The sequence below is a fragment of the Cibotium barometz genome, chromosome 6 (genome assembly GCF_041138505.1).
Source record: "Cibotium barometz isolate CiBa-2024 chromosome 6, ASM4113850v1, whole genome shotgun sequence".
Taxonomy (NCBI): domain Eukaryota; kingdom Viridiplantae; phylum Streptophyta; class Polypodiopsida; order Cyatheales; family Cibotiaceae; genus Cibotium; species Cibotium barometz.
In genome coordinates this window covers 44,538,714-44,682,892 of record NC_141051.1, presented here as the reverse complement: position 1 = coordinate 44,682,892, position 144,179 = coordinate 44,538,714, and the positions used below count along the sequence as shown (strand labels likewise).

At 39.7% G+C, this 144,179-nt stretch overlaps 1 protein-coding gene across 1 annotated transcript; it reads left to right on the top strand.

The window, feature by feature from the left end:
• Positions 1–34,750: 34,750 nt before the first annotated feature.
• LOC147637789 (uncharacterized) lies at positions 34,751–35,529 on the top strand. Its single transcript, XM_086799047.1, has 3 exons — positions 34,751–34,904; positions 35,008–35,297; positions 35,392–35,529. The coding sequence occupies exons 1-3, from the start codon at positions 34,751–34,753 to the stop codon at positions 35,527–35,529; spliced, it is 582 nt and encodes a 193-aa protein (XP_086655173.1).
• Positions 35,530–144,179: the final 108,650 nt, after the last annotated feature.

The window sequence follows — 144,179 nt, the reverse complement described above, 5'->3', positions numbered from 1 at the left end:
ATTTTTGGCACTCATAATACACTACTGTGTTGTGCTCAAGCTTCCTCATCTTCTTGAAGTTGTGTGTGCATTCCTGCAACCCTAATTCCAACAATTGGTATCAGAGCAGGCTTCCTCCTCCCGGGCAGCATCACCGGCACCTGCCGCTTCATCTCCTCCGATTGCAACGAGGTTTCACGAGCGTCTACAGGTTAGTATATGCCGTGGGAGATCCCGTAGGACTTGTTCGTTTCAGAATTTTGATCTGAAGTCATTTCGCCCTCCGTTTTTGCATTCCAAGTACTGCGCAGGCAAAATCGTCCTACTGTGCAGATTTTCTGTCAAGATTAAAATCTGCAGGACAGGTGCCCATTCGTCTGTTTTGGGCTGTGCTACATAGCACAGGTCGATTTTATACAGGTTTACCTCTTACAGACAGCATTTACATCTAGTAGTACAGTCATTGGCCATGGCTGACAACAATGATGTATTCCGCATGTTGGCTGCTGAGGATAAGTTGGATGGCACCAACTATCCATTGTGGGCATATATGATGCGACATGTATTGGTAGCAAAGGGGTTATGGAACATTGTGCAGGGTATTGATGCACGTCCTATTGTGGCTGGGAATGCTGCAAACACATCAGAAACAGGTACTGTTGATGATGGTGCAGGCACAAGTGCTGTTGCAGCTGTTCGAGAACCACCACTTTCAGCAGAGCAGATTCGTTGGGATGGTAGAGATGCGCAGGCTCATGCCTTGATTGCGCTGTCTGTCAAACGTACCATTATCCCACATATTCGCTCCTGCAGGACTTCTAAGGATGCTTGGGATGTACTTGCCACATTGTATCAGGCAAGAAATGAGGCTCGTGTTGCTTATCTCCGAAAACAGTTGGAGAGTGAGCATATGAACGAAGGTGATTCTATGGATAGCTTTTTGACAAAGATCAAGGATTTCAAAGAGCAGCTCATTTCTGCAGATGAAATCCTGTCAGACAGTTCACTTGTGCAGACTGTTTTGAATGGTCTACCAGATTCTTATCAGGGTTTTGCTTCCACTCTTCGCTTGATGATGAAAGGCAATCCCAATGCCTTATCATTTGAGGAGTTAGTTTCTGTTTTGCTGCAAGAAGACCAGTCAAGGCAAAACAGGAATATTATGCGTGTCGCAGATCAAGCTTTCGTTGCTAGTCACAGAAGCGGGAAAGGTAAAGCTGGCTTTTCTTCTAGTAAGCAGAAATCTGCAAATGCTGCGCAACCAAAGAAGGAAGACAAAGATGAGAAGAAGGGTGACAAACAGAAGACATTTTGCAAGTACTGTAAGGGAAATGATCATGTCATCAAAGCGTGTCCTAAGCTGGCTGCGAAAGAGGCTAAGAAGAAAGAGGCTGGTATGGCTGTTGCAGATGCCTCTCCTTCTAACAATGAATCTGCTAATGTTGTGCTAGATACAGAATGGGCATTCAATGCGCAGTGCAGTTATGACCCATCTTTGCATGACACATGTATGTCTGCAGTAGATTCAGATGTATGGTACTTTGACAGTGGTGCCACTAAGCATATCACCTCGCAGCGCAGTTTATTCACTTTCCTTGAGTCTGCTCCCACAGGGAATACTGTCACTTGTGCCAATAACTCCTCTTATCCCGTTGAAGGAGTTGGACAGATTGTGCTGAATGTTGCAAATGGCAACACCTTTACACTTTTTGATGCATTGTATGTGCCAGGGATCAAAAAGAATCTGCTGTCAGTCTCCGCATTTGCCAAAACAGGTTTGGTTGTAAAATTTGTGGATGACAGATGTACTGTTCATGATCTCTCTTGTGGTGACAACATTGTAGCATCTGGTTCACTATGTCGAGGGCTGTATAAGCTCAATATGGATGGCAAATGTGTAGAGGATTCAGCATGTGCTATTATGGATACGCAGGCTATTTCAGATGCAAAACTGTGGCATGCACGTTTTGGTCATCTGAATTTTGCAAGTTTGCTGCGCCTGCAGAAATCTGAAATGGTGTCTTCTTTGCCTAAGCTTGAGGCACCTGTCAAGCATGTTTGTGAGGGCTGCATATTGGGTAAAATGCAGCGTGCTTCCTTTCCCAAAGATGGATCAGTGAGAGCTGAACGCAGATTGCAGCTTGTTCACAGTGATGTTTGTGGTCCCATGCAAACTCCATCATTTGGAAACTACCTTTACTTCGTGACTTTCATTGATGATTTTACCAGGCATGCATGGGTATATCCTTTGAAGGCAAAGTCCGAAGTGTTTTTGTGCTTCAAACAGTTTTTGGTTATGGCTGAAAATGTGTCAGAAAGTAAGATGGGCACCCTCCGTTCAGATCGAGGGGGGGAGTATATGTCTTCAGAATTTAATGCATTTCTGGCTGAGCGTGGGATAAAACACCAATGTACAGTGCCGTATACACCACAGCAAAATGGTGTGGCTGAGAGAAAAAACAGGTCTCTCATGGAAATGGCAAGATGTATGGTTAAGAGTCAAAGTCTACCACATGGTTTTTGGCTTGAGGCTGTCATGTGTGCCACTTATGTACTAAACAGGTGTCCCACCAAAGCATTACAGGTTGTCACTCCATATGAGGCTTGGCATGGCCGCAAGCCATCTGTTGGCCATTTACGTGTTTTTGGTTGCCTGGCATATGCATTAGTGCCTGTGCAACATCGCAGAAAATTGGATGACAAAGCTGTCAAATGTATTTTTGTTGGATATAGTGCTGAGAGCAAAGGCTATCGTTTGTATCATCCACAGACAAAGCACATTTTGGTTAGCCGTGATGTTGTATTTGTGGAAGATGCAGTTCAGCCCTTGGTTTCATGTACTAAGGAGACAGATATCAGCTCACGTGATGTCTATGATACATTGTTGCCTCTTTTCAGTGGTGCACAGTCAAGTGCAATACCTCATGAGGCAGTTTTTCAGCCTATGCAGGTTTTAAATGATGGCACAGATCAGCCTATATCTGATGCAGATGTGCATGATGCACTTGAGGATGAGAGACAAGAGATTGAGGGCTCTAGGAATATGCCTAGATGGCTGGTGCAGACTTTGCGTGACAGCAAGTTGGATGCCCCTTTGTCTAGTCGCACTCGTTCTGGCTCTCATGGTGCCTCTTATGCGTCAGATTGTTATGCATTGGCTGTTTCTAGTATGTGCGATGAAAGTGAGCCTGTTTCATTTGATGAGGCACAAAGTTCAGAAAATTGGATGGCTGCTATGCAAGCAGAATACGATGCTATTATGAAGAATGGTACATGGTCTTTATGTGACTTGCCCCCTGGCAAGAAGGCCATTGGCACTAAGTGGGTATACAAATTGAAGCGTAAGCCTGATGGCACAGTGGATCGCCATAAGGCTAGGCTTGTTGCAAAAGGTTATGCTCAAGAGAAGGGCATTGATTTTGATGAGACTTTTGCTCCCACATGTCGTATGACCACTGTTCGTAGCATCTGTGCATTAGCAGCTCATAATGGTTGGAATGTACATCAGCTGGACATAAAGACTGCGTTCTTAAATGGAGATTTGCATGAGGAGGTGTATGTATCGCAGCCTCGTGGTTTTGTTCAAAGAGGGCAGGAAAACAAAGTGTGCAGGTTAAAAAAGGCTTTATATGGTTTAAAGCAAGCTCCACGAGCTTGGTATGAAAAAATACATGCATATTTGACTGCACATGGGTTTCAGAATAGTCCAACAGAAAGCACTTTGTATGTTAAACGTGTGGATGGTGTACATCTAATCATTGCTCTCTATGTCGATGACATGCTGCTCACAGGACCAAATGAGAGTCATATTGCTGATTTTAAGGCTGATTTGAATGCCTCTTTTGAGATGTCAGATTTGGGGCATTTGCATCATTATTTGGGGATACAATTTAAGCAGTGTGATGGAGGTATTGCTTTGTGTCAGACAAAGTATATTGAAACATTGTTGCGGAGATTTGGCCTTGAAGACTGCAAGCCTATTGCTACTCCAATGGAGACAGGTTTGAAGTTGAGTCTTCATGATGCTGGAGATCACTTTGATGTCACACTCTATCAGACAGCTGTTGGTTGCCTCATTTATGTATGCATTACGAGGCCAGACATTCAGTTTGCAGTCTCACAGGTGAGCAGATTTATGCATAGCCCAGGCATTAAGCATTGGCAGGCAGTGAAGCGTATCTTTCGCTATTTGAGTGGTACTCGGCATCTTGGGTTGTTTTATCCCAAGGGGGGATCATTGCCGCCAGATTTACATGCTTTTTCAGATTCTGACTGGGCTGGTTGTTATGACACACGCGTGTCCACGAGTGGTTTTTGCTTCATGCTTGGAAGCTCATGCATATCATGGTTGAGCAAGAAGCAGCCTACTGTGGCCACTTCTAGTTGTGAAGCTGAGTACAGGGCAGCTTTCACAGCTACGGTTGAGTGTGTGTGGCTCAGACGCCTTATGGCTGATTTGGGTGTTGGGCAGCCATCTGCCACCACCATCTTCACTGACAGTCAGAGCGCATTGGCAGTTGCGCGGAACCCAGTGTTCCATGCTCGTACGAAGCACATTGAGGTGCACTACCATTATGTCAGGGAGAGACTCTCTGCAGGAGAGATCAGTTTGGCTTATATGCCAACACAGGATAACCTTGCAGACCTTTTCACAAAGGCTCTGCCTCGTGAGAAGTTCGAAGCTTTTCGCAAAGCTTTGGGCTTACTCCCTTTTGTGGATTCATCCACATAGCTAGACACTTCCCTATACATGAGTGCTAGCTCTTGTTCACCGCATCACTCCAGGGGGGATTTGTTACCATATTATAGTAGTGATGTGTGTGAACACACTTAGGACCGCCGGGGCACTTTTTCCCTCACTAGGAGGTTTTTTCCCCCGTGCATTGTATATACGCCCATTATCTTCTAGGGCTGGTTATCTTTCATTTTTGGCACTCATAATACACTACTGTGTTGTGCTCAAGCTTCCTCATCTTCTTGAAGTTGTGTGTGCATTCCTGCAACCCTAATTCCAACAATCATTGCTCTCTATGTCGATGACATGCTGCTCACAGGACCAAATGAGAGTCATATTGCTGATTTTAAGGCTGATTTGAATGCCTCTTTTGAGATGTCAGATTTGGGGCATTTGCATCATTATTTGGGGATACAATTTAAGCAGTGTGATGGAGGTATTGCTTTGTGTCAGACAAAGTATATTGAGACATTGTTGCAGAGATTTGGCCTTGAAGACTGCAAGCCTATTGCTACTCCAATGGAGACAGGTTTGAAGTTGAGTCTTCATGATGCTGGAGATCACTTTGATGTCATACTCTATCAGACAGCTATTGGTTGCCTCATTTATGTATGCATTACGAGACCGGACATTCAGTTTGCAGTCTCACAGGTGAGCAGGTTTATGCATAGCCCAGGGTCTCAGCATTGGAAGGCAGTTAAATGCATCTTTCGCTACTTGAGTGGCACCATACATCTTGGGTTGTTTTATCCCAAGGGGGGATCATTGCCACCAGATTTACATGCTTTTTCGAACTCAGATTGGGCTGGTTGCTATGACACAAGAGTGTCCACAAGTGGTTTTTGTTTCATGCTCGGTAGCTCATGCATATCTTGGTTGAGCAAGAAGCAACCTACTGTGGCCACTTCTAGTTGTGAAGCTGAGTACAGGGCAGTTTTCACAGCTACGGTTGAGTGTGTGTGGCTCAGACGGCTTATGGTGGCTGACTTGGGTGTTGGATAGGAGTCTACCACCTCTATCTTCACTGACAGTCAGAGTGCATTGGCAGTTGCGAGAAACCCAGTTTTTCATGCTCGCACAAAGCACATTGAGGTGCATTATCACTATGTCAGGGAGAGACTCTCAGCAGGAGAGATCAGCTTGGCCTATGTGCCAACACAGAACAACCTCGCCGATCTTTTCACAAAGGCGCTTCCTCGTGAGAAGTTCGAAGTTTTCCGCAAAGCTTTGGGCTTGCTCCTCTTTGTGGACTGATCTACTTTGGGCATGGCACTCCCCTATACATGAGTGCCAGCTCTCGTTCACACCATCACTCCCAGGGGGGATTTGTTGCCATATATATATAGGCAGTGATGTGTGTGAACACACTTAGGACCGCCGGGGCAGTTTTTCCCTCTTTAGGAGGTTTTTTTCCCCCGGCTTGTATATACGCCCATTCTTCTAGGGCTAACTTATCTTTTGTACATTGACACAATCTAATACACTTTGTGTTGTGTGCATTCTTGCTTCTTCTTCTCCAAGCTTTGTGTGCTTTCCTGCAACCCTAATTCCAACATTTATGCATCTATTTATGCATGAATTCAATTTTAAGGATATTAGAGTATAGCTTTAGCATGCCAAAAGAATGATATAAAAATTCATTTAGATAAAAATGAACTAGTAGGTGTGCATAAGTATTTTATGCTAAAAGATAGATTTCATGATATTTTATTTTGGGAAAATTGAGAAAAGAATGGAAAAATATTCATAGGAATGCATCCAGAAAAGATGGACAATTTTTAATCAAAAAGAGGAATCACGAATATATTTAACTTTTAGAATTATGAAGTATACGAGAAATGGAATCTTAAGTACATTTTGAAAGGGAAAAAGGATTTCCCAGAAAAAGACCAAAAACACGCTTAATTGGATGAATGTAAATACTTGTGACTAACTTACTCCTAGATTCCCTAGGAAAGGAATCTAGAATTCTTGAAAGGACCGAGGGTCCAAAAGAGAACGAAATTTAAACTTAATTGAATTGGGTGAGAAACAAAAATTTACCTTTAACTAAGCCAAGTAATGGCGGAGACTTAGAAAGTTCTGTGAGTACGAAAAGTAGAGTAACTGTACTTTTAACAACCTGGTTGATTGTGGAACAAAAAAATTCTGAAAACTAGATCAAGGAAAGTTAATAATCAAACCTGATTAGCTGAAGCAAAAAGAGACCATAGATTGTTTGTAGAAATTGGATTGAGGTATGGAATGATGTGCAGTGATGTGTGGAATGATATGGGTGATGTGTGGCATAATGTGGAGTGATGTGTGGAAGGATGTGGAATGTGTGGATTGATGTGGAATGATGTGGTTGATGAGGATATATGTATAGATTGATGTGGAGTAATGTGGATTAATATGGATTGATGTGTGAAGTGATGAGGATTGATGTGGTTGATGAGGATAGATGTGGATTGATGAGGATAGATGTGTGGATTGATGTGGTTGATGAGGATAGTTGTGTGGATTGATGTGTGGAGTGATGTGGATTGATATGGATGATGTGAATGAATGTGGGAATGATATGGTATGATGTGAATAAATGTGGAAATGATGTGGGATGATGAGAATTGACGTGGAATGACATGAAATGATGAGAAATAATGTGGAATGATGAGAAACGATGAGGAATGAGGTGAAAAAAAGAGGAATGATATGGAAAAAGGTGAAAAGATGGAAATTTTGCTTGGAAACTGTATTTGTATGTGAAATCTATTTTTTAAAGATTGTTTTATGTCAAGAATGTTGGGGGAGCATTTTGACTATCTTATGGAATGAAGTCATGCGGACCTAATTGAAAAATGTTGCAACAGCTAACGGAGATTGACGTCTCGTGTGGCAAGATCAGCCGAGGTCTTGACCAACCTTAGTTTAGTTAAAATGGTGAGCTTTCGATACAATGGATGAGGGGCGAAGGAAGCAGCCTATGAGTGAAGTGCTAGGTTACCTGCGTGCTCGGGCTCTGGGTCACCCAGAATACCCACACGTGTGTCGAGGAAAAAAATGAGTTGGAGTTGTTTTCTGAACATGGGCATGGATCTGGTTGATTGGCTTTGCTGGTTGGATGAGTTACGGCTCTTTTAAATGGATCTTGTTGGTTGATCTAGCTGATCTCTTCAACGGAGAGTCCATATGGATTTTATGTGATTATACTCCTAGGTACTATGGGCTAGGAACTATTGAAAAACCCCCTGAGTGAGTAGGTGGTGAGCGTTTTGGTTGCCAATGATGCCATAGGTACGCTGAGGAAGGAATAACTAGAAACTCAATTCTATAGTTGAAAAGTGGAAAAGTTGGAACTTGGACCCTGGAACTAGAATACTGAGGACTATGATGGAAACACTGTGATTTCAATGCAATGCTGTTTTGGAAATAGTTGAATCTAAGAAAAAGTGAATTTCATATTGGGTGCGTAAGTGGTATGTCTATTCAATTTTTGCATATGAGTGCCGGGCTAGGGGGCATGGAAACTCTTTTCTGTGGTACTCGGGACAAAAAATAACCTAATTTTTATAATGGACCCTATCAATAGAGTGGTTGGGTGGTTGGCTAACCCATGGGATTGGATGGGGTTAGGTTAGAGCTGAGGAACCTATGTAAGCTGGTTCTCCAACCCAACTATGTAGTTCATGTCTGACCTAGTGTCATCTTCTTGTAGATCAAGCTTCCCACTATCTTCCTATACATAGTGGCATTCTCCAAAATCTTACCTGCATTTGCACTCAGCTTGCCATTCTGATCCAATGGTACAAAAATGGGCTTAGAAATAGCTATACCATATTTGGACTATATATATAATATATATTATCTATGTGATAGCCATATGCCCTCAGGCATTCTGATGACCTACATGCCAAGAAAGTATCTCAATTCAACTAAATCCTTCATGTCAAACTTCTTCTTGAGGAGACCCTTTACATTCTTAACTTCCTCTTCATTGTCACTCCCAAAAATCAAGTCATTCAATTTTGTTCAAGTTATGATAGTTAAAGTAAGTCACAGGATAATTCTTGTTCTATGGGAAAGAATCAACGGCTTTGCCTATTTTGATGGGGAAAAAAGCGTTAGTCTCTATGAACCAAGTGCAAGTTCCTCCTTTGATTCCGCCATGTGAACTGCGAGCTCGGTCGGAATACGAGGAGAGTTAAGGCTCTTGACTACATTAGAAGATTTTCTTAGAGGAATCGCCTATGCTTTCTAGGTTCCAGAACTTTTTTTCCAGGTTCGATTTTGAAGAACCAAGGGATTAGTCTCTTGTTCAGACATTTGTGGGCGAGGCCCCGAGTGGGAAGCTCTGCCCTACGCGCAAGGTTGCTACTTCCACTGCCAGCACTCCTGAGTTTGATGCGTAGAGAGGGTAGGGATTCCACAGATCTCACTACCGTAGCAACAAATTATTTTACAAAGTGGACAGAAGCCATGGCTACCAGGAAGGTGGATGATTGTACCACTACTAAATTATTGTATTCATGTAGTTCATGACTTTTCATTGCTCTTTTTTACTTCTCGAGTGTCATGATCACTGAGAAGCTTTACTTGGTTACCATCAACCCTTTTCTTAGTGCACTATATACACTAACAAGAACCAATCTTATGGATAAACTCCTTTTTGTGAGACAAATCCCAAATAAGATTGTTATATTACCTTTTAGTACCTTATGTACTAGTTGACTGACCTTGCATACCTTAAGCAATGAAGAGTAAAGTAACCATTTACCTTGCATATCTTGGCCTTTTACTTCTCGACCATCGACTCAATCGAGAAATTCTTTTTTGGATGAGACAACCTCAACCTTGCTCGGTCAACTCCTTTCGATTACTCGTACATTGGCATAGCATACATCACTAGGTGTCCCATTCCACCTAGTTGCTCCCAAGTATGTTAACTTTTCATTAACACTAGACCCTGCCTTTATAAAAGTTTGGACATCCTTCAATTTGGATCTAGGTAATAACTTCTATTTTGTTACACTTTAATAACTGAAACAATGTCCACATAGACATTTCTTTTTATTGGTAGACCTTTTTCAAGTAACTTATTTGCTTGATAACTTTTTATACATATATAGAAACAATTATAAGGTTCCTTGTACCATGTCTACTACCATTATGGGGTCCATAACCACTCGTAAATAATGTCTCTCTTTAATATGGTCAACTTTTCTTTTCACAAATGAGTACATGTCATTACTTTCTTTTACAATCACATACTCATACCTGGATGTGGCCCAAACAGCAACCATGAGAATTTATAGTCTTTCCTCTTTTCCAAGGATTTAGACTCTTATTTATAGATAGAGAGGCCACTTTTACCAGGCATTAACTATCTTTACCAGACATTAACGATCTTTTCCACTTTTTACCTTTCTTTAAGTGATGATTCCTTTGAACCACTATCTTTTCAACTGATACCCTATTATCACTAGCAACTGCATTTTCCTATTTGAGAGTTATCTTTTTTAATCAAGTAATTCCAAACTAGTTGATAGCTATGATCATTAGCACATTTTTCTTTTAAGTGTGCTAGCAACTCACCAAGGAAAAAAATAGGGGCTAATCTTCGCCAATTGGCTATTTTTGGGGGATTTTTTGTAAAACAATTCGTCTAGCATCTTAAAACATTTGCCCAAATTTTGGCCGTTTTGAAGGGTTTTAGAAAATATTCAACCAATTTTAGACATTTTAGGGCATTTTTTTGAAAACATTCGCCCTATTTTCTATCATTTCAGATTTATATGGGAGGAATAATGGCCAACCCACCTACAATTATATATTCATGGGGGCATCTTATTTTATACCTTGTAACTCACTTTCTAGTTAAGTAAAACGCAACTCATTTATCATGGGTGCTCAACTTAGAGCATCTACCCCCATGACCTTAAATTTTCTTTTTCTATATTTTATTTGAAAATCAAACTCTTGTAGGATTTTAGCCTTTCAAGCCTTCCTACCTTTTCACTCCTTTTGAGTACTTAACCATTTAAGACTATCATGGTTAGATAATACTTCCAAATTGGCACTGTACAAATAATGGCGTTACTTTAAAAAAGCATGCACAATTACAACAAATAGTTCTTTTTCATAAGTTGAATAATTAATTCGAGCTTTGTTCAACTTTTACTTTCAAATAATTTAGATTTTTTTGGCAAATAATTTATTTTTTCTCTATAATTGAAATACTTTTCGGAGGTGCTCAATATGTTCTTGTTCATTTTAACTAAAGACTAATATATCATCAATAAAAATCACCATAAATTTTCATGAATATAGAAGTAGTGAGAGAATTAGCTAGATCAAAAGGCATAACTAAAAACTCAAAGTGCCCAAAAGATGTCATAAATGCTATTCAATTATAACTTTTACTTGATGATATCGAGACTTTAAATCTATCTTACTAAAATATTTAGCACTTTGAATTGATCAAATAACTCATCTATCCTAGAAATAAGAAATCTATTTTTTATTATGATTGAATTTAATCCACAATAATATATGCGCAAGCGCATATACATGCATCTTTTTTCTTTACCAACAATAATATTGGTGAAGTCTAGAGAGACTCACTTGGCCTAATAAAGCCTTGTTCTAAATATTCAGCCAACTTCTTGTGTTTTTGTCAAACTTATTCTATAAGATGACTTACTAATTGGTTTTGAACCCTTTAAAACTTCTATGGGATGATCTATCCCTCTATCTAGAGGTAAACCTTTTGGCAACGTTTCTAGGAAAACATCTTTAAATTGTTTAAGAAGAATTAACTACAAGTTTGCAAATACTTGATTCAAAAATTTAACAATGGTTTTTAAACTGATACATTGCATAACAGAAAAACATTTGTTCTATTCCATTATCTTGATAAAGCTTTTGGAGCTCAATATTGCATATCAAAGGAGAAGAGGGTACATTATGCTCTCCTTGTAATGTAATAAATTTTCTTTATGCTCAAATGTTAGTGTATTATGCAAATAGCTTCTCAAAAGTGTTTTCCCTAATGAAAATATTTCAAGTGTGAATTCCTTTAGGCTTATCATTACCATTCACAATAATTTATTGTCCTTGGGACTTAGGACAATTCCTTTTATCATGTCCCGGTGCAAGACAAGAGAAACAAAGTTTTTCTTTAACCGCTCTCTCAAAATCTTGCTTTTTTAGAAACCTAGTAGGATTGGATTTTTGCCTTTGAGAGGTTCTTTCTTTTTAAAGAAAAAACCCTTTCTTTTTTGAGAGCTAAAAATTTCTTCATGAGGCTTATATGAAAGTTTTTTTTATCATTTTCTTTACGATTACCATTACCCATGGTATTGTTAAATTTTTTTACAAATTGTATAGTCTCATCTTAGTTTTTTGGATCTTTGTAGAAAACTTCCTTCTTGTACTCCCTTTAGGCCTCTAATCAAGCATCTTACTTTTTAAAAATTGTATATCCCCTTAAGCTTTAAGACAGTTTCTGTATAGTAAGCTATGTATTGAGAGTGATATTTAAATTCTTTTGTTTCATAGAACAATAATCCAGTTCTCCTAATTTTGGTCTTCTTATATTCCTTTGAGAATAATTCCTTAAATGAATCCCAAGAATTAGGTAATTCACTAAAACATAATGAGGGCATAACAACAAAAATAGCATTGCTTTTATAGCTATAAGGACACAAAGATGTCAGGCCTATTTCACTATTAGAAACACTGCTATTTTTGCTTTAATGGGGCCATTGCTTGTTGGCGGTAAAAACAGCAGCGAAAAAACGTTGCTGAGCAAAAAACGCTGCTAAGCAACAAAAGAAACGATGCTAATAACGCTGCTGAGCAACGAAAATAAACCTACAAAAAAAAAGCCGAGCCAAAATGGGGAGATCTCACAGAACTCCCTAGTCCGCCCCCAACTTTAAAAAAACATTATCTATCCAGCCTTCATGAGCTTCAGGAAGCTACTGGCATGCCTAGGTTGCACGTGTCATGCATTGCGTGCTCCCGGTGCATGTCGGTAGCTACCAACATGCATTGAAAGCTATCGGCATGCCTAGGTAGCACCCGACATGCATTGGGTACTTGCTTCAATGGGGTCATTGCTTGGCGGTGAATATAGCAGCGAAAAACGTTGTTTGTGAGCAATGAAAAAACGCTGGAGAGCAACAAAAAAAACGATGCTAATAACGCTGTGTTGAGCAACGAAAATAAACCTACAAAAAAAAAAGCCGAGCCAGAATGGAGAGATCTCACAGAACTCCCTAGTCTGCCCCAACTTTAAAAAAACATTATCTATCCAGTCTTCATGAGCTTCAGGAAGCTTTTGGCATGCCTAGGTCGTGTCATGCACCATTGCGTGCTCCCGGTGCATGTCGGTAGCTACCAACATGCATTGAAAGCTATCGGCATGCCTAGGTAGCACCGACATGCATTGGGTACTCCTGGTGCATGTCGATAGTTATTGGCATGCATTAGAAGCTACTGGCATTCCTAGGTAGCACCGAGCATACATTGGGTGCTCCTAGTACATGTTGATACCTCTTGGTGAATGTTAGTAGTTATTGGCATGCATTGGAAGCTTCAAGCATGCCTAGGTTGCACCCGCCGGTGTGCATTGGGTGGTCTCGGTGCATGTTGGTAGCTACCGACATGCATTGGAAGCTATTGGCATGCCTAGGTAGCACCCGAATGGATGCATTGGGTGCTCCCAATGCATGTCGATAGTTATCGGCATGCATTGGAAGCTATCGGCATGCATTCGGTGCTCTTGATGCATGTCGGTGGTTACTGGCATGTATTAGAAGCTATCAGCATACCTAGGTAGAATACGACATGCACTGGGTTCTCCCAGTGCATACCGGTAGTTCCCAGTGCATGTTGGTACTTATTGGCATGCATTGGAAGCTACCAGCATGCCTAGAGAGCACCCGACATGCATTGGGAGCTCCCGGTGCATATCAGTACCTACTCGCATTACCTACTCGCATAACGTACATAGCACCTAGCATGCATTGAAAGCTATCGGCATGCCTAGGGAGCACCTGGTATACATTGGAAGCTACTGGAATACTTAGTTAGCACTCTGTATATGCGTTGGGAGCTCATGCTTGGGGTGGCACCCGCCATGCCAGTAGCTACTATCGGCATACCTAGGTAGCACTCGGTATGCATTGGGAGCTCTCGATGAATGCCGGTAGTTCTCGCCATGCATTAGAAGCACCCAACATGCATTGGATGCTCCGCATGTCAGTAGTGCATGTCAGTAGTACCAACATGACTAGGTAGTACACCCGACATGCATTGGGTCCTCCCAATGCATGTCGGTAGTTACCGGCATGCATTGGAAGTTATCGGCATGCCTATGTAGCACCTCACATGCCTAGGTAGCACCCAGCATGCATTGGGTGCTCTCGATGCATGTCGGTATTTGGAAGCTACCGGCATGCCTAGGTAACACCCGACATGCATTGGGTACTCTCGGTGCATGTTGGTAGTTACTGGCATGCATTGGAAGCTACCGGCATGTCTAGGTAACACCCTACATGCATTGGGTGCTCCTAGTATATGTTGGTAGTAGTTACCGATGGCATGCATTAGAAGCTACCGGCATGCCTAGATTAGGTAGCACCCGGCATGCATTGGGTTCTCTCAGTGTATGCTAGTACTGCCGGTTATTGGCATGCATTGGAAGCTACCGACACGCCTTGGTAGCACCCGACATGTATTTTGGGTGCTCCCGATGCATGTCGGCATACCGACATACTTAAATAGCACCTGGCATGCATTGGGTAGCTACCGGCATGCTTAGGTAGCACCATGTATGTAATGGGATCTTCCGATAGCTACCTACTTGCCTAGGTAGCACTCGGCTAATGCACAAGCCTTATGCATAATAAAGGCTCATACATAGGCCTTATGCATACTATTGGGGTTGGTAGAACATGGCTTGAATTTAGTCAAGAAACCCGTCACGTCAAACTTGGTGTTGGTCTCGATGGAATCAATCCATTTTCACATAGATCAACTAAACTTGGCCGGTGGTGCTGATCAATTACAACCTACCACCATTCATGTCCATAAAGAAGGACAATCTAATATTGAGTTTACTAATGCTGCCAGGTACATGCACAAGCAACATGGTCTGGAATTGTATCCACTCGATATGTTTATACTTCTTGAAAACTCTGACTCGATATAGCACTTCAATGTAGGAAAACGACAAGTCAAAGACATCAGTGTGTACCTAGCACCACTCATCAAAGATCTACAACAACTTTGGAAAGGGATAAAAGTGCTTGACATGTCCAAGTCTACATGGCGGACGAGGCTTTGAGGTTCACGGCATTCTAACATGGACTATTCATGATTATCCTACCTACGATAATTCTTTAGGTACATAATTGCAATTACTTTGTTTGGATTTGAAGTGACATGAAATAACAATTGCACACTAAGACTTTGATTGTTTGTAGGTCTATCAACAAAGGGGTAATCCTATCCTATAGTACACACCCGTGGAGAAAGATAAAAAACTACATTGTGATAGACTTCAAAACTGGACAAGATAATATTGAACTCCCATTACACTTTCCATTAGCAAAAGGCCTTTGAAATATGAAAAAGTACATCTTTCACTACAACAAGTTGTGAGGTGACGAGCAGCAATTAGGTTGTGCCTCTATAACTCCTCTCTGTCACCCTTAACTCTTAAAATATATGATAGGAACACCCTATGACTCTTTGCTAAATCCCAAACAACCATGACCCACAAAAGCTAAACCAATGTAACCCTCTTAAAAATATTTCACAATTTTTAGGTATTCCAAAGAAGTGGATATGGTAAAATGCTGTATATTGGGTAGATGCACACCCAAGTAACAAGCAACCACTGGCTCACTTAAATGGAAAATGAAAAGAACCACTCTTAGTCTCACATAGAAAAACCTCATGAGAATGACTGAGAACCAATGTAACACCATACTCATCTCAAAGAAGACAAAACCTCTTGATATATAACAAGGAAATTTGGCTTTAGACGATGAACCATTGCTGGGTATAACCATAAAAAGGATACAAGCCAACTAACCTTGGCTTGGGCAAGAGGGGTTGTCGGCTAGTCTAATGGCCCATGGACAGCCAGAGCCAATAGCCCTGGGCCCTAGAGAAGCTATCATACCAGGAAACTCTCCATTGTTTTGGTGGTATTCAACCCAAGATCCTAGGAAGACCCCAAGTTGTGCCCACCAGCCCTTGCATGGACTGGGCACGTTGTCGGCCAGTCCTAAGGGCCTTGGCCAGGTAGCCCACATGGCCAGGGCCATGCCCAATCATGTTTTTTTTTACGAGTTACATACTTCATGTATTTATCTTGAGCTTTTTGAATATTCAATTTTACTAACTCATGAATTTGGTCAAAGTCTCTATTAAAGGAATTTGTAGTCTCTATACAATGTGAAAGTCTAGTCATAGGAGTTGAGAAAGTCATACCATCTCAAATGGTGCTTTCTCTAGTAGGACTGTGAGGACATTTATTATATGCAAATTGTAAAATATTTCAATACTTATCCCACTGCCAAGGGTGAGATGAGACATATGATCTAAGCAAAATTAGAATTGTACTATTTGTTACTTCTGTTTGTCCCCATTAGATTCAGGATGAAAAGCTATAGAGAAATCAAGTTTTGTTCCAAACAAAGTAGTCTAAAAGTTACTATAAAACTTTCTATCTCTATCAAAAATAATAATCTTTGGCAAAACCATGATGCACAAATACTTATTCAATAATAAAATGTGCACTTTGATAATAATAAGTAGTCAATGTCTTTTTGTAAGAAATAAAGTAAGCCTATTTATTAAATCTCTCCAGTATAGTCTAAATCATATGGTTCTTGTTAGCGATCAAAGGAAAAACTAGTAATAAAATCCATACTTATTTGTTTCCATGGTTCATTAGAAATAGGTAAAGGCACCAGAAGCGATCTACCGCTTTCGCAATTGGTTCATTAGAAATAGGTAAAGGCACCAGAAGCGATCTACCGCTTTTGCAATTGGTTCCCCAATAGTAAGCCTCCAACTAGCATACACCATAGGAACACCTTCCCTTGATATGGAATCTTAGATCACTAGCCCTATAAGATTACTTCCTTCTACCAGGCGATGTTCCATACCCTATTAGCCTTCTCTCTCTCTCTCTCTCTCTCTCTCTCTCTCTCTCTCCCTCGACTGGTGTGTGGGTGCTCAGCTTGTGTGTAGGTGCTCAGTGTGTGGGTGTGTGGGTATGTGTGTGTGTGTGCGTGTGCGTGTGTGTGACACACACACTTACACATAAGCTGAGAGAAAGATATACAGAGAGAGACACATAGAGAAAGAGAGAGAGAGAGAGAGAGAGTAGGGAGGAGGAAGGAGGTAGGAAGTTAAGATGTGTAGATACAAGTCACCCATTCACTCAATCAATCACTTATTCACAGAGAGAGAGAAAGAGAGAGAGAGAGGAGGTTGCAATAGAAGGAACAAGAATGGGTGTGCCATTGCATGGTTTGCATAATACCCACACAGTTAGGAAGAAAACAACTTTTAGAAAGCATCAACAAATGTTTTGGCCACATTAGAGCCCCACTGGGGCCAAAGGTTGAGGGGATTTAGTGTGCAGTAATCTCTACTACTGAGATTCCACTTGCAAGGTAGTAGGGTTATTGGAAAAGTAGAGGCTGACGGGTTCTTTTAGCACCCATTGAAAAGGTGGGTGCTAAGTTATCTTTAAGGAGGAGTGATAAAGGAACACATGGGAGATGAATTTTGAAAAGACAAGTTGATAGGATGGTGGTGTGTGTTATGCCTGCATATTGCTTTTGTGGGTTTGGTTTTGTTGCCTTGTCTTCTTCTTATATGTTTTATGGCTTCCTCCACAATATTTATGGCCCCCCAATCAATGTCATGGGATGGGGCTCTTATACATGTCACTTTTCAGTGATAGCATAAATGTATTAAACATCTTGAAAAATATTTGAATGAATGAGATTGACGACTTTGATTACCTTATGTGAATTTCTAGGGTCACTAAATGCGTGGTTGAGTACTTGATTCAAGAAAACATGCACATAATATGGTACTACTACCCCCTTGCATCGATGTATAAGAAGAACTAGCCATGCTGCCTTCTTGCTTTGCGGATCGGCCATCCTAGCAGTACTCACCACCCTCACCTACTCTGCCATATCGATAGCAATGCATGCCAAAATGAAGAAATACACAGCAGTCCATCGAAGACATTGATCAGGTCAAAGACGTTCAATGACGAAAATCGGTGAGGCCCTTATGATCTTACCCTTTTTTTTTAGAGATTCTACTTTAATTACATCGTCTTTCTGTTAATTAGGCTCAATAGAGGTTGTAATCACACTAAATTTCTTAGGCGCACACCCCGACGGAAAGCTCCAGAGCACGAGCATGAACCTAGTATTGCTTTTTTCGTTGAGGATAATCTATCCGATAGCTATAAATGGCGTAAATATGGACAAAAATCAGTGAAGAATAGCCCGTATCCAAGGTATTTATATGTATATACTGTGTGTGTGTGAATATTGCATCTCTTTTATAGCTGCATTTGTCTACCTAAACACTGATCATTAGCATTAGCAAGTTATTTTGACCCAATCATCAACTGTCATGCCTCCGCATCCATTTTACCTTTCGAGAGAAAACCTTGATCACTTTCCACAAGGTTAGTAACCCTATAAAATCTTCAATCAAGCACGTTAAATTTTTTATATCCTTAAATCTACGTAACTATCATCCCTGCTCTTCCATTTTTCATGCATGTCATCACTATTCTTAAATCTAAGTAACTATCATCCCTCCTCGTCCATTTTTCATGCATGTCATCACTATTCTAGCATACGTTCTATTATTGTGGTACATAATCTCAAGTTTTGAATAATTGTAATACAAACTCAAAGCATGTCATCTGTTATTGTGGTACATGGTCTCAATTTTTAATAATTATAGTACAAAGTCAAAGCCTATTGTAGCAATACATTTCAGCATCTCTAATAGGATGATTTTTTAAGATCAAAAGATACTTAACATAAGTGTTGCTTGTGCATGTAGTGATGGTCTCATGAGGTTAATGATAGATTTAGTCACAAGATGTTCTTGTTCATCTACCAATTCAACAAGTTGTTCTAATGTAGATTGAGAAGGTAGAGGTCCTCTAAAAGATCTCAAAAAACTAATATGAAAAGAATTAATAACATACCAATTAGAAGGTAGCTCCAACTTATATACACTATCATTTTCTTTGCAATTATCTTAAAAGGTCCATAAAATCTAAGAGCTAACTTTAGTAAGGGTTAATCTCTACAAATTTAAGTCTCTTTTTCTCAATAGAAAGAAGCACATAATCGTCTTCATTGAATATGATATGTTTTTGTACAAGATTTTCGTACTTCATGTATTTCTCTTAAGCTTTTTGAATATTCAATTTTACTAACTCATGAATTTGGTGAAAGTCCCTAATAAAGGAAACTCTAGCCTCTATACAATATGAAAGTCTAGTCATAGGAGTGGGCAAAGTCTTACCATAGACTATCTCAAATGGTGCTTTCTTAGTAGCAGTATGAGAAAAATTATTATATGCAAGTTGTAAAATATGTAAAAACTTATCCCAATGCTAAGGCTAAGACACACTGATAGGGGGAGGAGGTGTGTCCTCATCTCCATCGACATCTTTTACGACGTCCTCTAGATCCATGCAGCATGAAGCTAATGAGGCACATACATACTACGAGGAAAGAGTTCCATGTTGGTGTGTGAATTATCGAGGCACTCACCAACCAACATGATGGCAATGCCGTATCTACGAGCTAGAGTTTGGAAGATGTCATGATGCAACGGTACCAGAGAGACAAGATCAGCCCTATGGTAAGTGATATTTCTTTTTCTAAGCATTCTACATTGACTCGTTCAAATTCTTTATGGTTTTGATCGACAAAGTGATGTATAACATGCATCTAGGTACAATTATCATGGCCAAATCTAGTTGTACACCTTTTTGATGATAAAGATGGTTTTCAAGGCTTAATGGATCTAAGCTTCCTCACATGCGCCACAGTCAAGCTATTCTTCAGTTATACAAATAGAGGCATGTGCACACCAATTACCTCCTGGTTATCAGCCTGAGATGTATGGCGATCATTTCTTACCTAGTCGCCTACTACCTCTCATGAAGACATATAATCGCAGACATTATGGTGCCTGGTTGGGTGCATCACTTCTGGTTGATGGAGAGGTTTTCAGCTTTTGGGATACTCACTATGTGATTGTGCCATTCTCGATTGCCGACCCGGGATCGAGGTCTTTTTATTACACAAGATATGTCCCAGTTCACTCTGAGATCACTCTTATGTGATTGCGCCATTCTCGATCGCTGGCCGGGGGTCGAGGTCTTTTTATTACACAAGACATGTCCCAATTCACTATGAGATCACTCTTATGACATTTTGTGGACCTATCTATTCATGGGGTCCATGGAATCATCTTGCTCACTACATCAAGAGTATGACCACATATGGGCTATGTGCTAATGCTGCCTCTCTCACTAGAAGAGGCATTACCCATGTAACAAATCACAGAGACTCTATATCGATGATGGCAGACCTTACACTCAAGTAAATATATCTGGGCTAATCAATAGTAGCAGAGGGAGGAATGAAAGAAGTAATTGTACTTTTGTGGAGTGTGACACTGGTCATGAGCTAGTGCATATCAGTAGAGATGTACCTAGATACATTGTAGTCAATGCTATTAGATCGTTGTACTGGTGAGGAGTTGCTAGTGAATTATGGTTGGCATAGGCGACGGCCAACTCAACATAGAGAATATATGTATTTATAGAATTTTTAGTGCATATGTCTTTTGTAAAACAGGCTTCGATCCATGACATTCTACTACTATATTTATATTTTTCACTTATTATATCTCGTGGCGTAAAAGATCCTATTAATTTGAGTATACTTGAAACAACATGTGTACATGATGTCAAAATTTAATTTGATGACACTTTGCAAATGTGTTTACTCATGCTTTGTTATCACTTGTCTTATTATGAATTATTGTGTTTTTATGATTGTCTAATTCGTATTGGATAACAAGTTCCAGACAATGATTTTATATTCACGTGATCACAAATTTTTTTTTGTTAATAACATGTGTTAACATGTTATTAACATGTTAACATGTTCCCAAAAAAGCCGGTGGGAAGCAACCTGGTAACCGGATAAAATCCCACCGGGCTTTTGCTATACCCGGCGGTCCCGCCGGGAAAGGAAACCCCCGCGGGTCCCGGCGGGGTCGTCATCCAGCCCGACGAGGTACAATTTCCTATATATATGGGCCCGAGGGCCCTTTGGGAGTTCATTGCTGACAGCATACACAGGTAATGAAACTTGTGTGTGTGTGTGTGTGTGTGTGTGTGTATGTGGGTGTGTGTTCGTGCGGGAAGCCACCCACTGTCACAATGCACGGCAGGATGTGGGTGGTCCGCCACACAAGGGATTTGTGTGGGTGTGTGTTCGTGCGGACAGCCGTCCATTGTCACAATGCACGGCAGGATGTGGGTGGTCCGCCACACGACAAGTGTGTGTGTAAGGCCATTCTTCAGAATGGTGCTTACCCTGGGGCACTTAGTCGGTAACGCGGCTAGTCTGTGTCCTATGGTAAGTATGGCACGCCATAGCAGTACTAGTCGGTAACGCGGTAAGCATAGTATCGTTATGGCGATGTCACCTTCCCTTCCCTTCCCTTTGTCAAATGCGGGCATACGGTCGGTAACGCGGCCAGTGTATGTTCGTATCCTATTCGTATTCCCATAGAATCGGGTGGCATTTTGTCGTTAACGCGGCAAGTTAGTGTCGTCCGCTAGTGCATAAATTGTTTTTTGCATATTGCGGCATTTGATCGTTAACGCGGTCGAAAAAATGTCATAAATTTGCTTGCATATTACGGCATATGATCGTTAACGCGGTCGAAAAAATGTCGTAAATTTGTTTGATTTGACTTGTATTGTTTTTATTGTGTTTGATCCATGCGATACTTGGTTGCTAACGCGGCATGAGTATTTCATGGATCAAATTTTACATCATATTGTCTAAACGTTTTATTTTATAATATTGTGATTCGTAACTCGAAAAAATGAATATCTCTCTCTCTTCCTACCCCCCCCTCTCTCTCTCATGATACACTTCACAACTCTTTCTCTCTCTCTCTCTCTCATGATACACTTCACAACACGATAGATGTGTAGATAAGGATTTCTTTTTTTCTTCTCTTAAAATATACATAATTCATAATAATTTCTTTTTTCTTCCTCTATTTACTTAAAAATTAAAACAATACATTATTTTCCTCTTTAGGAACTCACAAAAACATTAAAAATGTCATCTAATGTTTCTTCTCTCTATCTGTCACAACTCTCTCTTCCTCTCCTCTCTCTCTCTCTCTCTCTCTCTCATGATACACTTCACAATTCTCTCTCTCTCTCTCTCTCTCTCTCTCTCTCTCTCTCTCTCATGATACACTTCACAACTCTCTCTCTCTCTCTCTCATGATACACTTCACATCTCTCTCTCTATCACGATAGGTGTGTAGATGAGGAGTGCTTTAGGATTACAAAACATTATTTTCCTCTCTTTAGGAACTCACAAAACTATTAAAAATGTCATCTAATGTTCCCTCTCTCTCTATCTGTCACACCTCTGTCTCTTCCTCCCCCTCTCTCTCTCTCTCTCGTTCGATAATTTATACACTTGATAAGAAATAATGCACTTGTTGCGGTTGTCTCACATTCGATAATGTATTGCATGATGTTGAGTTCAGTAATATTGTTTGATATTCCGTTTTTGTTTGAGCATTTTTGATAAGTAATGATACACTTGTTGCTGTTCTCTCACGTTTGATGATGTATTGGATGATGTTGAGTTTATTAAAATTATTTGATATTCCGTTTTTGTTTGAACTGCGAGATCTAATAGACCAGATATGGGAAAATGCACAGCGTCGGCTTCGAAGCGGAGGCAACGCTGAGTTGCTTGATAGACAGAAGATAGCAGATTTCAACCATCAACATATAACACGAACCATTTTGGGGAGCATGCGTGTAGCATGCAGTAATCTTAGAGATGCTGCCCCGCCTGAAGCTAATATGCAACGTCTACAGTTATGGGACGTTGTATGGAGCGAGCAAAGAGCCAAGAGAAAGCCTATGCAACACTCAAGAGAAGAAACTAGGATGCAAGACTATAGAAGCACAATGCCGCTCCCCGAATCTAATGCCAAATGGGGCTTCAAAACACTCAAGACAAGAAACTAGGATGCCACACACTCCTCTCTCACACCTATGGTAGCTACACTAGCCGAGCACTAGCCTAAGATAGAGTAGAGAAGAAAGAGCAAGAAACTAGCTTATATACAATGGGCACAACGGCGAGCATAATGGGATAGTGTCTTATTCTATGAGAGATACTAACTTATATACAAGGCTATAAGTACTCACACACACTTACACTATGGTCAGTTAACTGTGCAAGGATTATAAGTGGCCCATTACTTATACAATGCTTAATCTTAGAATATATGCATGAAGTACATTTACATAGGAATCATCCTAGCTTGTTTGCATATGCCCTTGAACAAGGAATCACTATAAGTATTCCTATGAACCATTATGAGTGCTCATCCAAGTTGTGGATTTGGACACTGTTGCTTCAGAGCTTTATCAATTGTAGATTCTTTTTATGTGTTTGTATTTCCTCTTTGATGTAGAAGATTAGTGGGCAACATCAGCTATTAAACCCAGAATGATTTAACAATTGTGAAAACCTTTATTACAGGTTAAAGCGTAAATAACAGTCATTACAACGATGTATTAACATATAATATGGTTTTAGAGTTTGGGATTTTGGTTTAATAGTTTAGGGTTTAGGTTTAACAGTTTTGGGTTCTAGTTTTCTAGGGTTTATGGTTTAGGGTTTGGTTTTTGGTTTAAGGGTTTTGAGTTTTTGATTTAGGTTAGTTTTACACAATTAGCAACCTTTAAAACTTATATTGAACAAATCATAGCAATACCTCCATTTGGAGCACTTAAAAGATTCAAGGCAATCATAGACATCAAAAAATCATTTCTATCTACGAAATTTGAATGTAAATATGCCACCTCAAATTATGTGCTCAATATATGATATTCTCTCTGTTGATCAAATTTGAATGTAAATATACCACCTCACATTATATGATCTTTCTATCTAAAAGACATATAAGGTATGGGGCTTGAGTTTGTTTGCAAGACATGATGGATGGCGCGTTTATCCATTTCCAGCATCTTTGTCTCATTAGGTTTGCATGGTAAGGTGTACCAAAAAAAAAAGTATCCTAAACAATGTGATTTTTTATGCTATAAATTAATAAGTGAGCATGCGAGCAAATAAATAAAGTGCTTTCAGGATTCCAGGCACTTTAAGTAGCATTAAAATTGGCCAAAGTAACATCATGGATTTATAGTTCTAAAAGAAGACCACCTTAGCATGCTTATAGCTTATAAATCAACTTGCCTTTTGTAGCCACCATTAGATAATTGAACCGGGTCCCCCCATACTCCAAGCTACTTTTAGTGATGGTTACTTCTCATAAAGGGGGCCTTACAAAATAGAGTTGTACATCAATACTCGTGTAGTTCACAAATAAGGGTTAGAGCATTGATTTCTAGTAAAGGAGAGAGCTAGGGACTCTTTGAATGAAACTATATTAGAAACCACTCGGATAAGAGTACCTTTAATTGATAAGGAGAAATGTCTTGTATTAAGCAAAGTTTTTTGCTCTTTTTTGGTATCGTTTCTTGAATGTATATAAGCCCTCTTGGCCCTGCAAATTATGACCCCTTTTACAAACTTACATTTTTCTTTAGCCTCACATAGAAAAACCCCTTGTATATAATTCTCTCTACGTTTAAATACAATATATAAATGTATTGTTTATGTTAAACTCTCATGGTACCTTGCATATCTTCTAGCAAATCCCCCATATAGGCACATTGCAATATGTTACGAGGTTTGTAAAGGTATTACTTTTTTGAACAATACTAAAGAGTTTAAAATTAACCTTGGTATACATTAAACATGAAGATAACTCGATCAATGTAATCTATTGGAAACACAAGATAACTCGATCAATGTAATCTATTGGAAACACTCGAGTCCTCTACAGTACTAGAATAATAATCCACCATCCTCTTGTGAGGGTGATGTTTAGAGATGAAGGCTCATGTGAGAGACTTAGGGGACTTTTTTTGGGTCGTCGGTAACATCTTTGCAAATAAAAGTGAATCACGAAGGGTACTTGTAGGGGAGTACCCTTGAAGGAGGGTAAAGTTATCTACCTTGCCAATCTCTTTATATATAAAGAAAAGCTAGTTACAGAAAAGTCCTTCAAAAGGGAAAAAAATAGGGGCGCCCTTCAAATTCTAGGCCTATCAAGCACGGCTTCAAATTTGAGGCTTGCATCCCAGGAGTCAGCAAAAGACTAATAGCGATGTACTTCTAAATAGGGCTACTTTTTGTGATAAAGATTCCTTTTTGTTCCTCTACAAAGTTCTGTCACAGCCACACGGTGCGCCTTGGAACTACTAGTACCTTGTAGGTGAGCCATCCGGAAGGGACGCTCATGAGTCCGCCCGCGTTGCTACGCGGTTTGAAAATCAGCCGCCCATATATACATGTGCTGCTGCTGCAGCAGCAGCGCCAATTTTGCCGTCTTGCCAATTTTTCGTTCGTACTCTTGAATTGGAGGCGGTGGCTTCCTCTCTAGCCACCGCCTTCTCCTGCAGTATGTCTGTTATTTCTGAGAGCTGGTTTAGATACCTGGGCAACTCTCTACATCATACATAGGCAAGTAAGTAATTGCAAAACACACACTCTCTCTCTCTCCCTCTCTCTCTCTCTCTCCGGCGTAAAGCTCTTTAAAAACAAAATCAAAACTTCTTCGGCAATTGCTTTTTGTTTTTTCTGGCCTCCAATTTGAAGGCTGCAGTACTTTGAAAGCTTATTTCTTCTCTCAAAAGAAGAATAGGTTGGTTGCAATTGGTTTGCAAGCTCTATTTGATAGGATGCAAGATGAAGGGTATATTGTTATTATTGGAGGAGATGCTTGGTAAGCATGGCAAGTAAGTACATTTCTAAATCCTAAACTTCTTTGTTTTTGAAAAACTGATTCTCACTTGTGTTAGTTTTATTGTGTTTTAGGATCATGTAACTAAAAATGGTGGTACAAATGTCCATGCTGGTAGCAATGGAAATGCCTATATATACATAGCCGTCTTGCCTAGCCATAGCCAATTTTTCGTTCGTACTCTTGAATTGGAGGCGATGGCCTCCTCTCTAGCCACCGGCTTCTCTTGCAGTATGTCTGTTATTTTTGAAAGCTGGTTTAGGTACGTGGGCAACTCTACATCATACATAGACAAGTAAGTAATTGCAAAACTCTACAGCAAGTACTTAAATGGCTTAAGTATTGTGCGCAGCTAAACTTTTAAGGTTTCTTTGCCATGGCCATATTGGGCAGCATCAAAATCAAAAGGTCACCAGCTAGGAAGTTCATGTTGGATTAAAGTTTGTAATTTCTCTCTTGTTTTAATTCACGAGATGAAGTTCTTCACAAAAAGAAATAGCAAAAAGGTTTAGAAATGAAAGGATGATCTTGTTATAATGTAGTAAAAGCATCACACCGCTACAGTACTGTGTGTAAAATATACTTTTCCTCTAGCAGTCAGCTAGTGAAAAAAAGGACGACCTTAGATGTTAATATTTCAATGGATTCTCAATATGGAGACTTATTATCTCTTCTAGTATAAGTCTGACTAAAGAATGCATGATTGAGTTTCTCATATCATCACTCACTTGCGTGAGTGTTGTGAGATCAAAAAAGCTGGAAAGTGATGTTTCCATGTGTTCTTTCAAATTGAAAAAAAAGGGGTAAAGTGATGTTTCCAAACGTTCTTTCAAATAAAATCATAAAGTTTGTCTACTATAAAGGTAGACAAATTTAAGATGTAGTTTTGAGTGATGTAAATGCATATATACATCAACTTTAAGACTTAGTAGTTTTGAGTGTTGTAAATGCATATATACATCAGGGTTATGACTTAGTTTTGAGTGAGTAAATATGATATATGTACATCAAGTTTATACTTGAGATAAAAACCATTAAAAAGTTCATTATGATTTTGGGTCATGTTAAAAGAAAAGTTACAATATATTTACAAGTCGATGAATAAGATTTAGGCAACATACAAAAAGAGTATATTATTTGTATTTGCATGTGACAAGGATTTCGAAACATGGTCAAGAAAGGAATTCATTATTGAATTGGATGCTCCTACATACTATGATTTTACATTATTGTGAGGCATCTAAAGTCCTACTTGAAAATTAATACATGCCCTTAAAAAACGTTTCAATGTAGTTTATATATTATTAGCTTACTATGTACTATAACTAAAGCTCAATACCTTTATGGGAGAAATATGAATTGGTGTGATATGAGCTGAACATTTTTGAACGTAAGTGGTTATGGATTACTTTAGGCTTTACTGAGTAGTTTAAGGTTAGACGTTTAGGTTGTACTCAGTAGTTTTCATGAAAGGATATGGATTAGTTTAGGTTCTATGGAATAGATTTTGCACATGAAAGCCTCTCTCTCTCTCTCTCTTTTGGTTGGTGTGTGGGTGCTTAGTTTGTGTATAGGTGCTCAGCGTCTAGGTGGGTGGGAGTGTGTGTGCATGTATGATTTGTTGACCGTGAAATCTCCTCTACACCAAGTAATTAAATGGCTTAAGCATTGTGCGCAGCTAAACTTTTAAGGTTTCTTTGCCATGGCCATATTGGGCATCAAAATCAAAAGGTCACCGGCTAGGAAGTTCATGCTGGATTAAAGTTTGTGATTTCTCTCTTGTTTTAATTTAGGAGATGAAGTTCTTGACAAAAAGAGATAGCAGCAAGATTTAGAAATGAAAGGATGATCTTGTTATAATGTAGTAAAAGCGTCACACCACTACAGTACTGTGTAAAATATACTTTTACTCTACTAGCCATGCTGCCTCCTTACTTTGCGGATCTGCCATTCTGGTAATACTCACCACCCTCACCTACTCTGCCATTTAGTATCGATAGCTATGCATGCCAAAAGGAAGAAATACACAGCACTCCGTCGAAGACAAGTGCCGTTCCAGCCGTCGACATTGATCGGGTGAAAGGAAAGACGTTGAATGAGAAGACAGCAGTCGAAAATCAGTGAGGCCCTTATGATCTTAGCTTTTATTTTAGAGTCTGCTTTAATTACATCATCTTCCTGTTAATTAGACTCAATAGAGGTTGTAATCACACTCAATTTCTTAGACAGAAAGCTCCAAAGCATGAGCATGAACCTAGTATTGCTATTGTCGTTGAGAGCAAAGAGGATAATCTATCCGATGGTTACAACTGGCGTAAATATGGACAAAAAGTAGTGAAGGATAGCTCGTATCCAAGGTAGTTATATGTATGTACTATTGTGTGTGTGTGTGAATACTGCATCTCATTCATAATTGCACTGATTATTAGCGTGCTGCTGCGTGGAGCCCTGCTAGGTAGTCTCTTCTCTCTCTCTCTCTCTCTCTCTCTCTCTCTCTAAAGCGTGTACAGAATTTATAGAGAGAGAGAGAGATGTTTAATTACTTAGCTAAAGAGATGTTTAATTAGTCTTTAATCTTTAGTTTTGGAGAGACATGATTAACAAATAAATTGTTAATTGAATGAGAGAGGGAGTGTATTCATTAAGGTCTTTGAAACTCTTTTATGTATTCTGTCATTGTGTAATTAGAGAGAGAGAGAGAGAGGCAATATATATATAGAGAGAGTAATCGTGTAGAGAGAGAGAGAAAGAGGCAATATTTAGAGAGAGAGAGAGAGAGGGGCTTTAATTGCTTTAAAAAATACAATATTGTATGTGTGTGTGTGTAAAGTATTGTGTGTGTGTATATAACATATAGTTGGCTTAATTTATTAAAGTGATTTTTAATTAAAGTGATTTGATGCATTGTGTAATTGATGCAAAAATAAACTATAAATAACACAACAAACTAGATTAGAGGAAAGTATTGTGTGTGTGTGTAACATTAAATTACTTTATAAGAAAGTATTGTGTGTAACATTAGAGGAAAGTATAGCTTGATGCATCCATGTGTTTAATCCATGTTGTTGTTGTATACATGCATGTGTACTAATCTTTGTGTGTCCATGCATGCACAACAGACTGCAAATGTAAGTACATTAGTCAAATCATAGGCATTCAAGTGTCCTATATTAGATATATCATGGCCTTATGTTACTTTCATTTTTTATATGTAGCATAAATGACAACTTTTATTATTTCTAGCTCCATAAACAATGTGAATTCTCCATCCGTGTTGGGATGTTATGACCCATGTTATTTGAATAATAATCATGGTCATTTAAATTTGTATATATTTTTTTATGATGCCTATTTCTCATCATGAACACGTTAGGATTGATTGATGTGATGTCAATTGATTGTTACTACTGACGTGGTTTATGTTTATGAGTTTAGGTGATGAGGTGTGCAAGGGTACCGATTTAGGTGTTGCACAGTGCGAGGGTACCGATTTAGGTGTCGCACGGATGGTGGATTGAGTCATGGCGTGTGGACAGATCTCATTATTATGTTCACAATATTTTGTGGCTATATTATGGCATTTGATATTATTTTGACATCAGTGTGATGTGTGTGTGTGTGTGCACGTGTCAATTTATTGTACAGTGTGCATATGAGCATTAGTTGATTTATTTTGTAATGTGTATATGTGCACAAGTCAGATTATTGTATTAGAAAAATAGTGCAAACCTTAGAAGGTTTGAGGACAAAGGTTAATTAAGGACAAAGGCTAAAATTGAGGACAAAGGCTAATTAAATGGCAAAGTCCAAATATGGATGTATACTTTATTTTTGGCTGAAAGCCTACTTTTTGGAATATATAAAAATACCCACGCGAGAAGAAGCCACTCACGTTGGGGGGGGAAGATTGCACCCAGTCTTGTGGTACCTTGTGTTGATGGTGATGTATTTCTTTCTCTTGTCTTATGTTTTGTTATATGTTTTAATTTTCAATGTAATTCAAGTAGTTGTTCTAATATTTGATAATTTTTATGAGTCTTTTGATTATTCTCTTCAAGAAAATTAAAGGTCCGGTTGTTGCAGTGGTATCAGAGCTTTGGTGTAATTTAATTTTCTTGAAGGCGATCAAAAGAGGTGAAAGAGACAAAAACAGAGGTGATTTTGGTAAATTTTTTGAATTTAAATTGAAGACGAACACGTTTGGGGATTTTTGTTTATGTATGGATCAAATTAAGCTTGTTTTTAACCATTGGGTAATCAATCTCCATCAATCTATTGTCCAAAGGGTAAAACTAGGTGGAAAACCATTAGTGGGTTTCTCAAAACCATAAAACCACTTTCCTCTTCACTAATCCTCTTCCTAATCTGTCTATACAGATTGAAAGAGCAAGTAGAGGAGCATGGAGAGCTGGAGAGCCATAAGCAGAATTGCTAAACCTTTCCTTTGCTCAATTTCTATAATAGACGGTTGAGAATTCTAACAGAGTTGCTTACTTTTAATTTTTTTATTTTTTTTCCTTCTCCTCTTCAGTATGCGCTGGGCGCAAATCTTAGTAATATATATATAATATATATAATTTCCAATCTCTTTCTCTCTCTCTCTCGTACCTGGGCGGCAGCGGCAGCGGCTTCTCTTTCTCCTCGACGGCGAATGGCTGCGAATTCAGGGAGGGCAGAAATTTTTTTCAGGCTGCGCAGGAGGCGTGCGCTGAATTCTTTTTATTCTTCTCCTTGCGCGCTGCGCGGGTAGTGTCAAGGAGAGGTTTGATAGCTTTATAAAGACTGTGATAAAGCTTTGATAAAGCTTTATAAAGCATAATATATATATTTTTTGCTGTAAATTTTCTCTCATCAGGGGCGCAGGAATTTTCTGATTCAGGGAGGCGCTGATTTTGTTTTCTGTTGTTCTTACTCCTACCTCCGGCCGGCGGCGCCCATGGCTGCGAATTCAGGTTGGAAGGAGGATTTTTCAGACCTCAAATTAGCTAATGAGCTTTGATTATTACAAAGCTTAAATTAGCTAAATGCTTTATGAACTTAAAACGTTTACTTTTATTTTTATATTTTGATGCGGTGGTGGACGACTTTTTCTCCAGCTTTTGGCATTGGCCAAAGTTACAAGTTTTATAATAAAGCTTTCATAATCTTTTTAATAAGCTAAATAATTTTAATATTAAAAGCTTTATGAGATAAAGCTTAGTATAAAGTTTTGATTTTTTTTAAAAAGGAGACCATATCTATAAATATATGACTTCTTCTCTAAATTTGCTCTAAATTTGGGTTAGTTGAGTTGACAGTTTCAGGCTGAGAAATGCTTGAAAAAGCTTTTATTATAAAGCTTTGTTAAGTTTTTCAAATAAGCTTTCAAATAAGCTTAAAGCTTTATAAATGAGACCAATCAAAAGTTTTACAAAAGAAAAATATTTTTTGACTATTCCCATCATATTTTATGGAAAAGAATCCCATGTACATATAGTTAGTTTGGATTTCTTCTACAGATTTTTAGAACTTACCTCAAGAGAAATTTTGAGACTTTAGTCAAATTTTTGTGTGAATAAAGTTATTTTCTAAATTCTCATGAAGTACAAATAATATAAACAGCTTGTTAGTGAAGATATCATTCAAATGTTGCTTTAACCTATGGCTACTTTTCTAATTTTAAAAGTACATGGATTATTTCTTGAAAAATTATGCATTTGTGTATTGAGCTAACTTGGCAGGATTCACATCTAGCTCGACATTCCATATGAGATAAGAAACCCTATCTTTTCTCTTGTTTTTAATTTTTCCTATTCCTTTTAATTATCAAGAAATGGATGAATATCCGCACCATCGTACTATTCAAGAACAGCTTGATACCAAAGAGGTTAACGCACTCGACACACTAGGTATGTGTTAAAAATTATTTATTGTACACAATTTCTTGTTTGCTTTTGTATTTGTTTTCTGAATATTCTTTTCTTCTAGACCTAGTTAGAAAACTTTAGTTCCTGAAGAGAATTTTAGATACAGTGACATAACTAGAAAGATTAAGACCAATTTGAAGATTCAAGAACCAAGCAAGTTTCTCTAGTCTTTGATTCAAGTTATCAATTGCTTTACCATCGAATTTAGTGATGATGAGAAAAGTAAAGAAATAGCTCTCAAGTGATGAGAAAAGAAAAGAAATAGCTCACAAGTGACTAGAAACCAAGCTTAAGTTGTATACCAATCACAATTACGAAGTTTATAACAATTCAAGTAAAGCTTTATCTAAATTTTCAAGTGTTCTAGTTTAAGATCTATCTGAGTACAAGATTCTTTTAAGTAAAGTTTTGTTTAAATTTTCAAGTGTTCCAATTTAAAGATCTATCCAAGTACAAGATTCTTTCTAGACCAAGAATTGCTAAGTCAACGATATATTCAACCACAAGATTTAAACCCCTTAAGAATAAGATTTATTCAAGAATTGCAATTATGATTAATTAAAGACTAATCTCTCAATTTTCGACCATTCAAGTATTTTTAATCTAAGCCAAGATTCATTACAAGTATATCAAGTTCTTGCTATCAATTAGGGTGGAAGATGCCTATCTTTATTCAAGTTCTGATTTCAAGTTTAAGATTAAGATTAAGATCAAGATCCTCTTTAGATTTCATTGTTTACAAGTAAGATTCACAAATTCAAGAATTATAAACCTATTCAAAGATTATAATTTTTAAAATTTAGTTAGACAATTACAAGATTAAGATTAAGATCAAAAACAAATCTTGAGAATTTAGTTAGACAAATACGAGATTAAGATCAAGAACAAATCAAGTTATTAACAGTAAAGTAAGTGCTTATTCTTCAATCTTAAGTTGATTAGAATTTTCATTTCGACCTAATTCATTTTTGGAATAAGACTTGTAGTTTAATTTTGAGGATAGAGAAAAGTTATGTCGGAATGAAAGTTTAAGAGGGAATTAGCTACTTCGTCTCAGACTTCTATTCTTAAGGTAGTGTCGTGTGGAATTAATCTATGGTATGGGACATTAGATTGGTTTTACATGCCTACCCCAGACATATCTATGTCTTCTATCTTTCACCAACGAGTGTATGTATGTGGAAGGTACCTATGTGGTATGGGACACTTAGATCCCTTTTACATTTGTTTGGTTTTATTTTTTTTAGAAATTGTTTGATGTGATGATCTTATCTTCCACTTGTGCCATGAAGCCATCCACTCATTGATTGCGCTGAGGACAGTTGATTCCCAATAGGGAGGACTGTTATGACCCATGTTATTTGAATAATAATCATGGTCATTTAAATTTGCATATATTTTTTTATGATGCCTATTTCTCATCATGAACACGTTAGGATTGATTGATGTGATGTCAATTGATTGTTACTACTGACGTGGTTTATGTTTATGAGTTTAGGTGATGAGGTGTGCAAGGGTACCGATTTAGGTGTTGCACAGTGCGAGGGTACCGATTTAGGTGTCGCACGGATGGTGGATTGAGTCATGGCGTGTGGACAGATCTCATTATTATGTTCACAATATTTTGTGGCTGTATTATGGCATTTGATATTATTTTGACATCAGTGTGATGTGTGTGTGTGTGTGCACGTGTCAATTTATTGTACAGTGTGCATACGAGCATTAGTTGATTTATTTTGTAATGTGCATATGTGCACAAGTTAGATTATTGTATTAGAAAAATAGTGCAAACCTTAAAAGGTTTGAGGACAAAGGTTAATTGAGGACAAAGGCTAAAATTGAGGACAAAGGCTAATTAAATGGCAAAGTCCAAATATGGATGTATACTTTATTTTTGGCTGAAAGCCTACTTTTTGGAATATATAAAAATACCCACGCGAGAAGAAGCCACTCACGTTGGGGGGGGAAGATTGCACCCAGTCTTGTATGGGAGCTGACCGAACTCCCATTAGTGCACGAGCTTCAGAGACGCCAATTAGTGCACCTCATGTTTATCCAAAGCGAGAGCGTACTCCTCCAGTGAGAATAGACGTGCCGACATACAAGAAGCCCACCCATTTCTTTGTGCAACGCGAAACGGACGAGGTGCGCTTTGAAGCTCTTGCATGTATTTAGAAGTTTTTAGTCTTTAGTCTTTAATGATTTTCAATATGTTTGAAAGCTTACGGGTTGCCTTAATTTTGTTTAGATAACATGTTTATTCAATTTGCTTGTTTCAAGTTATTTAGACAGTCTTCACGTAAAGACCATACACGGTCTTTAGATAATAGTGTTTATTCAATTTGTTTGTTTCAAGTTGTTTAGTCAGTCTTCACGTAAAGACCATACATGGTTGAGCATTCAAAATGGTTGTACAAACATCGCACAGCGTGTGTGATCAAAGTGGTGTGTATGGATATTTTGTTCTTTTGCATGTTCAAACAATGTATTCACATGTTCAAACAATGTATTCACATGTTGAAATATACATGTTCAAACCATGTATATTCACATGTTCAAACATATTTGTTCACACGTTCAAACAATGTACAGGGTAGGGATATTTTATACATTCTCATGCTCTTATTGTTTGCTCATAATACTCATGTTCAGACTCGTGTACAATCAATGATGTTTGTTCAAGATGTTCATTTGCTTGGACGTATGTATGCATGATTGTACTTATTACGTCTTTATGCGTGCAGTTCGTTGAGCATGTTTATGAGGGGGAAAATATTCGACTATTTTTTTGTAAGATTGTTGATTATCACCATGCAAGGAAATCTTTTCCCTCTAAAGTGTGTATGGAGGCACATCTTCTGACATACGTCTTGAAATACGAGACGTACATAAGGTAACGAAGAAGATGAAGCTCTCTAAAATGCCTAGCCGTGTAGAAGAAGTTTTAAAGCATGAGGCTGGTGTTGCATTCATGGAGCCAAAAGTAAGGCTCCCATGGCCTCAAGAGATAGTTTTATGGGCTGGCTACATGCGTCGAGCCAATGAGGGGAAGTTAGGTTGCTCCAAAAGAGAAGGTATGGGATCATCATGTGTAGCATGATTGTTAAGCTAACACATTTATATTATTGGGTTATATCAAAGCTAATTGGTCATGGATGACATGATCTAATTTTTTAGGTTGCTATGAGCAACCCATTGACCTGTGCACCCCAACACCTAAGAAAGCAAGGCACGTGGAGGGTGAGCAGGTCATGCCTGTAGTGCACAAAAATGTAGACGTGGAGGATACAAGTGAAGGTGAGGAGGAAGAAAATGTAGACGTGGAGGATACAATTGAAGGTGAGGAGAAAGAAAATGTAAACGTGGAGGATACAATTGAAGGTGAGGAGGAGGATACAATTGAAGGTGAGGAGGTCCCCGATGTTGCAAATGCAGATGTTGACAATACGCATGACATGAGCACACAGGTGATACGTAATGATAGGTTTTGTTTTACACCTAATGCTAGCATTTGTTGATGGTGATGAATTGAATTAACGCCTTATTTTTTGTTTGTAATAGGTTGAAGAGAGTGAGCCTCAGGAAAGGCATGTTCATTTAGTGAAACAACATGCTCCCCTTCAACATGTTCATGGAGTGAAACAACATGCTCCCCTTCGACGTTCTTCGCGTTTGACAGCCAAGAACAACATAGCTTAGCGATATTGTTTTTGGATTTAGTCATGTCAAAGCCTATGTAGCTTCTTTTATGTCCCCTTTTTTGTATGAGTTTGCATACACTCTATGTAATAGCCATTGTGGGAAAAAACACTATCATTTTTAATATGGTACATTTGGAATGGTTTCATGACATTCAGCCTCTCTCTCATGTTGTTTTAAATGAAGCTCTTTCTTATAGACTTGTACTATGTTGAATGTTGAATGTTGTTTTAAATGAATGTTGAATTTTGTACACGCTATACACGCTATTGCAAAACTATCTCTCACACACACACTATCTTACACTAGCTTTGTCTCTCTTACACACTATTGTGAAGCTCTCTCTCTTGCGAAGCTTTCTCATACACACACTATCTTACACACACACACACACATTATCTCTTGTTTTAAATGAAGCTCTCTCTCTCTCTCTCTCTCTCTCTCTCTCTCTCTCTCTCTCTCTTATACATGCTATTGCAAAGCTCTCTCTCTCTCACACACTATCTTACACACACAAGCTTTGTCTCTCTTACACACTATTGTGAAGCTCTCTTGAAGTGTGTTTTTCAATTTTTATATCTGATTTTTTTAAAGACAACCAAGTTTCCATAGCTAAAATTTGAATGTGTAATGTTGAATGTTATCTTAAATGAAGCTCTCTCTCTCTCTCTCTCTCTCTCTCTCTCTCTCTCTCTTCTCATACACGCTATTGTGAAGCTCTCTCTCTCACACACACCAACTTTGTCTCTCTTACACATGGCAACACACGTACAAAATACGGCTCAAGACGCACAATAATTGGTTGAGGACTGTGAATCAAAAAGCCAATGAAGCATTGGAGAGTTCATTACATAAATTCAAAAGGCTACTTTGAAGCTTTCTCATTAAGCCTTTTTTGCATTGACACTTTGGTTTTCTTTGCAGGGGTCTTGAAGGGGTGAGACAATGGGTGAGTCTTTGATGATGTTGATTTCTTCTTGTTGCCCTTCTCAAAGAATGGTTTTGCCCGCTTCAAGGAGTTGCCGAATCCATCTTCCAAGACTTGAAAATTAGCCTGTGTGCTTGTTCGCTCATCCATTATTGCCTTCATTGTCTTCACATGGCCCAATGTTTTCCTCAATCCATTGCAAGCCTCCTCAATCAAAGCCCGGTCCTGTCCTACAAAACAAGACAACTCTTGCCACAAGCATTGAAGTGTCTTTACATTTCCTTCTTGCTCAAGTACTTCACTACATACATGGTCCCCCCCTAATGCGGCAACATCATCACCATTTGGTTCAAGCACATCAATAGTAGAAACATGTGAGTGAAGTTCGACGGTAGACCTAGAAGCATCTCCCCATGCTTCATACATATGTTGGCATTGCTCCATAAGTGAAGCATGTGAAGCATCCCGCAACATCACCTTAATTTGGTGCTTATTACAAATATTTCCAAGCTCTACCCATGCACATGTACAACATGCCCATTGGCAATCGGAATTGTAGACCGTGTAAAATGAAGCTTTTGTGTGCATGCTCTCCACTATAGCAACACCACCAACCTGGAATGAGAAATTATCATCTGGTATCTGAAGTGCTCGCTCATAAGAATTCTCCACTACTCTTTCAATGGCGTTCTTTCTCATAAAACCATTATCCTTCAACTGCTGAACATACCAATAATATGGCAAACATGAAGATGTTAACCAGCTCAAATATAAGTTCTTGGGCTCTTCCAAAAGGAGAGACGGGTGGATTGGCTCTTATACAAGTTATTATATGACTCTATTGCTCCATTAGTGTCTTGTCCTGAATGTGGAAGCAATCGGGAAGCACGCACCCACAATTCTGCACATAAAACAAATGAAGTTAGAAGAGCAAGACATGAAGTACGAACAAGAAGGAGAGCAAGTGTGCATTATTTTACCTATAAGAAGAGTATGTAAAAAGTTTAAAATTCAACCTTACCTAGTTTAGCCTCCCAATAGGTTTTGAAATACTCAATAAAACTCCCCTCATCTCTAAAGTCGGAGTAGAAGGTAGAGATAATAGCCTTTGCATGTTAACATATGGTCCTAACCTGAGCGCATTAATCTCCATTTCGGCATCATCAACCATAAAGGCTCCGGGCTTCCATGATTTATGAAAGTCAAGCATATTATCTCTAAACTTGGTTAACCAAGTGCAAGTACACTCAAATGAAGCTGAAGATGTAAGTACCCAAGCAATGGGCACACCATTGCGATGACCATCCAAAACAAGGATTGTATACAAATGAAATTGTTCATGTGTTTTAAAGGTAAGTGAGAATGTGAACAAGAAGTAAAAAATGATCATTTATTATAACTTAAGAGAATGTGAACAAGAAGTAAAAATGATAATTCATTATACTTCCGAACTTCTTGCACATCTCCCTTTGCCATGGTGATTGTATTCCAAGGATAAATTCCTTGGAATGTTCCACATCTTGCTCCTGGTAGATAAAGGTGCTTGATTGATTCTCGTGACACCATCTCTTGGTGCTTTTCGCATCATCTCTGTGTAGCTGGTACTGATCAATAGCCAGCTTGCTAGATATACTCATGATGTCACGAATAGACAAAAAGTCATCCCTAACCATAGTAAATGTAGGGTCATAACTTTGGCTTGAATGCAATGCTTGGACATGCATTTCCAACACTTGATGTGGTGAGAAACCACGATATAGCATGCTTGAAACCCATAGTTTCTTTTGCATTGAGATCCATGGAGAGAACTTCAAAGAGGGATCAACAAATCTTCTACCATGACAAACCTCATCATTTGCATTTGTGTGGTATGGATGTATATAAGAGATTATGGCCACCCCTGGATCTTGTGCGAGCCGCTTGACACTAAAATGACATTTACATCCACGATTTCACTTGCCCTTTGTGATGGGAGGGCGCCTTTTCTTACATGGCTTCTTTGCACTTGGCTGTGGCAACTCTTTTGTTTCACTACGCTCCTCCATCTCACCATCTTCATGATTCGACTCCTCACTACTATTCTCCTCAACCTCATCATCATCTTCGCTACTAGTGTCCTTGCATTCATTGAGCTCGGTAGTTTCGACATCTTTGCCATCCGCAAGGTTAGATTGCATTGGAGCTTTAGTGCCAGCAGGACCAAAACCACACGAAAAACTAAACAAAAAAAAAGAAGTAACGATAAACATCTAATTGTATGTGTCTGTGTGATGATTAATGAATGGATTAGACAAACTAAAACAAATACACAGTTACACTATCTTCTCAGTCCATGATTCATGTGCAATCTTTGTAATATTGGAGGCATCTTGGTGATGGTGGCTATATTTTTTAAAAGATGTCAAAAACTTTGCATTGTCGGCTTCTCTTTTTTCAAAATCGGTAACATGGTTCCAAGGGATGCTAGCTTCACGTACAAATTTGTATTTTGAACGATTGTCATATGAGACCCAACACAATGCTGTTGAATCAAAGACACCGATGGGAGGCATTTGAGAACTCATGGCATTCTCTAATCTTTAGTTTTGGAGAGACATGATTAACAAATTAAAAAACTGTCATCCTGTACAATTAAAAAACTGTCATCGTGTATTTAGACAGAGAGAGAGATTGCACCTTGAGAGGGAGGAAGAGAGAGAGAGAGAGTCTCATTCCCTGCTAGAGCTTGGGGGGAGCTTACTCAAAGCTACTACACTGTAATGGCACCTATGAGAGAGGGAGAAAAAGATGGTGACGCCGATGAGAAAGGGGCTAGAAAGGTGGAGCGTGTAGGGCTGGAGCATGTAGCCGTCGTGTAGGTGTTAACTGCAGCCCTTGTAGCGTACCTGGAAATAGCATGTGTGTTAATGGCAACTCGGTGGAAGAAATCGGCTGAAAAACCCTGGGGTGAAAAGGTCTGGGCTGTTGACTACCACCGTGGCACGTGTGCCACATAGGCGCCACATCAGCCACCAGGCCGATATCTAGCATCAGCCCTATAATGGTTGTGTTGGCTAACCTATCAGGGCCAACACAACCATTGTAGCCATTCAGTTCTTCACGGTGTAGATTTCATTTGCTTTGCTCAAAAACCATTCTCATTGATCCCAACATTGCAAATTCCTCCCCAACTTCCCCATAAGTAGCACCTATCTTCATCAGCTATCATGCCTCCATATCTTTTTACCTTACGCAAGAGAAGCTTGATCACTTTCCACAACATTAGTAACCCTATAAAGTCTCCAATCAACCATGCTAAATTTTTTATATCCTTAAATCTAAGTAAATATTATCCCTCCTCTTCCATATTTCCTACATGTCATCACTATTCTAGCATACGTTTTACTATTGTCTTGAGTGTGCCCCATGCCCCTATTATATAGGAGGGCCCTCAAGTGACTCTTTACTTTCCATTTCCCATGTGTGACCCTTGGTGGATGCCTGACCCTAACCTTAACTCTTAAGGTTAGTCCTAACCCATGCTCCACTAGAGCTTGTTCCCATGCTCCCATCCTCATGAGCCTAATGTGGGTTAGCCTCCTAGTATATGCACACATAATGTGCATATAACAGTACACAACCAGCCCGGTGAAACTAGTATTATTTAAGAGACTCCTACTTGGCTATTTCACGATATTGCATCACTTACTTTGTGCTACCTCTGCTCTTCACTCTCCTCTACTTTGCTTCATTGCTCATCCTCTCCCTCTCCATCGTCGCCATGTGCCCATCCGCTCCCTCCATTGCCACACCCGCTCCCTCCACTCCCTCCAACGCCACACCCTTTCCCTTCAACGACACCATCGTCACGCCTTTTAACTCCACCCAATGCCTCCTCGTATCACTCTACCTCCTACTCCTCATATTAACGTCATCCCCATTTTGTCATCTTTTGCCTACAAGGTGGCCGTTTTGCATTGAAATCGGCTCTTGCTAAATTCACTTGTGCACCATCTTTGGACTCTCGGTTGGCTCCCCATAGGACTCTACATCGCCCATCTATGGTAGATGCATGAAGTAGGCCTCTATTGTGTTATCCTATATGGATGCCCTGTGGATGTTGACGAAGGGATAGCAAGATTCATGGAGGAGTGGTCTCGTCTCACATTATGAGACTGTATTGTACATCCATTTTTGTGTACAAATACATTTTATGCTCGTCTCACATCATGAGACTGTATCATAAATCCTTCTCTTTAAATCCTTTTTGATGTACAAACACAAGGCCAATTTTGCCAATTATGCTGACTATAATATAAAAAGGACAGCATTTTGCTGCATCTTTTGTTTTATGCCTATAATCTCGTAAATTGTTCATTTCTCAAATTATTAACTTCTGGATGAATCTGTATCTTTTGTTCTCTCAAACTGTTAACTTCTTATAAATCTGTATCTTTTGTTTCATACATGTCCACATGTGCGAGAGATAGTATAGTGTTGGCCATCGCATGCTGGCGACGATTGAAGGAGATAGGATTTATTAGACCCTATATAATGCCACCATGCTGGTGAATCATGCGACCATGCACAGTTTTTAAAGAATTGAATTTGATTAATTTAGGAGTGTAGTATCACAATTGATTGATTGAAGGTGCTATGATTGGAGGTGGCTCGAAAGAGGGCTCCATCTTTGATTGATTCAATAAGAAGATACCTTCATTGAAGTTTGTTTTTTTTTCACACGGCAAAATACAAAATTTTATTCATGAGAAGAGAAGTTGAAATTTGTTTCTAATTGAATGTAGAACAACAAATTGAGCGCAAATTTATAAGTACAATGGCGGGAGAGATGGAGATATGCGGAACCACACGGCAGTTGAAACAGTACTTGATTTGAAAATGGTATAAGGGACCTTAGCCAAAGCGTCTACATTTTAAGAAATTTTTGGGTTATGGTCCAACTAAGGTTCCAATGGACCAATTGGATTAATCCAAGTGTTGGGATGAGATAAATCCAAAAGAATGAAAGAAAATACCCAAAAATTAGTAAATGCTCAAATAAGATGAAGAGTTGACTGAGTACAAGGTTTATTAGTTAAAAATTATGAGATATTACTAAAAAAATGAGATATTTTAGAATAATGATACATTTTTGACACCATGGTAAGGAAAGGGGAACTCTTGAGGTAGGCACCTCTTTCACATGTGTGGAAGGGTTTTTAATTCAAAAAAATTGTGATATTTTTATCTCTCCTCTCTCCTAGGGACCAAATTGATCCAAATCTTGTCCAAATTGAGTCAAACTGAACCTAGAAAATTCTAGAACCCAGATGGACTTGGTTAGTGGCCTCCCTCACCTATAAATAGACCCTCAATCACTTGTAATAAAATATTGGAGCTATACCATGCCAGTATTATATTAAAATAATCATATTTTCTATTATCCCTTAAATTTTCCTCTCTTGGGAGCTTGGAGCTCTCTCTCTCTACAACAACTCTTGGAGTTGCTCTTCTCCTCTTGGTGGACCAATTGATTGGTCGCGGGCTTCACTAGAATTAGAGAATCAAGCCAAAATTGGAGGTAAAGTCAAATTTTATGGTTTTTTCTAATTTTCTCAATGACTTTCTTCTTCTCAACCCCTCTCAAGCTTGAGAAGCTTTCAAAATGATTGTTTTAATTCAAATCAAGCTTTTCCTAAAAATCTCAATGTTTAATTAAGAGAAAGTTAATCTTTATGCTTATTTGTAATGCTTTCTTTAAGTAAATCTCTCTCTCTAAAAGAATAGCCATCTTTATGGCTAAATCCCTTGAAAAAGGATACTTCTCAATGATAGTCTCTTAATTCAAATCTAAACTCTAGGCTTGATAAGCTAGAGATTAAGAAAATGATATTTTCATGAATTTGTACTATTAAAATAATGATAAATTCTTTAAGATTGTTTATGAGTAGTTGAAAACTACTAATTCATTCGAAATAAGAAATGGATTATCCTAACAATTTGGAAAAAGAGGAATGTTGAAATTAGCTTAATCTAGTGAGATACTCATAGTTATGTTTAAATTATCATTTAAATTCATAGTTTTATTTAAAGCATAAAAGAGGAACTACTATCATATTTTCATTACAAGCTTTTATTCTTTAGAAAAAAATTGAGAATTATCAATAATAGCAGCGAAGCTATGGTATTTGTTTTTAAAAAAATAACATATCTTATTTTTATGCATAATGCTAAAAGAGGACTTTCTACCATATTCTAGGATTGGACATCCTATGCAAAAAGAATGATTTTCATCATATTCACGAGAAATAAATTTTTTGTAATTAATTGATTATGAGAAAAGAGTAATTTTTGGTAAAATTACTCTTATAAAAAAAGAGGAATTCCCATGATTATTGAGAACCAAGTAATTAAATGGTAAAAGAGAAATTTTTGGTAAATTTATTTTATACAAAAAGAGGAATTCCCATGATAATTGAGATCCAAGTATTTAAATGGTAAAAGAGGAGCTTTGGTAAATTTATTTTATACAAAAAGAGGAATTCCCATGATAATTGAGATCCAAGTAATTAAACGGTAAAAGATAAATTTTTGTAAATTTATTTTATACAAAAAGAGGAATTCCCACGATATTTGAGATCCAAGTCATTAAATGGTAAAAGAGGAGTTTTCGGCATAATTCAAATTATGAGTATTTATCAAAAGTGAAATTTTGAGCATTATCAATTTTATTAGGAAATATGGGTAGAATTGATTTTTGTAAATCCCATGAATCTTTTACTCGAAAAGAAGAATATGAAATATATTTTACTTGAGAAATTTGAGAAAGAATATGAAAATATCCATTGAGAAAACTTGAATAATTCTTATTCAGAAAAGAGAATCTGGAATCCGTGAGAGAAGATCGAGGATCTAAAGAGTAAATAGAAGTTTAGAATTAATTCTCATTAATGAAGCTTAAGGAATGAAAATACAATAATTAAATGCTCTTTCTGAATTTTTACTATTCAATTTTGATAAGGTTTATTTTTCCTTTTTAAACCTTCAACAACACTTTCATACGTAGATTCAATGGGATCGAAAAAAAAGTATCTTTAAAACTAGGCCAAGCAATTGGCAGAAACTTAGAAAAGTCCTATCAGTATCAAAAGTAGAAAACAGTACTAAAAGTGGATGTGATGTGGATCTGAATGAATGTAAACGAATGTGATGGGATGTAAATGGATGCGATCTAATTAGATGAGATGTGAATGTGATACGAGAAGATGTAAATGTGATGTGATAAGATGTGAATGCGATGCGATGAGATGTGAGTGGATGTGATGAGATGTGGTGTGATGAGATGTGAGGTGATGTAAATGGATGTGGATGTGAATGTGATGAGATGTGGTGTGATGTAAATGGATGTGAATGAGATGGATGTGAATGAGATGGATGTGGATAGATGTGCATGTGAATGAATGAATGGATGTGGCTAAATGTGATGAGCTGTGAATGGATGTGGTGTAATATGGATAGATGTGGATGTGATGTAATGTGGATGAAATGAATGAGATGTGATATGGATAGATGTGGATGTGATGTAATGTGGATGGAATGAATGTGATGTGATGAGCTGTGAATGGATGTGGTGTAATATGGATAGATGTGGATGTGATGTAATGTGGATGAAATGAATGAGATGTGATATGGATAGATATGGATGTGATGTAATGTGGATGGAATGAATGTGATGTGATGTGGATGGATGTGAACGAGATGTGATAAGATGAGGATAGATGTGACAAGATGTGAATGAATGTGGGATGTAAATAGGTGTGATGGATGTGAACGGATGTGATGAGATGTAAGTGGATGTCGTGAGATGTGAATGTGATGTAATGAGATGTGAATGGATGTTATGTGATGTGGATCCGGTTAGATATGAATGGATGAGATATGATGTGGATAGATGAGATGTGATGTGATGTGGACTTGGGTAGATGTGAATGAATGTGACGTGATGTAAATAGATATGAACGTGATGTGATGTGATATGAATGGATGAGATATGATGTGGATATGTTGTGACGTGATGTGATGAGGATTGATGTGGATAGATGTGATGAGATGTAATATGATGTGATTGGATGAGAATGGATGAAGGAAGATGGGAATACATATGACTGGATGTGGAATAAGCAATGTGAATTGATATAGAAGAATGTGGAATAAGGAGAAATGATGTGGAAAGATGAGAGTTCATTAGAAATTGTATTTATGACCCGTTTTTAAATGACTGTTTTATGTCAAGAATGCTGGGGAAGCATTTTGACCATCTTGTGAATGAGGTCATGGAGACCTAAGTGATACAGTTGCAACAGCTGACGGAGAGTCAAGACGTCTCGCATAGCAAGGTTGATCGAGATCTTAACCAGCCTCAATTCGATTTAAATGGTGAGCTTTTGTTACAGTGGATGAGGGACCAAAGAAGTGGCCTATGAGTGAAGCGCTAAGTGACATGCGAAGAAGGAGCCTAGAGGGTGCTGACCATACGGTGCTTGGGCTCTGGGTCGCTGAAGATACCCACACGTGCGTCGAGGAGGAAGAAAATGGAATAAGGAGTTAGAGTTGTTTCTGAACTCGGGTATGGATCTGGTTGATTGGCATTGCTGGTCCTCAACGGATGATTCCATGGCTCTTTTATATGGATCTGTTGATTGGTCGTCTTGCTGATCTTCAACGAAGAGTCCATGTGGATTTTTCTTATCTGATTAGATTTTCGGGTACTATAAGTTAGGAACTATTGAAAAGGCCCCTGAGTGAACAGGTGGTGAGCGTTCTGGTTGCCAATGATGCCATAGGTACACTAATGAAGGAATGATTGGAAATTAGAATTCAAGCTAGATATTTTGGAGGATTATCACATCAGTGATATTATGGTTTCATTAGAAGATTGTTTTAAAGACAGTTGAATCTGTGAAACATGCAATTTCATATTGGGTGTGTAAGTGGTGTGACTATCTTGAAGTTTGTTTGAGGGTTGTTGCAAGATCAGGGTGTCCAGTTTTATCCAGTTTATGCTGGACTGGGACAATTCTTGGAGAGCAAATTTTGGGGGGCAAGGTACTTAAAATGAGATCAAGCAAATAATAGAAAATACGCTTGTCCTTAAATTAATCCAATATAACTTAAATTAATATAAATTAGTCTAATTAATCAAAATTAATCAAAAATATGATGAAATGATAAACAAATGATCTTTCCATACTTAGAGTGATCCAATTTATTTTTCCATAGATGCACCATTACAAGTACACTAGTCCTTATAGGTTTTAGATGATTCACATTAAAAATGTAATTTTACTAATTAGATTATTAATATTTGCAGGCCTTCTGATAGTCTGGAAGAATTTTAAAAAAGAGATCATTCAAAATCCAACCATTGGATTTGCAATTTTTACTAACCACCACATTCTACTAATGTCTCAGAATCTACCCACTCTTTTGATCTACAAGATTAAGGATTTTAAGTGGTAGCTATTGTGGGTACAAAAAGTGGCGTATATTATAACTCTTTAAAGACCTTAAAATATTTAAAGAAAATAGACAGATATCTTAAAATTTTCTCAAAAAATCAAGTTAAGCTCCATATTATGTGAAGATCTAAGGTACAAAGTGGGAATCTCATATGAGTTTATATGTAAAAGATATTAGCATTTTATGGAATCAGTTCAAATTTGGGACAGGGTGTATACATTGACTTTGTACCTAAGAAAATGAGGACTTTTGACTATCTAATGCTTAATCAAATTATGCAACTATATTTCCAACTTTGAATATGATGTTCCAACAAAAGAACTTGAAACGAAATTCGTTCATTTACTAGGAGAGAATAGCCACTAAAGGTAAACAAATGCCTGTTTTTTTACTGTTTACAGGGTGCTTGAGTGGACAAAACTGGGCACCCTGATCTTGCAACCACCCTTGAAGCACTGGCTAGGGGGCTTGGGAACTCTTTCCCTGGTACTCGGGGAAAAACATAACCAAATTTCTAAATGGATCCTATCACTAAATTGGTTGGGTGGTTGGCTAACCCATGGGATCCTATCACTAAATTGGTTGGGTGGTTGGCTAACCCATGGGATTGGATGGGGTTAGGCTGGATTGATGGATCCCTAAAAGGAGACTCAATACACTTATGTCATGATAGATGAAGTAAATCCTGGATAGTCTTTGTTCTATGGAAAAGAATCAACAGTTGTGCCTCTTGATGAGAAAAAAAGCATTGGTCTCTGTGATCCAAGTCTCTTCCTTGATCTGACCATGTGACTTACAAGTTCGGTCGGATCAGTTTGGTTAGTTAAGACCTTGACTACATTAGAATAAAATATCCTAGAGGAATCGCCTATGTTGTTGGGAGAGGGAGTTTTTTTTGGGTTCGTTTTGGAAGAACCGAGGGATTAGTCTCTTGTCCCGAGTGAGACGCTTTGTCTTGCGCAAGAAGTGCTACTTCTGCTGCTAGCACCCCAAAATTCGTTGCACAGAGGGGGGCAGGAATCTTTCACTACGTATGCCGGTAGCTACCAACATGCACCATGAGCACCCAATGCATGTCAGGTGCTACCTAGGAATACGGGTAGCTTCCAATGCATGCTGATGACTACCAACATGCATTGGGAGCTACCAGCATGCACCTAGAGAACCCAATGCATGCTAGATGCTACCTAAGTATGTCGGTAGCTACCAGCATGTATTGGGAGTACCCAATGCATGATGGGCATTACCTAGGCATGCTTGTAGCCTTGAATGCATTCCCATAACTCCGGACATGCACTGGGAGGTCCTAATGTGTGCCGAGTGCTACCTAAGCATGTCGGTAGCTACCAGCATGCACTAAGAGCACCGAATGCATGCCGATAGCTTCCAATAGATGCCGATAAGTACCAACATGCATCAACACTACCAGCATCATGCACCAAAAGCACACAATGCATGTCAGGTGCTACCTAAGTATGTTGATAGATACCGATATGTACCGAGAACACCCGATGCATGCCGCGTGCTACCTGGGCAAGCGGGTATCTTTAATTACATGCCGGATGTTACCTAAATATTCTGGTATTTGCCACAGCATGCAACATTGATGATATGTAGCAAAGAGTGGGATGATATCCCAAGTTATGTTGTTAAAGGAAAACATTGCAGATCTACTGTCATCAAACAACGAAGAAGATGTGCTAATGTAGGGCAGGCGCCGATAGCACAACAGCAGCATGCAGGCAGCAGTAGCCATGCATGGGACTAGAAATCTCAGGCTAAAACTAAACACAAGACGTACCTTCTCAATGCTGCATATGGAGGTCTATAGCTCTTCTCGAAGAGGACAACAAGCCGGTCATTTCTGAGTACTAGAACACTGAAAACAAACACCATATGCAATAGTTATGACCCAAAAAGTATCAAGTTGTCTTGTCAAAAATAGAAAAACTCTATCACACCAATGAGAGGTTTCAACCCACAGAATGATATTGATTCTACTCCAAGATGAGACAATGTTAAAAATTGGGATCATGAATGTCATGAGAGAAAGCTTATGGGTGTTTGAGGCACAAGATCCCTTGCCCACAAGGTGGCATGTATCTAGACGTAGGTAGGAGAGGTCGGTCTACTTGGATATGTCTATGAAGTGGTACAAAAGACTGAATGAAGAGGCAATGCTAAATATAGTCAACGGAGTTGCCATCCTAATTGGTGGAAGTGCTGCAAGCTCTGTTGACAAGGGTGCTACAATACCTAAGAGGGACTGTCGGCCAACCTTATGGCCCATGGGCAACCTGCTGACAGCCCCGGCCCTAGAGAAGTTTTCATACCAGGCAGGTCTCCATTGTTTTGGTGGTCTTGAACCCAAGACACTACGAAGGCCCCAAGCTATGTGCCCAGTAGGTCTTGCATGGGTGGGCATGCTGTTGGTCAGTGCTAAGAGCCGTGGCCAAGCAGCCAACATGGCAAGGGTCTTGCCTAGCCATGTCTTTGTTTTTGATTTGCGTACTTCATGTATTTCTCTTAATCTTTTTGAATATTCAATTCTACTAACTCATGAATCTGGTCAAAGTCTCTAATAAAGGAATCTACAGTCTACATATAATGTGAAAGTCTAGTCATAGGAGTTGACAAAGTCTTACCATAGACTATCTCAAATGGTTCTTTCTTAGTAGAAGTGTGAGGACGGTTATTATATGCAAATTATAATATATATAAATACTTATCCCACTGTTAAGGGTGAGATGAGACATATGATCTAAGCAAATTTAGAATTATACTGTTTGTTACTTTAGTTTATCCACTAGATTCAGGATGTAAAGCAATGGAGAAATCAAGTTTTGTTCTAAACAAAGTAGTCCAAAAGTTACTATAAAACTTTGTATCTCTAAAAAAACAATAACCTTTGGTAAATTATGATGCACAAATACTTATTCAATGAAAACATGTGCACCTTGATAATAATAAGCAATCAATGTCTTTTTTGCAAGCAATAGAGTAAGCATGTTTATTAAATCTCTCCACTAAAGTCTAAATCATAGCGTTCTTGTCAGTCAAAGAAACAACTAGTAATAAAATCCATACTTATTTGTTCCCATGGTTCATTAGAAATAGGTAAAGGCATAAGAAAACCAAATTTCTTTCCTTTATAACTCTTAATCTTTTAAAAAATAACACATTGAGACACAAACTGTAATGCTCCTTGTATCAATAGCTTGAGGACTTGTAAGACTAGAACTTTGATTCTCAAACAAACAATATCCCAAATGGACCCTAAACACGTGGTTATATAGACCTAGGTGATGCATGACCTTCGGACTTCAACTCCTTGACCTTTGAATGGCTAAGCATGTCCCTTTCACTTTCCAATGCTTCCTCAACTCCTCCTAGAAGGGGGAGCCTACTTCTATGGCCTTTGGGCTTCCCTTAACCACCATCTACGTCCTTTTTACATTGAACTTAATGCCCATTAACCATTGCTTTAGGTATTTCCAATTTAAAATCCCCTGAACCTTATTTATATGCAAACCTTTTACATATAAATAGTCTTTTCTACTCTAACCTTATAGTGTTTCCTACCAATCTCATAACATTTTCTTCCCCTTGAAAGAAAAGTTTTCATCCTCGAAAACAAACTCAAGAAACCTTTTCTTTAGTATAGCCACTCAACTTGGAATAAGTTCTCTTTTATAAGTATTTCAATTATAGAAACACTTCCTTTAGTAAATGAATATTACTTCCTCATTCATGTGTTCTTAAACTCCCTTTCTACGAGAGAGTATCTTTTTCTTTTAAAAACACCTACTACTGTTCATGTAAGTGTCATTACATGAATCTGACACGGTGTTGAACTTTATATTACCCTTATAATAACAATGAGGTTGGCTTTAACATCGTCTTCTAAGATGAATATTTTGTTCTGGCTTATGCTAAACATGAGGACAAACCAATATGATCATGTCCACAATCTTTGCATATGTCCTTAATCAGAGGCTTGTAGCATTATATGGTAGGGATGTGTGTGAAGACACTTAGGACCACCAGGGCAATTTTTCTATCCTTAGGAGGTTTTTTCCCCCGTGCATATGTACACCCTCTTATCTACTCATTTTGGGGTATGTACTTATTTTTTTTGTATTTGGCACATATTTGTTCATTTTAATCGAGTGAGTTTGTAGGGCTCTCAAGCTTCTCTATCTTGTGTGTGTGCATTGTTGCAACCCTAACCCTAATTCTAACAATTGGTATTAGCGCTAGCTTCCTTGACACTTGATCTAGTAGTATACCTCCCTCTTCTTCACAACTCTTTTTTTCTATCTCCAATTGAGATACCCTCTTATGTGAGAAGAAGGTGTATACTGTCGTGTGTTGTATACAAAATTTTCGGGGTCCGTGGTGCGATTCGGACATGTTCTAAGCACGGTAAGGTTTCTGTAGGTGTTCTAGAGAGGTGTCATTTCGGATTGTTTCTACTTGATTTTGGATATTTGGGCTATGTAGCGGCAAAGATTTGGTGTGTAGCAACATCTATAGTGTCTTCAATAGCATCGACCATCATACTTTTGCTAGTAACACTCTATTCTCTACTCTGTGTTGACTTTCATTCACTTTTAGGTGATTCAATCAGTTCGCAGCCATCTAGGGTTGCATTCAGTGAATAATGAGAGTACTGGCAGTGTGTTGAAAGATTTTCCTTTTGGTAGAAAAGTCATGGTGGCTGGCAGTAGTGATGTATTCAACATGTTGTCTGCTAAGGGCAAACTTGATGGGACTAACTATCCATTGTGGTCCTATATGATGAGACATGTACTAGTTGCTAAAGGCCCTTTGGAATGTGGTAAGTAGTAGTGAAACTCATCCTGTTTCACAACTACAAATGCAACTAAGTGCTATAGGTACATCTAAAGTAGAATTTGATATAGATGTGGATCCTCCACATGCACCACCAGTACCTCCCATTGCTACTCAAATGCAATGGGATGGAAGAGATGCACATGCACATGCATTGCTTGCACTTTCTGTGAAGTGAAGAATTATTCCTCATATTCGATCATGTAAGACTTCAAAACAGGCATGGGATGCACTTGTTGCATTATACAAGGTGCACAATGAAGCATGTGCTATATATATGTGCAAACAGTTAGAGTCTGAGCACATGAATGAGGGAGACTCAATGGATAGCTTCTTGACCAAGATCAAATATTTTATGGAGTAACTTGCTAGTGTGGATGAGATATATCCTTATAGTATATTTGGTGCCCACAGTTCTCAATGCATTTTTGGATTCTTATCAGAGTTTTGCCTCTATCCTTAGACTCATGATGAAGGGAAATCCAAATTCCCTTACATTTGATGAGCTCGGTTCAGTACTCTTGCAAGAAGAGCAGTCTAGGCAAAATAGATCTAATATGCGAGTTGATGACCAGGCTTTTGTTGCCAATCAGAAAGGCAAAAGTAAAGATTCTTCGCATGGTGTCTATAAGCCAAAATCAGAATCCTCCAGTAACGATGCTGAAAGAGAAAGAAGGTGATAAGCCTAAAAGTAAGGGCAAGTGTCACTATTGTAGGAAACCAAGGCACTACATACATGAGTGCAAGAAAAGGCTAGAGAAGGAGAAAAAGAAAGAATCGGGCATGGTTTGTGGCTGATGCATTTGCACCAAGTGCAGAGAAGAAGGAATTTGCAAGTTTTGCTCAAGATGATTGGGCATGGACTGTACATTGCAATTATGACCCCTCTGTTCATGATGTATGCATAACAATGGTAGAATCAGATTCTTGGTACTTTGACAGTGGTGCTAGTAGGCACATTACTTCACAAAAAAGTTTGTTCTCATCTCTGGAATTTGTCCCAAGTGCAGGAATTGTCACATGTGCAAATGGTTCCTCATATCCTGTCAAAGGAGTTAGTAGAGTTGTGCTCACTGCTACAAATGGGGGCACATTTACTCTTTCTAAAGTTTTATATGTGCTAGACATTAAGAAGAACTTGCTAGCAGTTTTCGGCCTTAGCCTTGTTAGGCTTGATGATGAAATTTATGGATGACAGATGTACAGTTCAGGATAGAAATGATAGTTATTCTATCATTGCCTCAAGTACCTTGTTTCATCGCCTATACAAGATGGATGTATTTGAGAAGTTGAAGCATGATGCTTGCTCAGTCTCTACGAATCGTGCTATGAGTGATGCAGAAGTATGGCATGGATGATTTGGCCATCTGAATTGTGACAGTTTGTTACACCTTCAAAGGCATGATATGGTGTCTCAGTTGTTGCCAACTCTTGAGACCCCTACTAAACATGTATGTGAGGAGTGTATTCTTGGTAAAATACATCGGGCATCATTTCCAAATGATGGATCTGTGAGAGCTGTTAAGAAATTACAACTTCTACATAGTGATGTATGTAGTCCTATCTATTGGGGTAAATCTCTACTTTGTCACTTTTATTGATGATTACTCTAGATATAGCTAGGTGTATCTATTAAAGCAAAAGTCAAAGGTTTTTATGTGCTTTAGGGCACCTTGTATACATGGTTGAAAAAGCATGTGAATGTAAAGTTGGCACCCTTCATTTTTTTCAGATCAAGTGGGAGAGTATATGTCCAAGGAATTTCATGCATATATGGCTGAAAAAGGCATAAGGCATCAATGTATAGTGCCATACACACCTCAGCAAAATGGTGTGGCTGAGAGGAAGAACAGGTCTCTCATGGAGATGGCACAATGTATGGTGAAAGCCCAAGATTTACCTCATGGTTTTTTGTTAGAGGCAACTATGTGCGCAAACTATGTGTTGAACAAATGCCCTACCAAGGCCTTGTAGTCTAAAACTCCTTATGAATCTTGGCACAGTAGGAAGCCTTCTATGGCTCATTTGCGTGTTTTTGGTTGTCTTACTTATGCTCTTGTGCGCATGAGAAACAACATAGTAAGCTTGATGATAAGGCAATTAAATGCGTATTTATGGGATATAGTTCAGAAAGCAAGGGATATAGACACTACCGTCCAGCCTCAAAGCAGATTTTGGTAAGTAGAGATGTTGTTTTTTGTCGAAAACTCAATTCATGCCATGCTTCCATGCAAAAAAACATCTGAATGTATGCTCACAGGACATGTTTAATTCACTCCTACCTTTGTTTAATGGAGAGAAGCCATATGTAGAGCAATTGAATGCTCAACCAAGTGTTGCAATTTAGCCTTTGCAGGTGCAAAATCAGCCTTTTGATGAGGCAATTATTGAGGATGTCATGGTGAGGAGAGAGCAACCATAGAAGAATCTAGGCGTATGCCAAAATGGCTTGTGCAGACATTCAGGGATAGCAAGTTGGTAGCTGCTTTATTTTAGTAGAACTCGTGCAGGTCCTCATCATGCAGATTATTCACATGTGGATCATGTTCTCATTTCTACTTTATGTAATGAGGAGGAACCTATTTCCTTTGAGGAAGCACAGGATGATGATCATTGGATGCATGCTATGCAGGACGAGTATAACTCTATCCTCAAGAAGGACACCTGGTATTTGACAGATCTACCTCATGGCAAGAAGGTCATTGTGGTACTAAGTGGGTTTATAAGTTAAAATGCAAAGCAGATGGTGGCATTGATCGCTACAAGGCCACACTTGTTACAAAGAGGTATGCCCACAAAAGGGCATTGATTATGATGAGACCTTTGCACCCACATCTCGAATAACTACCATTAGGTGTCTCATTGCTTTGGTAGCACATCATGAGTGGAATGTACATTAGTTGGACATTAAGAGTGCATTCTTAAATGGTGATTTACATGAGGAGGTGTATGTATCGCAACCTCCTAGTTTTTTTGTAAAAAGAGAAGAGTCTAAAGTATGCAGGTTGAAAAAGGCTCTTTATGGCCTTAAGCAGGCTTCTAGAGCATGGTATGAGAAGATTCATGCATACTTGGTTGCAAATGATTTTTACAACAGTCCAATCGAGAATAGTCTCTATGTGAAGAGGAATAAGGACACATTTTTGGTCATCGTTCTATACGTTGATGACATGCTGCTAATGGGACCTAATATAGATCATATTTCAGCCTTTAAGGTTGATTTGTAGTCAATCGTTTGAGATGTTAGATTTGGGACCCTTGCATTACTATTTGGGGATTTAGTTTATGCAACGCAATGATGGCATGTTATGCTTCAGTCTAAATATATACCAAAGCTATTTAAAAGGTTTAATCTTGAAGACTGTAAACCTATGGCTACACCTATGGAGATAGGTACTCGACTTAGTCTTCAAGATAGAAGAGACTCTTCTAATGCTAGTTTGCATCAACAGGCTATTGGATCCCTTATTTATGTATGCAACATGAGGCCAGATATACAGTATGCGGTCTCACAGTTGAGAAGATTTATGCATAGACAGGTACGAAGCATTGGCAGGCTGTCAAAAGTAGGTTTTTTGCTATTTACAAGGCACTTAGTATTTTGGATTGTTTATCCAAAGGGGGGTGAGTCACAGTTGCATGCTTTTAGTGATTCAGATTGGGCTGGATGTTATGACACACGAGTGTCCACTAGAGGGTTTTTTCTTTTGCCTTGGTGATTCATGTATATCATGTCTCAAATAAGAAGCAACCTACAATGGCCACTTCCAGCTGCTGTGAAGTGGAGTACATGGCATATTTTACAAGTACAATTGAGTGTGTGTGGCTCATACGTCTTATGGCGGATTTGGGTGTTGGACAGTCGTTTAGCACTACGATTTTCACTAAGAGCCAGAGCGCAGTAGCAATTGCAAGGAACCCAGTGTTTCATGCTCACACTAAGCACATTGAGGTGCATTACTACTTTGTCAAGGAAAGACTCTTTGTAGCAGAGATCACCTTGGTCTATGTGCCTACACATGACAACATGGTAAATTTATTCACGAAGGCTATTCCTCATGAAAAGTTTGAAGCTTTCATAAAGCTTTGGGCTTACTTCCTTTCTAGGATTAATCGGCCATACCCTGTACATGTTCACATTATCACTTCAAGGAGGATTTGTAGCATTATATAGTAGTGATGTGTGCGAACACACTTAGGACTGCCAGGGCACTTTTTCCCTCACTAGGAGTTTTTTTTCCCCGTGCGTATGTACACCCTCTTATCTACCCATTTTGGGGTGTGTACTTATCTTTTTGTATCTGGCACACATTTGTTCATTCTAATCTAGTGAGTTTGTGTACTCTCAAGCTTCTCTATCTTGTGTGTGTGCATTGTTGCAAACCTAACCCTAATTCCAACAAGGCTTGTATGGGTGGTTGCAAGATGAGGTTATCTAGTTTCGTTTAGTGTTCTTCTTTGATTTAGCCTGAAAACAGTCATTGTTTCAAGAAGAATATCCAATCTCTTCTAGTTAGGCAAGGATTTTCACTTCAAGGTCTTCTAACAAGGCACTCACTGGCGACAGACACAATGGCAATGCGGTATCTACAAGCTAGAGTTTGGAAGATGTCATGATGCACCAGTACCATAGAGACATAACAGCCTATGGTAAGTGATATTTATTTTTCTAAGCATTCTACATTGACTCGTTCAAATTCTATATGGTTTTGATAGACAAAGTGATGTATAACATGCATCTAGGTACAATCATCATGGCCAAATCCAACTTTACATCTTTTTGATAAGATGATGGCTTTCATGGGCTTGACACACCATAATTAAGCTATCCTTCAGTTACAAATGGAGGCATGTGCACACAAATTACCTCCTGGTTCTCAGTCTGAGACGTCTGGCGATCATTTCTTACCCAGTCGCCTACTACCTCTCATAAAGACATATAATTGCAGACATTATGGTGGCTGGTTGGGTGCGTCACTTTCGATTTGATGGAGAGTTTTCAGCTTCTGGGGTGCTTGCTATGTGATTGCGCATTCTTGATTGTTGACCGAAGGCTGGGGAATTTTTATTGCACATGACATGTTCCAGTTCACTTTGAGGTTACTCTTATGACATTTTGTGGGCGTATATATTCATGGGGTCCATGGCATCAGCTTACTCACTACATCAAGAGTATGACCACATATGGGCTATATGCTAATGATGTCTCTCTTGCTGGAAGAGGCATTACCCATATAACAAATCACAGAGACTATATATTGATGGCAGACATTTTCACTCAAGGAAATATATCAGGGCTAATCAACAATAGGAGGGAGGAATGAAAGAACTAATTGTACCTTTATGTAGTGTGACATTGGTTGTAAGCTAGTGCACATGAGTAGAGATGTACCTAGATACATTGTAGTCAATGCTATTAGATTGTTACATGTTGGTGAGGAGTTGCTAGTGAATTATGGTTGGGACCGCCAGCTCCACATAGAGAATAGATGCATTTATAGCAGTTTTAGTGCACATGTCTTTTGTAACAAGCTTCGATCCATGACATTCTAATAGTATATTTATATTTTTCACTTATTATATCTTGTGGTGCCAAAGGTCCTACTCATTTGAGTATATTTAAAACATGTGTACATGATGTCAGAATTGCAAATGTGTTTACTCATGATTTGTTGTCACTTTTCTTATTATGAATTATTCTATGTTTATGATTGTCTAATTTGTATTGGATCACAGGTTCCAGACTATGATATTGCAGAGGATGTGCCCTTATATCATTAAGGTCACTCTCAATTGTTAGTAGAGTGTATGCGGATTCTTAGAGCACAGGATCCTAGTACTTTTCAAAGGTTGAGAGAGCAATACGCATGTTAAACAGAGCAACCTGACAATGTGAAGTATGATGCTGATGGCATGACTAGATTTCTTGATGATTGGTTTTAGAGTGATATAGATGACAATGATACTCATGAAAAATATCTCCGATAAGAAGCACTCACAAAGATATATGAGGGTTCTTCTATGATGAGATTATCTATGACCTTCCTCATCCTGAATCTCCAAGCTCGCTACTCTTTTACAGAAATGTATCAGTTTGAGTATTTACTAACGTAAGTGGATCATATACAACAATACATGGATACTAAGTGATAGGGTATGTTTGTTTTCCCAATAAACTGTTGTTGTTGTCGTCATATTGCTTTCTAGTAAGATTCTACCCCCCGATAACAGCATCCCAAAAACAAGAAACAAGGCACGAAAGATGATGGCGAGTCTACAGATACAGAGGCTACAAGGGCAGGTTTGAAGGAACAAAACTATAAAGCATCTTTATGGCCTATAGTAAGTCCTAAAATAGGAAAGATGACTTATTGCGCACCATGGGTATTGACAAAGGACGAGATGAGCACGATCAATGATAGGATGAGATCAATCCATACACCTATAGGCTCTGGTGCATCATTATGAAACATGTTTACTATGGACGATAGCAATCTTTCTGGATTAAAGACACATGGCTGGCCTAACTTTCTAAAGGTAGGACATGGCTCTATCTTATTCTTGACATTTGTTAATTTGTATGGATACTAACATCAAAGGTGGACTATTTGCAGCGTATCTTTCCACTTATAATTGATGGATGCTTCAACGAGGGCATTTGAGATATCATTTATTGTTTGGGGTTGCTTTGCAAGGTTCTGCTCCTTCAAAAATGTGTCTATGATTCTTCTTTGTTGCAATTTAAGTTAGTTAATCGATTGGTGTTTTATCATTTTCTAGGTAGATCACGTTAAAGGAAATAGACACTCAAAAAATTCCACAAAAAAAGTTGGAGTGTATAGAGCTCCTATGCTTGATGGAAAAAGAGTTTCCTATGTCCTTTTTTGACATCCAAGTCCATGTGCTTATCCACATCGTTGAGGAGGTGGAGCTTGCTAGATTTTTAAGCACATGATGGATGTTTTGGGTTGAAATATTCATGGGAGTCCTGAAGGGTTTTGTGCATCAAAGGGTAAGGCCCGAAGGATCTATGGCGGCATAGGGATGGTTGCATCATGAGTGCATGTACTATCTTTGTGTGAGTACTCGTAGCTTGTTAATTAGGAAGCTCCCTTTGTTTGGATAATAGCACAAGACTCAAGTAAATTATCAAAAGAGGTATCATGTTGAAAGGACTCCCTAGTACGTGTTGATCAAGCCGAATGAGAGAATTTAAGTATTTTCGTGATCCACAATTCAGAATGTATGCAAAAATGGATCAAAGAGAATGGCAAGAGAATATGCAAAGAACATAGAAGAGGCAATGGGTGACCTCCACCATGTCAATGACATGGATACAAGAGCGAATAAGAAAAGGTGAAAGGAGAAAGTGTACAAGTTACGGGTGAGGAGTTCGAGCTCAATCTTGGGTGTGACAAGGAGGTAAGATATGGCATGGCCCACACGTCCAGTATTCTATGTGTCACATATCTACAACATCCCTCTAATGTGAGGTCCCTCTAAGTAGAAGAAGACCAATGCAGAAGCAAAGACGATGTCACAACAACTAAAGCATAGTGGGTGATGAAGGCTCATGTCGATGTGAGGCAAAGGCACTCTGAGAGGTAGTAGCGGCGGGCAGCGCAAGGTGAAGTGGTGCTGATGTCGATGATGGTGTAGACTCTTGTGAAAAGGGTGTTGTTGTACCTGAATGGTGATGAAGAATAGAGATGGCTACCATCCTAAGTGGTGGCCGTGCAATCTCTAGTAAGACAAGGGTGATGCAATACCTGAGTGGTGGTGAGGAGCAGAGAGGGATGCCATCCGGAGTGGTGGAAGTGGTACAAGCTCTGGTGACAAGGGTGCTGAAATACTTGAGTGGTGGAAGAAAAATCACGTCCCTCCTAAATTATCAAAAGAGGTATTATGTGGAAAGGGACTTCTAATACGTCTTGATCATGTCCAATGAGAGAATTTAAGTATTTTTGTGATCTACAATTCAGAATGTATGCAAAAATAGATCAAAGAGAATGATAAAGAATGGCAAGAGAATATGCGAACAACGTTGAAGAGGAAACGGGTGACCCCCACCATGTCAATGACATAGATACAAGAGCGAATTAAAAACACCGCAAGGAGAAGGTGCTCAAGTTATGCATGAGGAGTTCGAGCTCACTCTCAGGTGTGACAATGAGGTAAGATATGCCATGGCCTACACTTCTAGTATTCTATGTGCGTGCTTTGTGATGTTAATATTCTCTATGCTTGTGACTTTAGGTTTGGGAATATAGCAGTATGTGGGCCTATGGACAGGATCTTCGAGTCAAAAGGATTGATGATATGCATCTTACTCAAGACTCGTGCATTGTTGCATCATTTCAACAATAATCTCGTGCAAGTGTCCGCCGTGACACAAATCTAGTCGATGATGAGATAGGTTATGTCGAGGATCTAGAGAGAATATATGAAGTTAATTATTGTTTTATGAAATAGGTATAGTCATTCTAGAAATTTATTCTTTCTCTCACATGGTATATTTGGTGGTGCTAATTCAAGAACATGTTTATTATAGGTCATTTTGAAGGCTCGCTGGTTCCGTACACAATATAGAGAGGCAAAGATGTTACCATGAAAAAAGAGCCCATGGGTTTTTTGTCTATCAACTCCTCCAAGTTGCTACGAGGTAGAAAATAACCTTACCTTCTTCTAATGCTTGTGAACAAGTATTCTTTTACAACAATCCAAATGGCAATCAATGGTGGATCCTTAAGGTCGATAGATTTTTGATAGCACACTTATCTCCTTGTGCAAGGATAACAACCATATTGATATCCATGAAGATACATCATTGTCCAAGGAGGCGTATACACATGCCAACCTCACTGTGATGGTGATTTCACAAGGAGAAAGACCAGGAGCATCTAATGTGAAAAGAGAGTAGGAAGACAAGGACGAGGGCGATAAAGACCTACCTGAGTTTGGCAGCATTGAATAGGAAATTGAGCTTGTAACCTCAACTTTCCCTATACTACCTCGGCTTTTGACCTAACAGAAGAGGAACTACAAGAAGTTAGCAAGGACAACGATGAACCACTCTTTTACATTGACATTTTTCTCGAGTCTATAATCCTACTTCCTACCCTACTACATTGAGATTAGATAGGTGAGTGAGTCTATATATAATGGTGAGTGAACATATGTATAAGAGCCCTCTAATGTGAGGTGACTTTGAGTAGAAGAAGACTAGTGCTACAAAAGAATATACTATGTCAAAGCTGAAGCAAAGTCGGTGATGAAGGCTCCGTCGATGTGAGGCAAAGGCACTCCGAGGTAGTAGTGGGCAGCGCAAGGTGAAATGATGCTGATGTCAATGCTAGTGCAGAATCTGGTGACAAGGGTGTTGTTGTACCTGAATGGTGATGAAAAGCAAAGAGGGCTCCCATCCCAAGTGGTGGTGGTGCAAGCTCTAGTGACAAGGGTGCTGCAATACTTGAGTGGTGGTGAGGAGTAGAGAGGGATGTTGTTTGGAGTGGTAGAAGTGCTGTAAGCTTTGGTGACAAGGGTGTTATGATACCTGAGTGGTGGAAGAAAATGATGATAAATTGTAGCAGAGAGTGGGTTGTTGTCCCAAGTGGTGTACTGATGATAAAACAATGAGGTGTTGTAGAAACAATGAGGTGTTGTTGTCCCAAATGGTGTACTGATGATAAAACGATGAGGTGTTGTACTATGTAGAAAAGAGTGGGTTGTTGTCCCATGAATTAAACATAAAAAACGTTGATGTGCTCTGTGTAGAGTAGAGAGGGATGTTATCCCATAAATGAAGGATAAAAACACTTATGTGTTGAGTGTAGCAGAGAGGGTTACTATCACGTAAGCTGAGGAAAGAAATGTTGATGATCTGTAGTAGCAAAGATTGGGTTGTCCTAAGGTATGCTGCTAAATGAAAATGCTATAGATATGCTTTCAAAACTAATCACTCTCTAATCCTCTTCTACAAGCTTATTTAATCTTCTATTATTGCATAAGCTACTACACTCTCCCTAATCTCATCTTGCTCTCTCTTTCTCACCCATACCAAACTTTAATCTTCTATTTATTTAATCATTTCTTAAGCTGTTGTGCCCTCTCTTTTCCTCACTCTTCTTCACCCATGCATCTCATTATGCCTACCTCTAGTAAGAGACCAAGTGATTCCATCTTTGAAATTATACCTTCTCTACAACACTACAGATGATGAAGGTCAGTGGATTGGGCATCCATTTAGGGTAAAAGATTGGGTTAATATGCAACCAAGTGCCACAGGTCCACATCGCGTTTTCGGTGTTTTGGAACACCATTGGAAGGGAAGGATTCTTCATTTCAAGAAGGATAAGAATGGAGAAATCAAGGCAATAATACAACATGTCTACATGGTAGATATGTATCTTCCTCCTTCCATGGAGAGGAATAGGCTCCCTTGCAACTAATTTTTTTTGAAAATGACTTATTTTGTTTTACTAATTATGGGATGTGGGTTGCAGACATTTTCCCACAAGCTATATTGAAGAACAACCTTTGATAAGCCTCACTGGTGTGTTTAGTGCTTTTCATAGTACAATATATGAGCTTATGTTTCCAGGTGAGAATCATAGAGCCCTCTTCAACAAAAATATATTCTTTTGCACACACTCTGACAAAGTCCCTTCTCGGCCTATGGAATATGGTAGCCTTGAAGAGATCCCTATGGACTCTTTAGATAGTGTAGTGTGGCCAATTTCAGGATAGGTGGAGTGTTAATGCTTTCAAAAACAAGATGTATTCTGGCATACACTCCTCCTTAAAATTCTCCAAGGCCTCTAAGTCTACGGGGCTTGGATGGTTTGCCCCAGTCTATCTATTTGTATTTATGTTCTCTAAAGTTTCTCCACAACCCACCCCAACAATGTTCATTTGCAAGAAATTGCAAATTGAACAAATTAACAATGTCTTGGGAATTGGATGGACTATTGTGGAGGGACACAAAGGGGACATCTACTTGCGTAAAGTGGTGCCTTCAAGTGTGACCTTTTGATACTTGAAGACTCGTCAGCTTATCCATTCGATTTTTCTATGAACGATGGATGAAGAAGAATGGGGAGTGGGTTCCCTTCAAGTGAGGGTGTGGATACACCCATAGATGTATCTGTGACTCTTCCTGATGGTTCAATTGAGGTCATGAATGCAAGCAATGAATGGAGCTCAGGAGATGTTCGAGAGCATTTTCTCATTCTGGGATTTCAAGATGTCTAAGAAGAAAGAATCAAGATTGGCCGACGAAGGTGAGCTTTGATATTTGTAAATTTACATTGCTTTGTGTTTTTTTAAATATGTTGTTTTATTTATTACACTTGAATTTTATTGTTTAGATTGGAAGACGTTTGGAGAAGAGCTTAACATTAGGGGGCATTTGAACATATTTTGGGCCTTTTGCTAATGAAAGTAATTAGCAACAGACCAATAGGAATAGAGGATTGTGCACATTTGGTCTCCTTTAAATATAGGGAGGAAAACTAGGAGGTAGGGAGGGGGACTAGGGTTTTCGTACTAATAATTACACTTGTCTCTCTAGAAAAGTAGGGGGTTTAGGGTAGGTATGGTATCACCATTTTTGTGGCTCAAAAAGTCATTAAAATTTTGAAATTTTTGAGATTCCCCCAAAACTCACTTTTCCCCCAAAAAACCCATCTCAAATTTCATTGTAGTCAAAAATTTCATTTTCAAGTCCATTTTCCCTCTTGAACATCCAAATAAACTCTTCCTCCCTTCCTCTTCCATCTCTATCTCATTTTCCCAACCCTAATGAAACCATCAAGCCCAAAACCCTAATCTGCATAGCATCTTTGCATTTTCTTTTTGTATCTCATTTTCCCAACCCTAATCTCACTACTATAGCTTCACAATTGATATGACTGCACCACAAAGAAGACCAAAAGATGAGATTGAGGAGATCTCACTATACAATAAGAGGGATGGTGATGGTGCTCGGGTTTTCTCTGCAATCTACTGCTATTAGTCCATACCGAGTTCGACGACAAGATGTGATGGAGCTTCATTGGAAGGGTCATCTAGAGGGATTCAAAAATTTGAGCAATGGAGACTTGGTGGCCATTGTACAACATGTGTACATGGGACGAGACATATATCTTCGTAAACAAACTCGATTCCCTTGCAACTGTAAGTATCATAGGGAAGGAAGGAGACTTGTGATATTATGATAGCTACATCCTTCATGTTTAATGATCTTATTTCTGGGTTGTAGATATTTTTCCTTCCAACTTGATAGAGGAGCAACCATTATAAAGCCTTACTCGGAACATTTCAAGCACTTCATGCAAACATTGGTGAGGCATTGTTTTCTTGTAAAACCAATGCAGACATTCTTAAGGAAAAGATCTTCTTTACCAGCACTCCTATAACCAGTGTTAATGATCATAATCCTCAAAATCTCCGGTTGAATCCTTATTTCCAATCATTCCTTCATCGTTGTATCCATGGCATCATTGGCAACCAGAACACTCACCACCTATCCAGGGGCCTTTTCGATAGTTCCTAGCTCATAGTAACCGGTAATATATTCACTTATAAGAATCAAGATGGAATCTCCGTTGAAGATCAGCAAGATCAACCAACAGATCCATATAAAAGAGCCATGGATTCATCCGTTGAGGACCAGCAAGGTCTATCAACAAGATCCATGCCCGGTTTCAGAAAACAACTCTTACTCCTTGTTCCAATATCTTCCATGATGCACGTGTAGGTATCTTTCGTGACGACCTAGAGCCCGAGCACCGTATGGTGAGCACCCTCTAAGATCCTTCACAAGTCGCCTAGCACTTCATTCATAGGCCGCTTCCTTGGTCCCTTCTAATGCATGACGGTGGGTTTGGTAAGGTAGAGATCATCACATCTCTCTTCTGTTAAATCTCCAACTCCTGATGCTTGGACGATTATGTTTACTAAATCAAAGATGCTTTGTGACATACAAGGATCTTTGAAGTTTATAAAGCCATCTCGATCTATGGGTCTCAATTGGGTATGTCCAATTCATCTTTTTGTTAAGATGTTCAATCAATTTTCTTTCTCACAAACACTTACCATGTTTGTGTGCAAGAAAGTACTAGGTGATGACATGGTTGCCTTGCTTGGAGAACAGTGGGACATTATAGAGGAGTATCATAAGGATGATACATTCAAGTGCAAAATAGTAGAGTCTAGTATTACATTTCAGTATCTTAAAGCTCGTGCTACCTTATACATTCCCTTTTATTACGAATGGTGGATGAAGAAAAATAGTAGTTGGATCCCATTGTAAGCAGATGAACAAGTTGTTTTGCCTCTTGACATATGCGTTAGGTTGCCCAACGATGTGGAGGAAATTATAAGTGCAAGCAGGCATTGGAGCCTACTAAATATTAGGGAGCACCTCAATATCATGGGAAGTGAAGAGCATAGTTCAAGGTGAAGAATAGAAAGATTCGAATGCGAATGGAGTCGAAGACCTTAGTAGATGCTGATTGGGAATATGATTGTATAAGCATGACTTAATAAGAAAGCTTTGGAGTTTTTAATGAAGTTTGTTTACTCTTTGGATTTTGTAAATGAAGTTTGTTTACTCTTTGGATTTTGTAAATTTATGTATATAATTCATTAATGAAAATTTTTGTCTTGTAACTGCTGTGTCTTTGTAAATTTTTAGGTTGTTCTTTTAGAATTAGAATATTTAGACCTCTTTTTATGAATACCTTTAAGAGTTCTAATATTTTCCTCTTAGAGATGTACTCGAGTCACGAGATGAAAATTATGGCACAACATCTCAAAACCATTACAAACTCAAGTACAACTGTGTTTTGAGTAAAAAACATCACAACATGAGGAGAATTTACATGCAAGATTATAAAATTAGAAGAAACATTACACCTATTTACAATGATAAATATGGAGGAGAATGAAGCTTTCTATTTTGTCTCCATCTCCTTTGGGTTTGTCTCCATGTCCCCCTTTGTCTTCTCTGGTTTTGTAGCCTCCTTTGCAAACTTGAGCTTGAGTTCCTTCTTAGCTTTCTTGCCAACACACTTCTTGTCACCTACTTGAGGACCACTTTTCTTTGAGGTATTTCCTGTTTGAGTACCTTTGGTTTCTTTATGTGTGCCTTGTTGAGGAGCACCCTTGGTTTCTTTTTGTACAATTCCTTGCATAAACATAAAATTCTTTATAGTAGGTGAATGTAAAAGCATTTTCTTCTTCTTCTTAGATGGAGAGGCTTGCCTTGGCAGTGGTGGAGAATCTAGATCATTTGGAGTAATTGAATTATTCAAAATTATACTGATAGCTCTTGCATGAACACTCCACATCCAAAACTCGTGAGATCCAAGAGTCTGTCAAATTAAAAAAACTTTTCAGATTTAAGAACCAAGAACTATAGGAGATAAGTTCAAAAATTAAGTAAAGATTTACTACAAAAAAAAATAGTGGGTTTTTAATTTAACCTACACTGCTATCAATCTTGATATATTTAGATAAAAGATATTTCCACACATTGGCAATAACATGCTATCCACATGAGGTAGAATCTTTTTGTAAATCCACTGGTTGATTCAAAATTTTATACTCTGCCTCCTTTTTATAATTTGGATACTCATCTTCAATAGCTGCAATAGCTCTCTTACATGCCCTATGAAAAACCAAATTTGAATATAACGAAAAATAAAGAATAAAGCATAATATTGAAGTTATCAATGAGAACTACTTACAATTTGAATATAAGGAGAAATAGAGAATAATTCTCAATCTTGAAGTTATTAAGGAGAACTTACAATTTAATATGCGCATGCATGCCAGTTAGACTATTCATGAAAATAACAGTCCTTCTAAGAAGATTAATGACACAAGCACTCCAATTCCCACTGGAAAAAAGAAAAAGATATAAGAAAGCAAATATCATATGTCAAATATTTACAAAACACAAAGGAATCATCAGTTAGAGAGGAACCTCTCTACATGGCAAAACAACAAACTACAAGCATGAAGGGGTCCCAAGGTGCAATATAGAGATAGTCTTCCTCCACTATCCCAACATTGGAGATTAGCTGCCCTGTTACTCGGGCAAGCCTCTGAGTATTTGCCTTCACTAACTGCACACGGGTCTCTAAGCTATCACACACATGTGAGACATTTCAATCACCTCCTCTTTTTCCTTCACCAATTCCTCCTCATAACTCTTATCATCTGGCTTAGATTTCTAAACCAACTTTCTTTTCTTTTTCTTCTTGGGAGGGGAAGTAACTTCTTCAACTTTAATTTCATCTGCTTTTGATTTCCTTTTCAATGCTGGGGGAATTGCAAGGATATCAAAGGCTCTCGTATCCCTCATTGGAAGAGATGAAGAAGTTTATCAAACCTGTACCTCACCCTGCTAACAAGTGTCATGTCTCTGTCCATCAAAGTGACTCTTCTTGCATGGGCAACACATATTGAAGCTTCCCTCATGTGTGTAGTTCACCGTGCAATAGAAAATTCTTCTTCTTACTAGTTATTTGTCATTACGTCGTGGCCAACATGGAGCAGGTGGTTCAAGTGGTTCACTCCTATGATCCTTTGGAAGATCTAGAGGCACTTGAAGAGGTAAAAGATGAGCCTAGTGCCAATGAGAACCTATTTGATTTATTAAGGAGATATGGACACACGATGAGAATCTTCCAGATGTTGAGCCTATATTTAATGTGCTCTTTAATTTAGAACAAGTAGTTAAGGACATGGCAAGCTCCATGTTAGAGAAAGAGTGGGAGGCATATAGTAAATTTGTTAGTACATGAATTATAAATGAGGGATCATCACAATATGTTCACATGTCTAGCTTTGCCCTATCCTCATCTGAAAAGAAGTGCATCTGAGGCATGTGGGATGACTATTCAAAAGATAAGAGGATAAAGATATGTCTTGAACACTGCCCTCTTCACAAGAAAAAGTGCAAAGTTCTTGAGTACTACTTTGGATTTGTGGCTTATCTTTTTCTTTATGCAGATAAAGAGGACTACATAAAGGATGAACTGGAAGTTCAAAAGGGTCAAAAGGTTGCACAAGCTTCATTTGTCATAGAGATTGAATCTAATGATGAAGTTATGGACCTAGTTTCTCGTGATGAGGAGAAGCTTCTAAGCACAAGTTTTGATGTGGCAGATTTTAAGGCATCCACTGTTATTGAGGGATCATCTGTGCATGGAGAACACACTTGAAATAAAACTTCATCCTCCCGGGGCTGCCCTCCTTTCTTATTAATGGCAAGAATTTTATTCTTCTCTCCCACATACAAAAACTTTATAATTTAAGGGAGGATTATTGCCTTGAAATTATAACAGATGGTTGTGAAGCTGCTAGGGGTTTACTGGATGTGGAAAATGAACATAAAGAGGAGTTTTTGAAATTGAACATTGAAGTGACAGAGACCTTCATTGAAGCCCCTAGAGCCATGTCATTGTTCTTTGAAAAAGCCAAGGAAACTTAATCTTCTCTTCCCACAGAGCTAGAATTTCAAAATCTTCAAGAGGAGTTAGGAATTACTGAAATACGAAGAGAGCCCTTGCCCACCCTTGATCAAGGAAATGAAGAAGGCTCCATCAACCTTCTTTGCATATGTCCTTGATCAGAGGGCTTGTATGCAGTTAATGACATTTCATTGCTCTTTTTTACTTCTAGAGTGTCATGATCACTCAGAAGCTTTATCTGGTTACAACTGTATACACTAACTAGAACCAATCTTATGGATAACCTCCTTTTCGTGAGACACAATTCCCAAATAAGATTGTTCTATTACCCTTTAGTACCTTACATGTACTAGTTGAACGACCTTGCATACCATAAGCAATGAAGAGTAAAGTAGCCATTTACTCCCTTCCCGAATTCATTTTACTTCTTGACCCTCGAGTCAATCAATAAATTCTTTTGAATGAGACAACCTCAACCTTGCTCGGTTAACTCCTTTTGATTACTTGTATGTTGGCATATCATACATCACTAGGCATCCCATTCCACCTACTTACTCAAGTACCTTGAGTAACTGATCATTAACACTAGACCCTGCCTTTTTAAAAGTTTGGACATCCTTGAATTTGGATCTAGGTAATAACTTCTTTTTCGTTACACTTCAATAAGTGAAACAATGTCCACATAGACATTTCTTTTTATTGGTAAACCTTTTTCAAGCAACTTATTTTCTTGATAACTTTTTATGCATATAAAGGAACAATTATAAGTTTCCTTGCTTAATGTATACTACCATTATGGAATCCATAACCACTCATAATAATGCCTCTCTTTAATATGTCAACTTTTCTTTTCACAAATGAGTACATGTCATTACTTTCTTTTATAATCACATACTTATACCTTTACAATGTTGTTGACACAAAAATCACTTTATTATATCACCACCATGAGAATTTATAGTCTTTCCTCTTTTCCAAGGACTTAGACTCTTATTTATAGATAGACATGCCTCTTTTACCAGCCATTAACTATCTTTACCAGGCATTAATGATCTTTTCCACTTTTAACCTTTCTTTAAGTGATTCCTTTGAACCACTATCTTTTTAAAAGATGCCCTTTTATCACTAGCAGCTACATTTTACTATCTTTTTAAGTGATACCCTTTTATCACTAGTAGCTACATTTTACTATTTGAGAGAGTTATCTTTTTTAATCAAGGAATTTTGAACTACTTTATAGCTAGGGTCATTAGCATATTTTTCTTTTAAGTGAGCCAGCAACTCACTTTCTAGTTGAGTTAAACTCAACACATTTATCATGGGTGCTCAACTTAGAGCATCTTCCCCATGACCTTAAATTTTCTTTTTCTATATTTAATTTGAAAATAAAACTCTTGTCAAATTTTAACCTGTCTAGCCTTCCTACCTTTTAACTCATTTTTTGGAGTACTTAACCATTTCAGACTTTCATGGTCAGATAATACTTCCAAATTGGCACTATATAAATAATGACGTTACTTTAAAAAAGCATTCACAATTGTAAATAATTCTTTTTCATAAGTTGAATAATTACTTTGAGCTTTGTTCAACTTTTACTTTCAAATAATTTAGTTTTTTGTAATAATTTGTTTTTCCTCTATAATTGAAATACTTTTCTAAGGTGCTCAATATGTTTTTTTCCATTTTAACTAAAGACTAATATATCATCAATAAAAACCACCACAAATTTTCCTAAATATAGAAGTAGCAGGAGCATTAGCTAGACCTAAAGGCATAACTAAAAACTCAAAGTGCCCAAAAGATGTCCTAAATGTTGTTTTTGGAACATGTTCAAATCTAAATTTTACTTTATGATATCCATACTTTAAATCTATCTTACTAAAATATTTAGCAACTTTGAATTGATAAAATAACTAATCTATCCTAGAAATAGGATATTTATTTTTTATTGTGATTGAATTTAATCCACAATAATATATGCACAAGTGCATATATATGCATCTTTTATCTTTACCAATAATATTCGTGAAGTCTAGAGAGACTTGGCCTAATAAAGCCTTTTTATAAATATTAAACCAACTTCTTGTGTTTTTGCCAAACATATTCTATAAGATGACTTACTAATTGGCTTTGAACCCTATAAAACGTCTATCGGATGATTTATCCCTCTATCCGGAGGTAAACCTTTTGGTAATGTTTCTCAAAAAACATCTTTAAATTCTTCTAATAAATTGTTTAAAGAAGAATTAACTACTTCACAAATACTTCATTCAAAATTTTCATAATGGTTTTTAATTGAGACTTCACTACAACATATTGGCCAGATACCCAAGCTAATCACTCGACGGTTTGGGGCAGATAGTTTTTTGGGGACCAAATTTTTGGTGAAAGTTATGGCACTTGGTATCAGAGTCATTAATAGCCTTGATATTAGAGTTGGTGTCAGAGGAGTCGGAATTAGCCTCGGTATTAGAGTTGGTGTTGTCAGAGGAATCGGAATTAGCCTCAATATTAGAGTCAATATTTGGAGAATATAAGCTTGAAAATATAAAATTATTTGAGAATTACATTATTTAATCCTCTCGTTCATCTTGTGCCGATTTGAATGTGTAAAAATGTCTATATAGAGCTCTCAACTCAATGACATTTCTTCATCAATGAATTCATGATTATTATTTGATTCATAGTCAACTTCAATTGAGATGCCATGTATTGGAATTTCGTCAGCTTCATTACCTTGTTCATTCTCAGCTTGTACAAGCTGCATTGCATCGTTATGATCAAGTATGTCATTAGGATGTATAACTTCATCCTCATCATCGTTCTCTTCATTTTCGACATTGGTAGTTGATAGTGTTGTACTTATTGTCAAAGTATCCATAGGGCCATGTATAAGCTCTTTGTCCTAACAATTTATATGACTCGTTGACCCTCTTCTCGAGCCTTTGTTAAAGAATTGTCTAGCCATCTTAGGCTCATGAAAGGAGGCAAATCCTCCAACTCCTCAGGGTACGTGATGTTTCATTGTCTATTTTGTCTCCTAAAGGCTTGTCATGCATTTCTTCATTCCACCTTGGCATCTTCATAGTTTTGAAGCCACTTTTCCATTTGTATGTGTAAGAGCGCTCTAGCTCTCCTCTTCCCCCAATATAGCTATATGTGAATTGTATGTGTAAGAAAAATCTAGCTTGCAGGATGATTCAACATGCAAAAATTGTTAACCTTCTCTACTAGTGTTAAATTCATTCTTCATCCCTTTACTTTACCTTGAGTGACCTCACCAACTATCTTCTCCTTGTCCTTATTTGTCCACAATAGAGGCATATCCTCATCCTTTTGAACGAGGAACTTAGAAATGTACACTTGTGACTCTTAGCCACCCCTCAACCATGCCCCCTCATGTCTTACTCTTTGGTGCACAAAACCTTTGAGAGTTTTCATGAATCTTTCCAAGAAAAACATCCAACGGTTATGTACAGTACCTACTATAGATACTTCGTCCACCACATGTACTAGTACATGCACTTGGATTGTTAGATGCTTGTCGGAAAGTACTTCTCAAGAAGAAGACAAACTACTTTGATTGAGTTAAGATTGGCTTGTTTGATGGAAGACATGGGAATCTCTTTCTGTGAGATCCATCAAACAAGGGATGACAACTTGTATATGGTGAACGGAGGTCAAGAGTCGAGAAATCACATATTGCCATCGGCGGTAAAACAATCTATAAGCAACAAATTGTTGTGTAAGACGTTTTTCACAAGCTCACAATAAAGTTATAGTAATCAAATATGTGAAATATTATCAAAGAATTAGAATTTATCTAGAGAAATTTGTGCCAATCATGTGATTTTAGACCACTGAGCTTGTCGTTCTTTGTAAATGCACCATGAAGGCAATGCATGTGTCTTGTAGGAGTACAAAATGATGAAAGAACCCCCTTCACCCTTTTTTGTTCCTTTTTGGTAAGGATCCAAGGGACCTTCGGTAATTCAATCCTCCCATCTCCATGTACTCTTGCCCAATATCTTTCTGATGTTGGCTTCCCTAAGGTCTTCATGTGTAGCAAGACCCAAATGCAAATTACATGGTTCTCTCTTAAATTCTGGCCATCAATCCTCTATATAATTCCAAGAAGCATAATTAGTAGGGATGTGTAATACACCACCGTGGAACGGTTATTTGAATGCCATGTCATTAGCTCAAAAATAGACTTGCTCTTGAACATGTGGTGAATGCGAGGGATTATTGGAAAGTGTCTTACATTTTTAAAAGGGGTAGTGGCTCCTTGTAGATCTTTTCGGTACCTATCTGAACCACACTTGGGACACTTGTCTAGTTTTGCATATTCATTTCGAAACAAGATGCAATCATTGGGACATGCATGGATGAAATTGTAGTCCATTTCTAAGCTCCATAAGATTTTCTTTGCCTCGTCTCTTGAAGATGGCATCTTATTTCTCTCTGGTAAAATAGTCTCTATATATAGCCTATAAAGACATTGAACATCATAGTAAAAACACACCATTGTTTCAGATTACTTAGATAGGAGTACGAAATACATACCTGAACAATTTAGTAACACTTTTATCACTCCAGCCATAAATGGATTGTAGATTCAAAAATGCAAGGCAGGTTTTAAGCTTTGATATTTGGGATCCATCATACAATGGAGTGCCGACCTCTAATTTCAATGCTTCTTCAATTGGGTTAGGTTGTCCACCGTGGTCTTCAAATAGAGTGTCGGATCATTTCGTCCATTTATGGCTCATTATGTGCATATTGTGATTCTTCTTCTATGTTGGCATCTCCGTCACTTCCCTTGTTATCTTGTTGATGTAATATGTCAACATATTCATCAGGATGGGGTATATTTGTAGATGGTGTTGTCAACATATTCATCAGGATGGGGTATATTCATCAGGATGGGGTATATTTGTAGATGGTGTTGTTCTAGTGTGCCTTCGAGTTGTAGGCCATAAGATGTTGTACTCCATTGAGTCTTAAGCACACACACATACACACAAACACACATACATACACACACATGTGCATGCAACACATGCACACATACGTAAACACACACACGCGCATGCATAAAAACAAACATAAACACATGCACACATACGTAAACACACGTACATACACACACATACACACACATGCACAAACACACATACTTTCTCACACATGTGTGCGTGCATAAACACGCACACACACACACGTACATACACACACGCGCGTGCATAAACACATACACATGCACAAAAACACATATATTTATGAAAAACTCACAGATGAGTTATGTCGCTCCACTATTTGATCTATGAGCACTGGATCAAATCATCCATCCTCTTGAACATGTCTTAGTGTCATTCGTCGCTCCCTTCTCACATTTCACTTGCATTCATTACAAGGGCAAAGGATTCTTTAAGAAAGATAGGCATCATGTCGAACCCGACACTCTTCGCTAGATAATGAGGACGTGGGCATGATAAATTTGAACAGTGAGTGTAAAAGGGCCAAAGGGAGAGAGAGAGAGAGCGAGAGAGAGAGAGAGAGAGAGAGAGAGAGAGAGAGAGAGAGAGAGAGAGAGAATAGTCAAAGATAGAGATTTGATGTTCAAAGATTTAGAGTGCATTTTCATGTAAAATTTCATGTCAATATGTCCCAAGACTTGTACCAATTCGGCTTAATTTTGTGAAAGTATCAGGCATCAGTATTAGGGTCGGTATATGAGTTGGTATTTGCCTCGGTATCTTAGTCGATATCAAAGTTGGTATTAGGGCCGGTAATACTGACTCTGATACCGAGGAAAATATTGACTTTGCTCACAGACATTACCTGAGGCTAATTCTAAATCTGATACCAACCCAAATATCGACTCTGGAAAAAATTTTAAAAACCTGTGGCGGTATAATGTTTGTTGTATGGTGAGTTTTAACTTGTTTTCTGATGATAAGCCACCCTTCTCCCCCCCCTCTCTCTCTCTCCCCTCCCTTTGTGTTTGTCTTTCCCTCTCCTTCTCTCTCTCTCCAACCTTCTCTATCTTCATGTCTCTTTGGAGGTACTGATGTTTTTGGGCGTATGTGTGTTTTTTTTAATTTTCAGGTTTGGTGTTTTTTTCCTGTTTCCACCCCCCAAACATAAGACTCTCTCACTCTCTTTGCACTCTCATTCATCTCACTCTCTACCTCTCTCTCTCCACTCTAATGAAGGAGGCTTTAGTTTTGGTAATCTTTTTTTGTGTATGGTTTCGTAGGTTTTTGCTTTCTCCCACTTCCTCTCTTTTCACTCTCCAAAGGTAAGAGTCTCTCCCTCTTTTTCCACTTTCCTTGGCATCTCACTCTTTTCTACCTCTCTCTCCACTCTAGTGAATTTGGATTTGGTTTTGCTAATCTTTTTATGTGTATAGTTTTAAAAGTTTTTTCTTCCTCTCTCTCTCCACTCTCCAAGGTATGCTCCAACCCTCTCTCTTGCTCTTTTTATTTTTAAAGTTCCTTATTTTTTGGGCATCGGTATAGCCATAGCCATAGATGCCTATGGCCTAAATATAGAGGCATGGATCTATGCATGCATGCATGTCCATGGCTCTATGCATGGTGTCACGACTATGACCATGGGTATGCATGCATGCCCATGGCTCAATGCATGCATAGAGCCTAAGATGCATGCATGTCCATGGCTCTATGCATGCATAGAGCCTAAGAATGGAAGTAGGGATTCCCATGGCTCTATGCATGGATAGAGGCATATGCATGCATGATTGCTCTATGCATGCATGATTTCTCTATGCATGCATAGAGCCTAAGAATGGAGGCATGAAAACCGATGGCTCTATGCATGGATAGAGGCATAAGCATGCATAGAGCCATATGCATACATGATTGCTCTATGCATGCATAGAGCCTAAGAATGGAGGCATGGACGCCCATGGCTCTATGCATGCATTGAGCCATGGATATCTTAGCCACCATTCTTAGACTCTATGCCCACATGCATGCATGCATAGATCCGAATCACGTGTCTAAGCCACAAGCATGTCTACTAATCACGTATGTTTTTGTCTAGATCATATGGTTGTTCCTCTCACTAACGAGGATTATTGAGCATTTATGGCCGGCATGACTCCCGAGAAACAACATAGAGTAGTTTCTAAGCTCGAAGTCTCTTTTTCTCGCTCCATGAAACATCCATCTCTTCCTCTCGCGATGGAGAGATCAAGAGAAGAGGTCATGGGGATGTTGTGGTGACACCAATGCCATGTCTCCCCCCTGCATCATGGTGACCTTCTCGGTCTCTGGATCCCATATCTCCACATCCATACAAAACACACCCGAGGCTACACCTTCTCTTCGTGATTCTATAGGCCCATGTACAGCCGCCCCATCTCTTGAGGTTACACCCACCCGCATCCCTTCTTGCACCCTGCATAGAGAGCTCCCACAGGGCTACTCATATCTTATGGATGATGAGGGAGCCATCATCCAAAGTGAGGACAACAAGAAGGTTTTGGGTTAGATAGCACCCAACATTGGGTGTTCAGATGTCAAGCTCAACATGATCTCACACTCATGAGGCGCCTGCATGACCGTTCGACATTTACATCATTGGCGGGTTTAGTAGCTGGCACTGACATATCTTCTCCAGAGATTCTACAACTGGACTACACCAACTATCCACACCTACCCACTCCACTTAGTGTGTTCATGGGCACTGCGGGTAAGTTTTGATTTTTTACAAAACTCTATGTTTGGAACTGTAGGAAGGGCGATTGGTTGTGCAGACACTGTGTGTATTGCAAAGAGGTCTTAAAGTTTCCATTGGGTGTATGTATGCAAATTGAGGTCATCAGATTGTGACAATTTTGGTGTAGTATAGTACCACTAGCAGAGAATAGAGCAGTTTGTATAGGTCAAACAAGAGTACTGTTTTTGGTAAATTTGTCACCATCCACATATGAGTCACTTGCTGAGACAGATCAGGCACAAAATCTTGATTTACCTTTTCCTTCCCTTTCTGTGATACATGTGTACCTGCATCATTTCTCAACCTGCCTGACCATGGGCTAACATTGGATCCACTGCTCGAGAACTCCCCAGGTCCACTCAGCACCTATGATTGCTACTCTACATGTGGTGCAACATCAACACTTCTTACATATGCATCTTCTATTGCCTTCACTCTAGTGGTGCATACCAGCTACTCATCTCATTGAAGACAACATCACTGCTTGCTTACTCCCATCTCACGAGTGGTAGGGTTATAGCATTTATAACCTTTCTGATCCATAGCATAACCAATGAAGATGCATTTCTCTACCTTTGGATCCAAATTTGTTCTTACTTTATCAGGAACACATGTACATATGCATTACACCACCCAAACACTGGTGCATACCAGCTACTCATCTCATTGAAGATAACAACACTGCTTACTTCCATATCTCTAGTGGTAGGGTTATAGCATCTATAACCTTTCTGATCCATAGCATAACCAATGAAGATGCATTTATCTACCTTTGGATCCAAATTTGTTCTTACTTTATTAGGAACATGTACATATGCACTGGATAAGCACATGGACTTGGATGTCAAAAAAGGGTGCTTATCCACCTCCTCAACGATGTGGATAAGCACATGGACTTGGATGTCAAAAAAGGACGTAGGAAACTCTTTTTCCATCTAGCATAGGAGCTCTATACACTCCAACTTTTTTTGTGGAATTTTTTGAGTGTCTATTTCCTTCAACGTGATCTACCTAGAAAATGATAAAACACCAATTGATAACTAACTTAAATTGCAAAGAAGAATCATAGACACATCTTTGAAGGAGCAGAACCTTGCAAAGCAACCCCAAACAATAAATGATATCTCGAATGCCCTCGTTGAAGCATCCATCAATTACAAGTATCCATACAAATTAACAAATGTCAAGAATAAGATAGAGCCATGGCCTACCTTTAGAAAGTTAGGCCGGTCATGTGTCTTTAATCCAGAAAGATTGCTATCGTCCATAGTAAACATGTTTCATAATGATACACCAGAGCCTATAGGTGTATGGATTGATCTCATCCTATCATTGATCGTGCTCATCTCGTCCTTTGTCAATACCCATGGTGCACAATAAGTCATCTTTCCTATTTTAGGACTTACTATAGGCCATAAAGATGCTTTATAGTTTTGTTCCGCCCTTGTAGCCTCTGTATCTGTAGACTCGCCATCATCTTTCGTGCCTTGTTTCTTGTTTTTGGGATGGTGTTATCGGGGGGTAGAATCTTACTAGAAACCAATATGACAACAACAACAACAATAGTTTATCGGGAAAATAAACATACCCTATCACTTAGTATCCATGTATTATTGTATATGATCCACTTATGTTAGTAAATACTCAAACTAATACATTTCTGTAAAAGAGTAGCGAGCTTGGAGATTCAGGATGAGCAAGGTCATAGATAATCTCATCATAGAAGAACCCTCATATATCTTTGTGAGTGATTCTTATCGGAGATAATAATAACACTCTATGCTATTTGCATTTTGTTTTCTTTGCCAACCACATCGGCTTCTTTGGTTCCCCCTACCTATAGACTGGCCTCTTCCATCTCTGTAGTATGATTGTTGTTGTGAATCATTGGATTGTTGTTGTACAGAATTATAATTTCTTTGTTGGCCACCACCTTGGCCTCAACCACAACCTCTACCTCTGCCTCTACTTGAATTAGAGTAGAAGGCATGTTCCGAGGTGTTCGTGCTTTGAGAAGACGAATCCCCATATAAAGCCTTTTCTTCTATGATTAGCATAGATATCAAGTACTGAAAGTTGGGAATATTCTCCTTAACTACGATGGAGGTCTTGAATGGCTTGTACTCTTTGCCAAGCCCATTCTGATAGACACTCACCAAATCATCATCCTACTCCACTGATACATTGATAAAACTAAGGGATTCAACAATCCCCTTAATATTTAAGGCATATTCATTGATGGACATGCTTTTCTTTTCCAGAGTATGCAACTCTTGCTTTAACTACAAATTCCTTGCCTGAAAGGACTCCTAGTACGTGTTGATCAAGCCGAATGAGAGAATTTAAGTATTTTCGTGATCCACAATTCAGAATGTATGCAAAAATGGATCAAAGAGAATGGCAAGAGAATATGCAAAGAACATAGAAGAGGCAATGGGTGACCTCCACCATGTCAATGACATGGATACAAGAGCGAATAAGAAAAGGTGAAAGGAGAAAGTGTACAAGTTACACGTGAGGAGTTCGAGCTCAATCTTGGGTGTGACAAGGAGGTAAGATATGGCATGGCCCACACGTCCAGTATTCTATGTGTCACATATCTACAACATCCCTCTAATGTGAGGTCCCTCTAAGTAGAAGAAGACCAATGCAGAAGCAAAGACGATGTCACAACAACTAAAGCTGGGTGATGAAGGCTCATGTCGATGTGAGGTAGTAGCGGCGGGCAGCGCAAGGTGAAGTGGTGCTGATGTCGATGATGGTGTAGACTCTCGTGAAAAGGGTGTTGTTGTACCTGAATGGTGATGAAGAATAGAGATGGCTACCATCCTAAGTGGTGGCCGTGCAAGCTCTAGTAAGACAAGGGTGATGCAATACCTGAGTGGTGGTGAGGAGCAGAGAGGGATGCTGTCCGGAGTGGTGGAAGTGGTACAAGCTCTGGTGACGAGGGTGCTGAAATACTTGAGTGGTGGAAGAAAAATCACGTCCCTCCTAAATTATCAAAAGAGGTATTATGTGGAAAGGGACTTCTAATACGTCTTGATCATGTCCAATGAGAGAATTTAAGTATTTTTGTGATCTACAATTCAGAATATATGCAAAAATAGATCAAAGAGAATGATAATGAATGGCAAGAGAATATGCGAACAACGTTGAAGAGGAAACGGGTGACCCCCACCATGTCAATGACATGGATACAAGAGCGAATAAAAAACACCGCAAGGAGAAGGTGCTCAAGTTATGCATGAGGAGTTCGAGCTCACTCTCAAGTGTGACAATGAGGTAAGATATGCCATGGCCTACACTTCTAATATTCTATGTGCGTGCTTTGTGATGTTAATATTCTCTATGCTTGTGACTTTAGGTTTGGGAATATAGCAGTATGTGGGCCTATGGACAAGATCTTCGAGTCAAAAGGATTGATGATATGCATCTTACTCAAGACTCGTGCATTTTTGCATCATTTCAACAATAATCTCGTGCAAGTGTCCGCCGTGACACAAATCTAGTCGATGATGAGCTAGGTTATGTCGAGGATCTAGAGAGAATATATGAAGTGAATTATTGTTTTATGAAATAGGTATAGTCATTCTAGAAATTTATTCTTTCTCTCACATGGTATATTTGGTGGTGCTAATTCAAGAACATGTTTATTATAGGTCATTTTGAAGGCTCGCTGGTTCCGTATACACAATATAGAGAGGCAAAGATGTTACCATGAAAAAAGAGCCCATGGGTTTTTTGTCTATCAACTCCTCCAAGTTGCTATGAGGTAGAAAATAACCTTACCTTCTTCTAATGCATTGTGAACAAGTATTCTTTTACAACAATCCAAATGGCAATCAATGGTGGATCCTTAAGGTCGATAGATTTTTTATAGCACACTTATCTCCTTGTGCAAGGATAACAACCATATTGATATTCATGAATATACATCATTGTCCAAGGAGTCGTATACACATGCCAACCTCACTGTGATGGTGATTTCGCAAGGAGAAAGACCAGGAGCATCTAATGTGAAAAGAGAGTAGGAAGACAAGGACGAGGGCGATAAAGACCTACCTGAGTTTGGCAGCATTGAATAGGCAATTGAGCTTGTAACCTCAACTTTCCCTATACTACCTCGGCTTGACCTAACAGAAGAGGAACTACAAGAAGTTAGCAAGGACAACGATGAACCACTCTTTTACATTGACATTTTTCTCGAGTCTATAATCCTACTTCCTACCCTACTACATTGAGATTAGATAGGTGAGTGAGTCTATATATAATGGTGAGTGAACATATGTATAAGAGCCCTCTAATGTGAGGTGACTTTGACTAGAAGAAAACTAGTGCTACAGAAGAAAATACTATGTCAAAGCTGAAGCAAAGTCAGTGATGAAGGCTCCGTCGATGTGAGGCAAAGGCACTCCGAGGTAGTAGTGGGCAGCGCAAGGTGAAATGATGCTCATGTCAATGCTAGTGTAGAATCTGGTGACAAGGGTGTTGTTGTACCTGAATGGTGATGAAAAGCAAAGAGGGCTCCCATCCCAAGTGGTGGTGGTGCAAGCTCTAGTGACAAGGGTGCTGCAATACTTGAGTGGTGGTGAGGAGTAGAGAGGGATGTTGTTTGGAGTGGTAGAAGTGCTGTAAGCTTTGGTGACAAGGGTGTTATGATACCTGAGTGGTGACAAGGGTGTTATGATACCTGAGTGGTGGAAGAAAATGATGATAAATTGTAGCAGAGAGTGGGTTGTTGTCCCAAGTGGTGTACTGATGATAAAACGATGAGGTGTTGTAGAAACAATGAGGTGTTGTTGTCCCAAATGGTGTACTGATGATAAAACGATGAGGTGTTGTACTATGTAGAAAACAGTGGGTTGTTGTCCCATGAATTAAACATAAAAAGCGTTGATGTGCTCTGTGTAGAGAAGAGAGGGATGTTATCCCATAAATGAAGGATAAAAACACTTATGTGTTGAGTGTAGCAGAGAGGGTTACTATCCCGTAAGCTGAGGAAAGAAATGTTGATGATCTGTAGTAGCAAAGATTGGGTTGTCCTAAGGTATGCTGCTAAATGAAAATGCTATAGATATGCTTTCAAAACTAATCACCCTCTAATCCTCTTCTACAAGCTTATTTAATCTTCTATTATTGCATAAGCTACTATACTCTCCCTAATCTCATCTTGCTCTCTCTTTCTCACCCATACCAAACTTTAATCTTCTATTTATTTAATCATTTCTTAAGTTGTTGTGCCCTCTCTTTTCCTCACTCTTCTTCACCCATACATCTCATTATGCCTACCTCTAGTAAGAGACCAAGTGATTCCATCTTTGAAATTATACCTTCTCTACAACACTACAGATGATGAAGGTCAGTGGATTGGGCATCCATTTAGGGTAAAAGATTGGGTTAATATGCAACCAAGTGCCACAGGTCCACATCGCGTTCGGTGTTTTGGAACACCATTGGAAGGGAAGGATTCTTCATTTCAAGAAGGATAAGAATGGAGAAATCAAGGCAATAATACAACATGTCTACATGGTAGATATGTATCTTCCTCCTTCCATGGAGAGGAATAGGCTCCCTTGCAACTGTAAGTATGTGGTTATAATTTTTTTTGAAAATGACTTGTTTTGTTTTACTAATTATGGGATGTGGATTGCAGACATTTTCCCACAAGCTATATTGAAGAACAACCTTTGAGAAGCCTCACTGGTGTGTTTAGTGCTTTTCATAGTACAATATGTGAGCTTATGTTTCCAGGTGAGAATCATAGAGCCCTCTTCAACAAAAATATATTCTTTTGCACACACTCTGACAAAGTCCCTTCTCGGCCTACGGAATATGGTAGCCTTGAGGAGATCCCTATGACTCTTTAGATAGTGTAGTGTGGCTGTATCTAGGCACTAAATGCCTGATACTTGGTAATGGAAATCTCATAAAAGAACAAACACTAGCACAAAGACATTCCCTTTAGCAGAAAATCATAACAGTAAAACAGAATACAAAACATCATACAGAAAATCCGCTACACACAATAACCCTGAACAGATGATCAGAATTCATTCATGTCATAATCATGTAAGGGATTACATTTCCGCTTCTTCATCTTCTACAATTCTGAATATCCGTTGTGCGCCTTCCCATGATCAACTAACTACATCCCTTCATATCTCTCCCTTCTCACGAATTCCTAAGCAACTACCCAAAAGGATCATTCACATACATAGAATTCGGATATTCCAACTTAGGTAAAGTTAACCCCTAACACATGGCACAGCCCGGTGGTTGGGTTTTCAAGAAAACCCGACTCGGACCCATAAATCCCTGATCAAAGCATCCATTGTCTTTACATTGCTTCAAAAAGAAAACACAACTGCAAACTGAAAGCAAAATCCTACTAAACTAGAAATCCTAAAACACTAAAAAAAACGCATAAATTACTGAGGTAACACCACCGGCTCCAACGGCTTCGGCGGATCATCTTTAGTCTTTGAATCTTCCACCGGCTCCAGATTGACGACTGGAACAGCAATCTGATCTGCAGGCATTATATCCTGTGACACCATCTGAATGACTTCAGCCTGGCCAACTGCTTCCTTTTCAACCTCCGACATAATCTCCACAGTTTGTCCATGATCCCCCACACTAGCCTGCTCTGTATCCAACTGTCCCTCACTAGGCAACTCCATAAAACACATGGCTTGAACTTGCTTCTCAAACTCCAACAATTTCAACATCAAAGCATCCTTTTCAGACTGTAAACCTGCTACCTGATCAAACAATATCTGCTCGGATTCAGAAATGAAAGCTCCACTTAGTGTATTAAATGGCTTCATCACCCAGGCTTCAATCCGATCTCGGATACCTTGCCACAGCTTGACTCCCACCTCAGTTAAGCTCCGCCTAATCACTGCTAAATCAGACTCTGAAACTAACACTCCCTCCACATCTTCATTACTCTGAGATAACATCTGTTTTTCAATAGCCAACAATGGTTGAATACGTTGGGCTAACATCTGATTCTCCACGTGCAAACCCACATTTTGCTCAGACAATACAGCCAACTCCATATGCATCTTCTCCTGTAATTGAGTTGTCCATTCTTTAAACAATCCCAACGACATCTTTGTCTTCACCAAATTTCTCTGACACTCTGCTACCTGGTCTTTCTCTTTAACCACTGCCTCCTGAGCCTGAACTAACAACATCTTAGTTTTCACTAACTCCTCCTCCTGATGCTTGACTTTAAGCTGATAAGTAGCTTCCGATCGCGACTGCTCCTGGATTACCCGAACCTGGTGTTTCCAATCTGCAATACTACTCTCCTGCTTCCGAACATACTCTTGGACCTTAGTCAAAGACCAGAGCACATCCTGCAACTCTCCACTCTGAACACTCTGTTCTACTTCCTTGGCTACGACTAAAACAGAATCCCACTGATTTGACTTAACAGGAGTAAAGTCCATCGTCTTTACCACAGCTTGGATCGCAGATGAATCCACATCCAATTTTCTTTTCTTGCTAAAAGTGAATTTCTTACCCACTGAAACTAGTGATGGATCAGTACCAACAGACTCTCTGGCCTGATGCAACAAATCTAGCCCTTTCGGAACATCTGGTGAGACCAACACCTCCTTGGCTTCGGAGCGAGTATAGCCTGCTTCCACCAAATCCTGAAACACATTCATCTTGTCAGGCTGATGCTCAAACCCCAATGGAGAATCCACTGCCCCCTCCGGGACAACGTCAACCTGACCCGGTTCTTCAGGACCACCATGCACTGGTTGAGGCGGCAAAAGAGGCAATTTGTTGGCAGAAATAATAGGAACCTTCTCAAACAAAGCTGCTAAGAACGCCGACAGCCGAGAAGTGACTTGAGACTTCCTCTTATCAGTGATTTCCACCTCCTGCAAAATTCTAGTGTGCACCAAAGAAGCCCAACTAACTTTCCCCCCTTTCTCAGCATACAGCAAAGGTGCAAAATTGTCTTTTGACATGTATTCCAATTTAATTACCTGACAAATTCGCTCAAGGTACCATCTTAAATGCTGACGACGGGGTTCAGCGACATTCTTCACCATGTAATAGGCTTGAGACCCCTGTGGAAGCCCAAATTCCTTCCTCATGGCCACATCCGAACACTTTGCCACAGCCACAGTTTCTTCATAATGGAGATGAAACACTTCTGCTATCAATTGAGGTGTCAAACCCACAGTCGCAGAGAGGTAACCATTCCTCTTACGAATCACCTCCAACTGCGTCTTGGCATAAACATTCTCCCGCCATCTGTCCCACGGCAAAGATGCAAACTCCCATAACCCAATGGTCTGCAACCACTGAGTAGTCACCTCCTCTGACAGATCCAGATGAACAGAAAAATCCAAGAAAGGATCCATTAAAGCCTGCAAAGTAGTAGCTTCCAACCCCCCTACCTCAGCAGACAGCGCATCCTCAGGCTCGAAATCTTCATCAGCCTCTACAGACGCACAAACAGAAAGCTCCTTACTGGCGGCGGGTTGCTGATGCAGTCGCCGGGGAGAAGAGCGCTCCACAGGAACCACCTTAAGCGGCATCGAACGCCCCATCTCAGCCAGCGCTTGACGCAGGGAATTCAGCTTTGCTAAGCACTCTGTGTTATTCATGCAAAAAGTCTCCTCAAAGCATGCCAAAATTAAAATGTGCATGAAAAAACCCCCACACGTGGTGATATAAAACACAACATCACCCAGTCGGCCAAATCTACCACACATGCCCGACTTTCCATCAGTATCCTCCACTTGTACACTAGCGAACATTCCCAAATTTTCTAACACATCCCCACTTACACCTTCGCCTAATTTGCCCACTGGTGCGGATATTCCTCCGTCTGCTAAAACTCCGACCTCTGCGGATACCCCGACCACCACTGGTGGCTGACCCACAAATTTCTTCAGTCGAAAACCATTAATCGGTTTCTCGACCAGAGTCCCAAACATATCAGCAAGTCGGAAAGTACCCTGACCACAATCCTCCATGATTTTGTACGGCCCTATATACCGCAACTTTAATTTACCCGGATGAGGACCAAGCTTCGAATTATACAGCAAAACCCAATCCCCAACCTGAAAAACTTTGAATTTGATCTGTCTACTTACCCAAGCCTTCCGCCTTTGCTGAATCACCTCTGTGATATACCCACTAACAATCCGATCCTCTTTGAGCTGATACAGCATCCGCTGTCAGAACTGAACAGATTCTTCCGGTGATAACCGATCAGCAATAGCCACCCGCAAACTAGGAACTACATATTCCATTGGAACCACCGCCTCCAAGCCATACACCAGCTTGAAGGGTGTCAGACCTGTAGTGACTTTAAAAGCTGTACGGAATGACCATAGAGCAGAATCAAGCTTCACATCCCAGTCATCCCTATTCTCTGCTACTATCTTCTTCAAAATCTTCACCAAGATCTTGTTGGAACTCTCTGCTTGACCATTGGCTTGAGGATGATAGGCAGTAGACTTCTTATGCATAATCAAATGAGTCTTGGTCAACTCCGCAATGACAGCATTGAGAAAATGAGTACCCCGATCACTAACCAATTCCACTGGGCACCCAAACCTAGTCATAATGTTGTGATACAGAAACCTAGCCACACTCTTGGCGGTATTATCTTTCAAAGCAACAGCTTCCACCCACTTCGTACAGTAATCAGTAGCCACCAAGATATAACGACAACCTGTCCGCTTGGACTTAGGCTTGATTGGCCCAACAAAATCCAAACCCCACTTCTGAAAAGGATCTAAGGGCAGAATCGGATTATCCGCCATGCGGTCTGAAGCTCCAGGCTGCCCCAACTGTTGACAAACCAAGCAACTCCTAGCATGATTGTGTGCATCCTTCAGCACGGTAGGCCACCAAAGCCCAGATTGAAGAATCTTCTTACCTGTAATGTCTCCAGAAAAATGTCCACCTGCAATTCCACCATGAGCCTCTTGCAGAACTGCTGATTGCTCAAATTCTGGGACACAGCGACGGATAATCTGATCTATCCCTCTCTTGTACAGAGCACCTGCAATTACCAAAAAAGGTTTACTCCTGAGTACCAGCTTTCTCCGTTGATCACTGGAAAATTCCACTGGCATGGTGCCATCTGTCAAGAAACTCAACAGCTGATCATACCAAGAATCCAATATCGCCACAGTAGCTGAAAACAAAACCGAATCAGGTAAGTGATCATCCACCCCTACAGCTACTTCCCCAATCTCCAACCTACTCAAATAATCCGCTACAGCATGCTCCTTTCCCGGGGTATGTATGATCAGAAAGTCAAACTCCTGGAGTAGAAGCATCCACCTAGCTAACCTACCCGTCAAGTGTGGTTTCTTTACCAGATACAATAAGGCCTGATGATCTACATGGAAAACCACCTTATTGCTCAACAGATAGTGTCGGAACTTGTGAAGAGAATACACCATCCCCAAAGCTTCCCTCTCCGTGTGACGGTATAATTCCTTTCAGCACTTGTCAACATCTTGCTAGCATAGTACACTGGTCGAAACCAGCCCTTAATCTTCTCCTGCATGAGGACAGCCCCTATGGCAATGTCCGAAGCATCTACAAAAACATGAAACGGTAACCCCCAATCAGGAGGTTGCACTATCGGTGCCACCACCAACATCTTCTTCAGAATTTGAAATGCCTTTTCTTGAACTGGAGACCACACAAAATCCACTCCCTTCTTGGTCAAATGAGTAAAGGGTGCACACACATCTGAAAGATATCGCAAAAACCTACTATGCCACTTAACCTGCCCCAAAAACCTGCTTGTCTCCTTAAGAGTACGTGGTGCGGAAGCCTCCTGAATGGCCTCAATCTTCTTAGCATCAATCAAGATGCCTTCCTGGGACACCACATGGCCCAAGAGAATCCCACGCCTTACTGCAATAGCACATTTGAAGGGATTAAGAGCTATGCGGAACATCCGACAGCGCGCCAAACAGAGCCTCAGGTGCTGTAAGTGCAAAGCCATTTTACCAAAGACACTAAAATCATCAAGAAAGGCTCGCATAAAATCCAAGAGATATGGCTCAAATGCCTTCTGAGCCACAAATGAAAATGATGGTGGGCCATTCTTTAATCCAAAGCTCATCACCGTGTAAGCAAATGCTCCCCACTCAGTGATAAAGGCCGTCTTATCCACATCCTCCGGTGCCATCCTTATCTGATTATACCCTGAGAAACCATCCAAAAAACTATACATCTCATGACCAGCCACAGCATCAAGGAGGGTATCACAGAACGGTAACGGAAACGGGTCAGTAATTGTGGCAGCATTCAACTTCCTGTAATCCACACACACCCTGATCTTGCCATTCTTCTTTGGCACGACCACAATGGGAGACAGCCAAGTCACCTCATTGACCTGCTTGATAAACCCGACCCGTAAAAGCTTATCCAGCTCCTCCTTGACCTGCTTGGCGAAATTTGGATTCATTCGATACCGCTGTTGGATGACAGGAACAGCATCATTCTTCAAATTGATGCGGTGCTGATGTAAAGCTGGATCAATGCCCTTCATATCAGAATACTCCCAGGCAAATACATCTCGAAACTCCACTAACAGTTTCTGCAAGTCCTCCTTAAATTGACCTTCAACATACACACTGACTCGAACCACCTTGGGATCGGATGCAGTACCTAAATTCATGTCCTGTAATTCATCTTCCTCCACCCTGATGGACTTCTGCAAACGCCGTTCATATTGCTGTTCAGCTGCTATAATGGCTTCCTGCTCGGTTACAGAATGCACCTGCTGAGCCTTGGCAGCTAAAGCTTCTTCCACAGCCCTCTGAAAAGTCTGGCCTTCCATGATCTGGCCTGGTACCACCTGGATCTCCTGCTCGGGCACCACACTGTCTTCAGTCGGAACATCCGATGATTGTTCCACACCCTCGACACTCTGCGGAACTGCCGATACAGGGTGTCCAGTATTCTGATATTTGGTGACAATAGCTTCCACATCTACATCAAAGACCGGTACTACCGTTGGATTTGCTTGCATATATGCCTCCTCCTCATCTTCACCTACATCACTTGCCAAATGAATGCCCTGAGCACATAAAGGCTTCTGTCCCTGCTTCAAGAGAACTTTGGATAACATGGACAAGCGAGTTGTCTTCTTGCCCTGCCTGATCACCACAGTATTATCCTCCCAATCCTGCTTGACTCGGGCAATTTTAAACCAGGGGCGGCCTAGCAACATGGCATAGGCAGACCCGCTATCCTGCATCCGGAGCACCACAAAATTCACAAGAAACGACAGACCACCCACCTTAATAGATTGATTCTTGAGCTCGGGGGGGTCACTCACAAAAAAATGTGAATATCACGTGCGTTCAACAGAAGCATAATTTTAATTTATGAAACTTACAAAAATATATTTACATAAGGGTATGATTTAAAATTTTTTCAAAAAAATTTACAGATTCATAAAGAAAAGGGGATATTATATAGATTAAAAAATTCACAAATAAGGGATTTAAAATATAGGCCTTGAACGCACGCGATAGGGATATTTTACATATAGTGACCCCCCCGAGTTCTTGAGAATCCCCAAAGGTTGAAGTCGCCTCTGATCTGCCATCCTCACTTGAAAAGGTGCTGGTGCTAACGCTCCCAACTTCATACGGAGGTAAACGGTCTCCGGTAGAATATTGACTCCGGAACCCCCATCCAGTAAAACCTCTTTAAACTTGTGCCCGTGGAATGCCACCTTAATCACTGGGACTTGAAAATCCACATCTGCGGACTCAGCTTGAGAAACTCCCACAAACGGGGCTTGATCCTCCACCATCTTTGCTGGAACTGACTCCTGCAGCTTCCCCAATAGCTGTTCCCGGAAAGCTGGTACCATGCTTAACAGCTGATCCAAGGAAATCTGAATAGGCGCATGCATTAGTGCATCAAATAGATCCCCAGAACCTGGTACTGTTTCAGTTACCTTAGGAACTGGATCGGAATGGACCACCGCAATCTTTCCTGGAAGTGGATCACAAGGTGGCTGGGCTGGAATCGGTTCCTCCGACAACTGTGCCTTTAGCAGTGGCTCCATCGGTTTCACCGGGAGCTGCTTCTGCTAGAGTTTCTGAACCTGACTGGAAACGTTTCTACGAACCACCTCCTAGTCCTCCCAACTGATAGGTCCCTTACCCTTTGCACGGGTAACAGCCAAAGTATCCACTAAATCTTGCCCCTTACAATCCCCAACGAGCATACCCGTGGAGCACTCACCAAGCCCGCAAGAAGCCCGAGGGTTAGTGCTAACACCCTGCGCATCAACAGAGCTAGAAGCTTTCAGCACTTGGAACTGCTGCGGCAGACCCTGAAGATGTGAAACCCCCGTGCTAGCCCCCGCTGCTTTATCTCCCACCATCTCTATCAGGATGGCATTTGCTTGAGCTGGAGGTCTCTGCTGCTGCTGGTCCTGGGGAGGTCCCTGACCCCGATTCCCCTCATTGAATCGAATGACAGGTCTCCCTCTTTCCTCCCTATGCTTACACCATAATTCACAGGCCGGACCAATTCGATGCCCGTCTTTTCCACAGTAATCACACAGTGGCACACCCTGAGGTCCCCTCTGAAACCCTTGCTGCCCCTGCCAATTAGGTCTTGGAGCATATGGTCTTGGAGGCCTATTATAGGGAACATGCGGAACGGTCGGAACCACCGGATTAGCCTCTGCAACTTGCTGAGGTGGTGCTCGCTGAACCACATTGGGTGGCACCTTGCCTCTGTAGTTGGGGTTGTACCAACAGGCACTCGTAAGATGGCCGTCCTTCTCACAGATATGGCAGTACTGTTTCTCCTTGGGCAAGACTGCTGCATACCCTAAGGCTTTAAGTTTGTGAAGAAGCTTTTTCTCCTTCTCCTCCCTAACCTGTTTCTCTTTATCTTTTTTCTGCTTAGCCTTCCTTGAGGCCTTTTTCTTCTCACTATGCTTCTCATCCTCCGATTCATCAGATGAGCATGCCGACTCGGCCTCACTATCCGAGTCTGACTCAGTCGAACTATCCGACTCTGAGTCATCCAGCTTCCTGCCCTTCTGTTTGTCCTTCTGAATGCCCAAGAGCTTTTCCACCCGAGAGGCAGCTGTCACGAGGTTATCAAAGCCGCTGGCAATATCCACATTTGCAACAGCACTCTTCAAGTTCCTCCGCAATCCTTTGACAAAATAACTGGCAAGCATTTCATCCGAGGGTCGTTCATTACCCTGTAGTCTGGCAGCCAATCCCCGAAACTTCTGAGCATAATCCTCCACTAACAGATGCTTCTGTTCCATGGCCTTGATCTTTTTGACGATATCAGTAGGAGTTTTCTCCTTCCTGAACCGGGCCAAAAACGCATCCTTCAAAGCATTGAAATCTGCAAAGTGGGCCAAGCCATATTGGCTAAACCAACTCATTGCTACCCCCTCCAGGGTTGCGGCAAACTGCTGCAATTTCACCGGATCTCCAAAATGGGCAGGGTACCCACTGGCTTGCCATCGGGTCTCGAATTGAGCCACGTGACAGTCTTGGTCTTCCTTAGGCTTTGCCTTAAATTTGGCAGCCTTAACCGTTGGATTGGGTGGTGGTGCAGCCATGTTCACAACTCCTGGTAGTGGATTAGCAGGTGGCGGATTTTTCAATGGATCAAATTGCAACCGTCTCTGACTCCGAACAGGCGGTCTGGACAGAAATAGGGCACCAACAAATTGATGCAAATGCCGCCGGGCTTGCTCCAGGCTAACGACATTCTGCCCCGGCCCTTCTGCAAGTGGTGTTGTATGCTCGATAGCGTCCGCCTCGTCCACGCCGGCCTGCGCCAATCGGCCCTCAATTACGCCAGCAGAAACCGACGTAACTGCCACAGGTGGCGCTTCCGCAGCATCACCGCTTCCACTGCTAGAAGCTTCCGACCTGTCATATCTGCGCTTCCTGGCTTGTGCCCTCGTGAAATGAATGGGACTAGTTTGCCTCTCCCTATCTGACATTCATGCGAGACACAAACAGCACAGCACAACACAACCCCATACCCAACAAAGACAAGACAATGCTGAGTATGCGAACACCGCAGGATCGCCAATGTGTATCTGGGCACTAAATGCCTGATACTTGGTAATGGAAATCTCATAAAAGAACAAACACTAGCACAAAGATATTCCCTTTAGCAGAAAATCATAACAGTAAAACGGAATACAAAACATCATACAGAAAATCCGCTACACACAATAACCCTGAACAGATGATCAGAATTCATTCATGTCATAATCATGTAAGGGATTACATTTTCGCTTCTTTATCTTCTACAATTCTGAATATCCGTTGTGCGCCTTCCCATGATCAACTAACTACATCCCTTAATATCTCTCCCTTCTCACGAATTCCTAAGCAACTACCCAAAAGGATCATTCACATACATAGAATTCGGATATTCCAACTTAGGTAAAGTTAACCCCTAACAGTGGCCAATTTCAGGATAGGTGGAGTGTTAATGCTTTCAAAAACAAGATGTATTCTGGCATACACTCCTCCTTAAAATTCTCCAAGGCCTCTAAGTCTATGGGGCTTGGATGGTTTGCCCCAGTCTATCTATTTGTATTTATGTTCTCTAAAGTTTCTCTACAACCCACCCCAACAATGTTCATTTGCAAGAAATTGCAAATTGAACAAATTAACAATGTCTTGGGAATTGGATGGACTATTGTGGAGGGGCACAAAGGGGACATCTACTTGCGTAAAGTGGTGCCTTCAAGTGTGACCTTTCGATACTTGAAGACTCGTCAGCTTATCCATTCGATTTTTCTATGAACGATGGATGAAGAAGAATGGGGAGTGGGTTCCCTTCAAGTGAGGGTGTGGATACACCCATAGATGTATCTGTGACTCTTCCTGATGGTTCAATTGAGGTCATGAATGCAAGCAATGAATGGAGCTCAGGAGATGTTCGAGAGCATTTTCTCATTCTGGGATTTCAAGATGTCTAAGAAGAAAGAATCAAGATTGGCCGACGAAGGTGAGCTTTGATATTTGTAAATTTACATTGCTTTGTGTTTTTTTAAATATGTTGTTTTATTTATTACACTTGAATTTTATTGTTTAGATTGGAAGACGTTTGGAGAAGAGCTTAACATTAGGGGGAATTTGAACATATTTTGGGCCTTTTGCTAATGAAAGTAATTAGCAACAGACCAATAGGAATAGAGGATTGTGCACATTTGGTCTCCTTTAAATATAGGGAGGAAAACTAGGAGGTAGGGAGGGGGACTAGGGTTTTTGTACTAATAATTACACTTGTCTCTCTAGAAAAGTAGGGGGTTTAGCGTAGGTATGGTATCACCATTTTTGTGGCTCAAAAAGTCATTAAAATTTTGAAATTTTTGAGATTCCTCCAAAAGTCACTTTTCCCCCAAAAAACCCATCTCAAATTTCATTGTAGTCAAAAATTTCATTTTCAAGTCCACTTTCCCTCTTGAACATCCAAATAAACTCTTCCTCCCTTCCTCTTCCATCTCTATCTCATTTTCCCAACCCTGATGAAACCATCAAGCCCAAAACCCTAATCTGCATAGCATCTTTGCATTTTCTTTTTGTATCTTATTTTCCCAACCCTAATCTCACTAATATAGCTTCACAATTGATATGACTGCACCACAAATAAGACCAAAAGATGAGATTGAGGAGATCTCACTATACAATAAGAGGGATGATGATGGTGCTTGGGTTTTCCTCTGCAGTCTACTGCTATTAGTCCGCACCGAGTTCGACGACAAGATGTGATGGAGCTTCATTGGAAGGGTCATTTAGAGGGATTCAAAAATTTGAGCAATGGAGACTTGATGGCCATTGTACAACATGTGTACATGAGACGAGAGATACATCTTCGTAAACAAACTCGATTCCCTTGCAACTGTAAGTATCATAGGGAAGGAAGGAGACTTGTGATATTACGATAGCTACATCCTTCATGTTTAATGATCTTATTTCTGGGTTGTAGATATTTTTCCTTCCAACTTGATAGAGGAGCAACCATTATGAAGCCTTACTCGGAACATTTCAAGCACTTCATGCAGACATTGGTGAGGCATTGTTTTCTTGTAAATATCAATGCAGACATTCTTAAGGAAAAGATCTTCTTTCATCGGCACTCCTATAACCATAGTGTTAATGATCATAATCCTCAAAACCTCTGGTTGAATCCTTATTTCCAATCATTCCTTCATCGTTGTATCCATGGCATCATTGGCAACCAGAACACTCACCACCTATCCACTCAGGGGCCTTTTCGATAGTTCCTAGCACATAGTAACCGGTAATATATTCACTTATAAAAATCAAGATGGAATCTCCGTTGAAGATCAGCAAGATCAACCAACAGATCCATATAAAAGAGCCATGGATTCATCCGTTGAGGGACAGCAAGGTCAATCAACAAGATCCATGCCCGGTTTCAGAAAACAACTCTTACTCCTTGTTCCAATATCTTCCATGATGCACGTGTGGGTATCTTTCGGACGACCTAGAGCCCGAGCACCGTATGGTGAGCACCCTCTAAGATCCTTCACAAGTCGCCTAGCACTTCATTCATAGGCCGCTTCCTTGGTCCCTTCCAATGTATGACGGTGGGTTTGGTAAGGTAGAGATCATCACATCTCTCTTCTGTTGAATGGCCAACTCCTGATGCTTGGACGATTATGTTTACTAAATCAAAGATGCTTTGTGACATACAAGGATCTTTGAAGTTTATAAAGCCATCTCGATCTATGGGTCTCAATTGGGTATGTCCAATTCATCTTTTTGTTAAGATGTTCAATCTGTCAAAGTATCCATAGGGCCATGTATAAGCTCTTTGTCTTCACAATTTATATGACTCGTTGACCCTCTTCTCGAGCCTTTGTTAAAGAATTGTCTAGCCATCTTAGGCTCATGAAAGGAGGCAAATCCTCCAACTCCTCAGGGTACCTGCTGTTTCATTGTCTATTTTGTCTCCTAAAGGCTTGTCATGCATTTCTTCATTCCACCTTGGCATCTTCATAGTTTTGAAGCCACTTTTCCATTTGTATGTGTAAGAGCGCTCTAGCTCTCCTCTTCCCCCAATATAGCTATATGTGAATTGTATTTGTAAGAAAAATCTAGCTGGCAGGATGATTCAACATGCAAAAATTGTTGACCCTCTCTACTAGTGTTAAATTCATTCTTCATCCCTTTACTTTACCTTGAGTGACCTCACCAACTATCTTCTTGTTGTCCTTATTTGTCCACAATAGAGGCATATCCTCACCCTTTTGAAGGAGGAACTTAGAAATGTACACTTGTGACTCTTAGCCACTCCTCAACCATGCTCCCCTCATGTCTTACTCTTTGGTGCACAAAACCTTTGAGAGTTTTCATGAATCTTTCCAAGAAAAACATCCGACGGTTATGTACAGTACCTACTATAGATACTTCATCCACCACATGTACTAGTACATGCACTTGGATTGTTAGATGCTTGTCGGAAAGTACTTCTCAAGAAGAAGACAAACTACTTTGATTGAGTTAAGATTGGCTTGTTTGATGGAAGAAATGGGAATCTCCTTATGTGAGATCCATCAAACAAGGGATGACAACTTGTATATGGTGAACGGAGGTCAAGAGTCGAGAAATCACAAATTGCCACCGGCGGTAAAACAATCTATAAGCAACAAATTGTTGTGTAAGAAGTTTTTCACAAGCTCACAATAAAGTTATAGTAATCAAATATGTGAAATATTATCAAAGAATTAGAATTTATCTAGAGAAATTTGTGCCAGTCATGTGATTTTAGACCACTGAGCTTGTCATTCTTTGTAAATGCACCATGAAGGCAATGCATGTGTCTTGTAGGAGTACAAAATGATGAAAGAACCCCCTTCACCCTTTTTTGTTCCTTTTTGGTAAGGATCCAAGGGACCTTCGGTAATTCAATCCTCCCATCTCCATGTACTCTTGCCCAATATCTTTCTGATGTTGGCTTCCCTAAGGTCTTCATGTGTAGCAAGACCCAAATGCAAATTACATGGTTCTCTCTTAAATTCTGGCCATCAATCCTCTATATAATTCCAAGAAGCATAATTAGTAGGGATGTGTAATACACCACCGTGGAACGGTTATTTGAATGCCATGTCATTAGCTCAAAAATAGACTTGCTCTTGAACATGTGGTGAATGCGAGGGATTATTGGAAAGTGTCTTACATTTTTAAAAGGGGTAGTGGCTCCTTGTAGATCTTTTCGGTACCTATCTGAACCACACTTGGGACACTTGTCTAGTTCTGCATATTCATTTCGAAACAAGATGCAATCATTGGGACATGCATGGATGAAATTGTAGTCCATTTCTAAGCTCCATAAGATTTTCTTTGCCTCGTCTCTTGAAGATGGCATCTTATTTCTCTCTGGTAAAATAGTCTCTATATATAGCCTATAAAGACATTGAACATCATGGTAAAAACACACCATTGTTTCAGATTACTTAGATAGGAGTACGAAATACATACCTGAACAATTTAGTAACACTTTTTCACTCCAGCCATAAATGGATTGTAGATTCAAAAATGCAAGGCAGGTTTTAAGCTTTGATATTTGGGATCCATCATACAATGGAGTGCCGACCTCTAATTTCAATGCTTCTTCAATTGGGTTAGGTTGTCCACCGTGGTCTTCAAATAGAGTGTCGGATCATTTCGTCCATTTATGGCTCATTATGTGCATATTGTGATTCTTCTTCTATGTTGGCATCTCCGTCACTTCCCTTGTTATCTTGTTGATGTAATATGTCAACATATTCATCAGGATGGGGTATATTTGTAGATGGTGTTGTCAACATATTCATCAAGATGGGGTATATTTGTAGATGGTGTTGTTCTAGTGTGCCTTCGAGTTGTAGGCCATAAGATGTTGTACTCCATTGAGTCTTAAGCACACACACATACACACAAACACACATACATACACACACACGTGCATGCATAAAAACAAACATAAACACATGCACACATACGTAAACACACACATGTGCATGCATAAAAACAAGCATAAACACATGCACACATACGTAAACACACGTACATACACACACGTATACACACATGCACAAACACACATACTTTCTCACACATGTGTGCGTGCATAAACACGCACACACACACGTACATACACACACGCGCGTGCATAAACACATACACATGCACAAAAACACATATATTTATGAAAAACTCACAGATGAGTTATGTCGCTCCACTATTTGATCTATGAGCACTGGATCAAATCATCCATCCTCTTGAACATGTCTTAGTGTCATTCGTTGCTCCCTTCTCACATTCCACTTGCATTCATTACAAGGGCAAAGGATTCTTTAAGAAAGATAGGCATCATGTCGAACCCGACACTCTTCGCTAGATAATGAGGACGTGGGCATGATAAATTTGAACAGTGAGTGTAAAAGGGCCAAAGGGAGAGAGGGAGAGAGAGAGAGAGAGAGAGAGAGAGAGAGAGAGCGAGAGAGAGAGAGAGAGAGCGAGAGAGAGAGAGAGAGAGAGAGAGAGAGAGAGAGAGAGAGATAATAGTCAAAGATAGAGATTTGATGTTCAAAGATTTAGAGTGCATTTTCATGTAAAATTTCATGTCAATATGTCCCAAGACTTGTACCAATTCGGCTTAATTTTGTGAAATTATCAGGCATCAGTATTAGGGTCGGTATATGAGTTGGTATTTGCCTCGGTATCTTAGTCAATATCAAAGTTGGTATTAGGGCCGGTAATACTGACTCTGATACGAGGAAAATATTGACTCTGCTCACAGACATTACCTGACGCTAATTCTAAATCTGATACCAACCCAAATATCGACTCTGGAAAAATTTTTAAAAACCTGTGTGGCGGTATAATGTTTGTTGTATGGTGAGTTTTAACTTGTTTTCTGATGATAAGCCACCCTTCTCCCCCCCCTCTCTCTCTCTCCCCTCCCTTTGTGTTTGTCTTTCCCTCTCCTTCTCTCTCTCTCCAACCTTCTCTACCTTCATGTGTCTTTGGAGGTACTGATGTTTTTGGGCATATGTGTGTTTTTTTTAATTTTCAGGTTTGGTGTTTTTTTCCTGTTTCCACCCCCCAAACATAAGACTCTCTCACTCTCTTTGCATTCTCATTCATCTCACTCTCTACCTCTCTCTCTCCACTCTAATGAAGGAGGCTTTAGTTTTGGTAATCTTTTTTTGTGTATGGTTTTATAGGTTTTTGCTTTCTCCCACTTCCTCTCTTTTCACTCTCCAAAGGTAAGAGTCTCTCCCTCTTTTTCCACTTTCCTTGGCATCTCACTCTTTTCTACCTCTCTCTCCACTCTAGTGAATTTGGATTTGGTTTTGCTAATCTTTTTATGTGTATAGTTTTAAAAGTTTTTTCTTCCTCTCTCTCTCTCCACTCTCCAAGGTATGCTCCAACCCTCTCTCTTGCTCTTTTTATTTTTAAAGTTCCTTATTTTTTGGGCATCGGTATAGCCATAGCCATAGATGCCTATGGCCTAAATATAGAGGCATGGATCTATGCATGCATGCATGTCCATGGCTCTATGCATCGTGTCACGACTATGACCATGGATATGCATGCATGCCCATGGCTCAATGCATGCATAGAGCCTAAGATGCATGCATGTCCATGGCTCTATGCATGCATAGAGCCTAAGAATGGAAGTAGGGATTCCCATGGCTCTATGCATGGATAGAGGCATATGCATGCATGATTGCTCTATGCATGCATGATTTCTCTATGCATGCATAGAGCCTAAGAATGGAGGCATGAAAACCGATGGCTCTATGCATGGATAGAGGCATATGCATGCATAGAGCCATATGCATACATGATTGCTCTATGCATGCATAGAGCCTAAGAATGGAGGCATGGATGCCCATGGCTCTATGCATGCATTGAGCCATGGATATCTTAGCCAACATTCTTAGACTCTATGCCCACATGCATGCATGCATAGATCCGAATCTATGCCCACATGCATGCATGCATAGATCCGAATCACGTGTCTAAGCCACAAGCATGTCTACTAATCACGTATGTTTTTGTCTAGATCATATGGTTGTTCCTCTCACTAACGAGGATTATTGAGCATTTATGGCCGGCATGACTCCCGAGAAACAACATAGAGCAGTTTGTAAGCTTGAAGTCTCTTTTTCTCGCTCCACGAAGCATCCGTCTCTTCCTCTCACGATGGAGAGATCAAGAGAAGAGGTCATGGGAATGTTGTGGTGACACCAATGCCATGTCTCCCCCCCCGCATCATGGTGACCTTCTCGGTCTCTGGATCCCATATCTCCACATCCATACAAAACACACCCCAGGCTACACCTTCTCTTCGTGATTCTATAGGCCCATGTACAGCCGCCCCATCTCTTGAGGTTACACCCACCCGCATCCCTTCTCGCACCCTGCATAGAGAGCTCCCACAGGGCTACTCATATCTTATGGATGATGAGGGAGCCATCATCCAAATTGAGGACAACAAGAAGGTTTTGGGTTAGATAGCACATGCATTGGGTGTTCAGATGTCAAGCTCAACATGATCTCACACTCATGAGGCGCCTGCATGACCGTTCGACATTTACATCATTGGCGGGTTTAGTAGCTGGCACTGACATATCTTCACCAGAGATTCTACAACTGGACTACACCAACTATCCACACCTACCCACTCCACTTAGTGTGTTCATGGGCACTGCGGGTAAGTTTTGATTTTTTACAAAACTCTATGTTTGTAACTGTAGGAAGGGCGATTGGTTGTGCAGACACTGTGTGTATTGTAAAGAGGTCTTAAAGTTTCCATTGGGTGTATGTATGCAAATTGAGGTCATTGATTGTGACAATTTTGGTGTAGTATAGTACCACTAGCAGAGAATAGAGCAGTTTGTGTAGGTCAAACAAGAGTACTGTTTTTGGTAAATTTGTGTTGTAGACAAGATATTGAATGATACTAGATTTTTGCAGAGAAGCTTAGCAAGATTTGGTGTCAATGCTAATAATTTCAGAGGACATGAAATCCATTAGCTTAGACACATTCAACGGTACTTTTCGAGACATCGCCCCTTGACTAGGGACTGGTGAAGATGGAATCACTTCCTCTTCAATGGGGTCAGGCATTCCCTCACTAAACATTCTTTCAAGCAAAAAGGGTGTTTGCCCACTTCTTGATGTCCTATCCTCACTTTCTTCCCGAATGATACTAGGTATAGCTAACGGTTTATGGTTCCTCTGAGGCTGAACTTGCATAGGAAACACTGTGTCTGGAATTTTGATTTTTCTCGGGTTTGGCTCCAGTTCTCTTTGTGTTTCTTCCACTAAACTCCTTAAGTGTTGTACTTGTTCAATCTCCTCAACTGGGTTTGGGTAAGTTCCAATCTTTTTCTTGAGGGTTTTTGGCCCACGTGGCTTGTCTTGGGGAGTCTCAGTTAGTTTGGGTGGTCGAGAGGGCATTAACTGACTTGGTTGTGGGGCCGAGGAAGTTTCCTTATGTTTCCCCTTATTTATGTACTCACTTGATTCTCCTTTGTTGAGCTCCCGAGTGGGTTCCTCCCTTAAGGTAGTGGCTTCGGTCCCCATGGTTTCTATTGAGTCGGAATCATCTTCAGGATCATTCATATACACGGGGTCATCTCCTGTCCCTATGTTAGTCTTTGAACTAGGCTTGGAGCTCGTGGCATTAAGCGATCTCTTCCGCTGCGTTTTCTTTTTCTTTGCTCGAGCAACTGATGCAATATCCCTCTCTTTGAGAATGTAGTTTTGATTTTGAAGCATTGACCGTGTAACTGCATTCGCGGGTACGACAGGTATGGTTCCTCGTGCCTGGTTGGTGACCTCAACCAAATTCAATGGCATAATCTTGGGTGCATTAGGATTATGTGGATATTGAGTAATCAAATGATCTATGCCACAACAATTACATGTAAGTACCGGCATTCCCGATGTGCTCCCTTGATTTGGTTGCATCTGAGTAGCGATCTTCTATAGCCTATTAGGGCACTCCGCTACATGATGCGGTCCACCACACTTGTAGCATTGAAGAGGTGGTCTCCTCGCCAAGGTATTAAGGTTTTGCCCTCTTGTGGCGAGAGCAGCCGCTTAATATACATGCTTGACTTGCCTGAAATGATCCTCCATGTAGTACTGAGGAGTCATTTCAAACGTATCAATCCCGTATGGAGCAGTGGGGTCTATCTCCTCGTCATAATCCCCACACGCACTATGTGACTCACAACCCATCTGGTTTACAGGGGTAATCCTTGGATGTGGAGGTTGTGGTCCTAGCACTGGCGGTGGTAACGGCACAGACTGGACTACATTCGGGTTCCTTGGAACTATGTGCTGTGACGGTTGCTCGATAGGTGGTGCACGCATCAGCGCGGGTACTTGAGGTGTGTTTGACCAGGCTAGTGGTGCCTGATTTGCCAACATTCGCTTAAGTACTAGGCAATCTTTAGATTGATGGCCATACTTACCACATGCATTACAATTCCCATTGAATTTGACTCTGAATGTGGGACATTCACTCATGCTATGTGGTCCTAAGCAACCCGAACACCATTGTTGCTCTCTTCTTGGGTACATATGGCTATTTTGAGGAGCTCGATTACCCCTAAAGTATTCTTGGAGAGTCTTAGTAAGGTTGGTCACAGACATTTCAGATATCTTGGGCTCTTGGCAATAGGTTTTACCGTCATTGGCTCGTGCCCAAATACTTGCGAACTAACGGATTTTGTCTCCGAAGACACCTTTTTACCTGCAATCATCAAGTTGTCTTCTAACTGGATTGCATTGGCAACAGTGACTGCTTCCCACGTTGTAAGACCTCTAATGACTAAGCCATTGTATATGTCCTCGTGGTGCAATCCTCAGATGAATCTATTGAGCAGTTGGTTATTATTGAAGCGCTCATCGGGAGTGCAGCGAGAATTTAGATGCTTCAATCGACTTATAAAGTCTCTCACTGACTCCCCTTCCTCACGTTCAGCTTTTTGGAGTTGAGATGCTACTCCCCAAAGCACACCCTCACGTATGTATTCTTTCAAGAACAATCTCTTGAGAGTGGGGTAGTGAGTACGCTCTTCAACCCTTAAGGTTTGATACCAATCTCTGGCCTTCCCACTCAAGGTTAAACCTAAGGCTTTACACTTATGCAGCTCATTGTGCTCTTCCAAAGAATCACACACGTGTTCAAAGACTTCAATGTGCTTCCTCACATCTTCGTTACCACTGAAGTTCTGAGTGAGCTTAGCCACTTGTACCGCCTTGCTTCTGGGTTCTCTCTCAGGCATGCCCCGCATGTTTTCTGCAATAGATCGTCCGATCGTCTGAGCCCGATCGTCTGAGCAAACGCTGTGAGATCACCTAGGTGAGCAGGCATAGCTGGTGGAGGCACTTCTGGGATAGCTTGGTTGATAGGAGTTGGCGTTGGTCTTGGTATGTAGGCAGCTGATGTAGGATGTGATATGTGATTAGGCCTAGCTCCTCTTGGATAAGGGTTGTGATAAGGCGGTCGTGGAGCATACGCCATTGGCATACTAAGAGACGTAAGAGCTACATGAGCATGAGTAGCGATAGGTACATATGGTTGATAGGCACTCGCACGCACTGTTGTAGGTACTGTTCCACTAGGTAGCGGCGTCGTACTAACTACAGTGGTAACAGGTGCGCCTTCCATCATACTCATCATTGGGGTAGGCATTGTGGATTCCTTAATGGAAAGTTGAGCCAAGGTTGGAAAGCTAAAGTTACTGCTCGTGGGCTCAACCTGCATTGAGACTCTAGGCGAAACAACATACAAAGGGTCTATGGGACTTACCGAGGGAGTCTCCAATTGTGATAGGGTTGGTTGTTTGGCCTTGCCCGTATCCAAAAATCTCATAGGGCCAGTGGAAACTAAGTTCACTCCCCTATTTTGCCTCTCAATTTGGATAATTCTATGAATAACCTCACATATCATTTGTTATTGCTCCTCTAGATTAGTGGCGCTAGATGTAGATCGTAGGACTTCTAACCAGCCTACATGGTATGTGTAACCCGTGTATAGGTAAGTTAGAGTCTCTATGTGTAGATCATATTCCCAATTTTCATTGAGAAATATCCCATCTAGACTTGGTGTGCCAAACGGTTCTCTTGAAGTGGACGCAATGTCACTTCTTATGGATTGGCTTCTAGAGACCTCTACTTTAGGAAGAGCATCGGAAGGTGGTAGCTCAGTAGGGCCCTCATTAAAGGAAGTGGGTAGAATATCCACATGGACACTCTTTGGGAGGGTAAGGTCTACATGAGATGTGAATGGCGAATCCACTACCCCTCCTTCTTCATTTACTTCGCTTGTCGCATGTTCAGAGCGTGTAGCTCTACTAAAGGTCTCTATCAGACAACTAAACATGCTAGATCCGGGTTGTGGGGCCCAAACTGGCATGTTTTGGCTTGTCTCCTCAGGGTTCTTGGTAGGGTGCCCTTCCATGGCTTCTGAGTCAGAGGACGAGTCACTAGCCGCTATTCGTGGATCTTGGGTTGCACTTCCTTGGGTTCCAGCGGAAGGCCAAGATGCTAACGTGGAGGGATGGTGTGAGCCTGCGTAAACTGAAACGCTTTCTAGTGGCTCAGACTCTAGCACCCGACCAGAGCGTAGATGCATGTGACGTGGGTACCCTACGGGCGTTGGTAACTACCCTTGAAGTCCACACAAGTGGTTTCTTAGGTGTTTCACACGGGCCCGTTTTTACTTGTTTTTGTATTGTTTTTAACCTGTTTCTAACCCCTTTACTTATAGTCGAACCTGAACTAGGACGTGATAGCTCAAAAGGAGCGTATCATTTAAAGGGTCCTAGCGTGCTTTACAGCACGGTGTTCGCCTGTCCAGAGCTCCTATGGTCCTCAAAACAGTCTGTTTTCTTGTGGAGAAAGGGGTGAAGGCCTATTTGCTTGTGGAGGAAAGGGTGAAGGCTTTATCCCATATGCTCACTTCACTCCTTGGGAAGTGGGCTACATATAGGGCTCAACTTCCCATAAGCTCTCACTTGAAAGAAAGCTATGGAGGCTCACTCTCCTATATATATATATCAAAAGACCGAGACCACAGGGCCGGGGTCGGGGTCAATTGGGGGTTTTTCTTTTCAAAAAAATTTTCTCCAAATAAAAAATCTTTCCTCTTCACACGTTTGGTTTTTTTCTTTTAAAAAAATTTATTTTTTATTTTTTATTTTTATATTTTTTTTAAAATTAATTTTTCCTTTTTTCTTTTTTTTTTGGGTTTGGGATAAGTTTTCTAGGGTTTCTTTCTAGGTTTCAGACTTTGCCGCAGCGCAATTCGCACACAGCGCAGGCCTGGGGATTCAGCCCCTCACACGCAGAAAACCAGAGAGTAGAACGCGTGCCTACACGCGGAGCAGAAAAACAACAAAAGAAATAGAAATACAGAAGACAAATTACAGAAACAAATTACAGAACACGGAAACACCTCAACTACACACACAATTGCCTTTCCTCCTACAGTGTAAATTTCACTTCACGCAGCAGCCCGAGCTGCAAACTGGAGCTTGGTGCAGGGCATCTCCCCGACAGCGGCGCCAAAATGGTGTGCTTTTGCTACACAGGTCGTAGCTCAGGACTTGCCGAACATCGTATGCGAGCCACGAATGGCTACAAGCATACAACCAGGAAGGAAGCTCAAACAGAATGCAAAGGTGTGTCACTCACCGCTCAAACTATCACCGTGAAGGATTCCCGCGTCGCAGCCGTGAAGGAGGAGCCGCCGTCGCCGCTCTACCGCCTCGCCACCGCCGTGCCGCTACACAGTGCTCGATTGCTTTCTCACTCTCTCTCTCTCTCTCTCTCGCACACACACAGGAGAAGGAAACCAAGAGGATCAGGCAAGAGCACTCTTGTATTCAACACATGAGAATGAGAGTTTTAGGGTTACATTTGACTCTTATTGGTGACTTGGCTGTTCACACATGGGCATCCATACATGGTCGGTCAATCCTAACCCGTACCCTACTGATATTCAAGGTGCGCCTCTCATCGGTGATCACCCAATCCCTTTATCCTTAACATATGGTGCCGACAAGCCCGGCCCATGACTCAGAATATTTAAATTAATGACGTAAAACATAGTACGTCTCAATGTCTGTCATAGGTTAACATGTTGTAACTTTCCACTTTTAATGTCGTTCTGCTTTTTGTAGCATTCCTTTTCCATGTGTCTTGGTTTGCCACAGTAATAGCACTCTATGCTATTTGCATTTTGATTTCTTTGCCAACAACGACATCGGCCTCTTTGGCTCCTCCTGCCTCTAGACTTGCCTCTTCCACTTGTGTATGATTGTTGTGAATCATTGGATTGTTGTTGTATAGAATTCTAATTTCCTTGTCGGCCCCCACCACAACCTCTACCTCTGCCTCTACTTGAATTAGATTAGAAGGCATGTTCCGAAGTGTTCGTGCTTTGTGAAGACGAATCCTTACCTAAAGCCTTTTCTTCTATGATTCGCATAGATATCAAGTACTGAAAGTTGGAAATATTCTCCCTAACTGCAATGGAGGTCTTGAATGGCTTTTACTCTTTACCAAGCCCATTCCGATAGACACTCACCAAATCATCATCCTCCACTGATACATTGATAACACCAAGGGATTCAACAATGTCCTTAATATTTAAGGCATATTCATTGATGGACATGCTTTTCTTTTCCATAGTATGCAACTCTTGCTTTAATTGCAAATTCCTTTTCTTTTCCATAGTATGCAACTCTTGCTTTAACTGCAAATTCCTTGCCTTTGTGTTAGTCTGTAACATCTAAACTAGATTTTGCTATGCAAGTTCTAGAGTGTTTGCATCCTGTATGTGTCCTATCATAGTGTCTGTGACACTAATTCAAAGCCAGTACATGACTTTTCTTGCACCTTGATTCCAATTCTTGGATTCCTTTATATATGCACGAGTTGCATTCTCCTGAGAAAACTCTGGAGGCTCCTCATTATCTCCCTTTACATAATCCCAAAATCCTTTACCCATTATAAAATTGATCATTCTGAACTTCCAGGCATGGAAGTTATTCTTATCCTGATTCTCACTAACAATCTGATTAATTTTGTCAGACGTGTTTTCCTGCAGGTTGTGCTGAAGTACCACTACTACATTTGTTATGGGAGATACTACTGTATTATAGGTTGCATATAGAAGTTTGTTTGCAGGTTATGTGACCAGAGTATATGTACATACACTCATTATCAACAATACATGTGCAAACCCTGTCTGCACTTCCAAAAAGCATTGCTACACTGCAAGAACTAGATTTTGAGTAGAAACAACCCTCTACCAGAACTTCCAAAAAACTGTTGAAAATACCCTTCAATGACAAAACGCGGCCCGTAACATGCCCGAAATGCGAATTTGGCCAAAAAAAACTCTGTCTTGTAGTATAATATACTTTCCCTATAGCTTCGCTCCTACAGCTCCCAGAGTAGGGAAAAGAGATGATTGTGCTCTTACCTGTGTAGTGCCGCTTCCTTCCTTGCTTGTTCTTGTCTCTTGCTTGCCTCCTTAGCTCTCACACAAACTAGGCTCTAATACCATAAAGAGAATGTGGAGGAGAAGGAGAGCTTCAAACCCTAGTAAGCAAATACACACACACACGAGAGAGCAAGACACACGAGAGAGATGGATAGCTGAATTTTCTTCTATCTTCTTCTTCTCTACTCAACCAACATAACATAAACATAAGAGTACACACTATATGGGTTAGTACTCAACTACTACAACATACAAGGGTGGGTCTATAATGATGTGAATCCAACTAAATGAGCTGGCACTATAACTATGCATGTCTCTAGTAATCCAAAATTGCTGTCACACAGCCTATCATCCTACTGGCTGCATATTACCCATAATCTCACTAACCATGCCAGTGGTGTAGATGTGGAAGCTATTGTGATACGAAGTTAGGGTTTGGACTTCGGTCACTTCTTAGAATCAAAACACACTTGTATGAAACCTCACAGCCTCCTCACCTCCCTTTCTCTCCCTAGGTTAAGATAAAGATATACACATCAAAGGTGAGATCATAATTCATGGAAGGAAAGATGAAAGGCTCAGGAGAAGCAAGAATTTCTTCTAGTCTTGCAGCTCCAAACAAGAGGGCGATTCTTTGTTGGAAGAAAATCTTCCGACTCAGGATTATGTGAATGGAAACATACGGGGAATATTGGTAAGGTTCATTCGTTCGAATTGGACGATTTGGACAGAATATATTAAAGAAAATGAATATAGCAATCACTTACAAGAGGATATTAAGACACATGGGGTTTACCTTTTGATAAGAGATTAGGAGGAATTAATCATGATTTAGAAGAAATAATGGCCAAAAGTCTATAAAAATAGAGATACACAGGGAATTACAGTTTTAAATCCATATAGGCTGTGCAAGACAAGATTACATAGATGCGTAGAGCTTGAAGAGAGCTTCGCGTCTATATAAAAACTTTAAAAAACGGGCAACCGAACGAAAAGTTATGAGCATTTTACTACAAGACTATAAAACTGCCAAAATTCTATATATATAAAAAAGATACACAGAGAATTGCAATTTTAAATCCATAAAGGCTATGCAAGAGAGGATTACATAGATGCGTAGAGATTGAAGAGAGCTTTGCGCCTATATAAAAACTTTCAAAAACAGGTAACCGAGCGAAAAGTTATGAGCATTTTACTACAAGACTATAAAACTGCCAAAATTCGCCTAAAAGTTAGCAACTTTGGGAGAAATTCTGATCATCAATGAAGTAAAGGATTAAGAAATTAGTTATACAAGTGGAAAGAGCATATAAAGAGCTTCCTAGCCATATGATCAATTTTATAAATCAATACCCGAGTGATGAGTAATTACCGGTTGAAATTTGGGTATTGGACCACAAAAATTGCACTTCCCTCTCTTTGCATGAAACCTCAATTTTCACATAGCCTCTTGCCTTTCATCTCCTTCATGATTCAAGCTAGAGTGTAAGGGTTAACATTGCTCAGTGGACAATCTTAAAGATTTACCTACGGTCCCCAAAGTCTTTCCACATGCTCATTACCGCTAAAACCATTGGTATCTCCAAAGGAGGGTGGCAATAAGGCAAGGGATACCTTGAGAAGTCAGAGGCCCACCAAGATAATAACTCCTTATCCCACTTATCATGAATCATCAAAGAGGTCCAAAATTGGGTTAAGCATGAGGAGCTAATGCTAAATGAGATATTCACCTGTAAAGAGAGTGTTTGAAATAAGGGTTTGAAAGATAAGAGAATGGCAATGACACAAAATGCTCAATTGAGGAGGCTCATTCCTTGATTTGAAACGGAGAGGAGGGCTCCTTTTATAGGTGGAGAATCACCCTCTCTTCCATTGTTACAAATTACAACATAAAAATCTTCAACCCTTCAGTGACATAAGGGTAGATGTCACCATCAATTGTTCTCTTAGGCTAAGTCTTCTATTGATTATTAAATTGAAGACTTTTTGACTTTGAAAATGTGATGAGATAATAGCCAAGTCTAAGTGGCATGTATGTGGAGATCCCACTTACACATGGCGGAATTCTCGTCTTCCATGTAGGCATTCTAGAAGAATCCTTCCCAATTATGCACCTACACACACTCCTCCACATGCCTTCCACACTCCCCAACTTGTAGCCTTATGGTGAATACCATATTAATAATACAATAAAAGTCCATGTGAGCATGAAGGCCCACTTTTATTTTCCACATCACTAGCCTATCTACCATACCAAAGTATTTATCAAGCATACTTGTGGCATTTATAATGTGTGCACCCTAAATCAAGTAAAACCATTATATTTGAAGATAGAATGTTGTTATCAAGGTAGTCGCCAAGCCGCCGTATCACCACGCCGTTATTCCATTATGGACGTCGCAATCTTCTTGGACAAGCTTCCACTTGAGAAACCATCAAAATATGCACAAAATTGAAAATGAAAGATATCAATTTTTCATGTCACACTATCACCTAGGCGGGTCATCAATGTCTGCCATAATACTAGTTAAGCTCGATATCTCAACAACCGATAGCTACCGAAATAATTATGTAGCACCTGGCGAGTACATGTCGGGCATTACCGGCATGCATTGAAAGTAATCGGCATGCCTAGGTATCACGTGGCATGCATTGGCTACCCTGACCTCTCCTCCCTATGTCTAGATACATGTCGGCTTGTAGGCAAGGGATCCTGTGCCTCAGACACCTGGCATGCATTGGCTAGGTGTCCTCAAAACAGCCGTGTTTCTCCTTACACTAGGCATAACCACCACAGGCAGAATGCCAAGCTCCTTATGAAGGCTCTACTCAGAGCCACTAGAGTCACCATCCACATATGAGTCACTTGCTGAGACAGATCAAGCACAAAATCTTGATTTACCTTTTCCTTCCCTTTCTGTGATACATGTGTACCTGCATCATTTCTCAACCTGCCTGACCATGGGCTAACATTGGATCCACTACTCGAGAACTCCCCAGGTCCACTCAGCACCTATGATTGCTACTCTACATGTGGTGCAACATCAACACTTCTTACATATGCATCTTCTATTGCCTTCACTCTAGTGGTGCATACCAGCTACTCATCTCATTGAAGACAACATCAGTAGGGTTATAGCATTTATAACCTTTCTGATCCATAGCATAACCAATGAAGATGCATTTCTCTACCTTTGGATCCAAATTTGTTCTTACTTTATCAGGAACACATGTACATATGCATTACACCACCCAAACACTGGTGCATACCAGCTACTCATCTCATTGAAGATAACAACACTGCTTACTTCCATATCTCTAGTGGTAGGGTTATAGCATCTATAACCTTTCTGATCCATAGCATAACCAATGAAGATGCATTTATCTACCTTTGGATCCAAATTTGTTCTTACTTTATCAGGAACATGTACATATGCAATACACCACCCAAACACTTTCAAGTGAGACACATCTGGTTTTATGCCTATCACAACTTCTGTTTAGGAGTCATATCATGAACAACTACAGTGGTTGTTCATAATGTACATATAGTAGTTGCTACTGCTTCTGCCCAAAAGTAATGTGGCATATTCTTTTTAGCCATCAAGGCACGTGCCACTTATGCAATGTGCCTGTTTTTCCTTTCTACAACACCATTCTGTTGCGGAGTGTACCTGCACATAAACTACCTGTTGATTCCCTACTTTCTCAGGAAATCGCTAAACTCATTGAAGAAATATTTTCCCCCACCATCTAATCTTAGGCATTTTATTTGCATGCATTTTTCCTTCTCCACCAAGGCTTTAAATCTCTGAAAGTGAGAAAACACCTCATTTTTCTTCTTCATGAAATAAACCCACACTTTCTTAGTGTGGTCATCAAAGTGTGGTCATCAATGAATGTAACATAGTACATGCAACCTCAATTGTTGCAATCTTGTTGGTCCCCATACATCTGAATATATGACATCTAATGGCCTTGCACTGACATGCTTTTCATGTGGGAAAGCACATTTGGCCTGTTTACTAAGTTGTCATGCTTCACATACCTTATGATTACCATCAACCTAAAACTTTGGCAAACCTGCAATATTGTGCGCCTGCATAGACTTCAGTCGCTGTACATTCACATGACCAATGCGCTTGTGCCATTTGTGAATATCTCTATAATGACACACCTATTTCATGTGCAAACATGGCTGCCTTTATCTCAGGCATGTTCACATCCAAAGTAAACATCCTGTCATTTATGTTACCCTTTGCAACCAAGTGACACTTATTTTTGAAGTCTTTCACAAAACATTCTTAAGGATTAAACCTCACTAGGAGACCCTGATCAACCATCTATCCAACACAAACCACGTTCTTTGTAATATTTGGAACATGAAGTACATCAGCCAAGTAATTCATTTTGCCATCCTGCATAGACAATATGCACAATGGGATGCACATTATCATCACTTGTTTCTATGTAACTTGGTTTTTCCATTTTGTGCATATCTCTAAACCACTTAGCATGACTAATCATGTGGTTAGAAACACCAGAATCCACATACCATATATCTTGAGATCCTGACACATCACCTATTATGAAATTAAGCATGTGTTGCATCACAAACAGCTGCTCACTTCTGTCATCACCTCTATGTTTTCTAGATGATGCATAGTCGCCTTGCTGCTGCAACTTCCCACTTTTAATGTCGTTCTGCTTTTTGTAGCATTTCTTTCCCATGTGTCCTGGTTTGCCATAATAATAGCACTCTATGCTATTTGCATTTTGATTTCTTTGCCAACCACATTGGCCTCTTTGGTTCCCCCTGCCTCTAGACTGGCCTCGTCCACCTATGTATGATTGTTGTTGTGAATCATTGGACTGTTGTTGTGCAGAATTCTAATTTCCTTGTCGACCAACCACCTTGGCCTCGACCACAACCTCTACCTCTGCCTCTACTTGAATTAGAGTACAAGGCATGTTTGTGTGTGAAGACGAATCCTCACCTAAAGCCTTTTCTTCTATGATTAGCATAGATATCAAGTCCTGAAAGTTGGGAATATTCTCCCTAATTGCAATGGAGGTCTTGAATGGCTTGTACTCTTTGCCAAGCCCATTCCGACAGACACTCACCAAATCATTAGCCTCCACTGATACATTGATAAAACCAAGGGATTGAATAATGCCCTTAGTATTTAAGGCGGCATAATCATTGATGGACATGCTTTTCTTTTCCATAGTATGCAACTCTTTCTTTAACTGTAAATTCCTTGCCTTTGTGTTTGTCTGGAACATCTGAACCAGATTCTGCCATGCAACTACCAGAGTGTTTGCATCCTGTATGTGTTCTATCGTAGTGTCTGTGACACTAATTCAAAGCCAATACATGACTTTTCTTACACCTTGATTCCAATCCTTGGATTCCTTTATATCTGCAGGAGTTGCATTCTCCTCAAATAACTCTGGAGGCTCCTCATTGTCTTCTTCTACATATTCCCAAAATCCTTTACCCATTAGGAAATTGGTCATTCTGAACTTCCAAGCATGGAAGTTATTCTTATCTAGATTATCACTAACGATCTGATTAATTCCGTTAGACGTGTTTTCCTGTAGCAATCAAATAACTTGCAAATAAACAACTTCTATATGCAACCTGTAATATAGTAGTATCTCTTGTAACTGTTGTAGTAGCAGTACTTCATCACAGCCTGTGTCACCAAATATGATCAGAGTACATGTACATACACCTAGTATCAACAATACATGTGCAAACCCTGTCTGCAGTTTCAAAATGCACTGTTGCACTGCATTGAGCAGAGACAGCTCTCTACCAAAACTTCAAAAAAACTACTGAAAATACCCTACAACGACAAGACGGGGCTTGTAACATGCCCGAAACATGAATCTGGCCAAAACAACTATCCTATAGTACAATATACCTGTCCTATAGCTTCGCCCCTGCAAAGACAACTCCTCAATCGGAGATGTGTAGCTCCCAGAGCTATTGAGGGGTCTTGTACCTAAACCAAGAAGGGAAAAGAGATGATGGTGCTCTTACCCATGTAGTACTGCTTCATCCCTTGCTTGTTCTTGCCTCTTGCTTGCCTCCTTAGCTCTCACACAAACCAGGCTCTGATAACATAAAGAGAATGTGGGGGAGAAGGAGAGCTTCAAACCCTAGCAAGGAAACACACACACACAAGAGAGATCAAGACACATGAGAGAGATGGATAGCTGAATTTTCTTCTATCTTCTTCTTCTCTACTCAACCAACATAATGTAAACATAAGAGTACACACTATATGGGTTAGTACTCAACTACTACAACATACAAGGGTCGGCCCATAATGATGTGAATCTGACTAAATGAGCTGGTGCTATAACTATGCCAGTCTCTAGTAATCTAAAATTGCCCTAGGCGGCGGGTCATCAATGTTCGCCATAGCACTAGTTGAGCTCGATATCTCAACAACACATAGCTACTAACATAATTATGTAGCACTTGGCCAGTGCATGTCGGGAGTTACCAGCATGCATTGAAAGTAATTGGCATGCCTAGGTAGCACCTAGCATGCATTGGCTAGCCTGACCTATCCTACCTACGTCTAGATACCTGTTGGCTTGTAGGCAAGGGATCCTGTGCCTCGGACACCCATAAGCTTTCTCTAATCACATTATACCAATTTGTCATCTTGTCATATCTTTGAATAGAATCAATATCATTTTGTGGGTTGAAACCTCTCATTGGTGTGATACAGTGTTTCTATTTTCGACAATAATCTGATACATTTTTGGTCATACTTATTACATATGGTGTCTGTTTTCTGTGTTCTAGTACTCAAAATGACCAGCTCATTGTCCTCTTCTCAAGAAGCGCTATAGCAATCCATATGCAGAATTGAAAAGTACATTGAGTTTTTAGTTTTTGCCTTATATTTTGTCTCGTGTGAGGCTATTGCTGCTCTTGTTGCTGCTGCCAGTGCCTTCCCTACATCCTCACATCTTCTTCGTTTTGAAAGCATATCTGTAGCATTTTCATTTAGCAGCATACCTTAGGACAACAACTCAATCTTTGCTACTAAAGATCATCAGCATTTTTATCCTCAGCTTACGGGATAGCAACCCTCTCTGCTACACTCAACACATAAGTGTTTTTATCCTTCATTTATGGGATAACATCCCTCTCTGCTACACAAAGCACATCAACGTTTTTTATGTTTAATTCATGGGACAACAACCCACTCTTTTCTACATAGTACAACACCTCATCGTTTTATCAGCAGTACACCACTTGGGACAACAACCCACTCTCTGTTACAATTTATCATCATTTTCTTCCACCACTCAAGTATCATAACACCCTTGTCACCAAAGCTTACAACACTTCTACCACTCCAAACAACATCCCTCTCTACTTCACCACCACTCAAGTATTGTAGCACCCTTGTCACTAGAGCTTGCACCACCACCACTTGGGATGGGAGCCCTCTTTGCTCTTCATCACCATTCAGGTACAACAACACCCTTGTCACCAGATTCTGCACTAGCATTGACATCAGCATCATTTCACCTTGCGCTACCCACTACTACCTCGGAGTGCCTTTGCCTCACATTGACGGAGCCTTCATCACCGACTTTGCTTCAGCTTTGACATAGTATTTTCTTCTACAGCACTAGTCTTCTTCTACTCAAAGTCACCTCACATTAGAGGGCTCTTATACATATGTTCACTCACGATTATATATAGATTCACTCACCTATCTAATCTCAATGTAGGAGGGTAGGAAGTAGGATTATAGACTCGAGAAAAATGTCAATGTAAAAGAGTGGTTCATTGTTGTCCTTGCTTGCTTCTTGTAGTTCCTGTTAGGTCAAGCCGAGGTAGTATAGGGAAAGTTGAGGTTACAAGCTCAATTGCCTGATCAATGCTGCCAAACTCAAGTAGGTCTTTATCCCCCTCGTCCTCGTCTTCCTACTCTCTTTTCACATTAGATGCTCCTTGTCTTTCTCCTTGCGAAAGCACCATCACAGTGAGGTTGGCATGTGTATATGCCTCCTTGGACAATGATGTATCTTCATGGATATCAATATGGTTGTTATCCTTGGAGAAAAGTGTGCTATCAAAAATCTATCGACCTTAAGGATTGACTTGCACAATTTGCCACCATCGATTGCCATTTGGATTCTTGTAAAAGAATACTTGTTCACAATGCATTAGAAGAAGGTAAGGTTATTTTCTACCTCGTAGCAACTTGGAGGAGTTGATAGACAAAAAACCCATGGGCTCTTTTTTCATGGTAATATCTTTGCCTCTCTGTATTGTGTACGAAACCAGCGAGCCTTCAAAATGACCTATAATAAACATGTTCTCGAATTAGCACCAAATATACCATGTGAGAGAAAGAATAAATTTCTAGAATGACTATACCCATTTCATAAAACAATAATTCACTTCATATATTCTCTCTAGATCCTCGACATAACCTAGCTCATCATCGACTAGATTTGTGTCACAGTCACTTGCACGAGATTATTGTTGAAATGATGCAACAATGCACGAGTCTTGAGTAAGACGCATATCATCAATCCTTTTGACTCGAAGATCTTGTGCATAGGCCCACATACTGCTATATTCCCAAACCTAAAGTCACAAGCATAGAGAATATTAACATCACAAAAGCACGCACATAGAATACTAGAAGTGTAGGCCATGGCATATCTTACCTCATTGTCACACCCGAGAGAGCTCAAACTCCTCATGCATAACTTGAGCACCATCTCCTTGCGCCGTTTTTTATTCGCTCTTGTATCCATGTCATTGACATGATGGGGGTCACCCGTTTCCTCTTCGACGTTGTTCGCATATTCTCTTGCCATTCTTTATCATTCTCTTCGATCTATTTTTGCATATATTCTGAATTGTAGATCACAAAAATACTTAAATTCTCTCATTGGGCATGATCAAGACGTATTAGAAGTCCCTTTCCACATAATACCTCTTTTGATAATTTAGGAGGGACGTGATTTTTCTTCCACCACTCAGGTATTGCAGCACCCTTGTCACCAGAGCTTGTACCACTTCCACCACTCTGGATGGCATCCCTCTTTGCTCACCACCACTCAGGTATTGCATCACCCTTGTCTTACTAGAGCTTGCACAGCCACCACTTAGGATGGTAGCCATCTCTATCACACCCAAGATTGAGCTCGAACTCCTCACACGTAACTTGTACCCTTTCTCCTTTCACCTTTTCTTATTTGCTCTTGTATCCATGTCATTGACATGGTGGAGGTCACCCATTGCCTCTTCTATGTTCTTTGCATATTCTCTTGCCATTCTCTTTGATCCATTTTTACATACATTCTGAATTGTGGATCACGAAAATACTTAAATTCTCTCACTCGGCTTGATCAACACATACTAGGAGTCCTTTCAACATAATACCTCTTTTGATAATTTACTTGAGTCTTGTGCCGTTGTCCAAACAGAGGGAGCTTCCTAATTAACAAGCTGCAAGTACTCACAGAGATAGTACATGCACTCATGACGCAACCATCCCTCTGCCATAGATCCTTCGGGCCTTACCCTTTGATGCACAAAACCCTTCAGGACTCCCATGAATCTTTGAGCCCAAAACATCCGTCATGTGCTTACAAATCCAGCAAGCTCCACCTCCTCAACGATGTGGATAAGCACATGGACTTGGATGTCAAAAAAGGGTGCTTATCCACCTCCTCAACGATGTGGATAAGCACATGGACTTGGATGTCAAAAAAGGACGTAGGAAACTCTTTTTCCATCTAGCATAGGAGCTCTATACACTCCAACTTTTTTTGTGGAATTTTTTGAGTGTCTATTTCCTTCAACGTGATCTACCTAGAAAATGATAAAACACCAATTGATAACTAACTTAAATTGCAAAGAAGAATCATAGACACATTTTTGAAGGAGCAGAACCTTGCAAGGCAACCCCAAACAATAAATGATATCTCGAATGCCCTCGTTGAAGCATCCATCAATTACAAGTATCCATATAACAAATGTCAAGAATAAGATAGAGCCATGGCCTACCTTTAGAAAGTTAGGCCGGTCATGTGTCTTTAATCCAGAAAGATTGCTATCGTCCATAGTAAACATGTTTCATAATGATGCACCAGAGCCTATAGGTGTATGGATTGATCTCATCCTATCATTGATCGTGCTCATCTCGTCCTTTGTCAATACCCATGGTGCACAATAAGTCATCTTTCCTATTTTAGGACTTACTATAGGCCATAAAGATGCTTTATAGTTTTGTTCCGCCCTTGTAGCCTCTGTATCTGTAGACTCGCCATCATCTTTCGTGCCTTGTTTCTTGTTTTTGGGATGGTGTTATCGGGGGGTAGAATCTTACTAGAAACCAATATGACGACAACAACAATAGTTTATCGGGAAAATAAACATACCCTATCACTTAGTATCCATGTATTATTGTATATGATCCACTTATGTTAGTAAATACTCAAACTAATACATTTCTGTAAAAGAGTAGCGAGCTTGGAGATTCAGGATGAGCAAGGTCATAGATAATCTCATCATAGAAGAACCCTCATATATCTTTGTGAGTGCTTCTTATCGGAGATAGTAATAACACTCTATGCTATTTGCATTTTGTTTTCTTTGCCAACCACATCGGCTTCTTTGGTTCTCCCTACCTATAGACTGGCCTCTTCCATCTCTGTAGTATGATTGTTGTTGTGAATCATTGGACTGTTGTTGTACAGAATTATAATTTCCTTGTTGGCCACCACCTTAGCCTCAACCACAACCTCTACCTCTGCCTCTACTTGAATTAGAGTAGAAGGCATGTTTCGAGGTGTTCGTGCTTTGAGAAGACGAATCCCCATATAAAGCCTTTTCTTCTATGATTAGCATAGATATCAAGTACTGAAAGTTGGGAATATTCTCCTTAACTACGATGGAGGTCTTGAATGGCTTGTACTCTTTGCCAAGCCCATTCTGATAGACACTCACCAAATCATCATCCTACTCCACTGATACATTGATAAAACTAAGGGATTCAACAATGCCCTTAATATTTAAGGCATATTCATTGATGGACATGCTTTTCTTTTCCACAGTATGCAACTCTTGCTTTAACTACAAATTCCTTGCCTCTGTGTTAGTCTGGAACATCTGAACCAAAATTTGCCATGTAACTACTGGAGTGTTTGCATCCTGTATGTGTCCTACTTCAGCACAGTCTGTGTGTCACCAAATGTGACCAGAGTACCTGTACATACACCCAGTATCAACAATACATATGCAAACCCTATCTGCACTTCCAAAATGCATTGTTGCACTCTGCAATAACTAGATTTTGAGTGAAAACAGCTCTCTACCAAGACTTCCAATGAAAATATTCTACAACGACAAAACGAGGCCCGTGTAACGTGCCCGAAATGCAAATCTGGCCAAAACAACTCTGTCCTATAGTACAATATGCTTTCCCTATAGCTTTGCTCTTGTAAAGACAACTCCCAGAGCTACTGAGGGGGTACCTAAACCAAGAAGGAAAAAGAGATGATGGTGCTCTTACTTGTGTAGTAGTATCGCTTCCTTCCTTGCTTGCCTCCTTAGCTCTCACATAAACCAGGATCTGATACCATAAAGAGAATGTGGGGGAGAAGGAGAGCTTCAAACCCTAGCAAGCAAACACACACACACAAGAGAGAGTAAGACACACGAGAGAGATGGATAGCTGAATTTTCTTCTATCTTCTTCTTCTCTACTCAACCAACATAACATAAACATAAGAGTACACACTACATGGGTTAGTACTCAACTACCACGACATACAACCTCGGGTCAATCCATAATGATGTGAATCCGACTAAATGAGTTGGCGCTATAACTATGCCAGTCTCTAGTAATCCAAAATTGCTGTCACACAGCCTGTCATCCCACTGGCCCCATATTACCCATAATCTCACTAACCATGCCAGTGGTATAGAAGTGGAAGCTATCACCCAGGCAGAGAGAAAGATAGAGAGAGAGAAGTAGATGTTTGTGTGTGTGTGTGTGTGTGTGTGTGAGAGAGAGAGAGAGAGAGCTAGAGGTGCGAGAAATAGAAGGACAAAGGGGAGAAGAGTATTTAAGATATCAAGACATAGGGTTTATGGGCCCCTCAACCTTGTAGTGTATACATTATAAATGCATTTAGCTAGTTCCTAGTATGCTCTAAGAACAAAAACCAACTAAATAAATAGATTCGCAATAGATCTTTAAACAAAAAGGAAAAAGATAGAGAAAACCAATTTTCTTTTCTTTTTCTTCTTCTCCCTCTTCACACACCTTTCCAACCATGTGCAGGAAGTGAACACATCACTTATCACCAAATGGGGCTATGAAACACTCAAGATAAAAAACTAGGATGAAAGACTATAGAAGCACAATACCACTTTCCAACCATGTATAACATCACTCGTCACCAAATGGGACTATGGAACACTCAAAAGAAGAAACTAGGATGCAAGACTATAGAAGCACAATGCCGCTCCTGGACACTAATGCCAAATGGGGCTATGAAACACTCAAGAGAAGAAACTAGGTTGCCACACACGTATGGTAGTTACACTAGCCTAAGAAAGAGCAAGAAAGTAGCTTATATACAATGGGCACAATGGATGGCATAATGGGATAATGTCTTATTCTATGAGAGATACTAACGTATATACAAGGCCATAGGTACTCACACACACTTAAACTATGGTCAATCAACCATGCAAGGATTATAAGTGGCCCATTACGTATACAATGCTTAATCTTAGAATATATGCATGAAGTACATTTACATAGAATTTATCCTAGCTTGCTTACATATGCCCTTGGACGAGGAATCACTATAAGTATTCCTTTGAACCATTATGAGTGCTCATCCAAGTTGTGGATTTGGACACTGTTGTTTCAACGATTTATTAACTGTAAATTCTTTTTGTATGTTTTTCTTTCCTCTTTAATGTAGAAGATTAATGGGCAGCATCAGTTGTTAAACCCAGAATGATTTAACAATTGTGAAAACTTTTATTACAAGTTGAAGCCTAAATAACAGTCATTTTACAAGGATGTATTAGCATTATAATATGGTTTTAGAGTTTAGGATTTTGGCTTAATAGTTTAGGGTTTAGGTTTAAAAGTTAGGTTTTGGCTTAATAGTTTAGGGTTTAGGTTTAAAAGTTAGGTTTTGGTTTAAGGATTTTTGGGTTTAGGAATTAGTGTTTTAGCTTAAGGGTTTAAGGTTTTAGCTTTTGGTTTTAAGGTTTTGGGTTCTAATTTTTTAGGGTTTATGGTTTAGGGTTTGGTTTTTGGTTTAAGGGTTTTGGGTTTTAGGTTTAGGTTAGTGTTACACAATTAGCAACCTTTAAAACTTGTGTTGAACAAATCATAGCAATACCTCCATTTGGAGCACTTAAAAGATTGAAGGTAATCATAGATATCAAAAAATCATTTCTATCTACGAAATTTGAATGTAAATATGCCACCTCAAATTATGTGCTCAATATATGATCTTTTTTCTATCAATCAAATTTGAATGTAAATATACCACCTCACATTATATGATCTTTCTATCTAAAAGGCATATACGGTATGAGGCTTGGGTTTGTTTGCAAGACATGAGAGATGGCGGGTTTATCCATTTCCAGCATCTTTGTTTCATTAGGTTTGCATGGTGAGGTGGACCAACAAAAAGGTATCCCAAACAATGTGATTTTTTATGCTATAAATTAATAAGTGAGCATGCAATAAAATAAATAAAGTACTTTTAAGAGTCCACGCACTTTAACTAGCATTAAAATTGGCCAAAGTAACATCATGGATTTATAGTTCTAAAAGAAAACCGCCTTAGCATTCTTATAGCTTATAAATCATCTTGCCTTTTGTAGCCACCATTAGATAATTGAACCGGATCCCCCCATACTCCAAGCTGCTTTTAGTGAAGGTTACTTCCCATAAAGGGGGCCTTACAAAATAGAGTTGTACATCAATACTCATGTAGTTCACAAATGAGTCTTCGAGCATTGATTTCTAGTAAAGGAGAGAGCTAAGGGCTCTTTGAGTGAAACTATATTAGAAACCACTTAATTGATAAGAGTACCTTTAATTGATAAGGAGAAATGTCTTCTATTATGCAAAGTTTTTCGCTCTTTTTTGGTATCGCTTGAATGTATACAAGACCCTTCACAATAAATCTTGGCCCTACAAATTATGACCCCTTTTACAAACTTACATTTTTCTTCAGCCTCACATAAAAAAAACCCCTTTGTATATAATTCTCTCTACATTTAAATACAATGTATAAATGTATTGTTTATGTTATACTCTCATGGTACCTTGCATATCTTCTAGCAAATCCCCCATATAGGCACATTGCAATGTGTTACGAGGTTTGTAAAGGTATTGCTTTTTTGAACAATACTAAAGAGTTTAAAATTAACCTTGGTATACATTAAACATGAAGATAATTTGGTCAATGTCATCTATTGGAAACACTCGAGTACTAGAATAATAATCCACCGTCCTCTTGTGAGGGTGATGTTTAGAGATGGAGGCTCATGTGAGAGACTGAGGGGACTTTGTTTTGGTCGGTAACATCTTCGCAAATAAAAGTGAATCACGAAGAAGGGTGGGTGAGTACCCTTGAAGGAGGCCTGCCAATCTCTTTATATATAAAGAAAAGCTAGTTACAGAAAAAGCAAAAGAAACGATTAATAGCGATGTGCTTCTAAATAGGGCTGCTTCTTTGTGATAAAGACTCCTTTTTGATCCTACAGCTAGCGGGCGTTTTCAAGGTAGGTGACCCAGCCGGAAGGGACGCTCATGAGTCCGCCCGCAGTTTGAAAATCAGCCGCCCCACAGCCAATATATATACATGTGCTGCTGCAGCAGCAGCAGCGCCAATTTTGCCGTCTTGCCAACTTTTCGTTCGTACTCTTGAATTGGAGGCGGTGGCTTCCTCTCTAGCCACCGGCTTCTCCTGCAGTATGTCTGTTATTTCTGAGAGCTGGCTTAGATACGTGGGCAACTCTCTACATCATACATAGACAAGTAAGTAATTGCAAAACTCTCTCTCTCTCTCTCTCTCCGGCGTAAAGCTCTTTAAAAACAAAATCAAAACTTCTTCGGCAATTGCTTTTTGTTTTTTCTGGCCTCCAATTTGAAGGCTGCAGTACTTTGAAAGCTTATTTCTTCTCTCAAAAGAAGAAGAGGTTGCAATTGGCTATTTTACAAGTAGGAAATTGAAATCTCGCCCGAAATGTTGAAATTTCTAGGAAATGTTGAAGCTAAAAGTTGTATGGTTTGCAGCTAAACTTTTCAGGTTTCTCTGCCATGGCCATGGGCATCTACTTCTAGCAAAATCAAAAGGTCACTAGCTAGGAAGTTCTTAAAGTCTGTAATTTCTCTCTTGTTTTAATTCAGGAGATGAAGTTCTTCACAAAAAGAGTAAAAGATTTAGAGCGTCACACCACTACACTACTGTGTAAAATATACTTTTCCTCTAGTAGCCAGCCAGTGAAAAAAAGGACGACCTTAGATGTTAATATTTCAATGGATACTCAATATGGAGACTTAGTATCTCTTCTACAAATATAAGTCTGACTAAAGAATGCATGATTGAGTTTCTCATATCATCAGTCACTTGAGTGCCTGTTTTGTGAGATCAAAAAAGCTGGAAAGTGATGTTTCCATACGTTCTTTCAAATAAAATCATAACGTTTGATGCTACTATAAAGGTGGACAAATTTAAGATGTAGTTTTGAGTGATGTAAATGCATATATACATCAAGTTTAAGACATAGTAGTTTTGAGTGCTGTAAATGCATATAAACATCAAGGTTAGGACTTAGTTTTGAGTGAGTAAATATGATATATGTACATAAGTTTATACTTGAGATAAAAACCATTAAAAAGTTCATTATGATTTTGGGTCATGGCAAAACAAAAGTTACGATATATTTGCAAGTAGATGAATAAGATTTAGGCAACAGACAAAAAGAGTATATTATTTGCATTTGCTTTCATGTGACAAGGATTTCAAAAGATGGTCAAGAAAGGAATTCATTATTGAATTGGATGCTCCTAGATATTATGATTTTACATTATTGTGAGACATCTAAAGTCCTACTTTAAAATTAATACATGCCCTTAACAGACGTTTCAATGTAGTTTGTATATTATTAGCTTACTATGTACTATAACGAAAGCTCAATACCTTTATGGGAGAAATATGAATTGGTGTGATATGAGATGAACATTTTTGAATGTGAGTTTTCATGAAAGGTTATGGGTTAGTTTAGGCTTTATTAAGTAGTTTAAGGTTAGACATTTAGGTTGTACTCAGTAGTTTTCATGAAAGGATATAGGTTTTATGGAGTAGATTTTACACATGAAAGCCACTCTCTCTCTCTCTCTATCGGCTTGTGTGTGGGTGGGTGTTTGCCTCTCTCTCTCTCTCTCTCTCTCTCTCTCTCTCTCTCTCTCTCTCGACTGGTGTGTGGGTGCTCAGCTTGTGGGTGGGTGGGAGTGTGTGTGCATGTGTGATACACACACCTACACACAAGCTAAGAGAGAGAGAGAGAGAGAGAGAGGAGGAAGGGGGGAGGTTGCAATAGAAGGAACAAGAATGGATGTGTCATTGTATGGTTTGTATAATACCCACACAGTTAGGAAGAAAATAACTTTTTAGAAAGCATCAACAAATGTTTTGGCCACATTAGAGCCCCATAGGGGCCAAAGGTTGGGGGGACTTTGTGTTGAGTAATCCCTACTATTGAGATTCCACTTGAAAGGTAGTAGGGCTAAAGTCAATATCAGGTAATTTGGAAAAAATCTCACATTTTGGGAATCAACTACTCCATATAGTTTTGGACATATCTTAAACATACTAACTCCAAATTTGTCGGAGATCATAGATTTGGATTCTACTCTTCAAGATCTTTCCGATGATATGTCACATGAGGGGGTTTTGACAAACTTTTGGACAAGTTCACCATGCTCCCATTTTTCAAATGGGAATGGGAGTTTTCCCAAATTATCTAATATGGTGTTGCTACTTGAAAAGTATAGGCTGATGGGTTCTTTTAGCACCCATTAAAAAGGTAGGTGCTCAGTTATATTTAAGGAGGAGTGACAAAAGAACATGTAGGAGATGAATTTTGAAAAGACAAGTTGATAGGATGAAGGTGTGTGTTATGTCTTCGTATTTCTTTTGCGGGTCCGCTTATGTTGCCTTGTCTTCTTCTCATATGTTTGATGGCTTCCTCCACAATATTTATGGCCACCCCCCACCCCCAGCCAATGTCATGGGATGGGGCTCTTATACTTGCCACAATAGTAGCCCTTTTATACGACTTATGTTAGCTGTAATACTAACTTTTGCATCAAATATGAAGGCATTCCTATTTAACCCGATATGCCACAAACCTGTCCACCTGAAAAAATGAAAGCAAATTGAATGTGCTAGGTTATTCGACCCATTCAAAATCTTTCCAAAATTCCAATCTTTAACCTTTACGAGCCTATATGTCAACAGAGTCCATACACGAGAAAGGAGATCCCATACCTTCTTTCGCAAACTAGTCCCCCAATGGTAGGCCTCCAACTAGCATGCGCCATAGGAACACCTTCCATTGATATGGAATCTTAAACCACCAACCCCATAAGATTACTTCCTTCCACCATGCCCTACTTTTTCTGATGTTCCATACCCTATTAGTCTTCTCTCTCTCTCTCTCTCTCTCTCTCTCTCTCTCTCTCTCTCTGCTTGTGCATGGATGTGTGTCTGTATCTCTCTCCCCCCCCTCGACTGGTGTGTGGGTGCTCAGCTTGTGTATAGGTGCTCAGCTTGTGGGTGGGTGGGGATGTGTGTCTGTGTGTGACACACTCAACTACACATAGGCCGAGAGAGAGAGAGAGAGAGAGAGAGAGAGATGAGGAGGAGGAGGAGGAGGAGGAAGGGGGGAGGTTGCAATAGAAGGAACAAGAATGGGTCACTAAATGAGTGGTTGAGTATTTGATTCAAGAAAACATGCCTTTAATGAAGGTTGGAGCACTAGGGCTAAGGGCTAGCAATTTTGTGGGTGCACATAATGTGTCAATGCTGAAGTTGTAATGTAGTTTGTCTTTTGGGGAGAAAACAAAATCCAAATTTTGAAAGAAACAAGGAAAGCCACGAGGAGCAACACCATCAGGTGTGGGATTGAAATAATGAAATGTACTCCTCTCAGAGTTTTGTTTTAAAAAAGTCTTTATATTGTGAGGTTTCTCAGCTATAAATTCCCTTGTTTGAAAAAACTAGATTTGGACTTTAGAGCAATGCATGTCATAAGTCAAAAATATAACGTCATCATGTTGATGTGGCAAAGTTGCTACAAATATATTCACATGATTTCTTTTGTAACACAGGTGGATCAGAGCATAAGAATACCTGCAACATGGTCGACCCCGTTCCTTCACTTCTAGAGGAGAACTTTCTGCACACTGATGTTACCCCATTTCAATGGCTAGCTGATGAGTTCAATGCCTCAAGCTCTGATGTTATTACTGCACATAATATGGGAAATGATCACAATATGGTACTACTGCCCCCTTGCATCGATGTACAAGAAGAAGTAGCCATGTTGCCTCCTTGCTTTGCGGATCGGCCATTCTGGCAATACTCACCACCCTCACCTACTCTACCATTTAGTATCGATAGCTGTGCATGCCAAAATGAAGAAATTCACAGCGCTCCGCAGCAGAAGACAAGTGCCATTCCGGCCGTCGACATTGATCAGGTCGGAGGAGAGACATCGAATGAGAAGACAGCAGCTAGAAATCGGTGATGCCCTTATGATCTTACCCTTTTTTTTTTAAAAGATTCTACTTTAATTACATCGTCTTTTTGTTAATTAGACTCAATAGAGGTGTTGTAATCGCACTCAATTTTTTAGGCGCACACACCGACGGAAAGCTCCAAAGCATGAGCATGAACCTAGTATTGCTATTGTCGTTGAGAGCAAAGAGGATAATCTATCGGATGGTTATAAGTGGCGTAAATATGGACAAAAAGCAGTGAAGGATAGCCCGTATCCAAGGTAGTTATACGTATGTACAACTATGTGTGTTTGTGTGTTTTATCTACCTAAACACTGACCATTAGCGTTAGCAAGTTATTTCGATCCCATCATCATTCTCGTGGGTACGTGCAGAAACTATTACCGGTGCACAACCAACACGTGCTCAGTCAAGAAGCGTACAGAGCGGTCTTCTGAGAACCCTAGTATGGTTGTTCTAACCTATCAGGGCCAACACAACCATTATAGCCATTCGGTTCTTCATGGTGCAGATTTTGTTTGCTTTGCTAACACATTGCAAATGCCTCCACAACCTCCCATAAGTAGCACCTGTCCTAAATTGCAAGAGGATAGCGTATTGCAAACACCTTCTTCGTCAGCTGTCATGCCTCCACATCCATTTTACCTTGCAAGAGAAAACCTTGATCACTTTCCACAACATTAGTAACCCTATAAAGTCTCCGATCAAGCACGCTAAAGTTTTTATATCCTTAAATCTAAGTAAATATCATCCCTCCTCTTCCATTTTTCCTTCAAACTCAAAGCATGTCATCACTATTCTAGCATACGTTCTACTATTGTGGTACACAATCTCAAGTTTTTAATTATTGTAATACAACGTCAAAGCATGTCATATGCTATTGTGGTACATGGTCTCAAGTTTTCAATAAGTGTAGTACAAATTCAAAGACTATTGTAGCAATCCATTTGGCATGTTTAATAGGATGATAGTGTTGCTTATGCATATAGTGATGGTCTCATGTTCAATGATAGACTTAGGCACACAATGTTCTTCTTCATCTACCAATTCAACAAGTTGTTCTAATGTAGGGTGAGAAGGTAGAGGTCATCTAAAAGGTCTTAAAAAACTAATATGAAAAGAATTAAGAACATAAAAATTAGAAGGTAGCTCCAACTTATATACATTATCATTTTTTGTAATTATTGTGAAAGGTCCATAAAATCTAAGAGCTAACTTTAGTACATGATTGATCTCTATAAATTTAAGTCTACTTTTCTCAATACAAAGAATAATCTAATCGTCCTCATTGAAGATGATATGTTTTCGTTTACGATTTCCATACTTCATGTATTTATCTTGAGCTTTTTGAATATTCAATTTTACTAACTCATGAATATGGTCAAAGTTTCTAATAAAGGAAACTATAGCCTCTATACAATGTGAAAGTCTAGTCACAGGAGTTGGCAAAGTCTTACCATAGACTATCTCAAATGGTGCTTTCTTAGTAGAAATATGAGAACAATTATTATATGCAAATTACAAAATACGTAAATACTTATCCCATTGCTAAGGCTCGAATGAGCTAATGATCTAAGCGAAACTAGAATTTCACGATTTGTTAGATTAGGATGAAAAGCATTAGAGAAATCGAGTTTTGTTCCAAGATTATCAAACTCCAAATGTCAATACAAAACTTTCTATCTCTATCAAAAACAATAACCTTCGGTAAACCATGATGCACAAATACTTATTCAATAAAAACATGTGCACCTTGATAAGCAGTCAATGTCTTTTTGCAAGAAATAAAGTAAGCTTGTTTGCTAAATCTCTCGACTATAGTCTAAATTATATCATTCTTGTTATTAGTAGTGAAAGAAAAACTAGTAATAAAATCCATATTTATTTGTTCCCATGGTTCACTAGAAATACTTATATATAATTTTTTTTTTGTCATTGAGTCATTAATAGATATTGTATACTTTATCATCATTTTTATAAACACACAATCAGTGTGATGTTTGGTGTATATCTTTTTGTTGATTATTTTGTTAAAGCTCTATGTTCAATCATTTTTATATTAACAAACTCTTCACAAGAACAAGTATTTTCATATATTATTGACCTTAAAACCAAGTAAGTGCCTGATATTATCACACTACAACACAACCCGCCCGTAAGTGACGCTTGTTTGCATCGCTCTTCAGACGTCCATCTAGTAATAAGCGGCCCTAGTAGTGATGCATAAGCATTGCTTAAACAATGACAAGCATCACATAGGCAACGCTCAACACATATTTTAACGATAAAAATTCAAGTTCTCTCTCTGTCATCGCTCTAGCATGTATTTGCTTTGGAACGATGGTGTTCTCTATCTCTCTCATGTTAGTCGAATGACATTTAATCTAGATTACTTACAAAAGTAGCTAGGTCTTCAGAAACCTATAACCCTCATCGGTGGCCATCTCTATCTCTTGAGGAGTGGGCTTGCGACCATAGTCCTTCACCTATTATTTAAAAACCACATGAGTTATCGGTTGATGTAAAGAACATAAGATACACACCTACATGCACGTCTAAGAAAAAATGTGTACAAAAGTGGCAATAACCCTTCTTGCCCATCCTCCCAAGACGTGTATGCTCGGCATGTAGCCTAGCTCATGCTACATCCTATAGACATATATTCGGAATCAAAAAGCATGTGGATATGGACCTAAGATTTAAGACAAACATTAGTACATAGCTGTAGGAGGTGTGTCCTCGCCTCCCCATCGACATCCTCTGCGACATCCTCAAGATCTGTGCAGCATGAAGCTGATGAGACACAAACATACTACGACCAGAGAGTTCCATGTGTTAAAATAATGCATCTTGAATATGCTGTTATGGAGGTCCTATCGGCCTGTTTCTATAGCCGACCTAGTTCATACACAAGTATATAAGAGTTTCTCTCTTTTATTCATTGTATCATCCAATAGTGCCCTATTTACTAGCTCTTGTACTCTGTAACCTCAAGCTAACAAAGGTCTTGTTCTTGCTTGCAATCTTTCTCTCTCTCATGTTTATTTGCTTCCTCTTGTGCACACTCTTTATGGTATCATACGCTTACGCTCTGGCTATTGCACAAATATGCTCTCTGCTTCTCTCCTTCTTCAACTATGCCGTGCGTTTTTTGCTTCCCTAGATTCTGCAGGCTCTGTAGATACTTCAACAGTGGTTGTGTTTTCTTCCTTAGCTGCGTTTTTTGATATACAAGCCCTCCCACTGCTGTCGGCCAGCCCCCAGGCTGCGTTTTCTTCTACAGAGGCAAGTGGAGGAGTTCTAGCTGCAAATTCAATAAGGGCGTCAATTTTTTAAAAGGTTCTTAAAGGATATTTTTGCAAGACAAGTGGCACATCAGCTCTTCTCCCTCCAAGATCCCCTCCCCCTTCCCATAGGAGGTTCCCGGTGGTGTGTTTTGGGTTTCTTTTGTTAGTGTCTAGCCTGCATCTTCAGAGGGGGCTACTAGACCCTAGTTGAATCCTATGGAAAGGTGCTTGAGAGAGCATGTGGATTGCTTAGCTGTTGCAGAGGTTGTTTTGAGACATAGCTTCTTTGAGGTAGATATGGGTCCCCCCTGCACGAACAAGGAGGACAAGCTCAATGGTTCAAACTATGATCACTGGAAGCTACAGATGAAGGTCTTGTTCACACACACAAGGGACTCTAGGAGATTGTTCCGGGCCACAAACGAAAGCCCGAACACCCTAATAGCTCTAGGAAGTGGCCTCAGGGACCAAGAGGATGCCTTTCTTGTAGAAATTTCAGCTTGGGAGAATCAAGACTCAAAAGCTCACTCTGCACTTGTACGAGCCATCTCATGAGAGGTCTCCCCTGCGTGCATCTGTTTGGAGAATGCTGACATATGTATATGCACGGGACTCTAGAATGCCGTCTGTCAACCCATTGGGTTAGCTCTTTTCTCTAGAGTTTATAGCAGGGACTTCCATATTATGCAATCGTTTGTGATGAAGGTTAAGGTATTCCATGACCAATTAGTGGCAATGGGTATTGCCCTGACCTCTTCTCAGTTATCTGCTCTCCTCCTCATCAGGCTTTGTGTAGATTATGACATGGTTTCCCGAGCTTTGCCGGTTCAAATCACAACACGTTCCCTCGAGTTTGATGATCTGTGTACTCTACTCTTGGAAGAGGAATCCATCCTAGTTTCACAAGAGAAGTTGAAAGTTTCATTGTCTATTGGACCTGACTAGGCACTTGCGAATGGTGTAGAAGAAAGTTCGAAGTCGATGTTACAAGTGTAGGAAAGGCCACATGTCAAAGGATTGTTAGTCAAAGGACAAAGGCAAAGCCAAGGACAAGGGCAAGTCTTCAAAGAAGGGCAACGACAAGTCATAGAACACTGACACAAACTTGTCTAGTGATAACCCTAGCTCTCCCAAGGCCTTTTTGACTGGTGTCCTGCTCTGATCCTAAGGGCACCCCCTGCATGTTGTCTTCCAGAAATGGCTTGTGGGCGGGAGAGGGGGCTTTCAAAAGCTCTCTTATATTAAATCTAGAGCATGGGAACCATGTGTCGGAGTTCTAAGTATAAAGACAAACAAGTTCACTTGATGGTCCGGATGAGTTCCAAGATCAACCAAGTTTCCTTCATGGTTCGGATGAGTTCTAGAACTATTGGTTAGCAAAGACTATGGGGACAGGATGTGTTCCATGTTCATTTGTTCAAGGTTATTAGATGTGATGTGTTCCCAGTTCTACTTGGAGTTTGGAGCCAAGCAGATTTTCTTTTGCTCTTTACAGTGGCATTATGTTTTGTGAAGAAAACAAGCTGACATGTGCATTTTACGAGGTGTACTCAGTACTGGCCATGCTGAGGTGTCCATGGTGTGGTCGCACCTTCGTTCATCAGTTTTCTTCTGACATTTTTTTTTGCACACTTCAAGATGCAGAGGGGGTGTTAGAATAATGCATCTTCAATATGCTATCATGGAGGTCATGTCAGCCTATTTCTACAACCAACCTGGTTCATACACAAGTATATAAGAGTTTCTCTCTTTTATTCATTGTATCATTCAATAGTGCCGTATTTGCTAGCTCTTGTACTCTGTAACCTCAAGCTAATAAAGGTCTTGTTCTTGCTTGCAATCTTTCTCTCTCTCATGTTTAGTTGCTTCCGCTTGTGCACACTCTTTCACCATGTTGGTGTGTGAATTATCAAGGCACTCACTGGCGACAGACACAATGGCAATGCGGTATCTACAAGCTAGAGTTTGGAAGATGTCATGATGCACCAGTACCATAGAGACATGACAGCCTATGGTAAGTGATATTTATTTTTCTAAGCATTCTAAATTGACTCGTTCAAATTCTATATGGTTTTGATAGACAAAGTGATGTATAACATGCATCTACGTACAATCATCATGGCCAAATCCAACTTTACATCTTTTTGATGAGATGATGGCTTTCATGGGCTTGACACACCATAATTAAGCTATCCTTCAGTTACAAATGGAGGCATGTGCACACAAATTACCTCCTGGTTCTCAGTCCGAGACGTCTGGCGATCATTTCTTACCCAGTCGCCTACTACCTCTCATAAAGACATATAATTGCAGACATTTTGGTGGCTGGTTGGGTGCATCACTTTCGATTTGATGGAGAGTTTTCAGCTTCTGGGGTGCTCGCTATGTGATTGCGCATTCTTGATTGTTGACCGAAGGTTGGGAAATTTTTATTGCACATGACATGTTCCAGTTCACTTTGAGGTCACTCTTATGACATTTTGTGGGCGTATATATTCATGGGGTCCATGGCATCAGCTTACTCACTACATCAAGAGTATGACCACATATGGGCTATATGCTAATGGTGTCTCTCTTGCTAGAAGAGGCATTACCCATATAACAAATCACAGAGACTATATATCGATGGCAGACCTTTTCACTCAAGGAAATATATCAGGGCTAATCAACAATAGGAGGGAGGAATGAAAGAACTAATTGTACCTTTATGTAGTGTGACATTGGTTGTAAGCTAGTGCACATGAGTAGAGATGTACCTAGATACATTGTAGTCAATGCTATTAGATTGTTACATGTTGGTGAGGAGTTGCTAGTGAATTATGGTTGGGACTGCCAGCTCCACATAGAGAATAGATGCATTTATAGCAGTTTTAGTGCACATGTCTTTTGTAACAAGCTTCGATCCATGACATTCTACTAGTATATTTATATTTTTCACTTATTATATCTTGTGGTGCCAAAGGTCCTACTCATTTGAGTATATTTAAAACAACATGTGTACATGATGTCAGAATTGCAAATGTGTTTACTCGTGATTTGTTGTCACTTTTCTTATTATGAATTATTCTATGTTTATGATTGTCTAATTTGTATTGGATCACAGGTTCCAGACTATGATATTGCAGAGGATGTGCCCTCATATCATCAAGGTCACTCTCAATTGTTAGTAGAGTGTATGCGGATTCTTAGAGCACAGGATCCTAGTACTTTTCAAAGGTTGAGAGAGCAATACGCATGTTAAACAGAGCAACCTGACAATGTGAAGTATGATGCCGATGGCATGACTAGATTTCTTGATGATTGGTTTTAGAGTGATATAGATGACAATGATACTCATGAAAAATATCTCCGATAAGAAGCACTCACAAAGATATATGAGGGTTCTTCTATGATGAGATTATCTATGACCTTCCTCATCCTAAATCTCCAAGCTCGCTACTCTTTTACAGAAATGTATCAGTTTGAGTATTTACTAACGTAAGTGGATCATATACAACAATACATGGATACTAAGTGATAGGGTATGTTTATTTTCCCAATAAACTGTTGTTGTTGTCGTCATATTGCTTTCTAGTAAGATTCTACCCCCTGATAACACCATCCCAAAAACAAGAAACAAGGCTCGAAAGATGATGGCGAGTCTACAGATACAGAGGCTACAAGGGCGGGCAGGTTTGAAGGAACAAAACTATAAAGCATCTTTATGGCCTATAGTAAGTCCTAAAATAGGAAAGATGACTTATTGCGCACCATGGGTATTGACAAAGGACGAGATGAGCACGATCAATGATAGGATGAGATCAATCCATACACCTATAGGCTCTGGTGCATCATTATGAAACATGTTTACTATGGACGATAGCAATCTTTCTGGATTAAAGACACATGGCTGGCCTAACTTTCTAAAGGTAGGCCATGGCTCTATCTTATTCTTGACATTTGTTAATTTGTATGGATACTAACATCAAAGGTGGACTATTTGCAGCGTATCTTTCCACTTGTAATTGATGGATGCTTCAACGAGGGCATTCGAGATATCATTTATTGTTTGGGGTTGCTTTGCAAGGTTCTGCTCCTTCAAAAATGTGTCTATGATTCTTCTTTGCAACTTAAGTTAGTTAATCGATTGGTGTTTTATCATTTTCTAGGTAGATCACGTTAAAGGAAATAGACACTCAAAAAATTCCACAAAAAAAGTTGGAGTGTATAGAGCTCCTATGCTTGATGGAAAAAGAGTTTCCTATGTCCTTTTTTGACATCCAAGTCCATGTGCTTATCCACATCGTTGAGGAGGTGGAGCTTGCTAGATTTTGAAGCACATGATGGATGTTTTGGGTTGAAAGATTCATGGGAGTCCTGAAGGGTTTTGTGCATCAAAGGGTAAGGCCCGAAGGATCTATGGTCTCCTAAATTATCAAAAGAGTTATTATGTGGAAAGGGACTTCTAATACGTCTTGATCATGTCCAATGAGAGAATTTAAGTATTTTTGTGATCTACAGTTCAGAATATATGCAAAAATAGATCAAAGAGAATGATAAAGAATGGCAAGAGAATATGTGAACAACGTTGAAGAGGAAACGGGTGACCCCCACCATGTCAATGACATGGATACAAGAGCGAATAAAAAACACTGCAAGGAGAAGGTGCTCAAGTTATGCATGAGGAGTTCGAGCTCACTCTCAGGTGTGACAATGAGGTAAGATATGCCATGGCCTACACTTCTAGTATTCTATGTGCGTGCTTTGTGATGTTAATATTCTCTATGCTTGTGACTTTAGGTTTGGAAATATAGCAGTATGTGGGCCTATGGACAAGATCTTCGAGTCAAAAGGATTGATGATATGCATCTTTACTCAAGACTCGTGCATTGTTGCATCATTTCAACAATAATCTCGTGCAAGTGTCCCCCGTGACACAAATCTAGTCGATGATGAGCTAGGTTATGTCGAGGATCTAGAGAGAATATATGAAGTGAATTATTGTTTTATGAAATAGGTAGTCATTCTAGTTTCTCTCACATGGTATATTTGGTGGTGCTAACTCAAGAACATGTTTATTATAGGTCATTTTGAAGGCTCGCTGGTTCCGTACACAATATAGAGAGGCAGAGATGTTACCATGAAAAAAGAGCCCATGGGTTTTCTGTCTATCAACTCCTCCAAGTTGCTACGAGGTAGAAAATAACCTTATCTTCTTCTAATGCATTGTGAACAAGTATTCTTTTACAACAATCCAAATGGCAATCAATGGTGGATCCTTAAGATCGATAGATTTTTGATAGCACACTTATCTCCTTATGCAAGGATAACAACCATATTGATATCCATGAAGATACATCATTGTCCAAGGAGGCGTATACACATGCCAACCTCACTGTGATGGTGATTTCGCAAGGAGAAAGACCAGGAGCATCTAATGTGAAAAGAGAGTAGGAAGACGAGGACGAGGGCGATAAAGACCTACCTGAGTTTAGCAGCATTGAATAGGCAATTGAGCTTGTAACCTCAACTTTCCCTATACTACCTCGGCTTGACCTAACAGAAGAGGAACTACAAGAAGTTAGCAAGGACAACGATGAACCACTCTTTTACATTGACATTTTTCTCGAGTCTATAATCCTACTTCCTACCCTACTACATTGAGATTAGAAGGTGAGTGAGTCTATATATAATGGTGAGTGAACATATGTATAAGAGCCCTCTAATGTGAGGTGACTTTGAGTAGAAGAAGACGAGTGCTACAAAAGAAAATACTATGTCAAAGCTGAAGCAAAGTCGGTGATGAAGGCTTCATTGATGTGAGGCAAAGGCACTCCGAGGTAGTAGTGGGCAGCGCAAGGTGAAATGATGCTGATGTCAATGCTAGTGCAGAATCTGGTGACAAGGGTATTGTTGTACCTGAATGGTGATGAAAAGCATAGAGGGCTCCCATCCCAAGTGGTGGTGGTGCAAGCTCTAGTGAGAAGGGTGCTGCAATACTTGAGTGGTGGTGAGGAGTAGAGAGGGATGTTGTTTGGAGTGGTAGAAGTGCTATAAGCTTTGGTGACAAGGGTGTTATGATACCTGAGTAATGGAAGAAAATGATGATAAATTGTAGCAGAGAGTGGGTTGTTGTCCCAAGTGGTGTACTGATGATAAAACGATGAGGTGTTGTAGAAACAATGAGGTGTTGTAGAAACAATGAGGTGTTGTTGTCCCAAATGGTGTACTGATGATAAAACGATGAGGTGTTGTACTATGTACAAAAGAGTGGGTTGTTGTCCCATGAATTAAACATAAAAAACGTTGATGTGCTCTGTGTAGAGTAGAGAGGGATGTTATCCCATAAATGAAGGATAAAAACACTTATGTGTTGAGTGTAGCAGAGAGGGTTAGTATTCCGTAAGCTGAGGAAAGAAATGTTGATGATCTGTAGTAGCAAAGATTGGGTTGTCCTAAGGTATGCTGCTAAATGAAAATGCTATAGATATGCTTTCAAAACTAATCACTCTCTAATCCTCTTCTACAAGCTTATTTAATCTTCTATTATTGCATAAGCTACTACACTCTCCCTAATCTCATCTTGCTCTCTCTTTCTCACCCATACCAAACTTTAATCTTCTATTTATTCAATCATTTCTTAAGCTATTGTGCCCTCTCTTTTCCTCACTCTTCTTCACCCATACATCTCATTATGCCTACCTCTAGTAAGAGACCAAGTGATTCCATCTTTGAAATTATACCTTCTCTACAACACTACAGATGATGAAGGTCAGTGGATTGGGCATCCATTTACGGTAAAAGATTGGGTTAATATGCAACCAAGTGCCACAGGTCCACATCGCGTTCCTAACCGGTGTTTTGGAACACCATTGGGAAGGGAAGGATTCTTCATTTCAAGAAGGATAAGAATGCAGAAATTAAGGCAATAATACAACATGTCTACATGGTAGATATGTATCTTCCTCCTTCCATGGAGAGGAATAGGCTCCCTTGCAACTGTAAGTATGTGGTTATAATTTTTTTTGAAAATGACTTGTTTTGTTTTACTAATTATGGGATGTGGGTTGCAGACATTTTCCCACAAGCTATATTGAAGAACAACCTTTGAGAAGCCTCATTGGTGTGTTTAGTGCTTTTCATAGTACAATATGTGAGCTTATGTTTCCAGGTGAGAATCATAGAGCCCTCTTCAACAAAAATATATTCTTTTGCACACACTCTGACAAAGTCCCTTCTCGGCCTACGGAATATGGTAGCCTTGAGGAGATCCCTATGGACTCTTTAGATAGTGTAGTGTGGCCAATTTCAGGATAGGTGGAGTGTTAATGCTTTCAAAAACAAGATGTATTCTGGCATACACTCCTCCTTAAAATTCTCCAAGGCCTCTAAGTCTATGGGGCTTGGATGGTTTGCCCCAGTCTATCTATTTGTATTTATGTTCTCTAAAGTTTCTCCACAACCCACCCCAACAATGTTCATTTGCAAGAAATTGCAAATTGAACAAATTAACAATGTCTTGGGAATTGGATGGACTATTGTGGAGGGGGACAAAGGGGACATCTACTTGCATAAAGTGGTGCCTTCAAGTGTGACCTTTCGATACTTGAAGACTCGTCAGCTTATCCATTTGATTTTTCTATGAACGATGGATGAAGAAGAATGGGGAGTGGGTTCCCTTCAAGTGAGGGTGTGGATACACCCATAGATGTATCTGTGATTCTTCCTGATGGTTCAATTGAGGTCATGAATGCAAGCAATGAATGGAGCTCAGGAGATGTTCGAGAGCATTTTCTCATTCTGGGATTTCAAGATGTCTAAGAAGAAAGAATCAAGATTGGCCGACGAAGGTGAGCTTTGATATTTGTAAATTTACATTGCTTTGTGTTTTTTTAAATATGTTGTTTTATTTATTACACTTGAATTTTATTGTTTAGATTGGAAGACGTTTGGAGAAGAGCTTAACATTAGGGGGCATTTGAACATATTTTGGGCCTTTTTCTAATGAAAGTAATTAGCAACAGACCAATAGGAATAGAGGATTGTGCACATTTGGTCTCCTTTAAATATAGGGAGGAAAACTAGGAGGTAGGGAGGGGGACTAGGGTTTTCGTACTAATAATTACACTTGTCTCTCTAGAAAAGTAGGGGGTTTAGGGTAGGTATGGTATCACCATTTTTGTGGCTCAAAAAGTCATTAAAATTTTGAAATTTTTGAGATTCCCCCAAAACTCACTTTTCCCCCAAAAAACCCATCTCAAATTTCATTGTAGTCAAAAATTTCATTTTCAAGTCCACTTTCCCTCTTGAACATCCAAATAAACTCTTCCTCCCTTCCTCTTCCATCTCTATCTCATTTTCCCAACCCTAATGAAACCATCAAGCCCAAAACCCTAATCTGCATAGCATCTTTGCATTTTCTTTTTGTATCTCATTTTCCCAACCCTAATCTCACTACTATAGCTTCCCAATTGATATGACTGCACCACAAAGAAGACCAAAAGATGAGATTGAGGAGATCTCACTATAGAATAAGAGGGATGATGATGGTGCTTGGGTTTTCCTCTGCAGTCTACTGCTATTCGAGTTCGACGACAAGATGTGATGGAGCTTCATTGGAAGGGTCATTTAGAGGGATTCAAAAATTTGAGCAATGGAGACTTGGTGGCCATTGTACAACATGTGTACATGGGACGAGACATACATCTTCGTAAACAAACTCGATTCCCTTGCAACTGTAAGTATCATAGGGAAGGAAGGAGACTTGTGATATTACGATAGCTACATCCTTCATGTTTAATGATCTTATTTCTGGGTTGTAGATATTTTTCCTTCCAACTTGATAGAGGAGCAACCATTATGAAGCCTTACTCGGAACATTTCAAGCACTTCATGCAGACATTGGTGAGGCATTGTTTTCTTGTAAAACCAATGCAGACATTCTTAAGGAAAAGATCTTCTTTTACAGGCACTCCTATAACCATAGTGTTAATGATCATAATCCTCAAAATCTCTGGTTGAATCCTTATTTCCAATAATTCCTTCATCGTTGTATCCATGGCATCATTGGCAACCAGAACACTCACCACCTATCCACTCAGGGGCCTTTTCGATAGTTCCTAGTTCATAGTAACCGGTAATATATTCGGTAATATATTCACTTATAAAAATCAAGATGGAATCTCCGTTGAAGATCAGCAAGATCAACCAACAGATCCATATAAAAGAGCCATGGATTCATCCGTTGAGGACCAGTAAGGTCAATCAACAAGATCCATGCCCGGTTTCAGAAAACAACTCTTACTCCTTGTTCCAATATCTTCCATGATGCACGTGTGGGTATCTTTCGTGATGACCTAGAGCCCGAGCATCATATGGTGAGCACCCTCTAAGATCCTTCACAAGTCGCCTAGCACTTCATTCATAGGCCGCTTCCTTGGTCCCTTCCAATGCGGTGGGTTTGGTAAGGTAGAGATCATCAAATCTCTCTTCTGTTGAATGGCCAACTCCTGATGCTTGGACGATTATGTTTACTAAATCAAAGATGCTTTGTGACATACAAGGATCTTTGAAGTTTATAAAGCCATCTCGATCTATGGGTCTCAATTGGGTATGTCCAATTCATCTTTTTGTTAAGATGTTCAATCAATTTTCTTTCTCACAAACACTTACCATGTTTGTGTGCAAGAAAGTACTAGGTGATGACATGGTTGCCTTGCTTGGAGAACAGTGGGACATTATAGAGGAGCATCATAAGGATGATACATTCAAGTGCAAAATAGTAGAGTCTAGTGTTACATTTCAGTATCTTAAAGCTCGTGCTACCTTATACATTCCCTTTTATTACGAATGGTGGATGAAGAAAAATAGTAGTTGGATCCCATTGTAAGCAGATGAACAAGTTGTTTTGCCTCTTGACATATGCGTTAGGTTGCCCAACGGTGTGGCGGAAATTATAAGTGCAAGCAGGCATTGGAGCCTACTAAATATTAGGGAGCACCTCAATATCATGGGAAGTGAAGAGCATAGTTCAAGGTGAAGAATAGAAAGATTCGAATGCGAATGGAGTCGAAGACCTTAGTAGATGCTGATTGGGAATATGATTGTATAAGCATGACTTAATAAGAAAGCTTTGGAGTTTTTAATGAAGTTTGTTTACTCTTTGGATTTTGTAAATGAAGTTTGTTTACTCTTTGGATTTTGTAAATTTATGTATGTAATTCATTAATGAAAATTTTTGTCTTGTAATTGTTGTGTCTTTGTAATTTTTTAGGTTGTTCTTTTAGAATTAGAATATTTAGACCTCTTTTTATGAATACCTTTAAGAGTTCTAATATTTTCCTCTTACAGATGTACTCGAGTCACGAGATGAAAATTATGGCACAACATCTCAAAACCATTACAAACTCAAGTACAACTGTGTTTTGAGTAAAAAACATCACAACATGAGGAGAATTTACATGCAAGATTATAAAATTAGAAGAAACATTACACCTATTTTGGAGGAGAATGAAGCTTTCTATTTTGTCTCCATCTGCTTTGGTTTTGTCTCCATGTCCCCCTTTGTCTTCTCTAGTTTTGTAGCCTCCTTTGCAAACTTGAACTTCAGTTAGCTTTCTTGCCAACACACTTCTTGTCACCTACTTGAGGATCACTTTTCTTTGAGGTAGTTCCTATTTGAGTACCTTTGGTTTCTTTATGTGTGCCTTGTTGAGGAGCACCATTGGTTTCTTTTTGTACAATTCCTTGCATAAACATAAAATTCTTTATAGTAGGTGAATGTAAAAGCATTTTCTTCTTCTTCTTAGATGGAGAGGCTTGCCTTGGCGGTGGTGGAGAATCTAGATCATTTGGAGTAATTGAATTATTCAAAATTATACTGATAGCTCTTGCATGAACACTCCACATCCAAAACTCGTGAGATCCAAGAGTCTGTCAAATTAAAAAAACTTTTCAGATTTAAGAACCAAGAACTATAGGAGATAAGTTCAAAAATTAAGTAAAGATTTACTACAAGAAAATAGTGGGTTTTTAATTTAACCTACACTGCTATTAATCTCGATATATTTAGATAAAAGATATTTCCACACATTGGCAATAACATGCTATCCACATGAGGTAGAATCTTTTTGTAAATCCACTGGTTGATTCAAAATTTTATACTCTGCCTCCTTTTTATAATTTGGATACTCATCTTCAATAGCTGCAATAGCTCTCTTACATGCCCTATGAAAAACCAAATTTGAATATAACAAAAAATAAAGAATAAAGCATAATATTGAAGTTATCAATGAGAACTACTTACAATTTGAATATAAGGAGAAATAGAGAATAATTCTCAATCTTGAAGTTATTAAGGAGAACTTACAATTTAATATGCGCATGCATGCCAGTTAGACTATTTATGAAAATAACAGTCCTTCTAAGAAGATTAACGACACAAGCACTCCAATTCCCACTGGAAAAAAGAAAAAGATATAAGAAAGCAAATATCGTATGTCAAATATTTACAAAACACAAAGGAATCATCAGTTAGAGACGAACCACTCTACATGGCAAAACAACAAACTACAAGCATGTAGAGGTCCCAAGGTGCAATATAGAGATAGTCTTCCTCCACTATCCCAACATTGGAGATTAGCTGCCTTGTTACTCGTGCAAGCCTCTGAGTATTTGCCTTCACTAACTGCACACGGGTCTCTAAGCTATCACACACATGTGAGACCTTTTCAATCACCTCCTCTTTTTCCTTCACCAATTCCTCCTTATAACTCTTATCATCTGGCTTAGATTTCTAAACCAACTTTCTTTTCTTTTTCTTCTTGGGAGGGGAAGTAACTTCTTCAACTTTAATTTTTTTCTGCTTTTGATTTCCTTTTCAATGCTGGGGGAATTGCAAGGATATCAAAGGCTCTCGTATCCCTCATTGGAAGAGATGAAGAAGTTTATCAAACATGTACCTCACCCTGCTAACAAGTGTCATGTCTCTGTCCATCAAAGTGACTCTTCTTGCATGGGCAACACATATGAAGCTATCATTCATGAAGTCTATAAGAAAATCTTCACAAACTTCTTGAAGACATACCAGTGCACTGCTCTGCCATCTATAAAATGTCTTTGCCCTTTGTTACTTTCACTAACTGTTCTTACAATTCTAAGGAATGGTGCCCTAGGGATGAGCAGATGTGTAGCCTCCTGTGCTTGCCTAATCTCACCAAACAATTTCTTTTGTCTCCAGAGGAAAGTTCTTGCCTTGGATAAATTTTTTTTGCCCTTTACTTGTTTTTTCTCTAATGGTTGCTTTGAAGTGGTTGCCTCTGGCTCCTGCTCTGTCTCTTTTTCTAGCACTGAATCTTTAGGAAGAGAGGGATGGGGTTAAACATTCTCATAGTCTGCTTTGTACGATCTATACTGCAAGGAAGCCATGGTGTGATGGGAGAGATCAGATTGTGCCAGATGTGTCTACTCGCGCCCTGGGAGGAGGGCAAGAAGGCATTGAGGGTGAGAGGCTAGCAGTCCACGATGCGGTAGAAGGTTCTGGAGCCTATCGTCGGATGTGTCTACTCGCATCAAGGGAGGACACGGTCCACAATGTGAAATGCGTGATTGGAACCTATCGGAGGAAGCTATTTGCGCCGTCGAGGGAGGACGCTATCCACAGTGCGAAAAGCATGCTGAGTGCTTGATGGATGGTAGTATTCGTGCCATAGATGGAGATTACGGAATGGTACTTGACAAAAATTTCGTGCTGACAAATTTTTTTAAAATATTTTACCCATTTTATAGAATGCATGTCATCAGTACAAGTGTGACATAAGCCCTACAATGTGTCACTCCGGTGATGATGTCAGCTCTACACGTGGCACTCCTGTGATGATGTCAGTCCTACACGTGGCACAACGGCACAATTTGTTGATGTCATCCCTACACTTCCATCGTACATGTATGACATCAGCCCTAATAAGATCTATATATATTTGTGCCTTGTTTAAATTAAATTTTTTTTTTCTGTCCTTTGCCTCTTCCACACGCGCTTTATAGTTCTGTTCACTGTGCAATAAGAGGGTTTGTTTTATAGTTGTTTCTTCATCCTCCCACCGTGGATTGGCTTCCCTCATGTGTGTAGTTCACCGTGCAATAGAAAATTCTTCTTCTTACTAGTTATTTGTCATTATGTCGTGGCCAACATGGAGCAGGTGGTTCAAGTGGTTCACTCCTATGATCCTTTGGAAGATGTAGAGGCACTTGAACAGGTAAAAGATGAGCCTAGTGCCAATGAGAACCTATTTGATTTATTAAGGAGATATGGGCACACGATGAGAATCTTCCAGATGTCGAGCCTATATTTAATGTGCTCTTTAATTTAGAACAAGTAGTTAAGGACATGGCAAGCTCCATGTTAGAGAAAGAGTGGGAGGCATATAGTAAATTTGTTAGTACATAAATTATAAATGAGGGATCATCACAATATGTTCACATGTCTAGCTTTGCCCTATCCTCATCTGAAAAGAAGTGCATCTGAGGCATGTGGCATGCCTATTCAAAAGATAAGAGGATAAAGATATGTCTTGAACACTGCCCTCTTCACAAGAAAAAGTGCAAAGTTCTTCAGTACTACTTTGGATTTGTGGCTTATCTTTTTCTTTATGTAGATAAAGAGGACTACACAAAGGATGAATTGGAAGTTCAAAAGGGTCAAAAGGTTGCACAAGCTTCATTTGTCATAGAGATTGAATCTAATGATGAAGTTATGGACCTAGTTTCTCGTGATGAGGAGAAGCTTCTAAGCACAAGTTTTGATGTGGCAGATTTTAAGGCATCCACTGTTATTGAGGGATCATCTGTGCATGGAGAACACACTTGAAATCAAACTTCATCCTCCCGGGGCTGCCCTCCTTTCTTATTAATGGCAAGAATTTTATTCTTCTCTCCCACATACAAAGGCTTTATAATTTAAGGGAGGATTATTGCCTTGAAATTATAGCAGATGGTTGTGAAGCTACTAGGGGTTTACTGGATGTGGAAAATGAACATAAAGAGGAGTTTTTGAAATTGAACATTGAAGTGACAAAGACCTTCATTGAAGCCCCTAGAGCCATGTCATTGTTCTTTGAAAAAGCCAAGGAAACTTAATCTTCTCTTCCCACAGAGCTAGAATTTCAAAATCTTCAAGAGGAGTTAGGAATTACTGAAATAGGAAGAGAGCCCTTGCCCACCCTTGATCAAGGAAATGAAGAAGGCTCCATCAACCTTCTTTGCATACGTCCTTGATCAGAGTGCTGCCACCTTTGAGGACGCACTCTCGCTTGCGCAGAGTGTAGAAATGAAACACAATGGTGGCAAGCCCGAATATAAGCTTGAAAATATAAAATTATTTGAGAATTACATTATTTAATCCTCTCGTTCATCTTGTGCCAATTTGAATGTGTAAAAATGTCTATATAGAGCTCTCAACTCAATGGCATTTCTTCATCAATGAATTCATGATTATTATTTGATTCATAGTCAACTTCAATTGAGATGCCATGTATTGGAATTTCGTCAGCTTCATTACCTTGTTCATTCTCAGCTTGTACAAGCTGCATTGCATCGTTATGATCAAGTATGTCATTAGGATGTATAACTTCATCCTCATCATCGTTCTCTTCATTTTCGACATTGGTAGTTGATAGTGTTGTACTTATTGTCAAAGTATCCATAGGGCCATGTATAAGCTCTTTGTCTTCACAATTTATATGACTCGTAGACCCTCTTCTCGAGCCTTTGTTAAAGAATTGTCTAGCCATCTTAGGCTCATGAAAGGAGGCAAATCCTCCAACTCCTCAGGGTACCTGATGTTTCATTGTCTATTTTGTCTCCTAAAGGCTTGTCATGCATTTCTTCATTCCACCTTGGCATCTTCATAGTTTTGAAGCCACTTTTCCATTTGTATGTGTAAGAGCGCTCTAGCTCTCCTCTTCCCCCAATATAGCTATATGTGAATTGTATGTGTAAGAAAAATCTAGCTGGCAAGATGATTCAACATGCAAAAATTGTTGACCTTCTCTACTAGTGTTAAATTCATTCTTCATCCCTTTACTTTACCTTGAGTGACCTCACCAACTATCTTCTCGTTGTCCTTATTTGTCCACAACAGAGGCATATCCTCATCCTTTTGAGCGAGGAACTTAGAAATGTACACTTGTGACTCTTAGCCACCTCTCAACCATGCTCCCCTCATGTCTTACTCTTTGGTGCACAAAACCTTAGAGAGTTTTCATGAATCTTTCCAAGAAAAACATCCAACGGTTATGCACAGTACCTACTATAGATACTTCGTCCACCACATGTACTAGTACATGCACTTGGATTGTTAGATGCTTGTCGGAAAGTACTTCTCAAGAAGAAGACAAACTACTTTGATTGAGTTAAGATTGGCTTGTTTGATGGAAGAAATGGGAATCTCCTTCTATGAGATCCATCAAACAAGGGATGACAACTTGTATATGGTGAACGGAGATCAAGAGTCGAGAAATCACAAATTGCCACCGGCGGTAAAACAATCTATAAGCAACAAATTGTTGTGTAAGAAGTTTTTCACAAGCTCACAATAAAGTTATAGTAATCAAATATGTGAAATATTATCAAAGAATTAGAATTTATCTAGAGAAATTTGTGCCAGTCATGTGATTTTAGACCACTGAGCTTGTCGTTCTTTGTAAATGCACCATGAAGGCAATGCATGTGTCTTGTAGGAGTACAAAATGATGAAAGAACCCCCTTCACCCTTTTTTGTTCCTTTTTGGTAAGGATCCAAGGGACCTTCGGTAATTCAATCCTCCCATCTCCATGTACTCTTGCCCAATATCTTTCTGATGTTGGCTTCCCTAAGGTCTTCATGTGTAGCAAGACCCAAATGCAAATTACATGGTTCTCTCTTAAATTCTGGCCATCAATCCTCTATATAATTCCAAGAAGCATAATTAGTAGGGATGTGTAATACACCACCGTGGAACGGTTATTTGAATGCCATGTCATTAGCTCAAAAATAGACTTGCTCTTGAACATGTGGTGAATGCGAGGGATTATTGGAAAGTGTCTTACATTTTTAAAAGGGGTAGTGGCTCCTTGTAGATCTTTTCGGTACCTATCTGAACCACACTTGGGATACTTGTCTAGTTCTGCATATTCATTTCGAAACAAGATGCAATCATTGGGACATGCATGGATGAAATTGTAGTCCATTTCTAAGCTCCATAAGATTTTCTTTGCCTCGTCTCTTGAAGATGGCATCTTATTTCTCTCTGGTAAAATAGTCTCTATATATAGCCTATAAAGACATTGAACATCATGGTAAAAACACACCATTGTTTCAGATTACTTAGATAGGAGTACGAAATACATACCTGAACAATTTAGTAATACTTTTATCACTCCAGCCATAAATGGATTGTAGATTCAAAAATGCAAGGCAGGTTTTAAGCTTTGATATTTGGGATCCATCATACAATGGAGTGCCGACCTCTAATTTCAATGCTTCTTCAATTGGGTTAGGTTGTCCACCGTGGTCTTCAAATAGAGTGTCAGATCATTTCGTCCATTTATGGCTCATTATGTGCATATTGTGATTCTTCTTCTATGTTGGCATCTCCATCACTTCCCTTGTTATCTTGTTGATGTAATATGTCAACATATTCATCAGGATGGGGTATATTTGTAGATGGTGTTGTCAACATATTCATCAGGATGGGGTATATTTGTAGATGGTGTTGTTCTAGTGTGCCTTCAAGTTGTAGGCCATAAGATGTTGTACTCCATTGAGTCTTAAGCACACACACATACACACAAACACACATACATACACACACACGTGCATGCATAAAAACAAACATAAACACATGCACACATACGTAAACACACACACGCGCCTGCATAAAAACAAACATAAACACATGCACACATACGTAAACACACGTACATACACACACATACACAAACATGCACAAACACACATACTTTCTCACACATGTGTGCGTGCATAAACACGCACACACACACACGTACATACACACACACGCGTGCATAAACACATACACATGCACAAAAACACATATATTTATGAAAAACTCACAGATGAGTTATGTCGCTCCACTATTTGATCTATGAGCACTGGATCAAATCATCCATCCTCTTGAACATGTCTTAGTGTCATTCGTCGCTCCCTTCTCACATTCCACTTGCATTCATTACAAGGGCAAAGGATTCTTTAAGAAAGATAGGCATCATGTCGAACCCGACACTCTTCGCTAGATAATGAGGACGTGGGCATGATAAATTTGAACAGTGAGTGTAAAAGGGCCAAAGGGAGAGAGAGAGAGAGAGAGAGAGAGAGAGAGAGAGATAATAGTCAAAGATAGAGATTTGATGTTCAAAGATTTAGAGTGCATTTTCATGTAAAATTTCATGTCAATATGTCCCAAGAC

What these genes read in the sequence shown, in the direction of transcription:
- LOC147637789 (XM_086799047.1), top strand. Translation starts at nt 34,751, where the DNA reads ATGCCTAGCCGTGTAGAAGAAGTTTTAAAGCATGAGGCTGGTGTTGCA. An exon ending in AGGTTGCTCCAAAAGAGAAG is followed by an intron (nt 34,905 to 35,007) that starts GTATGGGATCAT and finishes CTAATTTTTTAG; the next exon opens with GTTGCTATGAGCAACCCATT. An exon ending in CGCATGACATGAGCACACAG is followed by an intron (nt 35,298 to 35,391) that starts GTGATACGTAAT and finishes TGTTTGTAATAG; the next exon opens with GTTGAAGAGAGTGAGCCTCA.